Source organism: Doryrhamphus excisus, chromosome 10 (assembly GCF_030265055.1).
Source record: "Doryrhamphus excisus isolate RoL2022-K1 chromosome 10, RoL_Dexc_1.0, whole genome shotgun sequence".
Classification (NCBI taxonomy): domain Eukaryota; kingdom Metazoa; phylum Chordata; class Actinopteri; order Syngnathiformes; family Syngnathidae; genus Doryrhamphus; species Doryrhamphus excisus.
This window is the reverse complement of record NC_080475.1, coordinates 3,062,620-3,206,798: the sequence shown is the minus strand read 5'-3', so window position 1 is coordinate 3,206,798 and position 144,179 is coordinate 3,062,620. Positions and strand designations below refer to the sequence as shown.

General features: G+C 40.4%; 6 protein-coding genes and 1 long non-coding RNA gene across 17 annotated transcripts in view; 3 read left to right on the top strand and 4 right to left on the bottom strand.

Moving 5' to 3' along the window:
• mrpl13 (mitochondrial ribosomal protein L13) overlaps positions 1 to 246 on the bottom strand; it is a 5,362-nt gene extending 5,116 nt beyond the window's left edge. The window contains exon 1 of the mRNA XM_058085324.1: positions 78 to 246. Coding sequence (XP_057941307.1) covers positions 78 to 191 — 114 coding nt within the window. The 5' untranslated portion in view covers positions 192 to 246. The remainder of the gene's footprint in view (positions 1 to 77) is intronic.
• A 150-nt stretch (positions 247 to 396) lies between these two features.
• Positions 397 to 4,678, top strand: dscc1 (DNA replication and sister chromatid cohesion 1). The gene is made up of 9 exons (XM_058085323.1): positions 397 to 713; positions 784 to 952; positions 1,071 to 1,205; positions 1,499 to 1,589; positions 2,611 to 2,749; positions 2,819 to 2,871; positions 2,933 to 3,087; positions 3,152 to 3,300; positions 3,937 to 4,678. The coding sequence occupies exons 1-9, from the start codon at positions 544 to 546 to the stop codon at positions 4,046 to 4,048; spliced, it is 1,173 nt and encodes a 390-aa protein (XP_057941306.1). The 5' UTR covers positions 397 to 543; the 3' UTR covers positions 4,049 to 4,678.
• Positions 4,679 to 5,069: 391 nt separating this feature from the next.
• Positions 5,070 to 17,691, bottom strand: LOC131137401 (carboxypeptidase Q-like). 3 transcript variants are annotated; one of them, XM_058085320.1, is made up of 12 exons: positions 17,644 to 17,691; positions 17,497 to 17,552; positions 17,080 to 17,209; positions 16,780 to 16,989; positions 16,501 to 16,617; positions 14,739 to 14,946; positions 14,452 to 14,659; positions 9,372 to 9,483; positions 7,955 to 8,046; positions 6,897 to 6,992; positions 6,472 to 6,577; positions 5,070 to 6,225 (listed from the first exon to the last, which is right to left on the bottom strand). In XM_058085320.1, exons 3-12 carry the CDS (start codon positions 17,207 to 17,209, stop codon positions 6,065 to 6,067), a joined length of 1,440 nt encoding a protein of 479 aa, XP_057941303.1. In that variant the 5' UTR covers positions 17,497 to 17,552; positions 17,644 to 17,691; the 3' UTR covers positions 5,070 to 6,064. The 3 variants fall into 3 exon arrangements, with proteins under 3 accessions (XP_057941303.1, XP_057941304.1, XP_057941305.1); XM_058085321.1 differs by having other exon boundaries at positions 17,497 to 17,646; XM_058085322.1 differs by lacking the exons at positions 17,497 to 17,552; positions 17,644 to 17,691 and having other exon boundaries at positions 17,102 to 17,209.
• Positions 17,692 to 19,110: 1,419 nt separating this feature from the next.
• On the bottom strand, positions 19,111 to 29,071 carry LOC131137418 (syndecan-2-like). The gene is made up of 5 exons (XM_058085359.1): positions 28,802 to 29,071; positions 23,848 to 23,968; positions 21,257 to 21,405; positions 20,910 to 21,177; positions 19,111 to 20,825 (listed from the first exon to the last, which is right to left on the bottom strand). Exons 1-5 carry the CDS (start codon positions 28,850 to 28,852, stop codon positions 20,662 to 20,664), a joined length of 753 nt encoding a protein of 250 aa, XP_057941342.1. The 5' UTR covers positions 28,853 to 29,071; the 3' UTR covers positions 19,111 to 20,661.
• Positions 29,072 to 30,742: 1,671 nt separating this feature from the next.
• ankrd28b (ankyrin repeat domain 28b) lies at positions 30,743 to 52,623 on the bottom strand. Its single transcript, XM_058085165.1, has 28 exons — positions 52,343 to 52,623; positions 50,412 to 50,495; positions 50,043 to 50,121; positions 48,027 to 48,097; positions 47,721 to 47,921; positions 45,748 to 45,835; positions 45,153 to 45,295; positions 44,051 to 44,263; positions 43,896 to 43,974; positions 43,696 to 43,810; positions 43,474 to 43,556; positions 42,294 to 42,357; positions 42,115 to 42,183; positions 41,910 to 42,050; positions 41,665 to 41,776; positions 41,545 to 41,571; positions 39,678 to 39,752; positions 39,399 to 39,600; positions 37,762 to 37,849; positions 37,557 to 37,674; positions 37,218 to 37,437; positions 35,272 to 35,359; positions 35,089 to 35,172; positions 34,853 to 34,998; positions 34,700 to 34,782; positions 34,498 to 34,580; positions 32,946 to 33,037; positions 30,743 to 31,532 (listed from the first exon to the last, which is right to left on the bottom strand). The coding sequence occupies exons 1-28, from the start codon at positions 52,367 to 52,369 to the stop codon at positions 31,249 to 31,251; spliced, it is 3,159 nt and encodes a 1,052-aa protein (XP_057941148.1). The 5' UTR covers positions 52,370 to 52,623; the 3' UTR covers positions 30,743 to 31,248.
• Positions 52,624 to 59,701: 7,078 nt separating this feature from the next.
• hdac9b (histone deacetylase 9b) lies at positions 59,702 to 120,741 on the top strand. 9 transcript variants are annotated; one of them, XM_058084670.1, is made up of 12 exons: positions 83,189 to 83,545; positions 83,760 to 83,813; positions 94,661 to 94,890; positions 94,976 to 95,209; positions 98,236 to 98,360; positions 98,444 to 98,565; positions 108,370 to 108,501; positions 109,945 to 110,060; positions 113,462 to 113,584; positions 115,070 to 115,247; positions 115,325 to 115,539; positions 118,980 to 120,741. In XM_058084670.1, exons 1-12 carry the CDS (start codon positions 83,452 to 83,454, stop codon positions 119,319 to 119,321), a joined length of 1,965 nt encoding a protein of 654 aa, XP_057940653.1. In that variant the 5' UTR covers positions 83,189 to 83,451; the 3' UTR covers positions 119,322 to 120,741. The 9 variants fall into 9 exon arrangements, with proteins under 9 accessions (XP_057940659.1, XP_057940653.1, XP_057940656.1 ...); XM_058084673.1 differs by having other exon boundaries at positions 98,236 to 98,366; positions 115,325 to 115,524; XM_058084672.1 differs by having other exon boundaries at positions 83,191 to 83,545; positions 94,976 to 95,207; positions 98,243 to 98,360.
• A 2,646-nt stretch (positions 120,742 to 123,387) lies between these two features.
• Positions 123,388 to 125,546, top strand: LOC131137281 (uncharacterized). The gene is made up of 4 exons (XR_009131876.1): positions 123,388 to 123,505; positions 124,476 to 124,584; positions 125,049 to 125,100; positions 125,485 to 125,546. It is a non-coding gene; the product is annotated as an uncharacterized LOC131137281 (long non-coding RNA).
• Positions 125,547 to 144,179: the final 18,633 nt, after the last annotated feature.

Here is a 144,179-nt window from a genome sequence, read left to right as displayed (position 1 = left end):
GTGAACTGATCTACGGGTAACCAAAAAGTAATACATAGCTCCAGAAAAGATGGTGATATCATGTTAAATTACATTACCTGTGCAGACCTAGAGAAACTTGACATTTTGATGACACTACAGCAACATCCTCGACATATTTGACCCTCAACGTGAATGGCTGTGCAACTACGACATGTACTCGTTTGAAACATTGTGTTCACAAGTTATGTTCTGCATTTAAAACGCCCGCTTTATCTTACATACAAGTAACATTTTTTCGGTTAATTTTGTGATAATTAGATAAACTAGTTAATTTTGTGTATTATGAAGATATTACAGTCCCGCGTTTGTATAGTGTTGCATTTTAAAAATGCATTCAAGCTTGACTTTGTGTCGGATTTATTTTGATGTGACACACTAAGCGTTTTCCGGCGGCAAAAAAGCGGGTAATTTTGAGCAGCGACATCACTTCCTCATTTCCGTACTCTTTAAAAACTACAACGTGTGCGCTTTTACTCGTTCCTTTCATTTATTAATGTTAATGCTGTGGTGGGTTATTGAAAAATGAGAACTTTGGAGGAAGTTCAAGCGACACTTGAGATCGCCAAGCTGAATGAAGAAGATCTCCAGTCAACCGTCCAGTGTTTGTCAATTGGAGACAGCGTCTCCTCTGATAACTACTGTCTCTTTGAGCTGGACGACACATTATGTCAACACATAGAAGCTGGACAGAGGTAGGAATTATAATTATTAAACATATCAAAATTGATTATGTACGCCTGACGATGGGTCTGTCTGTGGCAGCTTGGTGATAAGAGGAGACAATGACGAACACGCCGTGTTGTGTAGTGGAGACAAAACGTACGACTTAAAGATTGCTCACACGTCCAACCTGCTGCTGTTCCTACCCGGATGTAAAACATCTGAACAACTAACCAACAGCCAGCAGAGCATGCAGGTGCTTCATGCTCAGGTAAGATGCATTATCCTAGAAATATGTATCCAAGTTGAAACACATTCCATGAATGACATGTTACTGTCATATATGACATATGTACATTTACATGAGTGTATTGTGACTGTGATGACAGATCTGGGGCTTTTGCAACAGCTACTGGGAAGTGAGGAAACAACGTCCCAGGCTCAAGAAACTGTTACGGGTTTTAATGGAGAACCCTTACGAAGGACCTGCTCTGGCAGGGCAGCAGGAGAACACAGAGAACACGGTAACGTGCACGTTACATGTAGGGCTGGGTTAAACGATTATTTCTGGAATCGATTAATCGAGAAAATAGTTTTTCGATGCATCGATTAATCCCTGATTAGTCCCTGAAAACATAAACCACAAACACAATGTATTTTTTGTGTCGATGTCATCGATGACATTGACACGTTGTCCTAGCTCTAGTTACATGATGCGTGTGGTCACATGACAACATATTGTATTTCATAGCGGAGTTCCGGAACTTTCTGTATGTAAACTGTGTGTGTGTGTGTGTGTGTGTGTGATGTGTTGTAGTACACCATGGATGATCTTCTGGAGACAATCCAAGCCAGTGAAGAGGAGATAACTAAACACTTGAAGACCCTCCATGCTTGTCAGATAAACGGTACGTTCTTTATATGAATTGTTTTGTTATGTTCCTTGTATATGTTACGCGCTAACGATGGATCTACGAGATCGATCAATCGATAGCACTATGCCCGAGATGGATCCATCATTAGCGCACAAATCGATCGATTTCTGCGCTCACGATCGATGGTACAGTAAACCTCGGATATATCGGATTCAATTGTTCCCACTGGTTTTGTCCGATATAAGCGAAATCCGTTATATGCGTATACCGGAAAATGTCCGTTTTACGCATATATCGGATTTTATCCGTTATAAAAAAGGCACTTCCTTGACTATGTTTCCAATGTACCTGGACGCGCAGGCAACGCTGCAAATGACGTCGTATAGCAGCCTGTCACGATTCGGCGAATCGGAGCACCACGATGCGGCCATCCGCTATATGCGAGGGAAATTTAATGGAAATGCATTGGAACGGGACTGGAGATTTTGTCCGAAATAGGCGAAATCCGTTATAAAAAATCCGATATATGCAATGAATTTTTATTGGAAATGCATTACAGAAAAATCGGTTCTTTTTTATCTGTCCGTTGTGAGCGAATTTCCGATATATCCGAGTCCGATATATCCGAGGTTTACTGTATATTACTGCGCCAGGGATGGATGTGTAGTTTGTTTAAATGCCAACAGATGGCAGCGCTGAGCGTTTGTTACCGGTCTCGGCGGGGGGAGTGTGAACCCTAACCGCAGATCAATGATTGTCATTATATCGTCAGCGCAGTGTCAAGGCATCGGTCTCCATCGTGAGCGCAGAAATCGATTGATTTGTGCGCTAATGATGGATCCATCTCGGGCGCAGCGATATCGATCAATCGCGCAGATCCATCGTTAGCGTGTAATATATATATTAACATTGGTATATAAAGACAACACATGCACTAATTGCAGTTTTACACCACTGCAACCACAATAATAAACAATAATAAGTAAAGGCAGATTTGATTGTTCAGGTGTGCCTAATAAAGTGTCCATAACCAGCAAAGCTGTCTCGTATCCAGGCTGCTGGCGTGTCCTGGACTCAGACTACGAGATGAAGTTACTGGGTCATGTGACTCAGCTGGTGGACTCCGAGTCGTGGCCTTTCGACAAGGTTCCGCTTCAAACCAGTCTCCAGGAGTTGGGCCCCCTAGAACCCAGGTTAGCGTCGCCATTGCTTCAAAGACACTTATAAATACTGATGGGTAATCGTTTTTCTCGCCCTCGCAGAGAGATGATCGAGCATTGTTTAAACTGCTACGGGACACGCTACATTGAAAATGGTAAACAGCACCGTCTATAAAAATGAAGCCATAAGACTTGAAGTCTCTTGCTTCCAAACAGGCGAGGTGTTCTACGCCTTGGATGAGGCTAAAGTATGCCGAGCCACGGCGCTCATGTTGCTGAAGAATGCTGTCAAGTTCAACCTGGGGGAGTTCAACGAGGTTTGGCAGCAGAGCGTCCCAGAGGGCATGAACACCAGACTAGACCAACTTAAGGTTAGCCTCCATCTATAATCACCACATCGATTTGCTTATTTCCATATGTTTATACGCCCTCCAGAGTGTGGCCCTGGTGGACCGCACCTCCCGCCCCGAGACCATCTGCCTGCTTAGGGTGGAAGATCTCCCTGAGGACACCCTGGAACGCTTTAACCATCTCTTTACACTGCGAGAAAAATGGACTGAAGAGGACATCACCCCTTATATAGAGTGGGTGCCATCTTCTTTTAGATTCATTTCTGTACAATACTTTATCAAGTTTTTCCGCTCTTTATTTTTTTTAAGCTGCTGTTATTATAATCCAGGGAACCAGATTTGGCCTCCGAATCTGGTTCCCCATGTCGCCTAAAATGTGTCCCATCGTATTGGAACAGCATTTTCTGCAAACAGCAGAATGTGCTCTGACAAAATTGAGGAAGTAGCATTCAATGAAAGCAAGACTTAGTGTCCATTAAAGAGGTTCATTCATTTTCTACTGCTTTTTCCTCACGAGGGTCGCAGGGGGTGCCGGAGCCCATCCCAGCTGTCTTCAGGCGAGAGGCGGGGTACACCCTGGACTGGTGGCCAGCCAATCACAGGGCACATATAGACAAACAACCATTCACACTCACATTCATACCTATGGACAATTTAGTCGAAAATTAACCTAGCATGTTTTTGGAATGAACGGGGAGAACATGCAAACTCCACACAGAGATGGCCGAGGGTGGAATTGAACCCTGGTCTCCTAGCTGTGTGGTCTGCGCGCTAACCACTCGTCCGCCGTGCCGCCCATTAAAGAGGTTATATATGGGAAATAGTGTTTTTTTTGTATAGTGGGTAATCTTACCTTCCTCTATCCTTCAGGGATCTGTGTGGCGAGAAGCAGACTACAGGAGCGCTGTTGACCAAATATGCTCGATCTTCGATGCAAAACGGCACCAAGGTGTTCAATTCCAGAAGACCTGTAGCTACATGAACATTTTCCATCACATCGCAATGTACATGTTTATGTGCTGTCATGTTGATCTTCTGCATTTATCATGCAAAATTGTTATATTCTAGAGTTTTACTGAATAAAATTACAGCTAAAAATAATACATTTAGATATTTAATCATATTTTGATGTTTACTTACTGCTGTTCCACTGGTTGTCCACCAGGTGGAGACGTGGCAACATAGAAGGTCTCATCTCCAGGGGTGGTGGTTGGTGTGGGGGGGTAGTTAAGCCAATTCCAACAGATGACGTGTGTGTTGTTTGTGCCTGCATGCGGCTTCTTGCAGCCCGTGTCAGCACTGATGTGTGACTCATTGTGTTAAACCTCCGCTGACTATTTCGCAACCAACACAACTTGTGTGCGTGAATCATCCCATGAGTTCAGCAGACGCTGACAAAAAAAAGTGACTTAAAGCCTGTTTCAACAACATCCATCAACGCACACACAGATTCCAAGAGGACCTTTGTCTACACTGGTTGGCCGACCTTGACATCACTGATGGGAAGTCTGACTTATCAGTTGATTGAGCAAGTGTGTGTGTGTGTGTGCACGTGTGTGTGTGTGTGTGTGTGTGCACGTTTTCAATAAAATACATCTACTCACCAGAGATGTCAATTTCTCTTCATCAGTCAGCCATCCTCCAATCAGGAAGGAAAAATTCTGACGTAATTGTAGGCCAGCTAGCTGGCTCTCTGAACCCTTTAATGAGGTAAAGAAACAGCCCCATTCTGAATCTGAGATCTAATTGGACATAAAAAGTCAAATATACACTTACACTACTTGGAACAGTGCAGCCAGGAAACATGCTAGGAACATAGGAACACTGTTGACAATGAATTACTACAACTTCATGGAATAAATACTAGATTTGAAGTTATGAATGAAGGTCAGTGTTTCTGATCGTGTTAGGCCGGAAGAGAAGGCTTTGCTGGCCCTGATTGCAAAAAAATACAGTTATCCTGTAAACAGTTGTCAACCACCCAAGTCATTTATATATATATATATCAAGGATTCTTTTTTTAATCGCCTATGTCATATTTTAAACATTCATACACAATTGCATGTACAAGTAATGCATACATTTTAATTGAATATGAAAGTTGCATGAAATAAAACCACAAAATACGATATTTCACTTCCAATGTTCAAGGAATATATGCTGCTTTAAAAAAAAAAACAATCAAGGTAACACTAAAATAACATCTTAGATCTGAATTAATGAAATATTCTCAGTAAATACTTTGTTCTTTACATAGTTAAATGTGCTAACCATCAAAATTATCAATGAAAATCAACACACTACTTTGACGTAATGTTCTTAGTCCTTCCCTTTAATTTTTGGAGAAGTATACTGTATATACATCAAAGAGGAAGATGACTAAATGCTCAGTTTTTCTTAAAAAAAAAATGCGTGGGTTTTCTCCGGAGACTCCAGTTTCCTCCCACATTCCAAAAACATGCTAGGTTAATTGGCGACTCCAAATTGTCCATAGGTATGAATGTGAGTGTGAATGGTTGTTTGTCTATATGTGCCCTGTGATTGGCTGGCCATCAGTCCAGGGTGTGCAGTGCCAACGGATTGGTTTTAGTATCTTTAAAGCAGCCCGTGTTCATCACTTGCATCTTCTGAAAACAGCCAACTTAGTAAGAGTAACGCCAAGTAATGACAGTTTATTGCTTGAAATAAAACAATAAAAATATTCATTTTAAAACTTTTAAAAGCACATGTAAATGTGGTATGCAAAATAATACTTTTAAACAATGTAAAATGGGAAATTTTAAACAAACATGTTCCATTTGTCCCTCCTGCTTTATGTTAAAGCAGTATGACTTAAAGCCAGTAAAAATAAAAAAAATACAATGACATTTTTTTTCCAAGAAAAATCCTCCCTTATTAGGTGATATTTTGTGCAATGATAGCCTTCCACCCATACATACAGTACATAAAACTGCTTAGCTACAATGTCATGGGCATCCACCTCCAGTGTGCTACCTGTCTACCTGGGTAGCATGTCCTCCAGGTCGGCTACCACAAAGGCCACCACGGCCCAAAGTGCAGCGCAGAGGTCCATGTCCTGAGGGTCCTGAACGGTCATGGTGTCAGCTTCTGTGTGGTGGAACCAAAAGTAGCGACTGTCTGCCACATGGAGGCTGGCACCTGATTGAGGTACAAAAAAAAACAAAAAACAGTCTGTGATGATATTACACAATCAGACAAGCTAATAATAATAATTTTTGGATATTACATCATATTTTTTAACTGACATCTTTCGCAACCTTCAGAGAGGAAGTGATTCTCCATGCACAGCAAGTTATACAATCTTACCACAAAAACTAGCATAAAATACTTCCTATTTCCCTTTGCGGCAAGCAACGTCATGCTGCAGAGATGAAAAAAACTGACCCGGTACTCCGGCCTGCATCCAAGGTGAGATGTCCGTCCCCTCACCATGCATCTCCAGCTTGGTCGTGTTGAGAGGAGCCAACAGTTTGACCACTTCCTCCATCACCTGTTGGTACATAAAATAGACTGGCTGCTCAAAATGAGCAAAATTGGGCAAAACTGGCAAAATTAGGATTGGATTGGAAATGCTCATTAGTCCCCTAAAGGTGTGCACTAATTTTGTGGTGATCTGGCCAAACACCTTAAAGTGACAGTGGCTGCTTTGGAGAGCGCATTGAGCTGTGTGACCAATTCCAAGTCAATGTCAGTAACAGTGTCAAACTATAACAACAGCACCACCATGTGGTAAATATGTCAAAGCAAAGGACTTAATACAAAACCATGTTGGTGCTTTTTTTTTTTGCGGGTCTTGCGCGTATTTTCACCTTTTGTGCTTCAACACTGCCAGTAAACTGCAGCGCCACTGGTTTGAATGTCCCCATGTCCGACTCCATGACCATGTCAAAGTTGGACACGTTCGCCTGAACGGGAAAAAGTGGAGTTGAGAAAAGAAACAGTAAAGTGAGACGTACTGATTACATTTGATTGTTGAATCTGATGCTCAAGTGGGGGGGGGGGCATTGTGGGTGGGTCACAATCGACCAATCACATATCATAAAACTTTTGTTAGTTTTACTTATTACCGAGCACATGCAATTATGTGTATTAATAGTTAAAAATACCGTATTTTCCGGACTATAAGTCGCACTTTTTTTCATAGCTTGGCTGTTCCTGTGACTTATACTCCAGAGCGACTTATAAATGAAAAAAGTGTTTATGTTACATAAACACTGGACACCTTTTCTGTTCATGTTTATTTTTTGTGTAGCTGAATAACCATTGTGTTAGCATATCTTACACCTATTCAGCCTGTTCTCTGATCTTTTATTAATGTTAGAACTTGCCTTCCAAGATGACGTAATGTCTGTTTTGGTCAAGTAGTTTGGAAAATAAATTACCCGCAAAAAATGCGACTTTTGTATTGTTTGTATTGTTTGTTTTTTTTCGACCTAATTTTTGGCCTAGTGCGACTTATAGTCCGGAGCGACTTATAGTCCAGAAAATACGGTACTACATTATCACACAAGGACATAGTGACAAAATGTGTGTAACTCAATGTGGTTCGTTAAAATAGATTTTTCAATCTCATTAAGGTCAAGGTATCCTTTCACCTACAAATGTGCTGACGATTACATTTTTACTTTGCTGACTGACTCTTAGAGCTTTAAAAATGTAAAATCCTTCATCAAAGGAGCTCTGTGGTGAATTTTAAGTGTTTTCCTGCTGATTTGTGAGTATGGAAAAGCAGAACGTGCCATAAGCAGACGAAGCAACATATCTTGCTTAAGTGACTGTTTTGGCTTGACCACAAAGCCACAAGCAAGACGAAGACTCGTGTAATTCTGCTTTCTCGCACTCTCAATTTAACACTTAGTTCTTGTACCTTGTGGAGATTGAAGTACTGCTGCGCTCCGACTCCACCCGCCTCCTCGCCTGTCCATAGCACCGTGCGCATGGTTCTCCTTGGACGCAAACCTGGAAACATAAACGGAACCGCTTCACAATAAAAAAAAAAAGTATCCCTATCAACTGTTGTATTTACTGTATTTAAAAGGCTGTACGTTACAGATAACAGTTAAAGTGGGCTCCCGCTTGCCAAAATGTGCTGTTATGGTAAAAGCACAACAAACAAAAATAATGACAATAGCTGAAATTAACAAGTGAGCCAACATAATAACTTAATAATTGGTTCCAGACCCAAAGTAGTAATATTTCCATCGTTATAGCATTAAAAAATGCTGTTTACGAGCTTCTAAATACAGCTTTTCATATTATTAGAGCCCTCTAGACATGAAATAACACCCACATACTCATAATAAGAGAAAACAAGCCATTTACAACGCATGCTTGTGCAGGAAATGTGTTCCCTAAGGGAGCTGAGTGAAAAGTAAACAAAAAGTGAATGCGATTTTTACTTTAAAAAATGTTTCAAACAATTGAAATCATACAGAAAATACATTTAGAATACATTCAATTGACAGATATTACCATTTATTTTATGGTATTATTTGTTGTTGTATTTTTATGTAACTGTTTGAAAAAAAAAAAAGCCAAGTCTGGTGCTTGTCAATTCCTGCCACCTAGTGGCCAGTGTAGAATAATACATTCACAATTTCAATGCCTCTTCTTAATTCCTTGTATGTTTTCTTTCATTTAACCGTTTTTATGCTTCAAGATGCTTCATTTAGGCTGCATGGCGACCAAATGGTTAGTGCGCAGGCCTCACAGCTAGGAGACCCGAGTTCAATTCCATTCTCGGCCATCTCTGTGTGGGGTTTGCATGTTCTCCACGTGCATGCGACTCCTAATTGTTCATAGTTATGAATGTGAGTGTGAATGGTTGTTTGACCATATGTGCCCTGTGATTGGCTGGCCACCAGTCCAGGGTGTACCCCGCCTCTCGGCGGAAGACAGCTGGGATAGGCTCCAGCACCCCCGCGATACAGGAGGTAGAAAATGAATAAATGAATGAAAAATGCTTAATTTAGGCAAAAATTGCTTAAATATTCATATTTTATTTTTACTAATAGGCCGTATTCAATAGCATGATTAATTAATTAGTATATCTTTGAAAAAGTACAAATGTATAAACAAAACTAAAAGTTTAGAGACTTCCTCATTCAACATAATGCTGCAAAAAATTAAATTTCATACACTTTCAAACACTTAAAATAGTGTAGCCTTATTTTATCACAAACAGATGTGAGGAGAGATATTTGTGTTGTGTTAAAGTACTGTTACCGGTGAATAATTGAACAAGCTTTGTTTACATGTGCTTGTGATTGTTTATCTTGGCTCACCTAGATCTCTGATGAGTGACAGGGCCTCCCAGGATACCACGGCTCCACCCCCATCGTCCATGGCACCCTGGCCCACATCCCAACTGTCCAGATGACCACTCAGAAGCACCACCTGGCAGAAATATGTCCAAGAGATGGAATCGTTGAAAAGAGATGTTGGCACATCGGCTTTGGGGACAAATACTAATTCCGGGAATTTTGTTGCTGGATTCGTGTCAGCAAACAAAGCGGGGACAATGACATTGACAGATTGCATCACTTTGAAAGGAAAACATCATCAACAGAGGCAAAGATCTTGTTTCATAATCAAAACCCCCCTAAAAGTCCCCATAGGTGCGCCCTATGTGCAGGCAATGTTTTAAGTAACACTGTAACATTCTTGCTTTGTAGCTACTAGCAAAAAAGACCTTTTTCTTTAGCTTATAAGATCAGCGGATGCTATGATGACAGATGACTACTTAACAACGGTGGCTGTAGTTACATGAGTCCAAGTCCAACCAACCCAAGTGTATTTGTTGGACAATGGGCTGCATAGTTATAAACTAGGGATGTCACGATACACTCACTAGACAGGATACTACACTATATTACAATATCTAACAAAACGAGACGATATTTTAACATTACTTTTAAAAAATGACAAAATATAGGACTGAACAAATAGACTTTTTCTTACAAATTGAAACAAAAACTAAAAATGATAAAAGTTAAAATAATGAAACTAATCATTTATGTTGACGTGTAGTTGTAAAATATATGGCAGATTGCATTAGTTAATGCTAAATAAAAAACAAAAAAATACACCTCCCGTGGTGCTTACAGTGCGCTAGCAGGAAGTAGTGAAAGATCACATGTTTTGATTAAAGTCTGCTGCAACAATCGTGTTTTTAATCTGACAAATCTTAAGTAACTTTGATCAAATGTAAAAGTACTACAGCTTATGCTTGGATGTTATAATTCCGCCAGCTGTTCAACTCTGATGGTTAAAAAAAACGCCACCAAGGTAGGTTGGATTGCAAGGTTTATAGTGTGCTTAATGTCTTACTTAATGTTCGGTTCCAATCCTGCCTTGCGCATTGCCACTTCCATATTACATACGTTATCATTCATAGTTGTGATACCATAGTTTACAGCAGGGGTCACCAACTCTGTGCCCGCGGGCGCCCATGCGCCCATGTGGACCACTTAAGGCGCCCGTGAGGCATCTTCTAAAAATAGCACTGGTCACAAATTATCATTGTTATTTTGTGCTTTACATTTTGAATCAGAATTGCTTACATTAATGTATTTTTTTTAATCGTCTTATAACATCAAAAATTAAAACAAAAATAATTCAAAGTTCATGTGTGCGCACGCGTCCGCTCACCGCTTTTCTGATACAGTGCAGCGGTGATGAGGAGTTAGCTTACTCGTGCAGTTTAGCCCCCAAAAACATGGCAGAAAAGCGAAAAAAGACTTACATTTTCCACAGTGATTGGGAGAAATAATTTTTCTTTACGTATTTTGACACTAGGCAGGTGAAAAAAAAAATCACAGAAAGGTGTTCACTCTGACTTTCAAATATGTGAGCACATAAATAAATGTTTCTTGTTAAAAAATATGTTTTTGTTACCATTATTGTGGAAAATAATTAACATTGATATGTGAGCAGTCGCTTCACATAGTGTTACTACTATATTCCTTTTGTTCTGATTACTAAAAAGTGCAGTTTTGTCATTTTGGAAGTTCACCGCAAACAGGTTATGTAGCAATTCATACTATCCGTGCTCACAAAGTAGCCCTCGGCCTCAAAAAGGTTGGTGACCCCTGGTTTATAGTATTATTGATTGGGGCTGCCCTGTTTTTAAGAGACAGATTTTCTCCAAATGAGAAAAATAGTCATGTTTTAATCTTGTGAGATCCCATTACATACAGAAAACTACTGGTGGCTTACCAAAGCACAGATCGGAATTATAATTCAATTCAGTGTAAAAGCGTCCAGCTGAATGGGAACATTCAGACAACTTATTTGTCTGTGATGACTGACTGACTGACTCAACCTCACACTTTGAGTCACTAAGCCCTAAATACCCATCCCTGTGTACACAGTCCAACTACTTTTACCATGTCCATCAAGTCACGGGTTTCATTTCCCTATTCTATATTAATAAAAGTGTTGGTTCATATATACAAAGAGGAATTGGCCTGCAGTAATTAGACAACAATGGGCTCTTTGTGTCTGCCCCTTTGGACTGTATCATCCTCAGGTAGTACATTAGATTAGATTAGATTAGATTAGATTAGATTAGATTAGATTAGATTAGATTAGATTAGATTCAACTTGCAGTGAACAAAATGCAGTTAGCATCCAACCAGAAGTACCTTAGTAGTAAGTAAATGTAGAAAAAAATGGACAGATCTATGTAAAAAAACTATGACAGGCTATGACTATAATACAGTGAGGATATGTACAGGGATATAAATGACTATAATATGGCTATTGTAGATTATACAGATTATAAACAGTATGGATGTGACAATATACAGTAAACCTCGGATATATCGGATTCAATTGTTCCCACTGGTTTTGTCCGATATAAGCGAAATCCGTTATATGCGTATACCGGAAAATGTCCGTTTTACGCATATATCGGATTTATATCCGGTATATGCGTAAATCGGATTTTATCCGTTATAAAAAGGCACTTCCTTGACTATGTTTCCAATGTACCTGGACTGGGCAATGAAAAGAGACGTGAATATAAATCGCGCAGGCAACGCTGCAAATGACGTCGTATAGCGGCCTGTCACGATTCGGCGAATCGGAGCGCCACGATGCGGCCATCCGATATATGCGAGGGAAATTTAATGGAAATGCATTGGAACGGGACTGGAGATTTTGTCCGAAATAGGCGAAATCCGTTATAAAAAATCCGATATATGCAATGAATTTTTATTGGAAATGCATTACAGAAAAATCGGTTCTTTTTTATCTGTCCGTTGTGAGAGAATTTCCGATATATCCGAGTCCGATATATCCGAGGTTTACTGTATAATAACAGTAATATATACAGTATTGCAATGGAGTGACTAGAGTATGGCTATTTCAGATTATATAAATTATAAACAGTATGGTCTATGAATGCAACAAGATATTACAGTAATATGTACAATAGTGCAATGAAGTAGTACATGTGTGTTTTGTAACTGTAAAACGATCAGGCCTCAATTTTACTGGCGTGATACTGTAAATGATTAGAGGCTGGTACACTAACCTTTCACAATCATCGAGTTCCGATGAATCATCTCCAACCTTTGCTGTATTCTATTTAATAGCAACGCATGACTCAACATGTAGTACTTAATACTGTTGAGTTGAGTAACACGTATCCATTTAACATTATGCTTGTTATTGTGGTTTCCAGCAGTCTAATAATGTTAGTCCATTCTAATGTAGCTACATGCGGTAACCAAAATACTAGAAAAAGCTCTCTTGTATCATGCAGTACACCACTAAAAACCACTAAATGATCAAAGGGTACATAATGTTGTGTACTATACTTCCTTCTCGATAGCACATTTTGGAGATTTGTGCCGCAGGGACTTATCGGCTTATCAAGTTCGACCCGTTTTTCCCGGTGTGCAGGTATGTGCCGTCTCAAAGAACCTGCACAAGTCAGTTAACAATGCATGTCGGCTCAGGTTGTGGTATGTGACATACTGTACGATAAGATTCTGATAAAGCAAAGCTACATTTTTATACCTTGTTTAGTTTCAAGGTGAAGAGACCACTTTGTTTAGTAGCCTAAACATCAAAACAGGAAGAGGAGGACTGTGCTGGAGTACAAAATAATCTGTTTTCGTGCGATAGTATGTAGAATAAGTAAACATGTGGGTTAGCTCCTTCTCACGGCGATGTGATACCAATGAAATCGACTTGAACCTCTAATAATACCTCTAATAATATATATAGTATTTTTATTAACCTTCCTCTTGTGTTAGCTTTCTGGTAGCATTTCTTATGTTAACATGGGTTTTGACCCATGTATTGAATCAGCTATAAAATACACTAAAAGCAATAATTTACTATCAAATTTGCTTCTTATGTCTTGGTTACCTTTTTAGGCTTCCTCATACATGAAAATATTAGTTTTAATACTTTTGGTGTGGGCATGTAGGCCTTTTTTTGTCACTATACCCCTCAATTTGAACGTCAAAAGAATAATATTAATAAATTGAAGGTTCTTTTGTTACCTGGCTATTACTAAGGGATATAGAACATATATCTTAAATCAATTAGTTTTATTTATTTTCTCATTTTAGTATTAATCACTAAAGAAACATCTATGGTGTTCGTGTGAATTTTGACTCATATATATTAATGTCAAGAAAAGATAGAAAAAGTTATTGTTTTCAGCAACAAAACTTTAGTATAAACTGAAATTAAAAAAGCAGAACAGGTCCAGATCTTGGTTCACTGTACTTGTTGCCATTCTTTCCATGATACAAATAGTAAATGTGAAATCAGCCAATCAAATGAGTGAATTCCCCTCACATGTCTGGACATTGTTTTTCTGCTGGTATACTGGAAAAGCGGTCAAAATGAGAATCCCTTGAAGCTTACATGATGAGAAGATGAGCTGGTTGTCATTGTGTTGGCTAATTGTACACTTATGATTTCAGTTGTGGCTCAAAATATTGCTTTATAGTCATATTATTATAACCGACCCTTAAGAATACAGTGGTCATAATTTCAACCAGACCATTTTAAAATGTAGTAAAAAAACATTTTTTTTTGTTTTATTTTGTTGAAATAGAGTTTCCTGACAAAGTCAAAAAGCCTTGATGCAATAAACAAATGTTATGTGATTCTTTTTATGTATTAAAATGTAAAACGGGTCGGTGCCGACTCTAACACAATAGGAGGGTTAAATCCAGCACAAGTGCTCTGAGAAGATAGATAGATAGACTCCACACAGTAAACAGTTTGCAGCATGCATTTCCCTTATAAATAAATTCATGTTAAAGTCCCATGCAAGTTCATTTGGAATTGAGAACATACTACTGTAAATAAAAATGGCGGCAGACTGGAAGAAGGTACCTGCTCAGGGTGCTGCCATCCTTTTATCTCTGCCACCGTGTTGAAGGAGTCGGCGTCTGGAAAGGTCCTGGCCGCCATAGTGAGTCTGACGGTGATCCGCTGTCCCCTCTGTGCTATACGCCACATTAGCTCAGCATCCTCAATGGTGATGCACGCGGCAGGGATGCGCTTCACGCCATATTTGTAGTCCTGCCAACCGGTGTGAGGACTACAAGGGAAAAGTAAGGAATATATGTAAACATTCACTTGATTACAAAGTCAGCTAAGACTGTAAATATGTACTGTACCTATTAATTGAGAAAGGAGTGATGGATCGGATGAGCGTCGCCACGGCTCCAAATTTCGATGCTTCTGAAGCGCCATAAGAACGGTAAGCCACTGTCTCCCCGTAGCTGACAAACGGCTGATTGAAGACAACGATCTTTCCCGAGACCTCACTGGCTCTGCGCTTCAGTTCCTCAAAAGACTGAACAATCAACACCTCCGCTTCAATACCTTCAGACAGCGAATATGTAAAAAAACATTTAAAATACACAGTGTTTCACCATGAAAGAAACTTTATGCTACATTGGTGATACGGTGGAACCTCCAAGATCAGACACAATACAGGAGATCCTCACTACAGGGTCGCACTCTCAGACCACCCCTGAAATGCATTAATAACAAATAATTCAGCTAAGAGACCAAAGTTCGATTCCATAGAGCAGCTACACACAATAACCACCACAGAAAGCTTTCTCCATCTTCCAGAATCTGCACCTATTCTAGTTATATTTCCTTGGATTTGTACTTCCGGCCAAAACCGGTCTGTTTTCATTTATTCCACCCACGGGCGTTCCTAACTATGAACCATATAGGGATGTCCGCCACTCTGTGACATCACAAAGGAACGGTTTTTACCACACCTTTTGAAAACGAGCGATTTGAGCCATCCCAAACTTCTTTCAGGGCTCACTTCCAAATGCGCAAACCTTATTATCTGAAACTTTGTCATCGTTTAACACGATAAGACTACATTTTAACTACATTTATAGGTCAGAAAAGTGGAAAAAGCATAACAATAATAATGTGTATTTGATACGGGGCTGCACGGCGGACGAGTGGTTAGCGTGCAGACCTCACAGCTAGGAGACTCGAGTTCAATCCCACCCTCGGCCATCTCTGTGTGGAGTTTGCATGCGTGGGTTTTCTCCGGGTACCGCGGTTTCCTCCCACATTGCAAAAACATGCTAGGTGAATTAATTAGCGACTCCAAATTGTCCATAGGTATGAATGGGAGTGTGAATGGTTGTTTGTCTATTTGTGCCCTGTGATTGGCTGGCCACCAGTTCAGGGTGTACCCCGCCTCTCGCCCGAAGACAGCTGGGATAGGTTCCAGCACCCCCGCGACCTTCATGAGGATAAGCGGTAGAAAATGAATGAGTGACACAAGGTCATCTAACCAAATGCCTCCTCACTCACAGTGCAACAAAAACAAACATTAGCACAAAATGTAACTGTACCACAAAGACTATGCGGTAATGACAGTAAACACGACTAATAGTCCTGTATAAGTGTCGATTTCGATCCTTACATTTTTGGTTGCACCATGAGCGAGGTGAGCATTTGGGTTCATTCTAAAAAAGCTAGCTTTAGCGTTAGCTTTTTGAACGTATGAAAATTTTAACGTACTGCTAGGTTTACATCCCACCTCTTTCTGCTTTGGGTATGCTGACCTAACACGCATCCGCACATTATACTGGTTGTCAGCTAATGATAGCAATTTGGCAAAGTTTGGCTACTAACGTTAAGCATCATTCAATGTAGAGCCTAGTGTATATTACTGATTGTGTCAAATAACTGTGTGGTGTTGCATAAAAAGCCAAAGAAAAAGCAAGCCACCCACCCAGAAAGTATCATTTGAGGTCTTGCAAGATTTGCAGACGTCTCGTGTGACTCATTAGAGATGCATTAAAATTGGATGGAATTCTGTATTGTGCCATTACAACTTTGAGGTCCCACTGTATTTAAACTGACTTTAAAAATATCAACATATTCAATATGGCTGACCTTCAGGTGGTGTTCCTACACTGCTACCCAGTCCCAGTATGGCCAGATTCTTCACTCTCGGCAAAATCATCTGTGCACTCTCCATTCCTCTCACCCAGTGTGGGATTTTTACCGGTTCTGGTGAGACACAAAAATAAAATGTTACAGAGTTGAAAAGCGATCTTTCTCCATTTTATTCTTACATCAGACAACCAAGGTCGGTTTTACAAGGCTGTAAAGATATCTGAGGTCATGTGGCATTCATGCATCCAAGATGAACATTAACACAGAATGACTCACCCAGATGTACGTCCAAACCATCCTGCATCATGGCTTTGTACATATATTTAATAGCCATCTCCAAGTTGACAGAGCCGCTGACTCGGTTTCCGATAGTGTCGGTGAAGTCGGCGAGACGTCGATATGAGCGGTTCCGGGCTGCTCCAAACACAGCAAGGTCGATGATCCGTTTAGCCACATCGGCATAGCTTGAAACCTCTGCTGCCACATCTGGGATGACATTGCAGCCTAGTGTGAGCGCTTTAAGATTGCTTAGTCATAGACTTTAAAGTCAACACTTAAAAAGAGAGTTTGTGGTACTTTTCCAAGCAGTACTGTTTACATCAGATATGATCACAGTTGAGGGTTGGGGTCGCCCATCCACAGAGGTCAGCATGAAGACACCCACAAGGATGGAGAGGAGGGTGACCAGTTTGTCACCCTGCGCCATCTGAGGATACAGTTTTGTTAGTATTAGTATAGCAATGCTAACTGTCTAATTTTGAATTTCTATTTTAAAAAAAGCCTTCACATGGAATTGTGATGCAGTAAGAGTTTCACTTTCACTTAAAAGAAAGAGGAAGATAGCAACCGAGTCCCCAAAAACACCATTTAGGTAAATTATACTAGTTGTTTACGATGAATGAGATCAATGGAGGACTTCAAACAAGCAGCAGAGATTGATACATTTGACGATGTGATTGAAAGTGACTGAAAAGCAATAGAAATAACACGAACCCTTTCAGGTCAGGAGTAGAACCTTTATCGCTGCTGTTCGGGACTTTATATGGTGCCTTGACGGTGGAGTGAAATGCGGACGAAAGGATTTAACAGTCAGACAGTGAAATGTTGACACATTGACAGAACTGTGCTAATGATACAGACCGTCTCAGGATTGCTAACTTCCGCTCAGGACTATTTCACAATAAAAGCACGTGTCTACAAGCCCTCGGCAATAAAATACGTAACAAAAGGAAATAATTCAGAAAATACAAAAGAAAATTAAATATTATATTGAAAAAACTCTACATGTTTAGATGAGGAATTACAAATGATCCAATCCTCGGATATGTATGGCAGACCGTTTCCACCACTGAAAAAACTTAGCCAGATGAATTCATCCATTTTTAAATCAATTTAAACAGTCAAAATTCTAAGATACAAACTGCGCATGTGCCACATGTGTGTGTGACTGGATATACTCAGAGGCGGGGCCTAGGGTCCCGGCTTTTACGGGGTCCTCTCGCGAGACCTGGTGCCCCAAGTGCGAATACATGTACTGCACAGAAACAACAATGGGCATTTACAATGCAATTATGAAACAATGACGTGGCAACCCCCCCTTGGAGGACCCCGTATGGCCCTGTCTGTCAATCAGCGAAAGCCACAAGGTTTATCGGCCACTGGGGGCCCATTAATTTTGTGCTTTGGGCCCCCCAGGACCATTGCCCAGCCACAAGGTATACTATGTGTCTTTTGTAAACGTCCGACGTTTGCTTCAAGTGTAACGAATTGTCCTGGGTCGCATTCTTGTTCGGAGAGTAACCACCTTGTTTACAATTGTGTCGCCATTTTTTCTAAGTGAAAAAGGCGGCACCTGTTGCACATGCGCAGTTTGTATCTCATAATTGGGGCTTTTCAGCTGTTAATTTTGACTTTCTTATCTCATAATAACTTACCATTGGGATAACTTTTTTTTCTGTGGCAGAAACATATCTACTGTAACACTATACAGCAACTTTTAACACCTTACGATGAGAAATCCAAACTCCTCCTTGTGCCTGTCACTACCATCTGTGTATTCCTGTATGGATCATTGAGTTTGGGAAAACCTCAGGCCATTTGGTTCCTTCCACATTATGCTGGCAGTTCTGTGCAAACTGCAAACACACAGTATAATAGTTTAAGCTTGCAAGAGACTAGGACATTTTAGGTGCTGTCTGCAATGGGAGTCTAACATAATGTATGAAAAATAGGCTTCAGAGAATGATACTCCACTTTCATAGCTTTTATTAAATGTATCCATATAAAAGACAATTGCATACTGCTGGTTTACTAACAAATAAATGAACCAGAGCCTTCCAGGAAAACAAAAAAAATACATTTACTGTACACTTGACATAGATTACAAACTAAAGTAGCATAAATTAATACATATTATAATTACTAAATAATCCCAAAAGAATGTTTGCAGCAGCTAACCACTGCTTTACATTGTGCATGTGTTTGCATTTCTATTTAGTTTTTATATTTTTATATTTTAATATGTAGTTCAAGCCACTAAAGAGCTAGAGCTTCAATTTAATTAGAAGGAATAAAAACATGGATTTATAAGCAGTAAATCACAGCGGGTTAATGTTCATAACATTCTGTTTATTCCAGCCATGAAATGTAGGTAGTTTACCAGATTTCCACACATTATCTGGAAATGCATGGTAACGGAAAATTTGTAAACATGCCATGTCACTAACAAAAGGTGGAAGCTATTAAATTTGCAATTAAAAAAAAAATCGAGGTTTTAAATGAAACAAAAGTGTCTAAAAATACATGGTGTGTGAAATTAAACAACCGTAAAACAGATGATTGCGTTCTACTTGGGAATTAAAGAAACAATATTTTAGCGGCCAAGCGCAATAATCTCATGATCTTGAAAAACAAATCACTTTTTTTTCCCGAGCGGTCCAACTATGAGTCCACTTTTGAAAACAAACAAAAAAAAGAGCTGCTCCGAAATAACCTTCCCTGCGTCCACAAAGCAAACAAGGCATGAAAATGCTATGACATACGCTTAGCACCAGATTAAATGCTGAGATATATAACAGAGTAACTACAAATAACTGCATTAAAAATGGGAACGCTACAGCTGAAGACCAAGCTGTCGTTTTTCCGTCGCCTGTGTTTGACTGAAACACCTTATTGTGCAGAAAGGCCAGGACTCTGGGGACTGCGGAACAGCAGCCAAACCTGTTATTATAGCTGCATACAGTTGGCAGTCACAAAGGAATGTGGGATGGCCTCGCTTGCTGCACTCAGTCATCACATAAGATAGTCTTGTAAATATTGACAATTTCACTAGATGTGTGTGCAAAGACGGTGGGAATACAATGTATGGACTGGAATTATTTTCTTTAAATGGCTTTTGGAACTCAAACTCTCAAAAGAAATTACAAAAAACTTAATAATAATAATCGCAAATAAGCTACAATTTCCAAAGGCAACATAAGAACATTATATTGATCTGTTACAATGTAAAATTCATAAATTCATAAAGGGGGGAGGGGAGTACCTGCAGGACAACCACATTTCACGTACCAATACTGGACATAATATGGAATAAGATATTCACTTGTCACAACAGCGAATAAAAAAAGTTCTTACAGTCAAAGCAAAAAAAAAAAAAAGCGCTAAATGAAATGTAACAACACATGAAATCTGACCTTGAATAAAAATAAAAGGGACACATTGATTAACCTTTGGAATACTTTGCATATGTGGTACCATTTCATAACAGCATTCAAAGCTGTCCTACTCTTTGGTTTCAGCCAACTTCTTCCTCATTACCGTTTTCGACCGAGCTGAGACCAATCAGCTGCAGCGGCAAGTCCATTGTAGGGAGGCAGTGTGGGTTTATTAAGTAAGGCACAGTGTGATGGCTGTGATCCCGGGAGCCTCTCTTTCTGATTGATGCCCAAAATCCTTTTTTAACGATTACAACGACATGATTAATAGATTTCACCCATCCTGAGAATTGTGCATTGACTATAAAGACGAAGATGTCTAAAGAGAGAAGAGAGAGGGTTGCTGATGCTGTTGAAGATGCGGAAAAAAAAAAAAAAAAGGATGAGCCGTTCACAGTCCAAACTGGCAGGTGATGGTATCCATTTTGAGTCTCTACTGGTCAGTTCAGGCGTAAAACTCCTTGGTAGGCGCTTTCTGATAAGCTGTTGTGGACAGTTTGGTGTCGCCGAGATCGTAACTGCCTTCGTCCTTCTTCTTCATGCGGTAGGCGAGGAGGACCAGCAGAAAGACGGCGCAGAGCAATCCGACCACCACGCAAGCTATCACCGCTGGAAGAGACATGTAAAATGTTATATTTCCGATTTTTTTTTTTTTCACTAAATGTAGCCTGCTTTATTAAAAAATGCGCTCACCTGCCAGCACCTCCGTCCTCTCCCACATGCTCTCAGATGTCACATCATCAGGAGGGTAAAATAGCCTGCTGCCGTGACCATCGTCAACCTCGTTTGTCAGAATTGTGTTTGTGACTTTATCTTCGGTGTCTTTGACTTTGGTTTTGGAGTCGTCCCACCTATCCAGGCTGTTGTCCTCGTCTGCTTCTTTGGTGCTAACGGCCTCAGAGGTGGTGCTCAGATTGGGAGGAAGTGTGAACGAGTCAGCTACTGGGTCCTTAACTGGAACCTAAAAAGGGGACAAGCAGCCATTAGAAATGGGTGTACAGGCTTTTAGCAGCAGTGTTAGTATGGAGGAAGTATTTTACCTCCTTGATTTTAGGGTCCTCGGTGAACGCTGTCGTCTCAGTGTCCATCGCCTTGGTTGTTGGGTCTGCCGCGGATTGAGTTGGGAGCATGTCGTTGCTCTTGACCACGTTGACAAACTCTGTGATGTTTATCGTCTCCTCCTCTTTGTCTGCAAAAACATATTTTTATATGAGTCACTTTCCAGTGTTATACATTTAGTCTACACCTCACCATAAGATTTGTTGCTACAGTAATGCTTTAACGGCGATCGGCCCAGATGTCGTACAACTTTTGGGGGAAAATATGACAGAAAACTGCGCCTTTCACATGAGACTTCATCTTATACAGCCGAACAGATGAACGCAAGTTAGGGTGGAAAATGTGATGACAACCATAGAATTGTGCATTGTGTGTATGTGTGTGATTCCTTTTAGAGGACGCATGAGAATTGAGGTGATGTATGAAGCCATGTGTGTGTGTGTGTGTGTGTGTGTGTGTGCGTGTGTTAACAACATGTAGCGAGGTGTCATGTGCAGGAATGGGTATAAAATCAATTACATTATCATTACAATGTCTTACAATTATGTCAAGTTTATTGTTGATTAGTCATGTCTTAAAGCACACTGAAGCGCACTACTTGGCTTCAATAGCAGAGGCGGTGTTGATTCAGTCTTAAAGGGGAACTGCACTTTTTTGGAAATTTTGCCCATCATTAACAGTCCTTATATGAAACATGAACACATGTTTATTTCCCTTTTCTGTGCATTAAAACACAAGAAAACTAGTTAATTTCAGCTAGCTTACAATGCTGTCATTGGGATACACCTATTTCGACTATGAAGCCCTTGAAAAAAACCTCTAACAATGTTGCATGGTTTGATATACAGTACATGCTGTGAACATGTATTAACACATACACTGATAACATGTAATAGTTGCAGTATCTTGCCGTATCCCAACTTGCAGCAAACAAGCATTTTTTTAGAGGGCTTCATTGTCTAATTAGGTGCATCCCAATGACAGCATTGTAAGCTACCTGAAATTAACTCATTTTCTCGTGTTATAAAGCACAGAAAAGGGAAAGAAATGTGTTTGTTATTGTGAATGATGAGCAAAATTGGGCCAAAAAGTGCAGTACCTCTTTAACTTCAAGTCAACATCACTTTCGGTATAATGCTTGGGTGGGCAAACATTCAATATGGACGCACACAAACTCAGTGTCTTTGTAATGCGAATAACGGCACATGCTATTGAAATGATGTGTTCAATTGTGTGAGTGTACATGGTGTGTTGCATAAACTAGCTGAAAACAAGCCTATCAAACAGCGGAATAGTGAACGTCTATCTTGTAGTCTTATGGTTGATGAATGAACCCCCCCCCCCCCCCGACCCCCCTTTCTCTTTTACATGCTACTTTTCCATCATACTTTCCTACAACAAAGTGGCCATTGTAATCTTGGCGGTATATTTATGGTGTTTATTGAATAATTGGCCACATACAGTTGTAGTATTTGGATGAGGCGATAGGCAATTTTCCTAAGCATTTTTGAGTCCCAGCAATAGTGAATGGTTTTAGTATAAAGTTGTACTTAACGAGAGAGACAGGTCCAGTACCACCTTTGTCTGGTTTTCTGAAACTTTATCCCTTTATGATGTAAAGTGATCATTTTTCCCCGAAAATCTTATTTGGTCAAATTCCACAGCCCCCCACCCCCCGGGCATGTTGGAAATTGGATAACACATCAAATGTGTACTTAAAAGTTTCATGATGGTGATGGTTTGACTCTGGAACAGATTATTTCAATTGTCTCCTATGGAAAAAGGAAGGTCAGTGAGCATCATGTAACAGACTGTCATCAAATTTTAAGGTTCTACTGACTATAGAAGATTATATAGAGGTATTTACAGCTATATCTGTTTGTTAGCAAACAGGCTACTTCCTGTTTAATGGAGGGTGAGGAAAACAAGCGTGATGCTACTGTGATTCTGGGTGGTGGATGGGTTCCATTGATGCTATATAGTGACAGTGTATCCAGATTCTCACTAAAGCACCTGCACGTTCACTTGTGTGGAAATTGGGTGGAAATCCGTGTAATTTATTTAACCGTCTCTGCTGCTATTTATTGTTTTACTACATGTCAAGAAGACTGCTGTGAAGAAGATAATTAGAACAAGACTTTTTCACAGCAATGTGCTATTTCATAATAGTGAGAGACCTTATTTTGGCATCGCAAAGTGTTAGAATGTGCACTGTGGATGTTTACAGCATAGTTGCTTAGATCCGCAACCTGACTTTTAGTACACCCAGATTTTACAAACCCACAAATGTGTCCTCTTGATTGCACAAAATGCTCTCCCCCGAGGGGCATAAAGATGACTCATTTCAAATAAAAGGTGAAATGTACTTTGCATCTGCTGGCTTCTAAGAAACCCCACTTAATACGTACATATCCCCCCGAGACAAACATCTGGTGCGCAATTGACGGAACACACAAGTATTTATCATGCTGTGTTAGCAAGTCCAATTAATAACAATATAAATGTACTTTGTGATATATGAAAAAAGACCACACCTAATAATCTATTGGCAGGAGATCAACATCAACCTTACCGTAGTCTCCGGATCCTGAGCCTGAGCCATCCCCGTCTTCATCATCTATTGGGAGTTCACCTGATGTTTGACCCTCGATATAAATGTCATCTCCCATAAATGACTGGGAAGAGACCAGCATCTGAAAAAGGAAACACTGTATTATTACTCATTCCCATGACTATCACCTACAAAGAGGAAGACGGAAAATGTCATCCACACTCACAGGCAACCATTGAATAGTTGAAACACAAAACACCTATCATTGTTGATCAGAGGAAGTACCCAGTTTCAAACATCACGGCACGCATGCGGTTTTCATTTACAGTAATAATTGTTGACGATATTATGATATAAATATTATGGAAGCATTACATTTATAGAATGCAGCGTAATACGGAGCTGACATTCCGTAAGAAACACACGGACAAAACATACACACAGGGATGAATGTGGCCCATTGAGATGTGAAGTATGCATGTCTGGTATGCACGCTATGCTTCCACTAACACAGGTGCTAACATGGAGAAAGGAAGCAAAAGAAGCTTCTTGTAAAACAGGTGCTGAAAACACACAAGAAGACACGGTAATAAATGTCGCGCAATAAGCGGATTGGTTTGATTAAGAGAGTGGCAATGAAGTGGGTATGCACGAAGCAGATGTGTATCTTCACGTTGTGAAATAAGTCACATTGTCATGAGTTGTTGTTGTGGAAATGGGAGAAGAGGCTTTCAGAAACCCGCAAAGTTTCAGATAATGAGGTTATCGCATTTGAAAGTGAGCCCTGAAAAAATCCCATTGCGACCAAATGGTAAAGAGAAAAAAATATATTCCTCTAAAAAAAATGTGACCAAAACAGTGTGGTGTTCCATAGTTGTGTCCGTTTGGCTACTTCCTGGTTCTTGAGGCATGTGTGGTCTAGGGATGGGCATAATAAATCATTCACTGTTGACCATGTGAACTGGATTTCTGTTCTTGAGGAAATTGGGTACATTACTTGGCGCTGTTGATTTGGTCTCAGTTAGTTTTCTGTCTGAAGAAAACCTCCACAATGGCACAACTTCTCCAGGTAGCATATAATATGACACTGGCATGGAAAAGGGAGTTCAGAACATTCTAAGAGGGCTTCTCCAATCCAATGAAAACAATATTTAAAAATAACAATTGATGAATGTGGCACAGGGGTCTAGTGGTTAGCGCGCAGACCTCACAGCTAGGAGACCAGGGTTCAATTCCACCCTCGGACATCTCTGTGTGGAGTTTGCATGTTCTCCCCGTGCATGCGTGGGTTTTCTCCGGGTACTCCGGTTTCCTCCCACATTCCAAAAACATGCTAGGTTAATTGGCGACTCCAAATTGTCCATAGGTATGAATGTGAGTGTGAATGGTTGTTTGTCTATATGTGCTCTGTGATTGGCTGGCGACCAGTCCAGACAGCTGGGATAGGCTCCAGCACCCTCGTGGGGAAAAAGCGGTAGGAATGAATGAATGAATAATGGATGAGTTAATCCTGCTAGCTAACAAACCAACACAATACCCATAAAGGTGTATATGCAGGACCTTTAACCACCTAGGAAAAGCATTTTAGGAACAGTAGGAACATTACCAGTGACTTGATTGACTTGTCAAATTACTCTTTGATATTTCCATTGGTCTTCATCTCACACCAGTGTCTACTTCCTGGACAGACTCTCCTTATGTAGGGGGAACGCTTCAATATGTGGTGAATGAAAGCAGGATTCCCTTTTAAGGCGATAGAGGCTAGTCTTACTGTGACCTCAGGTGGTTTTAACTACCGAACAGTCTTCCGCAATGCTCCTCTCATACAGAAAGCATACATTGATACCTGACCAAACAGATGAACTACACAATGTTAAAAAGGACCTATTGCAACACTCTGCGCACAAAGATTTATTGCAGCGACAATGTAACAGAATAAAATGCAACAGAAAAGTTTCACCATCTTGCCCCCGTGCCAGAAAGTTGCTATAATAATGCATGTGGGTTTAGCAGAAAAGCAGACATCTGGAAAACATACACGGTGTCACACACGCACAGCATACAGTATATACTCATCTGGTTGCCTGGTGCTTGGTCGTGAGGAGAAGAGTATGCTGGAAATAGCTTGGTCGCAGCAGTAAAACACTGAACATATGAAGCAGCCTAAAATCGTGGCCTGGGGAAATGCAAGATTTTGCTTTTGCAATAAATAAAACCACTTGGCCTTATAGTGTTATGGTAAAAATCAGGGCTCCAGACTAAAATATGAGATGCCGCAAGAGACTTTTTCCATCTACTTATGCATCTATCTGTTCTGGACCCTTATAAAATATATTAAATGTACAGTCGATGCCAGTGTGTGTGATCGCTTACGCTTGCATTGAAGTTGGACTATTCTATCATCTTTGTTTACACATTTTGCCTGGCTCCACAGTCTGACGACAGCTAGCTAGCTACCTATAATTATCCATCTCTTCTCTTGTCCACCGACTCTGACATATTGTGTTTAGAACAAACAAGTAATTTGGTTCGTTCTGAGCTTGTTTTCATCCCACGGGGAAATTACTTTGGCTGTCACGTTTAAAAAAGGTACATGCTAACTTTATAAAGTGTTACTTCACAACCTTGCTCTTTTGCCGCTGTTATGATTATGGCTTGTCTTCTAAACCCTAGTTGTGTGACAGTAACGCGGAAATTAGCTAGTTTGCCAACTCACATTAACTCCTAAAGAAAAAGTATATAGAAGAAGAAGAAGAAATGTATATGATGCCATCAACAAGGACAGTTGCGCTTTATTGTTTGAATATTTATCAGTAAAACAGTTAAAATGAGAGGAAATGTGAATGTTTACTTTGCAAGTCGGTTTTGTGTGACCTTAAATTTTCTGCTTGTGCTCCTAAAATTTGTAATTTAGGGGCCACTGTGCCCCGAGGAAAAAAAAAGTTAGTCTGGAACCCTGAAAATATTCCTCCCATGGGCTGCAGGTCAGTAATAATGACAGAATGGCAGAATGGGAGCATGGTTGTGTAACCCCCGTAAGTACACAAGGCTGTCATCGCTAGCATTATAGCAGCAGCACCAAACGCTATTGTGTACAGTTGGGCATTCACAGTGCCGCATAGTATTCATGGATTTATTACTTATATATATATATATATACACAAACTGTATTCTTAATGTATTTTTATCGCAAAACGTCCTTGCTAGCAGTCTATTAGCTCACAAGTACATGGAACCAGGAATCGTAGTCAGCTCAGTCGACCATCTATGATGTCATCAGTGGTTGACTGTCGTTCTGCTAACTCAGTTACGCCACAAGTCTCAAAAACGTTAACACAAAACACATAGTTTTACAATTACAGTTTTACATTATTGTTGCCAAAGACACAACAAAGCAGTAGTGAGATCAACAAGCACCAAATAGTTATTAATTCAGTAGAGTTTCCCACATTTTTAATCAAATGTTTGGTCCTTTTTTGACAGTACAATACCACAGCTATTGATGTAGGAACTCATGTGATTTTGGTTATGATCAAAACATGTATAAAGAAAACCGTGGAAATGGCTAGTTCCTAAACGTTATTCATATTTCCATGACTATATGTGCCCTGTGATTATTGTGACAGGCGTACTGATGTGAGAATCTACCAATATCAGTGTGTCTAATTTGGTTTTGGGAGCAAAAAAAAACAAAAATCCTTCTACTTTACACCTCCGCTAATACCTTTACAAGAGTATATTTGGCCATAAAGTTAAGAATAACTAGAAATACATGATTGTAGACGACCACCATAAAAAACTATTTCCTGTCCTTTGAATTGCACTCAATTTATGATAAAAAATGTAATAACTTCAGAGATGTCAAGTATTGGTACAAAAACACAAAATTTGAATGCAATCCAAATAAAACCTTGACCCGTATTCTGGGAATTTAAAGTTTATTTAATGTGAATGTATGATGAGGAGTCCAGTGTGCCCCTCGGTTTACCAAGTGGGATACATCAATGAAAGCAGGTGCCCGACTATCGCTCACAAATTTTCAAATGTATCCCACGCAGCTAGCTCCAAGCTTGCCCGGGCTAGCCCGAAGGGACTCACCGTGAGTCATCCATCCAGAAGATGACACAAAAAAACAGCTCAGATCTTGTCATGAGCAGAAAGCCCTCTCTCAACATTCATCATTCAAATCTCAGCATCTGAAAGACGGTTCCTCCGTTTTCGGATTTATTTCTGATACTCATTTCAAGCTATGAAGGCCGTATACAGTATGGACTGTAGGTGGGGAAACTTTATAAACCTCCTTTTCAATAACAGTCTCAGGTTTCAACTGGCTTGGTTTTAACAATAACCAGCCCATGATTCATAATTATGTTTTTTTTTATAAAGGTGGCATAATTTCCAAATACTTGTACTGAATTCTACCTATTGGATCTTTTGTTCTATGTCGGAAATAGACCATAGGTCAACCTTAGACCATTTCCAGGTGTTTTCCAGCTTTACCACAGATGCACAGAGGAGAAAACAGATTGCTTTTTAGTTGTTGAGGGAGAAAAATGGCCTCAGGCAGCATGTGGACTAAACTTGCTTTAGGATAAAGCTTAATCCAAAGTGCGTGGGTGAGAATAAGTCAGTTTTTTTCGTGAAAGTAAAGAACAGACTGGTCCTGTGTGAACTTGACACCAATCCAGGCACTTACACATGCACTGAAAAGGCCTTGGCTGAATATTCGCCAAACAAACAACATATTTTGTAAACAAGCAGGGATTTCGTGTTTGTGAGGGTTTTAAATAAAGTTATTGTTACTTTAAATAAAGTTAAATACAGTCCAGGTGGACCAATTAGGGAAAAAAGTACAAAAGTACAGAAAAGAATTCGTTTTTTCGACAAAAACAGGACAACACGTACAGGCCCAAGTTAGAAATTACATATTAAAGTAAAAAATGAAGCTGTAAGGGTCAAGTTAAAGCAAACTTACTTTTTCACTGACGGCCAGCCCGACCAGGAACAACAACCACAAAGTCCTCATCTCAATTTTCAGCGAGACGGCGGTCAAGTGGAGAGAAAAAAACAATTTAAAGTGCCAAAAAGGAAACGTATATGTACTCGAAATAGTGTTAAGTCCTTAAAAGTCTATGGTCGTCGCGCTACGGTTGTTTTTTTTCCCCCGACAATCTTGATAAATCTTCGCCTCTCGGTGTTCCGCAGCTGTATGAGTCGTGATGTGGAGTTCAGACTCACAGTCTGGAAAAGTTGTTTGGTCTGGCAAAGGCAGCGTGACGCCGAGATGACGTCATGACGTCCTTACGTCACTTGAAGCGGAAGTGAGGGGTGTGATTTACGATTTTTTTTCACTTTTAAATGTTTGTCTTCAACAAAGTTATTTTATAGTATATAGTTAATTTAAATGTTTTTATATAAATCAAACCCAATCAACCTCATATATTTTTAATATGCTTTTCTCTTTCGAGGGTGACCCTGGGTGATTGGACTGATTGCTAAGCCAATCACGGGGCGCGTGCACGCACTGTATGGACAACCATTGACACCTATGGACAATTTAGGGTATATCAGTTAAACTAACATGGTTTTGGAATGTACCCGGAGATAACCCACTCAAGCATGAGAAATATAACACGCAAACACCACAGATATATGCTCTCGCAAAGATTCGAACTTAGTCTCCTTACTGTTAGGCTGAAATGCTAACCAGTGGTATTTTTGTCTTCGCATTATAGCCTCTGTTCAAATTAGCCTAAAATGACAACGCCACACAACAAAATACATATTTGTTACTCGTGACAAATATGTAATAGGTGCGTGTATTTGCTGATGTTTGAAGTGTGAATGTAAACGGACTGTATTGTAATGAGGTGGTTTATTTCATTGTCTCAATTGGAAGTGCGTAAGTCCCACAGTCAGCACTCCTTTGAACGCATCACTAACAGCCATGTCGCACAGCTGCACTCATTTTGAAGTGTTTATTGTTCAATTAAATTATTATGAATTAATTAATTATTGATTCAATTAAATTTTTGTTCTTAGTATTTTGTCTGGTTTTACTGTTACTTGTGAGTAGTTTTGTCTTGTTTGCAAACCAGCCAAGTGATGTTTAGTGTTTGTCTTTTTGAAAATATTTTTTAAATAAAGTAAGTCTTTATAAAAAGTCTATCTAAAAGTCTTAAGTAAATACATTGTATATTTTATTCCACCTGGTCTTTTGTATTCATTTTCCAAACTTTCTTAAAATGTGATTAAAGTACAATAAAACACCCCATAATGAGCCATTATCATTATTAAATTACCAATTTCTTTATTACTCATAAAATATACACCAATCTCCGTAATGAAATAATCCATTGCAACTTAGACTCCAGTTCTTTTTTTTTTTTTTTGTATGTACATTGTCATTGAAGAAAACCACAAGGAATCCCAACAAATGTACATATTTGCAGTTAGGTTGAAATGACTCAAGAGAGGAAGGTGTGGGAATTTCAATAGCGGGAGATGAAAGTTCGTGTTTATCATAAGACAAGCAGAACCTGATAAAAAAAAACAAACACTGTGCAATAAGTCACACAAAAGTAATTCAAAGTGTATTCTAACCTTGTTACAGTGTTTCACGTCGCAAGGTGGAACCTCAACATGAACGCAGCTCTTCTCAATGAGAAGTTCTCACAAATGCTTTACTTACCTAATGCGACTGCAGACCCTCAGTAACTAATGAAGGCACAAAACCAGCACATAAATAAGACCCAAAAGTACACAAATAATTTATTCTTTAGACTAAACCGCAACAAACAGGTTTGATACACAAAAGGTGAGGTCGATCAACAAAATAATTTGATGTAAATAATTATTTTTAAATAATTCATATCACTAAGTGTGATTTTTTTTTCTTTTTCAAGGGGTCAGGATGTTGTTTTTTTTTTTTTAAATTGATCTTTAAAACCAAGAAACTACCGTTCCCCCCACTTTGTGTGATGCACAGACATTGAAGTGCATTCTGAATTTCATAGCGTGCAGAAATCAACCTTATTTCACACATCTCAAAAAAAACGGTTGCACACCCCCCTCCGGAAAAAACTCCAAAAATTAAAACGAAATAACCTGACAATCTCATTTACACGATTACTTGGGGTTAAAATGCATCCGCATCATTTGGTCCATGCTGGTTTTGCCTTCCGTGAGGTGCTACTGTCCTTCGTCAGCATGTTATTGCAGTAAAAAAGGTTCCTGTACGCCTATAGAGTGCAGTCAGTATCGCCTTTTTTTCAGCTGGAAGGACACGTGGTGCTGGATGAGGTCGGGAGGGGATGACTTTTAAGGCTCCTGTAATGGGGGGCTCATCTCTTTTACCCTCTCAAGCTGGCCATGGGTGAATTTTAAGACACAGTGTGTATGTGTGTGTGTATTCCCCGTCGTTCAGTATGTCTCTGAATCCGAGTCGTTGAGCTCCTCGTCTTTGTAGAAGCCATCGTGATGGCCGATGTTGTTGAAGCTGCAGTAGGAGGTGTGCTGGCCACGCAGTACAGGCAGACTGTCAAAGGTGGCACTCTTGGAGGGGCTGGTGGTGTAGTGGTTCACGGCACTGAATGGAAGGGTGGGCGCTGGGGCGCAAGGGGACACAGGCATCATGGTGGCCAGGATGAGGGCGAGGCAGTCCGCCACGTCTTTGTTAGGGGCACAAGCCAAGGCGGGTGTGTAACCTGGAGAGAATGACCACACGTAAGCTTTACAGTAATCTAATGGTTTTTAAATCAGGCTTTTAACTAACATTTTTTAAACTTTTCTTATGTTTTTATCTTTTTAGTCCTATTTTATGCTCTTGGTCTTCAGCTTTTAACTCCAGTGTTTTGTTTTTATCTTTTTAGTCCCATTTTATGCTCTTGGTCTTCAGCTTTTAACTCCAGTGTTATGTTTTTATCTTTTTAGTCCTATTTTATGCTCTTAGTCTTCAGCTTTTAACTCCAGTGTTTTGTTTTTATCTTTTTAGTAATATTTTTTGCTCTTGGTCTTCAGCTTTTAACTCCAGTGTTTTGTTTTTATCTTTTTAGTCATATTTTTTGCTCTCGGTCTTCAGCTTTTAACTCCAATGTTTTGTTTTTATCTTTTTAGTCATATTTTATGCTCTTGGTCTTCAGCTTTTAACTCCAGTGTTATGTTTTTATCTTTTTAGTCATATTTTTTGCTCTCGGTCTTCAGCTTTTAACTCCAGCGTTTTGTTTTTATCTTTTTAGTCATATTTTATGCTCTTGGTCTTCAGCTTTTAACTCCAGTGTTATGTTTTTATCTTTTTAGTCCTATTTTATGCTCTTGGTCTTCAGCTTTTAACTCCAATGTTTTGTTTTTATCTTTTTAGTCCTATTTTTTGCTCTTGGTCTTCAGCTTTTAACTCCAGTGTTTTGTTTTTATCTTTTTAGTCCTATTTTTTGCTCTTGGTCTTCAGCTTTTAACTCCAGCGTTTTGTTTTTATCTTTTTAGTCATATTTTATGCTCTTAATCTTCAGCTTTTAACTCCAGTGTTATGTTTTTATCTTTTTAGTCATATTTTCTGCTCTTGGTCTTCAGCTTTTAACTCCAGTGTTATGTTTTTATCTTTTAAGTCATATTTTTTGCTCTCGGTCTTCAGCTTTTAACTCCAGCGTTTTGTTTTTATCTTTTTAGTCATATTTTATGCTCTCAATCTTCAGCTTTTAACTCCAGCGTTATGTTTTTATCTTTTTAGTCATATTTTCTGCTCTTGGTCTTCAGCTTTTAACTCCAGTGTTTTGTTTTTATCTTTTTAGTCAGATTTTTTTCTCTTGGTCTTCAGCTTTTAACTCCAGTGTTTTGTTTTTATCTTTTTGGTCATATTTTTTGCTTTTGGTCTTCAGCTTTTAACTCCAGTGTTTTGTTTTTATCTTTTTGGTCATATTTTTTGCTTTTGGTCTTCAGCTTTTAACTCCAGTGTTTTGTTTTTATCTTTTTGGTCATATTTTTTGCTCTTGGTCTTCAGCTTTTGGAAAATGTTTTAATTCTGTAAAGCACTTTGTGTTGCATTTCTTTGCAGGAAAAGTGCTATACAAATAAAGTTGATTTGATTTAGTGCATAAGAATGTACATAAGAATAGTAAATTTACCGTTTTCATCCACCGCAAGGACACTGGCTCCCTTTGAAAGTAGCTCTTGCACTACCACAGTCAGGCCGTTCCTTGCAGCGACATGCAAAGGCCTTGAAAAGAAATATTACAATTAATTTGCAAATAATTTGTCTTTTAATTGTCTGCGCATATGAGTTTGCTTTCCTTGAACATAGTGTGTGCTGTGTTGTATTCTTTAATACAGGGGTCTCAAACTCAATTTACCTGGGGGCCACCGCAGCTAGGTTCTGGGTGAAGCCAGGCCGCATCAGGTTTTCAAAAAAAAAAACAAAACCAAAATGCATTTATTAAAAACTACAAAAAAAAAAAAATCAATAAAAAAAAAACTATCTTCAATGTTTTTGCTTCTGCTATACCCTACACTTTTTCAGTACTTTGGTTCCGGTTTTCCACACCAAAATATCTGATAAAACATTCCACTGTTCTCAAATATCTTCATTTTTATTTTTCTATACACAAAATAAGATTAAAAAAAAAATTAAGAATAAACTGACCTTTCAATCAGTAATAAATAAGTAAAATAATAATAAAACAGCAAATAAGAAAAACGTAAGAAACCACATACAGTTGGTAGAGAAATGATTTTTTTCAGATTCAAATGTAGAGTATTAACAGTTATTTAACCTTTAACATGAACATTAATGAAACTTAATAATTTGACCCAATTAGCAAGTTAGCATCGTACTCAGTTCCATCTGGGAGCAGCGTCGTAACTTTAACAACACGTTTGATGAGATGCTTTATCTTGACGTGTATTTTCCGTTTTATTCCAAATCATTTCCTGCATTTATTTGTACCCAGCGTCATAAGCCTTTAGCTTCATTGCTAATCCAAAGCAAAACAGGTGGTGGTGGTGGTGGTGGTGGTGGTGGTGGGGAGGGGGGGGGGGGGGGGGGGGGGTAAAAATCACGTTAATTGTGTTCAGTGTGCACACAGCTTTAAGATGTTATTTCAACATTAAACTTTGGTATCAAGGTGGGGGCCTCAAACTAGCGTCTGAGACCCCTGCTTTAATACAATACACCGGGAAAAAAAGTGCATTAGTTACACTATATGACACGCCTATGTTGCTCGCTTGTGCATGACAAAGCGTTGCGTGTTCTTTGACCTTTTTGTATGTACAGCAAAAAGAACGATGTACCGTGTAGTGAGAGAACATTCTGCAACATGCTGATAGTGAACTGTGTGGCGTTTGCATGTTCTCCCCGTGCATGCGTGGGTTTTCTTCGGTTTCCTCCCACATTCCAAAAACATGCTAGGTTAATTAGCGACTCCAAATTCTCCATAGGTATGAATGTGAGTGTGAATGGTTGTTTGTCTATACGTATGTGCCCTGGGATTGGCTGGCTACCAGTCCAGGGTGTACCCCGCCTCTTGCCCCGAAGACAACTGGGATAGGCTCCAGCATCCCCGCGAGCCTCGTGAGGATAAGCGGTAGAAAATGTATGAATGAATGAATGAATGTATCAGCATCATAAAACCCTGATCAGAACATCCGTACTAAATAGTAAGAAATATAAATGATACGCACGTCTGTAAGGCGGCGTTCGTGGCATTTATGAGGTTTCTGTCAGTAATCTTCTCCAATATCAACAAGGCACTGGTTTCATGTCCCTGTGGAAAAGTAACAACATTACAAATGGTGATAAATCACATAGCTTCAGTTTCCTGTTTACTGCAAAAGGCAGTAAAAAGAGTGAAACAGAGACCCCTGGTGGTGAAAATATACTGACCTTACTGCAGGCAAGATGAAGTACCGTGTTCTTCACAGCATCCTGCAAAGTCAGATCCGCTTTTGCACTGCTGACTAGGAGCTCTTAAAAAAAAAAAAAAAGTTAATATTAAGTTCTCTCTCATGTATATTTGTTGGTGTGCAGCCTGCGTACCAACAGCGTTGGTCTGGCCGTTCTCAGCGGCCATCATGAGTGGCGTCTTCCCCGCCGCATCCACACCGCTGACCTCGGCATTGTGGCTCAGCAGCAGCTGTAGACACTCAACGTGGTCTGTGAAGGCGGCGGCATGCAGGGGCGTCCTGAGCAAATGGCGCGAGGGCAATGATGCGGTTTTAAATACGTTAAACTTTATTGAGGTTTAACCGAGTGATTGTTACACTTGAGTTCACCTGTTTTTGCCGTCTTTGGCGTTGACAATGCCGGGGCCCAGGGTGTCTATCAGCATCTCAGCAGCACCTTCATTGTCACGGATCCTTCAGAGAGAAAAAAAATAATAATAATGTTGTTGGTTTTTCCTTACCTGTTTTACTTAAGGTATGTCCTCACATATTGCAATAATTGAAATGTCTTACACAGCACAGTGGAGGGGGCTGAATGGATTTCCTTCAGCCTTTTGGAAAACCTCTTGCTCCAGCAGGACCTCCACGCATGTATCGTGTCCTGAAAAAAAAAAAGTATGTTGTTGTAATGGGTCAGAAGATTAAAAAAAAAGACTAAGACGACTATGATGTGCTATATATATCACTATATTGACACTTACTATGGTACCCATTATGTTATTGTTATTGTTAATGTCATATCACCTTGTACTTTGGTACGGGACAAAAAAAAAAATACTAGAAAAAATGTTTTATGAAAAAAGCTACATTAAACTAAATTACAAGAAAAATTTAAAAAATATAAAAAAAAATTAAACTTTATTATGGAAAGCAGGAAGTGAACAAATGTAACAGTTACTGATTGTAAAAGTACCAGATGGAGGGGTAGGATTTAATAAGCTTTGCTTCTTCCTACTCCTTTTGGACATGTGGAACTGTGAACTGATTATGTGATGCATTCAATTGTAATCTGATGCATGTTCAAATGAAATAAAACCATTATCATTACGTTTGTGGACAAGAAAAGCATTGACTTCCACTTGATTCTTGAACCAGTCATGATGTGCTATACATATCACTATATTGACAGTTACTATGGTACCCATAATGTCATTGGATGGTCATATCACCTCATACTTCAGTACGAGGTGCATTAATAAAAATTTTTTTAAAAAAAAAACCTTAAACGATATTAGGAAAGCAGGAAGTGAACAAATGTAAGTTACTGATTGTAAAAGTACCAGATGGAGGTGTAGGATTTAATAAGCTTTGCTTCTTCCTACTCCTTTTGGACATGTGGAACTGTGAACTGATTATGTGATGCATTCAATTGTAATCTGATGCATGTTCAAATGAAATAAAACCATTACCATTACCAAGACTAAGACTCGTGTTATGTTCACGGCCCCCAGACTTTAGTATACGAGGGGGCACTTTTGATAGACACCTGGCCTAGGCCAAAAGTGCTAAGAGCAATGGGAGGAAAAGTCCCAGGAACCTGACTACATCCTACCAGAGTTGCTTCTTGACATCGAAAGCTTTAAGTCTCATCTTAAAACCCATTTTTATTCTCTGGCTTTTAATTTGGAGTGAGTCGTATGGGTCCTGTGTCTTTTAGTTATTTATTTTTATTTTAATTGGTTTTATTTTTTATACTTTTATTGCTTTGCTTCTTGTTTTTAATATTTTAATATCTATTTTACTATTTTATTTCTTATTAGATCTTTTAGTTTTGGATTAAATTCAATTTGTACCTTTATTTATTGTATTTTATTTTGACTTTTTATTTTACTAGTTTAGAAACTCTGTTTATAAAATGTGCAATATAAATAAAGTGGATTGGATTGGAGGGTGGACGAGTGGTTAGTGATCAGACTTCACAGCTAGGAGACCAGGGTCCGATTCCACTCTCGGCTATCTCTGTGTGGAGTTTGCATGTTCTCCCCGTGCATGCGTGGGTTTTCTCCGGTTTCCTCCGACATTCCAAAAACATGCTAAGTTAATTAACGACTCCAAATTGTCCGGTAGAAAATGAATGAATGAATATCTACTATAGGCTGCATGGTGGTTAAGTGGTTAGCGACCCGAGTTCGATTCCACCCTCGGCCATCTCTGTGTGGAGTTTGCATGTTCTCCCCGTGCATGCGTGGGTTTTCTCCGGGTACTCCGGTTTCCTCCCACATTCCAAAAAACATGCAAATTGTCCATAGGTATGAATGTGAGTGTGAATGGTTGTTTGTCTATATGTGCCCTGTGATTGGCTGGCCACCAGTCCAGGGTGTACAGTCTCGCCCGAAGACAGCTGGGATAGGCTCCAGCATACTCTGAATACCACTGAAAGACATCCCTAATCCTGCCACGTTTGGAACAGATTGCATAGCTGTCTTGTCTGCATGAAGAAGAATGTCTTCCATCCATACCGTTGTAGCAGGCCCAGTGCAACGGCGTGTAGCCTTGGCTGTCTGTTAACACTGGAGGTGCTTCCAGTGATTGGGCAGCATGCAGCAGACCTCCCAGTACCCCGATGTGTCCACACGCTGCGGCCAGATGGACCGGCATGCGGCCTTTACAGTCTTGCACCAGAAAGCTGGCATTGTGCTGAAGCAGAGCCTCCACACATTCCTCATGACCAGTCACAGCCTGGGGAAAAAAAATGATAAAAGAACAGATTTGCACAGATTGTTGTTACAGATGGCTGCTTGAAATAATGGACTTTTAATGGTGAGTTAGACAAAGAAATAAGGCAAAGTTAAACTCACTCCTCGATGCAGAGCCGTCCTGCCCCACCTGTCTTTGGCTTCTACGCTGGCTCCCTTGTTAAGCAGAGAATATACACAATCTGTGTGTCCGCTTAGAACTGACAGCATCAGAGGGGTTCTAAGAAGTCACAGACAAAATGTTAGGTATTAGTTCACATTTCTTGAAAAAAAAAATAATGCTAAACTAAATGAATGCAACACTTACTGTCCGTTACCATCTTGAATGTCCACTGCGCTTTGAAGATCAGCATTTCCAATCAGCAACCGTAAACATTCCGAGTGACCATTAGTGGCTGCAGGGGGTTGACCAACAGTTAATTGATATTACTGGGCTTAACCTTTAGATGCATAAGTGAGTCAAAAATGACCCGGTCAGGTTGTTTTCTTGAAATATCTTTGTAATTACATTTTTTTATCATTTCATATTCCAGGTATTCCTAAAAAATTGTTTTGCTATCATACCATTCACATTTTTAACATTTTAAGAAATTTTAGTTTTTGTGTTACTACCCCAACCTTCCATAAGCGGGTCAAAAATGACCTGGTCGGGTCGTTTTCTTGAAATATGTTCGTAATTAAAAATTATTATCATTTCATATTCCAGGTATTCCTCGAAAAACATGTTTTTGATATCATGCCATTCAAATTTTTAACTTACCTTTTATACATTTTAAGAAATTTATGTTTTTGTGTTACTACCCCAACCTTCCATAAGTGGGTCAAAAATGACCCGGTCAGCTCGTTTTCTTGAAATATCTTCATAATTAAAAATTGTTATTTCATATTCCAGGTATTCCTCAAAAAACATGTTTTGCTATCATACCATTCACATTTTTAACTTTTTTATACATTTTAAGAAATTTTAGTTTTTGTGTTACTACCCCAACCTTCCATAAGTGGGTCAAAAATGACCCGGTCAGGTTGTTTTCTTGAAATATCTTTGTAATTAAAAAATTTTCATCATTTCATATTCCAGGTATTCCTCAAAAAACATGTTTTTGATAGCATGTCATTAAAATTTTTAACTTACCTTTTATACATTTTAAGAATTTTTTGTTTTTGTGTTACTACCCCAACCTTCCACAAGTGGGTTAAAAATGACCCGGTCGGGTCGTTTTCTTGAGATATGTTCGTAATTAAACATTATTATCATTTCATATTCCAGGTATTCCTCAAAAACATGATATCATGGCATTAAAATTTTTAACGTACCTTTTATTTTTCTTTTTGTGTTACTACCCCAACCTTCCATAAGTGGGTCAAAAATGACCCGCATGCATTTTCAATGCAATCCAATAGGAACCTTTGATTCTTATCAACTTTGGCTGTCAGGAATAAATTAACTGTAGACCACACGTGTCACCCCTCAGGAAGATTATTTTACACATCAATTGCTAATACAACAAGTATTATCGTCATATAATATTGTGTATGTGTCTTTTATGATATGTTAGTATTATCAACAAATTAGCCTACTTTATAACTAGCTGACACTAACTGGCTAACATTACTATATGTATTGTTGGCCATACTTTATAAATAGCTAACACTAGCACAGTTTTTGTAAAATATAATATGCAGTATAGGTATTACACCTGTCTGAGATACTGTCAATCTGGAACTACTATAGCATTGGCATAGTCAAGTATGCTATAGCATTATTCCTAACCAAAATGGCAAAATGGCTTAAAAACACATTGACTCTAATATGGGTCATTTTTGACCCACTTATGGAAGAGTAAGGTCCAGTCACTCATGCATCTAAGGGTAAATTAGAAGTACACAAGTACTGTTTTTTCAGAAGTATTTAGTACAGTATGTTGACTTATTCCAGGCTCATACCTGCAGCATGGATGGGGGTTCGCTTTAAGGTGAAGTCTTTGACCAGGATGGAGGCACCCTGATTGATTAGAACATCTACACACTCCACATGGCCCTTAAACGCAGCCAAATCTAAAGGCGTGCGTCCTTGGCTGTTTCTCACATCCAGATCCAACAGAGACTGCACCAGGACCTCCATGGCTTGGTGGTGACCGTGATATGCCTGAACCGCACAAATATAAAAGGTTAGATTTAGGGAAGGAATCGGTTTTGGGAAGCTTTTTGATAAATGCGACTCACGGCAAGGTGCAGGGGGCTGATTGGTGCTCTGATGTCAGACTCATTCAGGATGTCCGTCCCTGAGGTTTCCATTAACTAGTCAAATAATAGAAAGATAAAATTGTTTGCTTGACTTTAGAGCTGAGGATCACAGTGACACAGTAATACCGTAGTTCCTCAAATAGTGGCTGAGGGTGTTTATTGACACAACTCTTGCTAGACCTGCAAGGCATGCTATTTATTATTCATTCATTCATTTTCTACCGCTTATCCTCACAAGGGTCACAGGGGTTGCTGGAGCCTATCCCAGCTGTCTTCGGGCGAGAGGCGGGGTACACCCTGGACTGGTGGCCAGCCAATCACAGGGCAGATATAGACAAACAACCATTCACACTCACATTCATACCTATGGACAATTTGCATGTTTTTTGGAATATGGGAGAAAACCCGGAGAAAACCCACGCATGCACGGGGAGAACATGCAAACTCCACACAGGGAGGGCCGAAGGTGGGATTGAACTCGAGTCTCCTAGCTGTGAGGTCTGCACGCTAACCACTCGACCGCAGTCCAGCCGTGCTATTTATTCATTCATTTTCTACTGCTTGTCCTGACGAGGGTCGCAGGGGGTGCTGGAGCCTATCCCAGTTGTCTTTGGGCAAGAGGCGGGGTACACCCTGGACTGGTGGCCAGCCAATCACAGGGCACATATAGACAAACAACCATTCACACTCACATTCATACCTATGGACAATTTGGAGTCGCTAATTAACCTAGCATGTTTTTGGAATGTGGGAGAAAACCCATGCATGCACGGGGAGAACATGGAAACTCCGCACAGAGATGGCCGAGGGTGGGGTTGAACTCGAGTCTCCTTGCTGTGAGGTCTGCACGCTAACCACTCGACCGCCGTGCAGCCGTGCTATTTATTCATTCATTCATTTTCTACCGCTTGTCCTCACAAGGATCGCGGGGGTGCTGGAGCCTATCCCAGCTGTCTTCAATCAAGAGGCGGGGTACACGGTGGACTGGTGGCCAGCCAATCACAGGGCACATATAGACAAACAACCATTCACACTCACATTCATTCCTATGGACAATTTGCTTGTTTTTTGGAATGTGGGAGGAAACCGGAGAAAACCGACACATGCAAACTTTGCATAGAGATGGCCGAGGGTGGGATTGAACTCGAGTCTCCAAGCTGTGAGGTCTGCACGCTAACCACTCAACCGCCGTCCAGCCGTGCTATTTATTCATTAATTAATTCATTTTCTACCGCTTGTCCTCACAAGGGTCGCGGGGGTTGCTGGAGCCTATCCCAGCTGTCTTCGGGCGAGAGGCGGGTACACCCTGGACTGGTGGCCAGCCAATCACAGGGCACATATAGACAAACAACCATTCACACTCACATTCATACCTATGGACAATTTGGAGTCGCCAATTAAGCTAGCATGATTTTGGAATGTGGGAGGCACGCTAACCACTCGACCGCCGTGCTATTTATTAATTTAATGTAAATTTTTACTTCTGTGTTACAATTGGAAGACCAATCGCCTCAAGGTAGTTTTTATTCGAACAATGACACAGTTCAGTTTCAGGCAGTTTTGCACTTGTTTTCTCACTTTCACTTAACACTGACACACTTGACTGAACTACACAATCTATTCAAGTTTGCACTTGCTGCAGTTCTGCAAGACCATGCGTGTACTTTGTTAGTTCTGTATTTAATTTAATGAGCGACTTGTTTATTTTTAGTAAAATTTTCATAGCTTGATTGGTATTAAAAAGCACAGTTGTATTAAAATTACTTTTATTTATTCTTACGTACTTGCTACTATGTGAGGATATATACGGCAAATCACATGAAGAAAATTCACAAATACTACTCACCACATCTAGAGGGGTTTCACTTGCAATCTAAAACAATGAAGGGGTTTCAGATGTACATCTATTAATATAACTAAGCACAGTAAGTTTGAAGCAGCATGAACTCAATGTTGATGCTCTCACCAGTTCCAGACAGAGGCGATGTCCATATGCAGAGGCGTAGTGTACAGCATTGTAGCCCTGATTGTCTCGGATCCCTGGATGGGCATCATTTCGCAGTAGATATCCCAGGCACCTATGTAGAGCCAAAAATGAAAATTAAGATATTTTAAGATATTTTACTTATGTATGCAAGTGTTAATCAGAATTTTTAATTAGTGCATGTGAACTTTTAGCTTTTAAATAAAATAAAAAAACGTAATACTGACTTTCCATCTGTGTCAGAAGCAGCGGCATAGTGGAGAGGTGTGCACCCCCTCTCATCAAGGTCATTGACGCTGGCCCCCGAGCCCACCAGTGCAAACAAACACTGGTAGTTACAGTTAGCGGCAGCGTAGTGCAGGGAAGTCCTGGAAAGGCAACTATTGCTTAGCAGATTAATTGAACAGCGATATTAAAAAAAACATGACAAACCTGCCAAAGTTGTCTTTTTTATTGAAGTCTGCCCCCGTGTTGAGAAGTAGATTGAGACATTCCAGGTTTCTGCAGAGATTTGTACAAGGGTGGCGTTAGCGATAATGCACTTGTTTTGGGCGTGATGAACTGATACAAACATTTGCGTTTTAAGCACATCCATCTCCAACGACACTCACCCTCCAGCAGCTGCAGCATGTAAACACGTCCTTCCAAAGTCATCGGGAGTGTCTATATCAAAACCTGAAAAGGACGAAGAGCAGAGACTCAAATCACCTTAGCACCATTAGCTCGTACAGTTGTAAATTCGAAATACTCATTCATTCATTCATTCATTCATTTTCTACAGCTTATCCTCATGAGGGTCACGGCCGTGCTGGAGCCTATCCCAGCTGTCTTCGGGCAAGAGGCGCCAGCCAATCACAGGGCACATATAGACAAACGACCATTCACACTCACATTCATACCTATGGACAATTTGGAGTCGCCAATTAACCTAGCATGTTTTTGGAATGTGGGAGGAAACCGGAGTACCTGGAGAAAACCCACGCATGCACGGGGAGAACATGCAAACTCCACACAAGAGGGTGGAATTGAACCCTGGTCTCCTAGCTGTGAGGTCTGTGCGCTAACCACTCGACCGCCCAAATTCAAAATACTGTCATACTAAAATATCAGCATAGTGAGCATCAATTTGTTGACAAATAACTTTTATTTAGGAGTTCAGTGTTTCCCACAGGACTGCAATCTATGTGTGGTATTGGGATCAATTGTCTAATTTACATAATTAGCCATGGCGCAAAAATGAGTGTTTGTGTTAGAAACATACAAACATGTAGCAATACAAAAAAAAATCCCTTTAATGTTTTGTGTCTGAGCAACGCATTCATTGCTGCCTGCTAGGGCACTGCGTTAACGTCAGCCTCCTTCTGAGTTCCTTTCGGGTACCTCTGCTGGACACAGGCAACATTGCAGCACCATCAATCTATCCAACTTTTTTTCATTTTAAACTGACATTGGTACATGTTTGTATATTTCTTAGGCACACCTTTTGATGGTTAAGTTACTGTGTGATGAGTTTAGTGTTCTTTGTAGTCAGTTTGTAATGACCTCCTGCGATTTCTGATGGGTTGACAAGCTCGTTGTTACTTTTTTTCATAGTATTAGTATGTTAAGAAGCAGAGTTACGATGCCATCTACTGCACGGCGTTGTAACGACAAGCTACAAAGACAAGTCACTTTACAATGTGCTTGTGAAGGAGGCCGAACTGATAGCTCCAAATGTATCTGTGGCTGTCAAAATGTAATTGTGGCGGGCCACCACAAATAAATCAATGTATGGGTAAACACTAGAGTTACCTGAAGATAGAAGCTTTCGGCAACAGTCCGAGAATCCGCTAAGGGCAGCCAAATGCAATGGGAACATACCGTGGACCCCTCGTCTGTAAAAGACACCATCATGATCACACATTAATGTACATATCACTATACAGTAGAATGTAGCTAATGTAGTAAAAGACACTGAACTACTATTAAATTATGAGTACATGCTAGTAACTGTACTTGTACAAGTTCACCCACTTGGCTGTGTCAGCTCTGTTGGTAATAAGCGTGTTGATGAGCAGCTCGTGTCCGTATCGTGCGGCAATATGCAGCGGCGTATTCCCGTTCTTGTCCTCGCAGTCAATCTCGGCACCTTCAGAGTAGAAGAAACAGAAGAGTGCCTTTGAGCAAATGTTATTCTTTTACTGTGAGTGAGTAACATTTATAAGGGAGCTCACCGTTTTCAATAATTGCTTGAGACCGTGAGAATCTTCCATGTATAGCCGTCATGTGGAGAGGAGTTTTTCCATCTTTACTCTGAATTGGTACAGAGATGTGATTGGATGTTGCGAGAATGAATTCGAACGTGCGGGAGTATGTCTTGATAACTCACCCTGATGTTGACGTCGGCCCCGTTGCACACAAGCAACTCCAGACACAGCGCGCCGTGACGTGAGGCGGCGGTAAAGTGAAGAGGAGCGAAGCCCTTCTCGTTTACCTGGTTGACGCTCGCGCCGCATTCTATGAGCTCGTTCACGACCACGTCTTGCCCGTTGTAGCAGGCCACATGGAGGGGCGTGTTGCCGTATGCGTTCGGCTCATTGATCTAGAAACCAAAATGGACAGTCGTTAATTTTTAGATTTGTTAGAAATGTTCGGAATGAGGAAAATAAGAAGCTAAATACAGTAAACCTCGGATATATCGGAAATTCGCTCACAACGGACAGATAAAAAAGAAACGATTTTTCTGTAATGCATTTCCAATAAAAATTCATTGCATATATCGGATTTTTTATAACGGATTTCGCCTATTTCGGACAAAATCTCCAGTCCCGTTCCAATGCATTTCCATTAAACTTCCCTCGCATATATCGGATGGCCGCATTGTGGCGCTCCGATTCGCCGAATCGTGACAGGCCGCTATACGACGTCATTTGCAGCGTTGCCTGCGCGATTTATATTATTTTATATATATAATATTTTAGATTATATATAAAAGTGAGTGACGTCAATAATACTAGCACAGCAGTGAATGAGATCTTAACCTCACTGTTGGAAATAACGTAGGCCTGACGGGCGTAACAGGGCCTAGCTTAATTAACAATTTGTTATGCTCAGAGTCCAATAAAGTTAAATTCTCATTATCTTACGTCTCTTTTCATTGCCCAGTCCAGGTACATTGGAAACATAGTCAAGGAAGTGCCTTTTTATAACGGATACAATCCGATTTACGCATATACCGGATATAAATCCGATATATGCGTAAAACGGACATTTCGCTTATATTGGACAAAACCAGTGGGAACAATTGAATCCGATATATCCAAGGTTTACTGTAACAGCTCAGAACCACAGAAGAAGACCGATTCTCACTTAGCACACAATATGAATTAAATCTACAATATTACACAACAAAATGTGTACCTAAAAAGCAGCAAAACAGACATATTTAAGGGTCAAAATGACCGAACAGTCTAATAGCGGTTAGAACTCACATCCACCCCGAGGTCCAGGAGGTATTTGACAACGCTGATCATCCCGCTGGAGGCAGCGGCGTGAAGAGGCGTGTACGATTTCTTGTCTTTGCACGCGACTTCGGCTCCATGAGACGCCAGCAACTTTACCACCTCAATGTGACCTGAAGGTCACATTCCCCATGCACATAACATGATTATGCAATTTATTGGAGGAAATAAAGCTGTTGTCAAGGCATAACAGTTATTTAAAATATAATATAATCAGTGATTAATTGCCCCAACACATGTCTGGACTTTGGACTCTTAGGAAAAACAATCAGACTGCACTTCCGGAATAACAAACAAAAAACAGACTGTGTACATATATTTATACTGTTATTCTGTATATTTTGTATTTTTCATATTTTGTATTTTTCATTCTTTTTTAATAGATGTGTCTGCACCTACTATACCAAAACAAATTCCTAGTATGTCTTTGATCATACATGGCAATAAACCTGATTCTGATTCTGGTCCAATGTCATCCATTTGACGCATGCAAAGGAGCTCCTATTTCAGGTTTAGGTAACACAGAGAACTAATAATATGACATAACAAGTGGATATATTTTTACCCATGTAGGCTGCCCAATGGATTGCACGCCGGTCCTTCTTGTCGAAGGCATTAATATTAGCCCCTCTGGAGAGCAGAAGCCGAACCATCTGATGAGATTTAAAAAAAAAAAAACACAAACTATGAGTCATGATCACGATGACAACAGTGTTTCTGCATTTCCAGAGTGGAAAAATTAACAACACTATGTTATGTAATCTGATGTGAAAGCATAGAGTGTTTTAGATTAGAAATACATTTTGGTATGTTCAAAACAGGCTACACGGTGGTCAAGTGTTTAGCGCACAGACCTTAATTTGGCGGGTTTTTTACGGTTTTTACCATATTGACCCAAGTACAAGGTAGGAACAAACTCTGCCCGAGGTTCTGTATCCAATGTTGTGTCTGGCCTAAGGGTACTTAATTGAGTTGTGGTCTCCTATAGAGCAGCTACACACAATAACCACCACAGAAAGCTTTCTACATCTTCCAGAATCTGCACCTATTCTAGTAATATTTCCTTGGATTTGTGCTTCTGTTTTAATTTATTCCACCCACGGCCCACACCTCCGGCGTTCCTAACTATGAACCATATAAGGAAGTCCGCCACTCTGTGACATCACAAAGGAACGGTTTTACCACGCCTTTTGAAAACCAACCATTTGAGCCATCACAAACTTCTTTCAGGGCTCACTTCCAAATGCGCAAACCTCATTATCTGAAACTTTGGCATCGTTTAACACGAGAATACTACATTTTAACTACATTTATAGGTCAAAAAAGTGGAAAAAGCATAACAATAATAATGTGTATTTGATACGGGGCTACACGGCGGTCGTGTGGTTAGCGTGCAGACCTCACAGCTAGGAAACCCGAGTTCAATTCCACGCTCAGCCATTTCTGTGTGGAGTTTGCATGTTCTCCCTGTGCATGCGTGGGTTTCCTCCCACATTCCAAAAACATGCTAGGTTAATTGGCGACTCCAAATTGTCCATAGGTATGAATGTGAGTGTGAATGGTTGTTTGTCTATATGTGCCCTGTGATTGGCTGGCTGGCCACCAGTCCAGGGTGTACCCCGCCTCTCGTCCGAAGACAGCTGGGATAGGCTCCAGCGACCCTTGTGAGGATAAGCGGTAGAAAATGAATGAATGTTCAAAACAAGACTGAGGGGACACGCAGTGGAATTCAATAAACTATGGTCACCTGAGTATTTAAGGGTTTCACTACAACAATGCCGATTTAGCTCGGCTTGGGTATTAATACTTGATTAGAGCAGTCTAAATTAATTAGACTGCATGGAAGTACACAGACTTGTGTGCTAATCACTCAAAATCTCGGTATCTCATGGAACTACGATAATTTCCAATGTATAAGCAGGGTACTTTTTTTTAATGCTGTGGCTCTTAAAGCAGTGCGGCTAATTAATGGCTAAATTATAATTTTGTAGCATCTCATTTACTTACTAATCATTTATAAGACAACAGTCTGACTCAATGCGTAATCTTACAAAGAATAAACTCATCACACAGCAACTTAACACCCAAAAAGGTGTACCTAAGAAATATACCGTAACAACAAGAGTTAAAAATGAAAAATATATATATTTAAAAGTTTTTCCATAATAATATCTCATTGTGCCTGCCGGGGCGCTGCAATGTCGTCAGCCTCTCTCAGAGTTCTGGGCTCCTCTGGGTGCCGTTGATGGACAGAGACAGCATTGCAGCATCATCCATACATCTATAGTCTATGCCGCTTGTTGTAAAATGAAATGAAGTGCTCAAATGCAATGAATTATGGGAAAATTTTGATAGTTCTAAACCGTCCCGTTACACGCCTAAACATTGTAGTGCACCGTAATGTAGAACTGCATTGCATTACATTTAGAATTAGTTCTATTATATGTTACCCACTGATGTAGCTGCAATTTATTTATAATAAATTTATGATAAATTTATTTTATTATAAACAGACACATATAAAGGGATGAATATTACCTCCAAGTGACCACTGAAGGCTGCATGGTGCAGCGCCGTCCGTCCGGCTCTATCCGACACGTTGACATTACTCAGCTGCGGCACGAGCGCTTCCGCACATCGGACCGCCTTATTTGCCGCGGCGATGTGCAACGGCGTCTGCCAGTTCTTGTCTCGTGCGTTTACGTCTGCAGAGTGCTTGAGCAACACTTGCACGGCCTCCTGCCGCAAAGAATGTCACAAACATAAGATTAGAATTTTGACCTTGTTTAATATTCACTGTGGTGTGTTTGTGTGTACGTGAGAGAGGATATTCATATACAGTACCTCGCTGCAGGAGGCAACAGCTCGGTGCAGAGGAGTGAGCCACTTGCTATCTTTGGCATTTACTCTGGCACCTACAGTACAAGTCAGGTGACACCGGCAGTGAGGCTATTTAAGGACATTTAGGATACAACTTGCACAACAAAGTGGACTTGTATATACATAATAGGGGTGTGTATTGGCAAGAATCTGGCGATACGATACGTATCACGATACTAGTCTCACGATACGATATATCACGATATTTTTTTTGTTTTTCTTGTAGTTGAAGATTATTTCCTGGAAAAACTGAATTACACCAACAATATGCACTTACTAAACACATATTTATTCGATTAGAACAGTATGTTATGCTGTATCACAAACTTAAAGTGTAGCATTTGGATAAAATACAAAAAAAAACATAAAAAAAACATTCACATTTGATTAGCTGTGGAAAAAATGTATACAGTCCCTGACTTATCCACCATCAGAAGAGTATTTTTGTGTAACAAAGTAACTAACATCAGTAAAAAGTCATTTTAGGATGCTTGAAATAACCTTTACTTAACAAAATAGTGATATCAATTTGAAAAATAAAATACCTGCAATATCACAGTACTACTTTTGTAGCATACAAATGCCTAAAAATATCCGTATCATACTTTTTAACGAAGTATTGCGATATATCACCAAAACAATATTTTCTTATGTATACAGTATACAGTCCCTGACTTATCCACCATCAGAAGAGTATTTTTGTGGAACAAAGTAACTAACATCAGTAAAAAGTCATTTTAGGATGCTTGAAATAACCATTACTTAACAAAATAGTGATATCAATTTGAAAAATAAAATACCTGCAATATCACAGTACTACTTTTGGAGTATAAAAAAGGACCTTCGCATTGCTTGCTAGCGGCAGGTCCTCATGGTGTCTTGCAGATTTGTCGTGTTTCCTGAATACTATTATTATTATTATTCGGGAAACACGACACATTTTACAAACTGCATGGGTTTTTGTTGTTATTTCTGCACACCCTACTTTGTGTAGAAATCCAAAATGTGTCCACACTTGAATAAATACCATATACAGTCTATGATAAATGCCTAAAAATATCCATATCATACTTTTTTAATATCGATACAGTATCGTGGAACAAAGTATCGCAATATATCACCGAAACAATATTTTATTACACCCCTAATACATAATTACAAACAAACTGAAGATGACAAAATACTTCATTTTGTATGGATTTTTTTTTATGATTACCGGAGAAACAGACTAGCTTAATGCAAACGTCTCGGACAGTCAAGTCAAGTCAATGCGACCAATGCGGTTAGTTCGGGCCATTCATTCATTCATTCATTCATTTTCTACCGCTTTTCCTCACAAGGGGTGCTGGAGCCTATCCAAACTGTCTTCGGGCGAGAGGCGGGGTCCACCCTAGACTGGTCGCCCGCCAATCACAGGGCACATATAGCCAAACAACCATTCACACTCACATTCATACCTATGGACAATTTGGAGTCGCCAATTAACCTAGCATTCATTCATTCATTCATTTTCTACCGCTTTTCCTCGCGAGGGTTGCGGGGGGTGCTGGAGCCTATCCCAGCTGCCTTCGGGCGAGAGGCGGGGTCCACCCTGGACTGGTCGCCCGCCAATCACAGGGCACATACAGACAAACAACCATTCACACTCACATTCATACCTATGGACAATTTGGAGTCACCAATTAACTTAGCATGTTTTTGGAATATGACAGGAAAACTGAGTTAGTTCGGGGCTAATGCTAACAAAAAGAATTATTACACACAATACAATTATTAACTCCAGCAATACGTCACTGAGCGACAGAATCGAGCGGAAAATTCCTGCTCCCTACTTCCCTAGTTTTATTTTAAATCTTACATAAACAATTGCCTGAAAGTGTGACATTGGAGCGTCCATTGTTTTTGTGTAAAAGGGCACAACCACATCCTCTCACAACACAAACTCTTAAGCTAGCTGTAGCCTTGCAACACAAAACACACCTGAAAGTATCAGAAGCTCTATAACTTCCGCATCTCCAAGGTAGGCGGCAGCATGCAGTGGTGTTCGTTTCTCATTGTCCTGCATTGAGAGAGACATTAAAAAAAAACATATAAATACATTACTGCGATCTTGATGTGTTATGACAAATAACACAAAAATGCTGATTATGGTGATTATTAAAAACCCTGTGATCATCATTCCTGCTGAAAGTGCCGTTTGTCACTTTGAACGTCAGCAAGAAACGCAATACAATAAAAATGGCATTTGCAAAAGGAAATGTGACTGTGCCGTTTTCACTGAAGCAATTCAAGGACAAGATAAAAGTGTGCGGCTTTCAAAAATAAGACGGTAAAATATTCAGGGATTACCTGTGCATTCACATCTTCCTTTTTGAATATGAGTGACCGCACTTCGTCGGGGTCCACATTGAAAATGGCTTTCAGCAAAGCAGGCTGGAATGAAAAAAATGGCGAGAACATCATGTCAAGGTCACTTTTTTTAATTAACAATTTTGTGTTTCCCTTACATAAATACTTCTTATTTTATATTCACCTTGCTGCAATCTGTTCTTTTATGTTATTTTATTATTCCATACAATAATTTGGTCCACTGCATTTTTTTAAACTCATTAAATTCATTCATTCATTCATTTTCTACCACTTTTCCTCACGAGGGTCGCGGGGGTGCTGGAGCCTATCCCAGCTGTCTTCGGGCGAGAGGAGGGGTACACCCTGGACTGGTGGCCAGCCAATCACAGGTCACATATAGACAAACAAACATTCACACTCGCAATATTTTTTAAATTAAATAATCATGGTAAATTTTATTTTTTAGACATTATTTTAGACAAACAACCATTCACACTCACACAATTAACCTAGCATGTTTTTGGAATGTGGGAGGAAACCGGAGTACCCAGAGAAAACCCACGCATGCACGGGCAGAACATGCAAACCGTACACAGAGATGACCGAGGGTGAAATTGAACTTGGGTCTCCTAGCTGTGAGGCCTGCATGTTAACCACTCGCCCGCCGTGCAGCCTACAATTATTCATTCATTCATTTTCTACCGCTTATCGGTAGATAAGAAGGAATAGTATGACGGTGGTTTTGAACCTACCGACTACTGATTTCGAACGACTCCATTAATGCGAGCATTCAAACGAGGCAAGACAACAACACCAGTAGCTCGTCTCTTACTGTCACACAACAAGTATCTCCCTCTGTAACGTACATGAATATCTGCAGCCACAACGATCAATTCACGCTAACAAGTCGGCGCTTGTGCTCCTTACTACAAGCGTCTCATTTTTTTTGTTTCCAATTGCACAGCTCAAATGCTGCAGGAGATTTTCTATGCTCCTTGTCTCATGCAAGGCCTCTAATACTGTCACCATGGAGACGGCTCTTCAAGCAACTTACACTTACAGCTTACAGAAGACCAAGGCACCAGATCATTGGAAAAAACGCTCGGTGACGACACATACACACACATGGAATAACAAACTAAGCCTAACAAACACTTGAGTTTCATGGAAGCTGTGTTTGTATTCACAATAATGAGGGCTTTATAAAACCACGTGACATATGACTTCCCCTAACACTCATAATGTATGTTAATTATTATAAAGATATGTTATAGACGTTACAAAATGTAATACAGGTCAATAGGAAATGTGCAGAAATAAATAATATGCACACAAGTGAACGTTTTTAATCAAATAACAATAGCTTAGTGGGATGTTGATATCAAAATGACGTAATTTCTTTGTCTTGTTTGCTTATGCTGCAATGTCGTCGCTATAGCAAAAAAAAAAAAAAAGGTAAACATATCATAAGGCATGTCTCACCGTCACACCAAACACAGCGACATGGTTGTCATGGTACGAGTCTCAAGAACATTTGACAGAGCAAATATCAAACGTCATTTTGGTTGTTTTTGTAGTCCAATAGCTCATTAGCTGTAGAGAAGAGGAGGAGGCTAATTGCTGGAGATAAGCAGTCTTGTTTAACAGGTTACCTCTCATCCGTGCCATTAAGAGTCCCCCATGCATAAGAGATTGGTATTATGGTTACAACAAAAGCTGTGGTTGTGTTTAGATTAACCACCTGTGATGTATAAGCTAGGTAACGCATAGCAGCTCATTTGAAACATACATTCAAGTGCTATAAGAAACGTTTCCGATTCAGATAATAGCTAGATATTGCAATTGCATTGCCCTGGAAAGACTGAAATCGATGCTAACACTAGCTAGTCTAATGCTATCTTTAGATCTGCCCTCTCACACAGCGTTCTTACCTGGTCTCGAATTTTGAGAACCACCATATTTGTGTGGTTTTACGTGTTCTCATGCAGACTCGTAAAGGGATATTTGTTTCCTTTCCTGACAGCAGTGTTTTTGATCTTGTTGCTACCTCAGCCGCTGGTTCTGCTGGAGGCCTAGCGTGACGCTAGCTTAGCTGCCTTGCTAGAAACCCTGGCCTGATTGCATGCAAGCAAACGAGTAGCGGAAACTCCATAACATTAGCGCCGCCATGTTCCACCTCCCAAAATGATGCTATCCGATTGGTCAAATATTCCCCGTGAGGAAGAAAGAATACAATTGGCTGGCGCTCTTTGACGCATTTGATTTGGGTATGTGAAAGTGCCCAAAAAGGGCAAGGACACTAGAAATAAGGGGTTGTATGCTTCCTGCACTTCCGTAATACACATGCCTGGTTTGGCCGCCATGATGGTGAGCGGAATCCAGAAACGGTGCACTGCAAACATGTCTTCTGCACAGTGCGCGGATATTAATTGCTCTAATAGACGCTACAAACGACTAGACGAAACAAAAAAGAGGTATGTGTCCTACAAATGTTACTGATTTATAAGACTGGCTGTTGTCGTCCGACACAATATAGCTTTAAGCTAATCGTTTAGCTGGGTAATTAGTTTAATTACTGACAGTCAGTGGTGATGTTTCTCAGATTCTCAGGCTTTTATTGACATCAATACATAGGTAATATTTCTGCAGTATATATACATATATATTCATTGTGTTTAATAAATAACATCCATTCATTTGATCAAATGTTACGCACAGCACATAACTTTATTTATACTCTGAGTGAGTACATTGTACTACACAATTGTGCGCCTGTTGCTTACCATCATGGCGGACTAATGGTGCCATGATGGTAGGCAACAACCTGCTCCCGTTATTTAAGGACATTATCCTCAGAGTGAGTACATTGTACAACACAATTGTGCGACTGTTGCTCACCATCATGGCGGACTGATGGTACCATGATGGTGAGCAACACCCTATTCCCGTTATTTAAGGACATCTCTATTCATTAGCGTCCTTGATCTGGACTATCCAACCGGTGTCCCGCACAGAGAATGCATTTGAAGGATGGATTTGTCGAATATTTTTGCAGTAAATCCTTAAAAACATCAGTGCACATCAATTAAAGCAGCGATTCCGGGAAATGATCCAATTCCAGAAAATATATTTCTACAAAAATGTTGAAAATGCTGTTATCTGTCTATGACAGTGATCTACTGTAGTGACAGGCAAAACAATTAAATGTTCTTCCACTAGATGGCAGAAGATACATAATTAAATCTGTGTAGCCACCTGTTGATATTCATACAACAACTAAGTGATGATAAAATGTGCTTTGGCTCAAAAGGCAAAGATTGGGAAACACGAATATAGACGATCTTTGACTCAAAGGATTTGCATGAAATTTTCAGAAAGTCAGAAATGGGATATGGAAGAACTGATTACAATTTGTGTGGTGATCCCTTTGAGCCCTTTGTAATTTTCATACTAGGAAGACAATAAATGAAGCTATAAACATGTAACAAACACCATAATATAGAACCAATAGAATCTGGAGTGTGTTGTATCTTTAAAAGCTAGATCCAGAAGACCACGGTTCATGGTTCAATAGTCTAAATACATAGATGAAATAAATGTAAGACTAAGTCTTCCAGGGAAAGAATTAGTGTTTCCAAGGCAGTATCATATTTCAAGGCATTGTATACAAAACTGGGGGGGTGAATGGGAGGTTGTTGCAACTATGAGTATGTTTTTAAGGGTAGGCTGCAGGTCTTTGCTGAGGGTAAATCCTCCTAATCTCATGCTAAAACCTGCTGAAGGCCACACTAAATCCCAGTGGGAATACTTTCTCACCGAGGGGTTCCCACAAAGTGGAAGAGAAAGGGAAGGCTGGACCGAGCAATAAATCCATAAATGCTGAAAACAGATGCCCATTCCTTCACCCTGCACCCTGGTAGATTTCTGGTAACATTTTACAATAAGGTACACAAAACTACAGTAGTCAATGAGGAATGGAACTACATAACCCAAACCACTACTAATGGATTGAGTAAGGAACTCAAACAATGCACAACGATGAGCCAATTCAAGAAACAATACAAGCAGTTGATGTTTGCTAAATACAAGGATGAAGAGTCTTGAACCAGTCATGATGTGCTATACATATCACTATATTGACACTTACTATGGTACACATTATGTCATTGGATGGTCATATCACCTCGTACTTTGGTACGTGACAAAAATAAATAAAAAAATTACAAAATTACAAAAAATAAAAAAAATGTTAATGAAAAAAAAAATTAAATTATATAGAATTAAATTACATTATATAGAATTAAATTAAATTATATAGAATTAAATTATATTGTATAGAACTATATTATATTATATCATATCATATCATATCATATCATATCATATCATATCATATTATATTATATTATATCATATCATATCATATATCATATGAGAATGGTCATATCACCTCGTACTTCGGTACGTGACAAAAATAAATACAAAAATTACAAAATTACAATTTTTTTAAAATAAAAACAAAATATTAAATTAAATTATATAGCATTAAATTAAATTATATAGAATTAAATTATATGAAACTATATTATATGAAACTATATTATATTATATCATATCATATATCATATTATGTTATATTAGAATGGTCATATCACCTCGTACTTCGGTACGTGACAAAAATAAATAAAAAATTACAAAAAAATATTTTTTAAATGAAAAAAAATATTAAATTAAATTATATAGAATTAAATTATATACAATTAATTATATAGAATTATATTATATTATATAAAACTATATTATATTATATATCATATTATATTAGAATGGTCATATCACCTCGTACTTCGATACGTGACAAAAATAAAATAAAAAAAAACTATATTAGGAAAGCAGGAAGTGAACAAATGTAACAGTTACTGATTGTAAAAGTACCAGATGGAGGGGTAGGATTTAATAAGCTTTGCTTCTTCCTACTCCTTTTGGACATGTGGAACTGTGAACTGATTATGTGATGCATTCAATTGTAATCTGATGCATGTTCAAATGAAATAAAACCATTACCATTACCATGAATTAATACAGCACTATTATCAATGACATAACTCATAACAAATCATGAATACAATAATACAAGGGACAACTCATTCACTTTGTCACAGAGTAAGTAGCGTTTAACCTCGCTTTGTTGAAATATTTTGGTTGAATTCTGAATTGGTCAACTCTTAAAGCCTCTGAAAGTGAGAAATGATACAATCCAAACCACTTTGGTGTCAGTCATGTGACCTGACAATGTGCAGAGACGACCACAGTGACATACAGTACCCTGAAGTCCAGCTGTGCCCTTGCCATGGGATGACACCATTGAAGGATGGCAAACAGCTGGCTGGTCGAGACTCTGTGAGAAAAGAGCTGTCACGTCAATTGTTGTCATGTCTAATCACGACTGCCCCCCCACACCCACACAGCAGGAAAAGAAAGCATAAATAAAATATAAAATCACAAATCAAATATTCCGAGCTGGGATTAATATCCCAAGCGAGCCGTGTGGCGCACTTTCCTCTGAAAACATGGTGACATTTGATGAGCAGTGCTGTGGGAAACGTGTAAAGAGAGACAAGAGGGCGGACATTTGTCCACCGAGCCCAACAGGAAACTAAGAAGAGGCTGGGAAAAAAAAGAATGCTTTGAAGTGACAAATAAAAATGCGAGACCAAGAACAGATGGAGAGTTATGACAATGACAAATCTGTGTATAATCTGGACTAATCACTGTGAGCCTTGCTCCTTTTACCAAAAACACTCACCAGTGGGCTGTTATATAATACACACAAGTGGGAAAGTCTCCCTTTAAGCTGGTATAAAGTATACCCGGGTTCTTCCCGTGGATGACTACAGACTGGGCAGTTCAGTTGGCGGCGACTAGAAGATTCTTAAAAAGCACTTTTGTCATAGAAATACCTGTCAATTGTGCAGTTTTCACTGGGAAAGTACACAATTTTGCATTTTTTTTCCTTGCACCCTCTCATTTTAACACTTTTGTGTATTCCTCAGATATTTTTTCCCATGTCCAGTTGTCCGTTTAATCGGCAAAAAAAAACGTCCAGTTGCTGGTAAAGTCGGTTCTTTACTACTTACTTTACTATTGTGTTCTATGCAAAAAAAACGGTCAGTTGATGTTTGTTAAATACAAGTACTTCGGTACGTGACAAAAATAAAAAAAATAAAAATAAAATATTTTGTTATTTTTTTAATAAAAAAATAATTTCAAAAATATATATTTCAATTAATAATAAATAATAAATAAATTTATATTGTTATTCCTTGTTTTATTTGTATCCTTTTCCTTATTCTTATTTTTAAGAATTACACTCAAATTTTGTTGTATGCAATACAATGACAATAAAGGCAATTCTGATTATGATTCTATTTTGATAGCGATGTGCATGCGTGGGTGTTCTCCCATGCAAAAACAAAACAAACAAAAAAAACTTAAACTATATTAGGAAAGCAGGAAGTGAACAAATGTAACAGTTTAATAATAAATAAAATAAAGACATAAATAATAAAATATTTATTATTATTGTTATTTTTTTAATAATTTATTTAATAAAATAATAACAAAAAATATATATTTATTTTATTTTATTTTTAAAATAAAAATATTTTTTTATTTATTTTTATTTTTTTTATTAAAAATATTTTTGTATTTAAAAAAATATATATATATATATATTAGGAAAGCAGGAAGTGAACAAATGTAACAGTTACTGATTGTAAAAGTACCAGATGGAGGGGTAGGATTTAATAAGCTTTGCTTCTTCCTACTCCTTTTGGACATGTGGAACTGTGAACTGATTATGTGATGCATTCAATTGTAATCTGATGCATGTTCAAATGAAATAAAACCATTACCATTACCATTACCATATTTGGTCGTTAGTGGTCCTGTAATATAAAGCATCTCTGGCTGGAATTTTTGAACTACAGGACAAACTCCAGAACACTTCACACCAACCTACTTGCTCAATCTAATATAATTCAATACAAGAGAGTTATTGTATATAGTCTATTGTAGATGTGTGCATTTGTCCTATGAAATGTAACATTAGTGTATGTGGAGGCAATACTTAAAGTGACCAGTAGATGTCAGCAATTTCATTTGAATGCTGTCCTGTATGTGTATAAGCTACAGGTGCTATCAGTGCTTGTTGATGCAGATGTTATGGCGAAAAACACAGCAAGCTGAACGAAAACAAGCATAAAGCAACGACCACAGCAGCTAAAAAAAGGGGTAAGTAATCGGACGGGTATTTTTTTCCTCCACATCCTCTTAAACTTACAGAAATTTTTTAATGTTATTTTTGTACTTTTAAATGTAACCTGCCGCGTGTGGACCCACGCAGAGGACACTTTAGAGTTAGTGGTCGTCGTTCTTGTCATTGAAATATTCAACTATTTATAGTTCGGTCGTCATCGTGGCGCAGACACAGCTTGCCTCCTACACGTTTTCTAATTTTAACACAGCCATCAAACCGGTCAGACCCTGCTTTAAAGCTTTAAAGCTTTAAAGCTAGCCAAGGAACAATTCCTCTTCTCTTTTGACGTGATCAAGTCAAACTAGTTAAATGTAACAGCTGATAAGGCACAACAAGGCATATAGAGTGATGAGAAAATGTCCATTGTTATTATTATCATCATATAGTGAAACAAAGTAATGATTTACAGGCAGAAGTTAGCTTAAAGGCTATATAGCCCTAATCAAAATGAAATATAACAATTGAAATGTTGCGAGGCTGCACGGTGAGTAAGTGGTTTGCCTCACAGCTAGGAGAAACGAGTTCAATTCCACCCTAGGTCATCTCTGTGTGGAGTTTACGTGTTTCCGCTCACATTCCAAAAACATGCTAGGTTAATTAGCGACTCCAAATTGTCCATAGGTATGAATGTGAGTGTGAATGGTTGTTTGTCTATATGCGCCCTGTGATTGGCTGGCCACCAGCCACCTCTCACCCAAAAACAGCTGGGATAGGCTCCAGCATCACCCTCTCCACCCCGTGACCCGCGTGAGGAGAGCATAAGTGGTAAAAAAAAAGAATGAATGAAAAATATTATATGACTGCACGGCGGACAAATGGTTGGTGTGCAGGCCTCACAGCCTGGAGACCCAAGTTCAATTCCACCCTCGGTGTGAAGTTTGCATGTTCTCCCTGTGAATGCGTGTTTTTTTTTTTCGGGTACTCCGGTTTCCTCCCACATTCCAAAAACATGCTAGGTTAATTAGCGACTCCAAATTGTCCATAGGTATGAATGTGAGTGTGAATGGTTGTTTGTCTATATGTGCCCTGTGATTGGCTGGCCACCAGTCCAGGGTGTACCCCGCCTCTCGCCCGAAAACAGCTGGGATAGGCTCCAGCACCCCCGCGACCCTAGTGAGGATAAGCGGTAGAAAATGAATGAACAAATAAATATTATATGGCTGCACGCAGGTCTCACAGCTAGGAGACCCGAGTTCAATTCCATCTCTGTGTGGAGTTTCCATGTTCTCCCCGTGCATGTGTGAGTTTTCTCCGGGTACTCCGGTTTCCTCCCACATTCCAAAAACATGCTAGGTTAATTGGCGGTATATACCAGGGGTGGGCAAACTACGGCCCGGGGGCCACATCCGGCCCGCCAAGTGTTTAAATACGGTCCACCCGTTCATTCCAAAGTATTTCATTGAAACTCCACATTTTGATGGTTTAGGTAGCTTTTTTTTTAATCAATTTGGTTATTTGATGTGATTTTCTGTTCTGTGTACAAAGTGGTCCTGAAAAAATGGACACAAGCACACATAGCAGGTTACATGACACTTTTACCGATACAATAATTCCAGGTGGACTGTTAGAATTATATGTCAATATTAATAATTTGTCTAAAGCCAAGGTTTGCATATTCTTCTCTTTTCACCTTAATGAGGTTTTTTTTTTTTTTGCAAATAAGTGCCACAGTACAGCCAAAGAAAAAGCAAGACGTGTCCTTAAAGTGAGTCCTTTGATGCTCACTTATCTGAGCCATGCTGAAGTCTTGCATAATATGCTGACGTCTCTGCTGACGTCCTGATGTCGGCGGTTAGAACAATGAAGGTTTATGTGATTGTAGGGGTGTATTTTCCGCGAAAAATATCGAGCCTAAGGGACAGTTGAGATTAGAGGTTCCATTGTGAAGATTAAGTTTGAACAATTACTGAATGATTGCCTTTTTCCCTTCATACTGTTTATTTTGACTTTTTCCTCATTTGTTTCCCAACAGATGCAACAGACGAGTGAAAAGTGAGGACTCCACAATTAAACCAAAGACTAGTAAGTCCCTAGAACATCTATATGTGAGTCTTTGTATGATTGCTTAAATGTGTGTGTGTGAACAGGATTATATCAAGACTAAAATGCAGATTTAGATAAACAAAGTCACCCAAATTACAGTATAGCTCATATTGGAGATGGTCAGTAATCCCTCGGTTATCTGAGTTAATTGTTACCAAACCCAACCGTGATAAGTGAATTTCTGCTAAATAGGATACATTTTTTATGATTGGAATATTTATGTAAAACCTCACATTATTAGAGCCCTCTAGACATGAAATAACACCCCTATAGTCACCATTAAACTTGTATTACGTAATATAGTAGATATTAATTTAATTTAATTAACCGCTTATCCTCATGAGGGTTGCGGGCTTGCTAGAGCCTATCCCAGCTGTCTTCGGGCGAGAGGCGGGGTACACCCTGGACTGGTGGCCAGCCAATCACAGGGCACATATAGACAAACAACCAAATTCATACCTATGGACAATTTGGATTCGCCAAATAACCTAGCATGTTTTTGGAATGTGGGAGGAAACCGGAGTACCCGGAGAAAACCCACGCATGCACGGGGAGAACATGCAAACTCCACACAGAGATGACCGAGGGTGGAATTGAACTCTGGTCGCTAACCACTTAACCACTATGCAGCCTATAGTAGATATTCATTCATTCATTTTTTACCGCTTTTCCCCACGAGCGTCGTGGGGGGGTGCTGGAGCCTATCCCAGCTGTCTTCAGGCGAGAGGCGGGGTACACCCTGGACTGGTGGCCAGCCAATCACAGGGCACATATAGACAAACAACCATTCACACTCACATTCATACCTATGGACAATTTGGAGTCGCCAATTAACCTAGCATGTTTTTGGAATCTGGGAAGAAACCGGAGTACCCGGAGAAAACCCACTCATGTGCGGGGAGAACATGCAAACCCCGCCTCTCGCCCTAAGACAGCTGGGATAGGCTCCAGCATCCCCCGTGACCCTCGTGAGGATAAGCGCTAGAAAATGAATGAATGAATGATTGTTGCAAGCTCGAGTGGTTAGCACACATGCCACACAGCTAGGAGACCGGTGTTCGATTCCCCCCTCAAGCATCTCTATATGGAGTTTGCATGTTCTCCCCGTGCATGCGTGGGTTTTCTCCGGGTACTCCGGTTTCCTCCCACATTCCAAAAACATGCTAGGTTAATTAGCGACTCCAAATTGTCCATAGGTATGAATGTGAGTGTGAATGGTTGTTTGTCTATATGTGCCCTGTGATTGGCTGGCCACCAGTCCAGGGTGTACCCCGCCTCTCGCCCTAAGACAGCTGGGATAGGCTCCAGCACCCCCGCGACCCTCGTGAGGAAAAGCAGTAGAAAATGAATGAATGAATGAATGAATGAAATCCTACTTTGTGGAAATTCACTTACCTGGAACCAATTAAGTGTGATAAGGGGGGGACGGCTGTATGTGAAACACCGTGTTAAGAGTTAGTTGGACTTAGTCTGCTTGGGTTGTTTTGGTGGAAGCGCCGCCATTCCACCTAATGTGTTTGGTTAGAAACGACTTTCCGAAAATGTGGATTGGCGTTCCTGTTCCAATTCTATTGATGCCAGGTAACTGGAACACAGCAGCCCCCACAAGCCCCTCCAGTGTACACAGTTCCACTTTGACATTGACACTAAAAAAACAGCACTCGTACTTACATGAAAGCTTTCCGCCGTCCCACAGAATGACCCCCCCCCCCCCTCCCCCCTTCAGCCTGTCTTTCCATTTCAGAATGTTTAATATTTTTTACATTAGACTTGTTCTTGGCAGGTTAATGCTCACAGATGTCTGAAATGCTCAGATGGCTTGAGGGGGCAGGTACCATCTGAGCTGTGTCGAAAGGGGGGTGTGGGGGGGAGAGTCATTTTAACAGCACCCTCCACTTAGCCTGACACATAATTTCCTAGTACCAATGAATGTGCTAATTAGACAAAATGTTTTTCGATAGAACAAATCTTGGCAGGCATCTGCGAATTATTCACCGGACCTGATAAGTTAGCATCGAATCGCCGAGGCGAATTTTCACAGACGCAGCGTGATGCCGACATCCCCGCTGTGCGCTGCGTCTTTGCTATTATTCTAATCTTAAAGTTGGCACCAGACAGGCTTGTGTTTGCTTAAAACACGCTATATAGATGCAACACGGTAAGACTTTATAGACAGCAGAAGTGGGGGGGCTTGTTTACACGTTACGCAGGAACTAAAATATATTTTGATTTTTTTTTTTTTTTTTCACAGCTAAGGTGATGAATTTATTTCCTGTTTATGTGGGCCATCCTTGACTGACCGTGACAGTGTGAAGGCAGCCTTTAATGCCACACTGCAGAAACTACAGTAACAATCGACAAAAAGAATGCCTGGGTGGGTTTTTGTTGTGATGGATGCCAATCGAATTTCACACAAGTAGGTGTGCTATTGTAATTTTTTTTTTAAGTGATACTTAGAATCGGATAGGGGTACACAGACCAAGACAGTGTGCAAAAATAAAACATAGAACCTGAATACAGTAAGTAAAGGAACCTTGGTTAGTGTCATTCATTTAGTGATGTAAACCAAATCAATACAATTGTAGTATACTGAAGCCATAGCATTTCAGTATGTGGAATCAAACTATGGAATGGATTGAGTAAGGAAATCAAACAATGCACAACGATGAGCCAATTCAAGAAACAATACAAGCAGTTGATGTTTGCTAAATACAAGGATGAAGAGTCTTGAACCAGTCATGATGTGCTATATATATCACTATATTGACACTTACTATGGTATCACGTCATACTTTGGTACGTGACAAAAATAAAATAAAAAAAAACTTTAAAAAAAAACAACTTCGGTATGTGACCACCCCCCCCCCAAAAAAATAATCCCAAAATAATAGCAAAAAACCCAAACAATTAAATTACCATATTTTCTGGACTATAATTCGCACTTTTTTTTCATAGGTTGGCTGTTCCTGCGACTTATACTCCAGAGCGACTTATAAATGAAAAATTCTGTTTATGTTACATAAACACTGGACACCTTTTCTGTATATTTATTCTGTTCATGTTTATTTTTTGTGTAGCCGAATAACCATTGTGTTAGCATATCTGTTCTCTATTCTTTTATTGTTAGAACTGTCTGTTTTGGTCAAGTACCGTATTTTCTCAAGTATATAAGTCGCACAAGGCTAAAAATGCTAATTAGGTCGAAAAAAACATACACAAGTCGCACTGGAGTATAAGTCGCACAAGGCCAAAAATGCATATCTAGGTAGAAAAAAAAACATACATAAGTCGCACTGCAGTATAAGTCACATTTTTTACGGGTAATTTATTTTCCAAACTACTTAACCAAAACAGACATTACGTCATCTTGGAAGGCAAGTTCTAACATTAATAAAAGAATAGAGAACAGGCTGAATAGGTGTAAGATATGCTAACACAATGGTTATTCAGCTACACAAAAAATAAACATAAACAGAAAAGGTGTCCAGTGTTTATGTAACATAAATATTTTTTTTCATTTATAAGTCGCTCTGGAGTATAAGTCGCAGGAACAGCCAACCTATGAAAAAAGTGTGACTTATAGTCTGGAAAATACAGTAGTTTTGTAAAATAATTTACTTGCAAAAAATAATAATTTACCCACAAAAAATGCAATTTATACTGCAGTGTGACTTATGTATGTTATTTTTCTATCAAATTATGCATTTTTGGTGTTGTGCGACTTATACTCCGGAGCGACTTATAGTCCAGAAAATACGGTGTAGCAGAATATATATATTCATTAATTGTATTTATTTTTATTTTATTTTTTTAATACAAATATTTATTTATTTATTGTTATTTTTTTATTTAAAAAATATTTTTTGTTTCTAAAATATATATATATATTAGGAAAGCAGGAAGTGAACAAATGTAACAGTTACTGATTGTAAAAGTACCAGATGGAGGGGTAGGATTTAATAAGCTTTGCTTCTTCCTACTCCTTTTTTTGGACATGTGGAACTATGAACTGATTATGTGATGCTCTGTTTTTATACATTTCATTATATTTCATATTTCTTCATCATACATGATTCATTTAATCACAACAAAGCAGGAAGGAAGTTGTGTGCCTGCTTAATGACCAATAAAGTTTTTTTTTTATTTTTTTTTTACAGCATTTTATGTTGACTGTGACCCAATAAAAAGTGACCTGGGTCACAACCCCGAAGTTTGGAACATGCTGCTTCTATTAAATATGGTGCATTTCTCTTCTATTTTTGGCTCTTGCTGTATTTCTCATCCAACTGCATTAGGTTAGGAGGCACCGTTTTTTTTGCTCCACTGCTCGGTGATGATTTATTTTGTTTAGTTATGATGCTTGATAGTAAGTGACTACATGGCAGGCATCCAAAGTTAAGCACCGCTTGCCGAGCCCCGTAGAGCCTTGTGGATGCGAAGCGGCCGTAGAGACTACCGGGGCTATATTTGGCTGCTATGTTCCCTTTGCAAGAGACAAGTTCTAGGTCTGGTCTTGACATTTCTCTTAGACTGGAAAAAAAAAAAATAGGTTTGGGTCAGTGAGTTTTCAAAAGGAGGCGGGGGGTGTTGTTGATGCCCAGAGGACGGTGCTGGTGTCTGTTCCGCGAAGGCTTTTCTGTTATGTTCTCCTTTGTCTGTGCAGTGCAGGCTTAGATGACAGCATGAAGTAGCAATTATATGTACACAACAAGAGACACGGCGGATGGACTAACCGCAAAGTAACCATAGGAACAGGACATACCAGGGGTGTCACGATACACTCAAGATGAGTCAATACACTAGATTGTGTTCACAAGGACAAGATGAACAACATTTATCGCGATTATTGGTTCGGGGATTCTCGCAAAGTGGGATTCCTTCTTCATAAGTGGAATACTTTTGTAGTAGAAAACCTGTTTACGATCTTCTAAATATGTTTTTAACACTATTAGAGCCCTCTAGACGTGACATGATACCCATATAGTCACCTTTACACTCTTATTACCCAATATAGTAGACTTAATCAGAGAAAATAAGTCATTTAAAGGGGAACTGCGCTTTTTGCACACATATTTCTTGCCCTTTTCTGCGCATTATGACATGAGAAAATTAGTTCATATAAGCTAGCTTACAAGAGATGCCATTGGGACACACCTATTTTGACTATCGCCCATCATTCATAATCCTTATATGATACATGAACACATATTTCTTTACCTTTTCTGTGCATTATGACATGAAAAATGAATTAATATGAGCTAGTTAACAAGAGATGTCATTGGGACATACCTAATTCGACTATCGCCCATCATTCATAATCCTTATATGATACATGAACACATATTTCTTTCCCTTTTCTATGCATTATGACATGAGAAAATGAATTAATATGAGCTAGCTAACAACAGATGTCATTGGTACACACCTATTTCGACTATCGCACATCATCCACAATCCTTAAATGAAACATGAACACATATTTCTTTCCCTTTTCTGTGCATTATGACATGAGAAAACAAGTTAATATAAGCTAGCTAACAAGAGATGCCATTGGGACACACCTATTTTGACTATCGCCCATCATCCACAATCCTTACATGAAACATGAACACATATTTCTTTCCCTTTTCTGTGCATTATGACATGAGAAAATGAGTTAATATGAGCTAGCTAACAACAGATGGCATGGGGACACATCTATTTCGACTATCGCCCATCATTCATAATCCTTATATGATACATGAACACATATTTCTTTTCCTTTTCTGTGCATTATGACAGGAGAAAATGAGTTAATATGAGCTAGCTAACAACAGATGTCATTGGGACACATCTATTTCGACTATCGCCCATCATTCATAATCCTTATATGATACATGAACACATATTTCTTTTCCTTTTCTGTGCATTATGACAGGAGAAAATGAGTTAATATGAGCTAGCTAACAACAGATGTCATTGGGACATACCTAATTCGACTATCGCCCATCATCCACAATCCTTATATGAAACATGAACACATACTTCTTTCCCTTTTCTGTGCATTATGACATGAAAAAATGAGTTAATATGAGCTAGCTAACAAGAGATGTCATTGGGACATACCTAATTCGACTATCGCTCATTATCCACAATATTTAAATGAAACATGAAAACATAATTTGTTCCCTTTTCTGTGCATTATGACATGAGAAAACGAGTTAATATAAGCTAGCTAACAACAAATGTCATTGGGACACACCTATTTCGACTATGAAAAAATAACTCTTACAATGATATACATGTCGTGGTTATGCATTAACATGTACACCGATGATACTATGTAATAAATATGTAATACATACATACATACATATGCTAGTTCTGTCAGCAACAGCAGTATTTTTCTGTTTTTAGGATGGCCGTGTCTTCCAGCACAAGACATGTCCACCAGTCCTCAGGTAAGAAATGCTAATGGTAAACAAACATCTTGTTGAGTCTTTGTAACAAAATTGAACGATGCTGAGACTAGCGATTAGCAACGCGTTGTGTTAGTTTGCCAGATAAAAAGTCTTTTTTTTTGTTAGCTGCTACAATAATAATACAATAATAATATCGCTATAGCTTGGTTAATATACAAGTCTTATATAAATAGAACACTGTTGACGTTTTTGTTGTTTTTTTGTGAGGGCTTTAATATCAAAATAAGTATTTCCTATGACATGCGTTGTTAGCTAGCTTATATTGACTTTCTCACGCTAGAATGCACAAAAAAGGCAAGTAAATATGTGTTGTAAATGATAGGCAAAATTCCACAGAAAAGTGCAGTTCCCCTTTAAGACATAAATAAGACATAATAACATTGGGGGTTCTTTGCTGAGTTTTAGTTGGATTACAGTAGACAGTAGATTGTGTTGTTATTATAATTATATTACGAGACCATGCTAGTGATGTAAACAATAAAACGATGCGACGGATATCCGTTTGGAGGAGATAATGAGTGTGAATGGTTGTTTGTCTATATGTGCCCTGTGATTGCCTGGCCACCAGTTCAGGGTGTATCAGCTGGGATAGGCTCCAGCACCTCCGCGACCCTCGTGAGAATAAGCGGTAGAAAATGAATGAATGATTGTTCTCCTCCATCTTGCATGCCAGGCTGGTTGTCTTCCTGCATGCTCTCTTTCTTTGCTGTGGTCTGAAGTTGAGAGACCGAATGTGTTGGCAGAGGTGCAACATATTAATATGAGATGTCAAAAATCAGTTGGCGGCTTAAGATGACAGAAAGTGTTCTGCTCACTGAAATACTTGCATCATTACCAAGTCCATTTTATCTTCAATGCAAATGAACGCAACTCGTGGCGTTGAACCGAACCTAAAACACGCAGATTAAAATGTAAAGTGTATTAGACAAAAAAAGAAACTGAGTCATATTCACGCCTTTATTCTGCTTTGTTCATTTTGGCTAATGCTGTCCTTAAATCAACACCACGGCGACGCTCATAAATATTCAAATCGTTTTTAATCTCACATTCTCATCCAGCATCGCCTGCTGGGTGAAAAAGTCAGTTCTGTTCTCGCTGTGTAGAGTTGTGGCTGCGGCTGTTAATTCGTAAAGGAGCAGGCTAGCGTGTACACGCTATGTATAGTTGATGACGAGTTTAACACTTTATTGTTTGAGTTGTGCAAACCTTGCCATGTACTAGAATTATGTTGTGTTAGATTTTAGGTTAGGTTAGATTTTGTTCATGTTTAAAGTCGTTCTGTGTATATTTGACTTGTAAGCCACAGTGGGGAATATAACCATAAATTCCACTGTATAAGATGCAACAGCGTATAAGCTGCACCCCTGAAATTTTGAGGAAAAAACAGATTCGTACACACGTGTCCAACTACGTGACAGCTCTTTATTTGACAGGAGCCAATCATGAGCTATGAAAAAACTCACAATAAACTTGTCAACTCATTGGAAATTGCAGGCGGGCAAAATTCATCACACAGCGACTTCACACTCAAAATATATACTTCATAAATATACAAACATATACCAATACATGTTTTAAATGAAACAAAAACTAAACAAAAAAAAGTTTTCCCAGAATGCATTAGTTTGAGCAAAGCATTTCTTTGTAGGAGCATAGAAAGCAGCATAGAACAATGGATGGATGCTTTCCACAAGAGGAGCCCAGAGGGAGGCTGACGTCATTGCAGAACCCCAATGAATGCCTTGGGGTCTTTTTTTCAATTTATACAAAAACTCGTATTGGTATATGTTTTTATATTTGTCTGGTATACATTTTGAGGGTTAAGTTGTTGTGTGATGAGTTTAGTGTTCTTTAGGTAAGACGATACAGTAAGTCACTGTTACACTGTTATTAGTTTCCTCATTGACTTGCACAATATTTAAACAATTAGTAGTAGTTCTGAAGTAAAGGAAATGTCATGAGATTAGAATTTAGCCATAAATTAGCCGCACTCTTTCTATACAGTGTTAACTGGCTCCTTCTCAATCCCGTCTACATGGTGATATCATTGAAGATGATAAATTAGCAATGCTTCAGAATCCTTGGTATGTCTGATGTGCGGGGCAGATCGCCGCCTCACAGTCACAAGGGTGGGGCCGTCCCCCCTTGATGGCCAAAACAGACCAACCTCAGACGTCCCATGCACATTAGCCTTCACACCCTGTCATCCCATCAACCTCCCGGGCCCGCACGTCTATTCACTGTCATGCCAAAAATGTCTTTGTTGTTACCTTTCATCTACGGGGAAAACGTCACCTCTATCGGTACGTCCCGTGAGTTATGGACCTGCGGGAGGTCGTGGCTGCTGCCCCTCCTTACTTTGAGTGAAATGTGCAGAACAAACTGGTCCAAGAATTACACAGGGATTGGACACACTGGCTGGATATCTAAGAGTAGAGGGGTCGTAAAGGTCCCTGCGGCTAAGAGAGGTGTGAAGGAATTGGCAGTCCCACCTGTTTCCAAAAAAACTTACTTTCACTCTCTTTGAAAAGCAAAACAAAAAGTCATTGGTTGAACTTCCATGACATGTCCCATATTCATTCATTCATTCATTCATTTTCTACCGCCTATCCCAGCTGTCTTCGGGTAAGAGGCGGGGTACACCCTTGACTGGTGGCCAGCCAATCATAGGGCACATATAGACAAACAACCATTCACACTCACATTCATACCTATGGACAATTTGGAGTCGCCAATTAACCTAGCATGTTTTTGGAATGTGGGAGGAAACCGGAGTACCCTGAGAAAATCCACACATGCACAGGGAGAACATGCAAACTCCACACAGAGATGGCCGAGGGTGGAATTGAACCCTGGTCTCCTTGCTGTGAGGTCTGCGCGCTAACCACTCCACCGCCGTGCCGCGGCTCAAATTCACTGTATCGTTATTGGATGATACGGTATATGTTGTTGTCTGTCTTCCAGAATTAAGCAAAAAATACTAATACTAATACTGAAGCATAGTTCCAGACACTGAATAATATTTTTAAATATATTTTATCAAGAATAATTATAGTTTTACCTGCAGAAAACCATTCAAAATAATTTTAAATAATAATAAAGATTAATTAAATGGAGGGCTGCACGGTGGAGAGTGGTTAGCACGTAGGCCTCACAGCTAGGATACCCAAGTTCGATCCCACCCTCGGCCATCTCTGTGTGGAGTTTGCATGCTCTCCCCGTGCATGCGTGGGTTTTCTCCAGGTAAAGAAAAAATAACATGCTAGGTTAATTAGCGACTCCAAATTGTCCATAGGTATGAATGTGAGTGTGAATGGTTGTTTGTCTATATGTGCCCTGTGATTGGCTGGCCACCAGTCCAGGGTGTACCCCGCCTGTTACCCAGAGACAGCTGGGATAGGCTCCAGCACGCCCATCACCCTTGTGTGGATAAGCGGTAGAAAATGAATGAATGAAGAAAGCTGATCATTCTATTAATTATTATTATTCCGGGCTGCATGATGATCAAGTGGTTAGTGCGTAGGCCTCACAGCTTGGAGACCCGAGTTCGATTCCACCCTCGGCTATCTCTGTGTGGAGTTTGCATGAGAAAAATTGATTCGGTAGACATCTGTTTTGGTTTGTGTCAGACCTTCTGAAGCAGATTAATGAGGCTAACTAAGGTTCCTCTGTAAATGCTAAATGTTTTGTGTGGTCATTAACATCATGACAAATGTTGTGGCTAAACTGAGGGGCAATTCTGTCATGAGCGGAAAGGAGAGGAAGAGCTATTTTTTTTTAGGTATTGTTGAATTTAAGGCCTTTGAGACTCGCTCTGCAGGAGGAAAAACTTGTGTCGATGGTCAAGCAGCGTCGGCGTAGGTGGAAGTGCTCTGGACAATTCGCGTCAACACATCCTTCCCATAGTAAACTTGATTTCCTGCTTGCGTTGTTTTAAACAGGCCTCGAATGGAGCTTAGTCTTTAAAGGTCATTGACAAATGCAATTTGCAGTTACTGTCTACAGGACTGTAACATATTGAGTCTTGAACCAGTCATGATGTGCTATATATATCACTATATTGATGTTTACTATGGTACCCATTATGTCATTGGATGGTCATATGAATAAAATAAATAAAAAAAAACCAAAAACGTAAACTATATTAGGAAAGCAGGAAGTGAACAAATACTTGAACTTGAACAAATACTTGAACAAAATACGTACTTCGGTACGTGACAAAAAATATATAAAAAAAATTAAAGTAAAAAAATTAACTATATTAAAAATTATAATAATACATATATATTTATTTATTTTTAAATAAAAAATATTTATTTATTTTTTTTATTAAAAATATTTTTGTATGAAAAAATATATATATGTATTAGGAAAGCAGGAAGTGAACAAATACTTGAACTTGAACAAATACTTGAACAAAATACGTACTTTGGTACGTGACAAAAAATATCTAAAAAAAATGTAATTTTTTAGTTAAAACAATTAACTATATTAAAACATTATAATAATAAAAATATATATTTATTTATTTTTATTTTATTTTTTAATAAAAATATTTATTTATATTTATTTTTTTAATTAAAAAATATTTTTTGTATTTAAAAATATATATGTATATATATATTAGGAAAGCAATAAGCGAACAAACAGTTACTGATTGTAAAAGTACCAGATGGAGGGGTAGGATTTAATAAGCTTTGCTTCTTCCTACTCCTTTTGGACATGTGGAACTGTGAACTGATTATGTGATGCATTCAATTGTAATCTGATGCATGTTCAAATGAAATAAAACTACTAAACTACTAAATTACCATGACCATATTGCAACATGGTTTGAGTTGACGTGGTTTTATTTACAGCAAAATAGCCTAAACCTTTTGGCTTTTTTTAGGATAAACAAGTCTGACGTTTTTTTTCTAAATGCGCATTAATACAAAATACATGTATACTTTTATTTTATCACGACATAAGATAATATCTCCAGGGCACTGGAGAGGGGTGATGCAGGGATATGGGTCAGGATGTGCTCCGTAAACATGCTTCCGATAGAGAACCTTTGTTTTTATGAGTCCTCCAGGGAATTTTTTTTAAGGTCAGCTAAGCTTTGCAAGATTTCCAGTTCCACTTGTGTCTTGGCTTGTGTTTTTGTGTGAGGCATCTGTCTTATTTGTGTACATTAGGCAGATATTCAAGCTGGCACCTGAACCCTGCATAATAATGCTCCATGTTAATAAAAAAATCTAAAAGCATGAAATAATGAAAACTGTCATTATATACAGTGGAAAGAGTGCTTAAAAGTATTCAGCATGAAGTGGGCTGAATGTATGTAGGCGGTATGCAGTTGTACAACAGCGTGGTTCCATGGATCCAACGGATCAATGCTTTCCAACAGAGATGAGTACATTGATCAGTAAAAACACAAACCGCTGCCCTCTGTTTCCAGCGCGCCTTTGTGCTCTGCGACTATTTATAGAAAGCCAATGGCAGCAGATGAATGCACGGCGTCAGAGACCTATTCAAAGTTAGAAAGTCAACTGACCTCAAGTTCAGCGCACAATACGTGGATGCTTTGAAATTGCTTTGAAAAATGTTTTTGCCATTTTGGAAGGCGTGACATTGTTCAGACCTTTTTTTTTTTAAATCCCTCCCCTTCAATTGTGACATAACCTTTGAAATTATTATGTTCCAATAGAGCAGGGGTCTCAAACACGCGCCCCGCGGGCCAAATGTGGCCCGCAGGACACTAGTTTGAGGCCCCCGCCTTGATATGAAAGTTTAAGTTTGATATGGATGCTGTATGGTATCATGTACCCAGAAAAAAATATTATGTTTGATTAATGTTCATGTTAAAGGTTAAATAACTGTTAATAGTTATCCTCCCTATCCGTGTGGAAGTGGTAAGTTTTTGGCTATTTAAGTTTAAAGGAAATAACTTGAAGGCTACCGTTTAGGTCGCGAGCTCTCTAGTTTGCGAGTTAGCATGTGTCTCAAGACCCTGCAGTTGCGTAATATGTTGTAAATCTGGGGTCTCAAACACATGGCCCGCGGGCCAAATGTGGCCCGCAGGATACTAGTTTGAGGCCCCGGCCTTGATATGAAAGTTTAATGTTAGCGCGGCCCGCGCAAGTTTGATATGGATGCTGTATGGTATCATGTACCCAGAAAAAAATATTATGTTTGATTAATGTTCATGTTAAAGGTTAAATAACTGTTAATAGTTATCCTCCCTATCCGTGTGGAAGTGGTAAGTTTTTGGCTATTTAAGTTTAAAGGAAATAACTTGAAGGCTACCGTTTAGGTCGCGAGCTCTCTAGTTTGCGAGTTAGCATGTGTCTCAAGACCCTGCAGTTGCGTAATATGTTGTAAATCGGGGGTCTCAAACATGTGGCTCGGTCCAACATTTGTAACACTCTTCAAAGGGTGAGTAGTTTTACTTTATTTTAATTTTATTTCGGGCTGCATGGCGGACGAGTGGTTAGCGCGCAGACCTCACAGCTGGGAGACCTGAGTTCAATCCCACCCTCGGCAATGTCTGTGTGGAGTTTACATGTTCTCCCTGTGCATGTGTGGGTTTTCGCCGGGTACTCCGGTTTCCTCCCACATTCCAAAAACATTCCAATTAACGTTAATTGGCGACTCCAAATTGTCCATAGGTATAAATGTGAGTGTGAATGGTTGTTTGTCTATATGTGCTCTGTGATTGGCTGATGACCAGTCCAGGGTGTACCCCGCCTCTTGCCTGAAGACAGCTGGGATAGGCTCCAGCACCCCTGTGACCCTCTTGAGGATAAGCGATAGAAAATGAATGAATGAATTTTGTTTTGTTTTGTTTACTTTTATTTTATTTTATTTTATTTTATTTTATTTTATTTTATTTTATTTTATTTTATTTTATTTTATTTTATTTTTATTTTTATTTTTATTTTTATTTTTATTTTTATTTTTATTTTTATTTTTATTTTATTTTATTTTATTTTAGTTTATTTTAGTTTATTTTAGTTTAGTTTAGTTTAGTTTAGTTTAGTTTAGTTTAGTTTAGTTTAGTTTAGTTTCCAGTGCTTAACATCAAAAGGATGCTGTTCAGTGTACATCAGTGGGGTACACGGGCCCCACTGATGACTTTATATTTTTCATGTTCACTCTTTTAAGAGCGGAAGTGGGGTCCAATTAACTGTGTTATTATTGGATGCATTGCCAAACTTTGCTGGCTGTGTTTCATGAAAGGTTTGACTGCCTTCAAATGTTTTTTTTTTCATGTTACTTGATCCAACCTGTTAAGAGCATTCTGTATCGCCCCGAACGTCCAACAGGAAATACCACACGACGCCAGACTGAGTAACCCAATAAAAAGCATACGCGTCCAAATCATTAGCGGAGAAACGCACTAGCATAACACATCCAGATGTACACGCTAATTGGATTTCACCGTCATATCAACAGTTGGAAGGCCTTTGTGCTTTTACGAGACTGACCGCAAGGTAAGCGGAAAAAAAACGGGATGTTTTGCAGCCTCCAATCCTTTTGCGGTTAGCTCACTAGTAAATACGTTAATCCCTGCAGGTTAATGGAGAATCTCCACCGCAGTTATGGTGACTCACGAGTAGCTGATGTAAGTAAGATAGGGGGCAATGAGATCATTGGGAGGAGAGTTAATTTCCCTGCAGTGTCAGGACAGCCACCAGGGAGAAGATGCTCAGGGGAGGAGGTGGGCGGTAGTCTTACGTCAGAGGTTGCTGTTACCACGAGGAGGAACATCCCTTGGTGCGCAGGAATTGGCACTTGATAATCATCTTCCCCCCCACTCTGCCCCCAGGGTGACATGATGAAACTCTGCATCCACCAAGGCAGGAAGTCAACAATCAAATATCTTTTTACATCAGGGGTCTCAAACACGCAGCCCGCGGGCCAAATGTAGCCCTGCAGGATTTGATTAATGTTCATGTTAAAGGTTAAATAACTGTTAATAGTTATCCTCCCTATCCGTGTGGAAGTGGTAAGTTTTTGGCTTTTTAAGTTTAAAGGAAATAACTTGAAGGCAGGCGGCACGGCGGTCTGGTGGTTAGTGCGCAGACCTCACAGCTAGGAGACCAGGGTTCAATTCCCACCCTCGGCCATCTCTGTGTGGAGTTTGCATGTTCTCCCCGTGCATGCGTGGGTTTTCTCCGGGTACTCCGGTTTCCTCCCACATTCCAAAAACATGCTAGGTTAATTGGCGACTCCAAATTGTCCATAGGTATGAATGTGAGTGTGAATGGTTGTTTGTCTATATGTGCCCTGTGATTGGCTGGCGACCAGTCCAGGGTGTACCCCGCCTCTCGCCCGAAGACAGCTGGGATAGGCTCCAGCACCCCCCGCGACCCTCGTGAGGAAAAGCGGTAGAAAATGAATGAATGAACTTGAAGGCAACCGTTTAGGTCGCTAGCTCTCTAGTTTGCAAGTTAGCATGTGTCTCAAGACCCTGCAGTTGCGCAATATGTTGTAAATCAGGGGTCTCAAACACATGGCCAGCAGGGCAGGACACTAGTTTGAGGCCCCCGCCTTGATATGAAAGTTTAATGTCAGTGCGTCCCGCGCAAGTTTGATATGGATGCTGTATGGTATCATGTACCCAGAAAAAATGATTACGTTTGATTAATGTTCATGTAAAAGGTTGAATAACTGTTAATAGTTATCCTCCCTATCCGTGTGGAAGTGGTAAGTTCTTGGCTATTTAAGTTTAAAGGAAATAACTTGAAGGCTACCGTTTAGGTCGCTAGCTCTCTAGTTTGTGAGTTAGCATGTGTCTCAAGACCCTGCAGTTGCGCAATATGTTGTAAATAAAAAAAGAGTATAAATGTGACTATAGTCGTGTTTTGTCATGTCTACAGGGCTCTAATAATGCTTTGTTCATTTTAATCTGAAAAAAATAATTTGTCTACCCACCAACTATATGTGGTTTCTTAAGTTTTTATTATTTGTCGTTTTATTATTATTATTATTATATTTATTTATTACTGATTGATTGATTTTCTTTATTCTTGATTTGTTTATTTATTTTTCATCTTATTTTGTGTAGAAAAATAAAAATTAGTGGAATGTTTTATCAGAGCTTTTCTTGTAGAAAATCGTAACCAAAGCAAAGTTTATTCATTTTTCTGTTTTTAATAAATGCGTTTTTTTTTTTGTTGGAAAACCTGATGCGGCCCAGTCTCACCCAGACCCTCGCTCCAGTGGCCCTGAAGTAAATTGAGTTTGAGACCCCTGTTTTAGATTGTATAAATGACCATCCTCCCACAGTTGGTTTAAAAAGGGGGGGGGGGGGGGGGGGGGGCTGTGAAGTTCAGACAAACAATAAAACGCATCCCGCACACTCCCTCGCACGCAACGGATAATGCGCTGTGAAAAGGGAACAACACATTTTTTTAGCCGGATCACATTTCTAAATAACGCCGTTTTTTGTCCACCTAATTTATTTCTCACAACACTTATCCCGCTCTCGCCTGCCTCCCTGCTGGGTTTCATCATGCACACTTTGTCACGAGGCGGCAGTGCCATGGTGATTAAGTCACAGAAGTCGGGTGTTGACTTGGGACTGCTACAGTAACTGTGGCAATTTTTTTTTTTTTTTTTTTGGACATACAACTGCCTTCATTTTGATGTACCACAACAGGAAATATCCAATCCCCAAAGATAATTTAAGTTGCCTTTGCATAAACAACATGTTTATGTGCTACGAGTTAGTCGTTTGTAGCTTCATCTCTATTGGTTGGTTGGTCAGTGTTCCTATTTTGAAACAAACTCTCACATTGTTGTTCCCTCACAAGAATTTAGTCTGGAAAATCGTGAATCTTACTGTGCCTGTGTAAGCTCTGTTTGTATTTTCAGTACCCAATTTCTCATGCTATTGATTGACAAGGTGCAGCGTCCTTATTTATTAAGTGTGTCACATCATTGGGTCAACGAGACCAGACCTGATCTTAACCGGACTGTTAAAGGAGACCTATTACATATGTTAGTTTTTTGGCCCTTTGTATTGAGTTGTGGACTCCTATAGAGCAGCTACACACAATAACCAGAACACCAAGCTTTCTAGTTCTTCCAGAATCTGCACCTATTCAGTTGTATTTCTTTGGATTTTGTGGTTCCCGTGAAAAACGGTCTGTTTTAATGTATTCCAACCACGGCCCGCCGGTTTGTGCTGCTAGCTGCAAAGAGTATCGGAGTTAATAATAAATTGCGATATATCTTTTTAAAATTGTATGTGTTGGATTCGGAATCCGATCCGAAATTAGAGACTAGACCAGGGGTGGGCAAACTACGGCCCGGGGGCCACATGCGGCCCACCAAGCGTTTGAATCCGGTCCGCCAGTTACTTTCAGAGTATTTCAACTTTTAACATGTCTTATTCAGTAAAAAAAAAAAAATAATAATTTCGTCATTTGAGGGAAATGAGAACATATAGCTGATAGTATGACACTTTTTAAAAATAAAATTAGAGTGTAAAATAGTGTGTGTGTGTTAAATATACGTATGTTCTGGCCCCACCGCACAATTTTGTTAACTCAACGCGGCCCATGAGTCAAAAAGTTTGCCCACCCCTGGACTAGACAGTCCAAAGTTTCTCAAGATAAGCGGTTACTTCAAGACGTCTCTCAAGTAAGTAAGTAAGTAGCTTTAGCATGTTAGCATTATGTTTTCTACAGCATCTAATGTGGCTAACGGCTAACGGCTATTAGCAACCCTGCACCCTGTATTGCAAGCGCTTTTGCTTCATTCTTACTTACTGCTCTTCCGACTCCTCCACACGACCAAGTAACGTTGGAAAGGCGTAGGGTTTTAGCAAGTTTATCGGCTAGTCCAATTGCATATGCCGTTGACAGATTAAAATGTATTTCTTTTGCTGGTAGGGAATCAGGAACTCCAACCGCTTGTGCCTGATGGTGGCGTCTTTAGGATTTGTAAACAAATGTGTCTTTACCTTTTTGAGGCATTGCTAGCAAGTAAAGAGCAAATAATTTATATATAAGGAAATCCACCCCTTTGTGATGTCACAAAGGAACAGTTTGGCCACGCCTTTTGAAACCGAGTGTTTTGGGCCATCCCAAATTTTTTTTAGGGCTCACTTCCAAATGCGCAAACCTCATTAATTAAACTTTGGCATCATTTAACACGAGAATACTACATTTGAGGCCCTTATTGTTTGCATGAGATCTATTAATTTATTCGTCATGTAGCCTGAATAATCTGTTATGTGTACATTATTTTATATACCTTATTAAAGTTCAATGAAGACAGGTCTTGTATAGCCAGTATGCGTGTGTATGCGTGTGCCCCAATGGTGTCACTTGCCCCAGACTGACTATCCTGCAGAGACGCTGACTTTCACACTTAAATGCTTTAATAGGACTAAAGCAGACAAAGGCCACGGGTGACGCAGTCGGAGCTATAACAGTCGTGCCACATTGCCGGTTTACTGGGTCCTAGCATTTGGATGGAGCTTTTTACAATCCCGCAATCCCTCGTCAGCCCCAGGAAGTCAGTTATAAATAAACATTGTAGGTTAATCACGACTAACATATATTTCAAGTTAATACAGCGGAATCTTGGTTAGCCTCATTAATCCGTTCCAGAAGGTCTGACGCAAACTGAAATTTACTCGAACCAAATCAAGTTTTCCCATAAGAAAACATCTAAATCCATTCATTCATTCATTCATTTTCTACCGCTTTTTCCTCACGAGGGTCGCGGGGGGTGCTGGAGCCTATCCCAGCTGTCTTCGGGCGTAAGGCGGGGTACACCCTAGACTGGTCGCCAGCCAATCACAGGGCACATCTAAATCCAATAAATCCCAAACATTGTTAACAAAAAAAAACACTTTATTAGAATAGTTTTACATGAAAAAAAACAATTTAAAATGATGCATGAAAGGGATAAATTAACATTTAACATCATTTTTACCATTTTTACATGAGGCCATGACATCCACATGATCACTTTTTCGTTTTGCCATGAGTTCTTTCTTTAATTCAGTTCTTCTTTATCAAAATGTTGTTAGTTTTAACTATGTTGGGCCCCGTTTTGGTTTGTTTTGCAGTCGTGATCAATAAAAAAAAACAGATACCAATATTATATATATCAATATTTTTTCCATGAACTGAATTTAGACAAAAGTCAAAGCCAAATTTTTATTAAAATGTAAAATTTTTTGCTAAAAATAGCCACTGGAATAAAATAGTATATTCACTTTTTAAAATAAATATAGAAAAAGTTAAATATACTGTTTAATTTTCAGTGCAATAGTGTTGCACTCAGGGGAGTCTCTGCAACCAGGTTAGCGCCGTTAGCGCTTCCATCTCACGTTCTTCATGTTTCCATGACAACAGATGGTAAACATCGTTGATGCCGTCATTGAAGACCTTTATACCATCTTTTCCATTGTTCACTCCCGCTATGCAGCCTCTCAAATCCATATTTCAGTGGGAAATCCGATCATTTGATGTAGCAGAGGGATGCTAATAGCTGCTAGCTGCTGCTCCCGAGTGTCAACAATGGCGCAAACAGCAAGCAACAAAGTAATAAGATCTGCACACTTTCTTAAGGGGTTGGTATGGCAGAAAAACAATAAGGAACTTAACAGTAATATTAATAAAATATTGATATAGCCCTACTTGTGGCATGACTGTGTTAGTTAGCAAAAAACTGCTGATGACGTCATAAATCGAGCGATGGAGCTGGGGGGGTGGTTGATTTCCCAGGGTGCTGGATCCTATCCCTATCCCTGGACTGGTGGCCAGCCAATCACAGGGCACATATAGACAAACAACCATTCACACTCACATTCATACCTATGGACAATTTGGAGTCTAGGCTAATTAACCTAGCATGTTTTTGGAATGTGGGAGGAAACCGAAGAACATGCAAACTCCACAGGTGGAATTGAACTCAGATCTTCTAGCTGTGAGGCCTGTGCGCTCACCACTTGTCCACCGTGCAGTCAGGGACATTTTGTTATTTTAAAGAAAACACTATTTTACGCTAACCAGGAAATGTACGTGAAACGAGGCAAAATTTTGCCAACATTTTTGACATAAACCAAATAATACGGTAACCAGATTCCACTATATAAGTAATTCTTCACCTCTGTTACCTGTCAATTAAATTAGAGAATTATTCTTATGGAAAATATAAAATAAATAGAGAAAAATAACCAGATAATAAACTGTCTAATTATACATAGGCTATCTGGATAAAGAACGTACAGTAAGTACGAGGTCTGCTGAAACATGTGATTCAACCGACTCATTTTTAGCACGTGCTAAGATCGCTGCGCTCATATAAATAGAGACTCCATTCTCATATTATTCATGTGATGGACTGGCTTCCCCTTTTGATCAACTATTCCTGGCCTTTGTAGAGGTCAGCCTGCGGGGTCAACGCTCTCCTGGTCTGACAGATGCTGTGACAGATGGGAGTTCTGAGTCTTTAGCAGTCATTACTTTGGACTTGAAGACTTGTTATCTCTCTCCCCGATCTTATCCTTTATAAAGATTAGGAGCTTCCTAAATCTGGAAATGTGTCACCCGAGTCAGAGGCACTGAGGGGAAAAAAAAATGCATGCAATCAGATGAGAATGTTTATGAATAAATTGTAAAAATGTCACACATTAGTTGTGCAATGTTGTTATTGACTTCCTCGGCTGTGCGGTGACAAGAGGATGCAAGGGTTAAATGTTTGTCCAGCTGAAGCAACACAGTAAAACTCCTTCTCTGTGTGTGTGTGTGTGTGTGTGTGTGTGTGTGTCTGCAGCCAGTCGTCAGAGCTCGCCACCTAAAAATAGCAGTGCTGGCTCCACGCCCCTGGCTGGGGGACAGGTCAAATTATGAAGGAAGATCAAAAATTTAAAGGCACAGGCTGCTTGGCCACAAAGCCAAGGGCTGCCTTAGTGGTCAGGTTTGATTTGACTTTTATGGGAGGGAGTCAGATTATATCAACAATGGACCTTGGCTGCATTCGGAAGACATATTAATAGAAAACTCATGAAATGTTATATTTATATTTATATTTCTCAGGGTTCAGATTTAAAAAAAAAAAAAAAAAGAGTAATGTGCTTGCATGTTGTCACACCCCGCCATTATACATCAAATCACATCAGACTGTTTCATGGAGGTGGTGCTGGGGGGGGGGGTGTAAAACATGAGAGACGCTCTTGACACAGTTGGTTTATGTAATTGCCATCGTGCTGTTACGGCATCTTCCAGTTGGCTTCCCTGGCAAGCTGAAAGCATGCTTCCCGAGTAGCAGCACTGGCCTGGATACACGCTTAACCCCACATGTAGTACATACGTGGGACTGACACAGCGAGGGGACGAACGCCGCCTCTTCAAGTTAACACAGCTTTTATCTGACGTCCCACTTAAATGTAGTGGGTTTTGTCACAGGAAGCTGATTCTTTGCACAATATGAAATCATTCATTCATTCATTCATTCATTCATTCATTCATTTTCTACCGCTTTTTCCTCACGATGGTCGCCCTGGACTGGTGGCCAGCCAGTCACAGGGCACATATAGACAAACAACCATTCACACTCACATTCATACATATGGACAATTTGGAGTCGCCAATTAAGGTTAATTGGAATGTTTTTGGAATGTGGGAGGAAACCCGGAGTACCCGGAGAAAACCCACGCATGCACAGGGAGAACATGTAAACTCCACACAGACATTGCAGAGGGTGGGATTGAACTCAGGTCAACCATTCACCAAACAACCATTCACACTCACATTCATACCTATGGACAATTTGGAGTCGCTAATTAACCTAGCATGTTTTTGGAATGTGGGAGGAAACCGGAGTACCCGGAGAAAACCCACGCATGCATGGGGAGAACATGCAAACTCCACACAGAGATAGCCGAGGGTGGAATTGAACCCTGTGAACCAGTCATGATGTGCTATATATACATATCACTATATTGACACTTACTATGGTACCCATTATGTCATTGTATGGTCAAATCACCTCGTACTTCAGTACGTGACAAAAAAAACAAACAAACAAAACTATAATAGGAAAGCAGGAAGTGAACAAATGTAATAGTTACTGAACGTTATGAATGTGCTCCCATTAACAAATAAAAGAAATTGTATTTGGTCCATAAACACTGGACTCCCTCGCACTAGTTACAGCATGTGCAGCAGGTACGTAAATAGACACTGCATGATGGTGGAAATGCGCCAAGGAAAAGGAAAGTCATTACCATGGAAGTGAAAGGGACAGCTGTGATAGGCTCCAGCACCCCCTGTGAAGTTAAGCAGTAGAAACTGAATGAATGAAAAGACCAGCATATGTATGCGACATTTCACTGCTACAACTACAGATATGCATCCGACCCCCCCTCTGCTGGAGCCCGTGACCACTGCAACAGGACGTGACGGCACGTGCAACCCAGCAATTAGACCAGAGAGCGATCTTGTGATTTTGGTTTACTTGAATGTTTTACTGTGTGAAAAGGGAGAGAAACAGGTGGTTTACCACCCCTTCAACTGATATGGACCAGAGAAAGGGAATTATAGGTGTAACGTCTTTGTGGTCGGAGGCAGTATGTTTAAATATAAAACCTATATTTTTGTGAATCATATGAAAGAAACAGCTCTATGGTAATGGTTTTATTTTATTTGAACATGCATCAGATTACAATTGAATGCATCACATAATCAGTTCACAGTTCCACATGTCCAAAAGGAGTAGGAAGAAGCAAAGCTTATTAAATCCTACCCCTCCATCTGGTACTTTTACAATCAGTAACTGTTACATTTGTTCACTTCCTGTTTTCATAATATATATATATATTTTAAAACCAAAAAATGATTTTTAATTAAAAAAATAAAAATAAATATTTTTATTAAAAATAAAAATAAATAAATATATATTTTTATTATTATAATTTTTTAATATAGTTTAAGTTTTTTAATTTAATTTAATTTTTTTAAATATTATTTTTGGTCACATACCAGAGTACGTATTTTGTTCAAGTATTTGTTCAAGTATTTGTTCACTTCCTGCTTTCCTAATATAGTTTAAGTTTTGTTTTTTTTCATTTTATTTTTGTCACTATTTTCTTCCCTGAGATCATATTTCTCCTCTCTTGTAGAGAAGTATTGGATGACATTTTTAGCTAATTGGTCATTTTTAGCCTTATGCATTATTTTAGCTGTTTGAAGATGAACTAAATCAGCAAGTTGAAGTATTTGTGATTTTAGAAATAAGGAGTTAGTATGTTCTCTGTTGGCTGCATTATGAATTATCCTTACTGGCCTTTTTTGCAGTACAATTAGTGAGTGAAGATTGCTTTTATAGTTATTAGCCCATATTTCCACACAATAAGTAAGATATGGTAGTTAATATGTTCTCTGTAGGCGGCATTATGAATTATCCTTACTGGCCTTTTTTGCAGTACAATTAGTGAGTGAAGATTGCTTTTATAGTTATTAGCCCATATTTCCTGGTAGTTAGTATGTTCTCTGTAGGCGGCATTATGAATTATCCTTACTGGCCTTTTTTGCAGTACATTTTAACAAGCTCTAAGAATCTTTGTTAAATATATCAACGTACACAGGAATGCTGTCTCTGTCATACCTGAGAGAACAAATGAAGACAGAAGTAAGGAATGGAAGAGACTTGTTCAACAGCTCAAGTAATAAAAAAAAGAGAAAGAGAAAGAGAGAGAGAGAGCGAGGGAGGAGGAATCAAGCCTCCATCTGCAGAGAGGGAGTCAGGAGACATGCCTTCTGGCAGGAGCTGCAGAAGACAGCTGTGTTTGGTGTGGTATTTTTAAACGCATCAATGCTGCTCCAATCCCCGCGCCTCGCCTGACCTATTTTTAGCCAGGGCTGGCTATTGTTCTATTTCTGTCACCTGTGGGCCACGCAGTTGTTGATTCACATGCAAATGAAGCTCACTCCCTCTCCCCCTCTCTTGGTTTGCATCACTCCCTTTTAGCGAGGCGCTCAGTTGCAGAGTACGGGCTTTGCCAAGTAACTCTGCTTCACATTTGCTGACACTTTGCTGAGAAAAAGAGGAAGGCAGAACGCAAACAGTCCTTGCAGAGAGAGAGCGTGCTTGCTTTCCAGTGAGAGTGGTGTCTCAGAGGAGTGGCGGTCCCCCCCCCCTCCCAGGTGGCTGTAGGGGTGGCTTTTTCGGTCACGGCGTGCAATGCGACCTGAGCGCTAAGTGGAGTATGCTGCAGACGATTTACGAGGGCGAGTCAAGTTTCTCCACAACAGACGGCAGCGTTGGAGCCCAGAACGGGATGCACAACGTGAACAGCTCAGGTGATCAGCCTTTTCTAGTCCTGGGAATCTCAGCCTTTTTCATTTTTTTTTTCACCCCCCCCTGCTCTCTCTCTCTCTTTTTTTTTTTTCCTGCTGGTGCAATCCAGCCTCGCTTCTCCTCAAACACGCTTCGTCCATCCTCTCTGTGTACTCGCCTCTCTTTCACTCTCTCTTCCTAACTCTGCACTCGGTGTCTCTTTCTGTGTGTGCAAAGACGACACTCAGCTGGGCTTCGTGGTAGAAAACAGGCACTTCTTCCTGATTCCAGGTATTTATTCTTTCCCGCTCCGTGTAGTGTCCATCAGTGTTTTTTTTTAATATAATGTTGTTTTTCTACAAAACAATACAAGGAGGAAGTGTAGTTCCCACTACTGCTATGCTCTCCGGCAGAAATGAGTCACAGAGAACATGAACGGGATGTTGTGTTTTTGTGCACTTTTTTTAGGGAAGTGGAAAAAGTGTGCTAAGGGGACAGCTTAAAGGTTTCTCTCAGGACTCTCTATTATTTTTATTTTTTTGCCTCTGCTCACAGCTAGGAGACTAGGGTTCAATTCCCACCCTCGGCCATCTCTCTGTGTGGAGTTTGCATGTTCTCCCCCGGTTTTCTCCGGGTACTCCGGTTTCCTCCCACATTCCAAAAACATGCTAGGTTAATTAGCATAGGTATGAATGTGAGTGTGAATGGTTGTTTGTCTATATGTGCCCTGTGATTGGCTGGCCACCAGTTCAGGGTGTACCCCGCCTCTCGCCCGATGACAGCTGGGATAGGCTCCAGCATCCCCCGCGACCCTCGTGACGAAAAGCGGTAGAAAATGAATGAATGAATATCAACTATATTGGGTAATATAAATGTAAATGTGACTATAGGGGTGCTATTTCAAGTTTGGAGGGCTCTAACAATGCTACAAAACAGGAATGTGCCCTGTGATTGGCTGGCCACCAGTCCAGGGTGTACCCCGCCTCTCGCCCGAAGGCAGCTGGGATAGGCTCCAGCACCCCCCGCGACCATCGTGAGGATAAGCGGTAAAGAATGAATGAATGAATATCAACTGTATTGGGTAATATAAGTGTAAATGTGACTGTAGGGGTGCTATTTCATGTTTGGAGGGCTCTAACAATGCTACAAAACAGGAATGTGCCCTGTGATTGGCTGGCCACCAGTCCAGGGTGTACCGCGCCTCTTGCCCAAAGACAGCTGGGATAGGCTCCAGCACCCCCCGCGACCATCGTGAGGAAAAAAATGAATGAATGAATGAATGCTCGTAACATACATTGATATATAATATTAATATACAATGGCTGAGTCACATCAGAATGACTATTCAGTGAATGGACTCGGGATGAGTCACTTTCTCATGCATCTCTCCCTATTGATAAAATGCTTGAATGGTCTTTGAATAGCAGTCAAGTGAAACCATGTGCGTCATGTGTGTTTCATAATTTAGTTAATTTAATTCAACTAGATTATCCCACAACTAGATTTAATGAAAGACACAGGTTCGGGCTCCAGGCAAAAAAAAAAGAAGCCCTCAGAGGTAAATTTAGAAATAAGACACAAGGATGACACATTCCATGTATCCGTAAATCACATTGTGACACTTCTTGTCCTCTTTTGTGTCACCGAGGCCTGCGAGGCAAACAAACGGCTGCACGGAGCGCCTGAATTCAGCCTCCTTGCTTATTCTGTGGGTCAGCTATTCTTAGGTGAGTTATTTTCGGCTTATGGCATTAGGCTGCTAAGATTAGGCGGTCTGTGCGTTATCATTCCATCTCGCCGTGCTCCTGATATAACGTTGCTTTGGAACATATATTTATAGACAATTCTGTCATTTGTCTGTTGAATTTACCCCCATGTCTCACTTTATGGCAGGTACTTGACATATACAGTAAAAGCAATCTGCGCTTGCTTAATTCGCTTAATACGAACTCATGCGCTCTGAATTTTTAGGTTAATGGATGTTGTCCGAGGTGCTTGTGGTTGTTGCGTAAAAGATCTGTTGTCAGGAATCGCTATAAAATATTTATGCAAAATGTGCGTGTCTATTATCAGACATAAACTAATTAGCTTGGTGTCTGGGTGCAAAATAGCATGTCTGCTTCAATTGGAACCTTGCAGACAATAAAGGGTCTACCTAACAAGCATCCTTGTGCGGCACGTCTACCTTCATGTTCCCTCACAGCGTGTGTTTGAAGTGATCATGACCGAATCACAAAAACAATCATTATGACCGGCTAGTTTTCATTAAGTTTTTTTTTCCCCACTTTTGTTTGTCTTCATCACCAAAGGAGATAGTGATGTTTATTTTTTATTCTTGTAGCTATACGGTATTATTGTATTACTACACGATATCATCATTTAATAGAATTAGTCAATAATTAATGAAAAGATTATGGTAATGGTTTTATTTCATTTGAACATGCATCAGATTACAATTGAATGCATCACATAATCAGTTCACAGTTCCACATGTCCAAAAGGAGTAGGAAGAAGCAAAGTTTATTAATCATACTCCTCCATCTGGTACTTTTACAATCAGTAACTGTTACATTTGTTCACTTCCTGCTTTCCTAATTATATATATATTTTTTAAATACAAAAAAATATTTTTTTAATAAAAAAATAACAATAAATAAATAAATATTTGTATTAAAAAATAAAATAAAAATAAATAAAATTAATGAATATATATATATATATATATATTATTTTTTATAAATTTTTAATATAGTTTGAGGTTTTTTTTTCTTTAATTTTATGTTTTTTTTATTTATTTTTTTGTCACGTACCGAAGTACGAGGTAGCAAACATCAACTGCTTGTATTGTTTCTTGAATTGGCTCATCGTTGTGCATTGTTCGAGTTCCTTACTCAATCCATTCCATAGTTTGATTCCACATACTGAAATGCTATGGCTTTTTAACGTAGTCCTAGCATAGAAGTGTTTCAAATGTAGTTCTTCCCTGAGATCATATTTCTCCTCTCTTGTAGAGAAGTATTGGATGACATTTTTTGCTAATTGGTTATTTTTAGCCTTATGCATTATTTTTGCTGTTTGAAGATGAACTATATCAGCAAGTTGAAGTATTTGTGATTTTTAGAAATAAGGAGTTAGTATGTTCTCTGTAGGCGGCATTATGAATTATCCTTACTGACCTTTTTTGCAGTACATTTAGCGAGTGAAGGTTGTTTTTTATAGTTATTAGCCCATATTTCCACACAATAAGTAACAAATTTTGCTTTGTTCAATATTGAAATATTTCTTGCCACCTTATGTTGTATATTTGTGATATGAGGTTTCCAGATAACATGTTGCTTTCTCTGTTATTCGTTTTCTCATTCTTCTTGCATTAATAGTTAATGGAAGGGCTATTGTGAGTTGTTGTTTGTTGACAGCAGAACAGGAGATGACCAGACTCCTGGCTCCAGCGTGGTGATTCGGGTCAGTTCTCTTTGTTCACAGATAGCCCGCAAGTCTCAAATCTGGCTCAGCTGCAAGGACGAGCCTGTGTCTTTAAAAATAAAAGTGCCGTTTCCTGCTTTAGACTATGCCAGCTCCTGAAAATAACAAGACACTTAATGGGAGATCCAGTGCCACATTGCAGTCTCAAGGATCAGCTTTTTTTTTTTTTTGTCCAACATATTCTGTCTTTGGTTCTATTTATATTGTCAGATTTAGATCAGTAAACATCTCAGGCAACACAAAAGGAGCTCGAATTTAATGCTAAAAATGATTAAAAAACATGTTGCATAAATCACTTATAATAAAAATGCAACTGGTGCGGTTGTACTATTTTAAAGTATTTAAACCAGTCTTACAGGGGAAAAACTTGCTGCGTTACCTAATTAACTATTTATGGGGAATTACCAGTATTCCGATTACTGTTAATTGTTTTTCCTTTTGCATAGTTTTGAATATTATACCCTTCATTTAATGACACAAGGGCAAACTGGAGATATATATATATTAAAAAAAAACATTGCACTTTCTATTCAGTGTGTGATATTTATATTATGAATGACTCTTCTCTCATGCTAAGCTACATTTATTTCAAGCAGCCATCTCAAATTAAGGCTGTGATTGTCACTGTAACCAAGAGCAGTACTCACGCTACGCAAATGGACCGGAGACACGTAAACACGTTAGGGACACTCGGTGGTTCAGACTGCAACGGTCACAGGCCGTGAGTCACCCAATCGCGACTCGACGGGGGCCTTCTAACAGGGAGAAATTTGGGCATGGGGCCGGGTGCTTGTCTCCCACTGGTGCTAAAAACACATTTAGGGGGGCTGTCATTCATAAATATCTTGTTTACCACAGCATCGAGTGAAGGTGCGCTCAGTCAAAATGGAGGCGCCTCAACTCTAATCGGGCAGAACATCTACAGTCATATGGACTCCGAAGTCCACTCTGTTTTGAGACACTGGAGGACTTAGAAGTTCTTCTACAACAATTTCTAATCAGAAGTTAACCATGTTGTGAACTGCTATAAAGCGAAAGTACTGTTGCTCCGAACTCCCGATCTCATTCCACATGACTGAATCCATTGAATTCTTAATCTTCGTCATTAACCTAGAGCTCTCTTTTGTGGCTGTCAACAGTAACATCTGCGTCTTTGTTGTGCGACTTACAGTCCGAAAAACTTGGTACTCGCTTTCATATTTAAGTCGAAATACAAATTGCAACCATACAATAAAATTAAATAAAACTAACAGTAAAAATACTCGCCTGACACATAATGGATCCGTTTGTTTGTTGTCCATTATGCCTCATTTTGCCATAAAGTGAACTGCCATAATGTGAAAGTACTGTATTTTTTCCGAAAATAAATTGCTCCGAACTCCCGATCTCATTCCACATGACTGAATACATTGAATTCTTAATCTTCATTATTAACCTAGAGCTCTCTTTTGTGGCTGTCAACAGTAACATTTGCGTCTTTGTTGTGCGACTTACAGTCCGAAAAACTTGGTACTCACTTTCATATTTAAGTCTAAATACAAATTGCAACCATACAATAAAATTAAATAAAACTAACAGTAAAAATACTCGCCTGACACATAATGGACCCGTTTGTTTGTTGTCCTTTATGCCTCATTTTGCCATAAAGTGAACTGCCATAAAGTGAAAGTACTGTATTTTTTCCGAAAATAAATTGCTCCGAACTCCCAATCTCATTCCACATGACTGAATACATTGAATTCTTAATCTTCGTCATTAACCTCGAGCTCTCTTTTTTGAGGCTGTCTACAGTAACGTTCACGTCTTTGTTCATTTTGATATATAAGTGGTACCTGACAAATTCTGAAAAGAAGTACAACTTGCAGTCCGGAAAACTTGGTACTCACTTTCATATTTAAGTCGAAATACAAATTGCAACCATACAATAAAATTAAATAAAACTAACAGTAAAAATACTCGCCTGATACATAATCGCTCATTTTGCCATAAAGTGAACTGCCATAAAGTAAAAGTACTGTATTTTTCCGGAATATAAATTGCTGCAAAGTATAAGTACAAGCTAGCGAGACCTACAAGCAAAAGACACCGAACTCCCGATCTCATTCCACATGACTGAATCCATTGAATTTTACACTTAATTTACTTAAGATTTCTCAGATCGAAACCCAATTGTTGCAGAAGCGTCCACTTCACTAGTCCAATTCACTACTTCCTGACTGTAGGCATTATGGGAATTATAGTCATAAATTAGCTGCATCACTTTTTAAGCCGGATTGTTCTAAGTATGTAAAAATATTAACGGCTTCGAATGGTATTTGTATTGTTGATATTGTACTGGGCTGCACGGTGGATGAGTGGTTAGCGCGTGAACCCGAGTTCAATTCCACTCTCGGCTATCTCTGTGTGGAGTTTGCACGTTCTCCCCGTGCATGCGTGGGTTTTCTCCCACATTCCAAAAACATGCTAGGTTAATTAGCGACTCCAAATTGTCCATAGGTATGAATGTGAGTGTGAATGGTTGTTTGTTTCTATGTGCCCTGTGATTGGCTGGCCACCAGTCCACGTTGTCCCTATCCCAGACAGCTGGGATAGGCTCCAGCACCCCCGTAACCCTTATGAGTATATGCGGTAGAAAATGAATGAATGAAAAATTGCAGGCTGCACGGTAGTGGTTAGCACGCAGGCCTCACAGCTTGGAGACCCGAGTTCAATTCCACCCTCGGCTATCTCTGTGTGGAGTTTGCATGTTCTCCCCGTGCATGCGTGGGTTTTCTCCGGGTACTCCGGTTTCCTCCCACATTCCAAAAACATGCTAGGTTAATTAGCGACTCCAAATTGTCCATAGGTATGAATATGAGTGTGAATGGTTGTTTGTTTGTATGTGCTTTGTGATTGGCTGGCCACCAGTCCAGGTTGTCCCGGGATAGGGATAGTATATGCGGTAGAAAATGAATGAATATTGGACTAAGAAGTTACACCTTTTCTTATGTTGCATAGAAAACCTTTCTAAGTTCCATGTCAGGTTCTATGGTTATCGTCACAAATTTGTAGAGTTCATCACAGAGCTGTAGTCTTTTTCTAAATTTGCTGACTTTGCATATATTGATGATTTGTTGACGTTTTGTCTTTTAAGACACATTTGGTACACTCCAAATTGTACCATTTTTGGAGCGTTCGGCTGGACATTACCTCGCTTTTATTTTTTGCCCGCATTAAATTTAAGCTGGCACCCTCACAAATGTGACAGTCTTTCGCACTTGCTCTATATTAAGACCGTGCTCAGAAAAGCGTTTATATTTGGCCCCTGGTAACTGGTGCTCCGGTGTTCTTGTCTTGCCTACGGATTCTTTTCCTTTGACAGAAGCTGCAGATTTCAGTTTGCAGGTGGGAGCAAGAAGTTTTTGTTAGCACCAATACCAAAATGCTATTGTGTTGAAGCGCAGCATTGAAAGATGTTTTAAATTCATCACGCGGTACCTTAAGGCTTTTATTTTCCCCTTCCACTCGGTGCTATTCTTGTGGACGTCAAGTGGACAAGAATAGAACAAGGGTGCATGAGGCTGTTGTGGTTTCCTCAAGGGCCATTTTGTGCAGCCTTGGTTATCAAATGTGGCCTTAAACCTTCACACCCCCGCCTCCGCTTTACTTCCTTATTTGAGGAATAGCGATGTCGTCTCAGCTTGATGCGCCGATCAAAGCGGAGATCTTTAATGTCATTCACTGTCGGGGGGTTTGGCGAATGAAATATGAGATTAATTAAATATCACAGTGGCGAGTTCTCCCAGCCAGCAGCAGGTGTTTTTGTTGCTATTTTTAGGACCATTAAGCAGAAGCAACAACAGTCCTTGAACGCTTCGCGGGTTCACGGCTGTCCCTGGAACAGCGCCCGTTACACGGGAGTCCTTTTGTCGGGTATTTACACGCCGGGATGAATATTCCTCGTCATCTGAGAAGTGTCTGATCTACAGGTACGTCGTATTCCCATACCTGCTGAGCTGGTGCCCTCCGCTGTCATCTCAACGGAGCTGTTTATAGAACACCGCAGCCCAGGAGTCCCCCGTTGGCTGTCTTCAGTCTTTTGAACCTTTTTTTTTTTTTTTAAGACTAGTTATCACTCAGCGTTCTTGTTATGTGTTTGTGTTGGAGGGTTTTGTAATCTTTTTTTTTTGACTGTTTCTCTCTTTTGCTGGGGACTCCATTCTTATATAAGCGCTGATATAATAGCCCACATGTCACATTGCAACAGTAGGCAGGAGATGACAAGCGGCGGAGTCTACGTATCTGCAGGATGGTGGTGGTGGTGGGGTGTAATTACGTAGCCGGCGTTGCCATGACAGCGACAAGTTAGGGTGGTGGATACTAGGGTGTGGGGGGTTGTCACAGACCGGGATTGCGCCACTTGCTTTTATGTTGCTATTTATAATCAACGCCGCCACATACGCATGGAATGGTGGCGGTCGGTATAGGAGGAAAAAGACAACAAAGTGATTCCTCACATGGCTGTTATGGACGGATGATTTAAAATCATATGATGCTAAATAATGGCAAAAAAATGGTTGCTCCAATGAACAGGTGATAAACTAACTGAGTGTGTGTGTGTGTGTGTGTTTTTGCCACCTCCTGCCTGGAGAACATTAAGGCGATGAATGCACTCTGTAAATCTCCTACAGCTACTGGAATTTCAAGTAGGTTTGGATGTTTCTCCGCTGTCAAAACACTTTGTAGCAACCCGCCCAATATATATATATATATATGTGTGTATACCCTTCATTGGTTCCTACATCACCATCACCTTTGCTAACACGTTGTGGACCAAGATCAGTGTATATATGGTGGTCCAACATCTGAGGACGAGCACTCGCAGACACTTCTTTATACACAAACAACCTCATATTTAAGTCGAAATACACATTGTAACCATACAATAAAATTAAATAAAACTAAAAGTAAAAATACTCGCCTGACACATAATGGCTCATTTTGCCATTAAGTGAAAGTACCGTATTTTTTTTTGGAATATAAATTGCTGCATAAGTATAAGTACAAGCTAGCAAGACCTAAGTGTGACTTACAGTCCGGAAAACTTGGTACTCACTTTCATATTTAAGTCGAAATACAAATTGCAACCATACAATAAAATTAAATAAAACTAACAGTAAAAATACTCGCCTGACACATAATGGCTCATTTTGCCATAAAGTGAAAGAACCGTATTTTTTTTCGGAATATAAATTGCTGCATAAGTATAAGTACAAGCTAGCAAGACCTAAGTGCGACTTACAGTCCGGAAAACTTGGTACAGTAAACCTCGGATATATCGGACTCGGATATATCGGAAATTCACTCACAACGGACAGATAAAAAAAGAACCGATTTTTCTGTAATGCATTTCCAATAAAAATTCATTGCATATATCGGATTTTTTACAACGGATTTCGCCTATTTCGGACAAAATCTCCAGTCCCGTTCCAATGCATTTCCATTAAATTTCCCTGGCATATATCGGATGGCCGCATCGTGGCGTTCCGATTCGCCGAATCGTGACAGGCCGCTATATGACGTCATTTGCAGCGTTGCCTGCGCGTCCAGGTACATTGGAAACATAGTCAAGGAAGTGCCTTTTTATAACGGATAAAATCCGATTTACGCATATACCGGATATAAATCCGATATATGCGTAAAACGGACATTTTCCGGTATAACGGATTTTGCTTATATCGGACAAAACCAGTGGGAACAATTGAATCCGATATATCCGAGGTTTACTTTACTCACTTTCATATTTAAGTTGAAATACAAATTGCAACCATACAATAAAATGAAATAAAACTAACAGTAAAAATACTCACCTGACACATAATGGCTCATTTTGCCATAAAGTGAACTGCCATAAAGTGAAAGTACCGTATTTTTTTTCGGAATATAAATTGCTGCAAAGTATAAGTACAAGCTAGCAAGACCTAAGTGCGACTTACAGTCCGGAAAACTTAGTACTCACTTTCATATTTAAGTCGAAATACAAATTGCAACCATACAATAAAATTAAATAAAACTAACAGTAAAAATACTCACCTGACACATAATGGATCCGTTTGTTTGTTGTCCATTATGCCTCATTTTGCCATTTTTAAGGAATATTTTTTTTTGTACATATATAGGCCGCACTTGTTTATAAACCCCAGGCATTGTAACAAAGGATATTTACACACTATAAACCTTGCCATTCTACCTACACGCGGAGACACTTCTTTTCAGCAATTTTCCACTTAATTTACTTAAGATTTGTCAGATCGAAACCCAATTGTTGCATAAGCGTCCACTTCACTAGTCCAATTCACGACTTCCTGGTGTAGGCATCTTGGGAATTATAGTCATAAATTAGCGCATCACTTTTTAAGCTGGAGTGTTCTATGTTTAGAACACTAAACATAGAACACAAGTATGTAAAAATATTAACGGCTTTGAGTGGTATTTGTATTGTTGATATTGTACTGGGCTGCACGGCAGTTGAGTGGTTAGCGCGCAGGCCACAAAGCTAGCAGCCCCGAGTTCGATTCCACCCTCGGCAATCTCTGTGTGGAGTTTGCACGTTCTCCCCGTGCATGCGTGTATTTTCTCCGGGTACTCCAGTTTCCACCTACATTCTTAAAACATGCTAGGTTAATTAGCGACTCCAAATTGTCCATAGGTATGAATGTGAGTGTGAATGGTTGTTTGTCTATATGTGCCCTGTGATTGGCTGGCCACCAGTCCAGGGTGTACCTCGCCTCTCGCCCGAAGACAGCTGGGATAGGCTCCAGCAACCCCCGCGACCCTTGTGAGGATAAGCGGCAGAAAATGAATGAATGAATGTATTGAATCGTGGACTCCTATAGAGCAGCTACACACAATAACCAGCACAGAAAGCGTTCTAGATCTTCCAGAATGTACCCCTATTCAGGATAAGCGGCAGAATAAATAATGAAAATAATAATTATAATAATAATACTTTTACTCCTTTTTACTACATTATGCATTATATTGGAGCAGCCAGACCGGAGCAGGAGGGGATAGAAAAGAAGAGCAAAAAACACAGAGAGGGGAGTGCTTATGGCTTTTTACTCATATTCTGTGTACTATATTGGGCTAGGAGAACCGGGTTCAATTCCATCCTTGGCCATCTCTGTGTGGAGTTTGCATGTTCTCCCCGTGCATGCGTGGGTTTTCTCCGGGTACTCCGGTTTCCTCCCACATTTCAAAAACATGCTAGGTTAATTGCCGACAAATTGTCGGTATGAATGTGAGTGTGAATGTTGGGATAGGCTCCAGCACCCCTGCAACCCTGAATGAATGAATGAATGAATAAATGTCAGTAGTATAGTTGTGTGTACTTGGACTGGATGTCATTTGTTGATTAGAACTGACAGAAGATTGTATTTACAGAAATCCTTGAAATGACCACTCCTTCACTTCGTGCCAAGCGTCCTTTGGGTCTGCTGTAGCTGCTCCCAGTAGACGCTGCCGGATGCGATCCAGTGTTTGTTTTTAGAAACTATTATAATTGCAGGTTCACATGAGAGAAAAACCGTGCCTCCCAGTCCTCCATCCAGCTGATACTTGCTGTAGTTCTCCGTCTTTTTTTTATTTACGGTTTTTCCTGTTCTTTATTCTCTCAGTGGAGATAAAGTCAGACGTACAGCTGGCCGTGGAACCTCTCTCGCCATTGGACCTGAGGATGCTGGGGCCAGGGTCAGACCCGGGGCTCTGGGAGAGGCAACTGCAGCAGGAGCTGCTTCTCATCCAGAAGCAGCAGCAGATCCAGAAGCAGCTACTCATCAGCGAGTTCCAGAAACAGCATGAGAAGTTGACCCGTCAGCATCAGGCTCAACTCCAGGAGCACCTCAAGGTGGGTGTTTTTTTTTTTTTTTTTGAGACAAGCGTTAAATTATCCATCACAGCAATACAGAAAAATGACTGTGCTGGGCTCTCAGCTTCAACAGGAGCTCCAGGCCATGAAACAGCAGCAGGAACTTGCAGAGAAGGAGAGGCGTCTGGAGCAGCAGCAACAACAACAACAACAACAACAACAACAACAACAACAACAACAACAACAGCATAATCATCAGCTCCTACAGAACCAGCAGGAGAAAGAACTAGAGAGGCATCGGCGAGAGCAGCACATCTCCAGTTTGAGCCTCCGGGCCAAAGAACGCGCTAGAGAGAGTAAGAGCTCGACACCGAGGGGGAAATTGAGTCATTGAGTTGGGCCCTAAGCGAAAGGAACCATGGGGGACACCAAAATTATAATCCTCACTATTTGAAATTCATCACCTGAGAGAAGGTGCGACTATTCGTTTTAGTCAAATGTGTTTTTTTTTAAGAGGAATTTCATAAGGGGGCGGCACGGTGGTTGAGTGGTTAGCTTCACAGCTAGGATACCAGGGTTCAATTCCACCCTCGGCCATCTCTGTGTGGAGTTTACATGTTCTCCCCGTGCATGCGTGGGTTTTCTCCGGGTACTCCGGTTTCCTCCCACATTCCAAAAACATGCTAGGTTAATTAGCCACTCCAAATTGTCCATAGGTATGAATGTGAGTGTGAATGGTTGTTTGTCTATATGTGCCCTGTGATTGGCTGGCCATCAGTCCAGAGTGTATCCCGCTCTCGCCCTAAGACAGCTGGGACCCTCATGAGGATAAGCGGTAGAAAATGAATGAATGAATGAATATTGTGGCATAGCGGGCTGCATGGTACCCTAGTGGTTAGCGTGCAGGTTTCACAGCTAGGAGACCCGAGTTCAATTCCACCGTGGTGTTGGCATGTTGTCCCAGTGCATGCGTGGGTTTTAATTCCAAAAACATGCTAGGTTAATTGGCCACTCCAAATTGTCCATAGGTATGAATGTGAGTGTGAATGGTTGTTTGTCTATATGTGCCCTGTGATTGGCTGGCCACCAGTCCAGGGTGTACCCCGCCTCTCGCCCGAAGACAGCTGGGTTAGGCTCCAGCACCCCCGCGACCCTCATGAGGATAAGTGGTAGAAAATTAATGTATTAATGAATGTTGTGGCATAGCGGGCTGCATGGTGGACTAGTGGTTAGCGTGCAGGTCTCACAGCTAGGAGACACAAGTTCAATTCCACCGTGGTGTTGGCATGTTGTCCCCGTGCATGCGTGGGTTTTCATTCCAAAAACATGCTAGGTTAATTGGCCACTCGAAATTGTCCAAATGTGAGTGTGAATGGTTGTTTGTCTATATGTACCCTGTGATTGGCTGGCCACCAGTCCAGGGTGTACCCCGCCTCTCGCCTGAAGACAGCTGGGATAGGCTCCAGCACCCCCGTGACCCTCATGAGGATAAGCGTTAGAAAATGAATGAATGAATGAATATTGTGGCATAGCGGGCTGCATGGTGGACTAGTGGTTAGCGTGCAGGTCTCACAGCTAGAAGACCCGAGTTCAATTCCACCGTGGTGTTGGCATGTTGTCCCCGTGCATGCGTGGGTTTTCATTCCAAAAACATGCTAGGTTAATTAGCCACTCCAAATTGTCCATAGGTATGAATGTGAGTGTGAATGGTTGTTTGTCTATGTGTGCCCTGTGATTGGCTGGCCACCAGTCCAGGGTGTACCCCGCCTCTCGCCTGAAGACAGCTGGGATAGGCTCCAGCATCCCCTGCGACCCTTGTGAGGATAAGCGGTAGAAAATGAATGAATGAATGTATTGAATCGTGGACTCCTGTAGAGCAGCTACACACAATAACCAGCACAGAAAGCGTTCTAGATCTTCCAGAATGTACCCCTATTCAGCTGTTTTTGTTTGGATTTCATACTACCCGTGAAAACGGTTTGTTTTAATATATTCCACCCACGGCCAACGCACCAATTTGTGCCGCTAGCCGCTAACCCAACTTTATACGAGTTAATAAACAACATAGAAGTTATATAAACCGTAAATATTCACCAATGAGAAAATAGATAGCAATCATTTCAAGATGACGATGATGCTAAATACTATAATTAAACGGCACATGCCTCACAATGATAAGCAATACAAAAAAAGCTGAGGTTGCCCAGGCCAATTTCTTCCTCACATTTTGTTGAAAACTTCTTTTAATAGCTCCGTGAAAATAGCTCTGGGTCTTGGGTTACGTTTCTGTTTTTACATTCTGTCTAATAATAGAGGAGATAACTTATGACTTTGTCAGGTCAGGTAATTTGAAACGCTGCCCTGGAACTGTCCGCCTCCTGTAGGAAAGGAAAGAGGGGTTCTTTTAGCAAGAGCTGATTTTTTTTTTTTTTTGGAGATCTTAAGCTGAGAGGCCACTAGGGGGAGATGTTCATACATGAGTAGGGTCTGCCCACTCAGTCCAAGTCAAATATGATGTGCAGGATTTTTGGTGAGAATACAACATTCATTCATTTTCTACCGCTTATCCTCATGAGGGTCACAGGGGTGCTGGAGCCTATCCCAGCTGTCTTCAGGCGACAGGCGGGGTACACCCTGGACTGGTGGCCAGCCAATCATAGGGTACATATAGACAAACAACCATTCACACTCACATTCATACCTATGGACAATTTGGAGTCGCTAATTAACCTAGCATGTTTTTGGAATGAAAACCCACGCATGCACGGGGAGAACATGCAAACACCACGGTGGAATTGAACTCGGGTCTCCTAGCTGTGAGACCTGCACGCTAACCACTAGACCACCATGCAGCCCGCTATGCCACAATATTAATTCATTCATTCATTTTCTACCGCTTATCTTCATGACGGTCGCGGGGGTGCTGGAGCCTATCCCAGCTGTCTTCAAGCGAGAGGCGGGGTACACCCTGGACTGGTCGCCAGCCAATCACAGGGCACATATAGACAAACAACCATTCACACTCACATTCATACCTATGGACAATTTGGAGTCGCTAATTAACCTAGCATGTTTTTGGAATGTGGGAGGAAACCGGAGTACCCGGAGAAAACCCACGCATGCACGGAGAAAACATGTAAACTCCACACAGAGATGGCCGAGAGTGGGATTGAACTTGGGTCTGCGCGCTAACCACTCGACCGCCGTGCAGGCGTAACATAAACAAAAAAAAGTGTGAAATTTAAAATGAAATACTTGAAATGAAAAAAAAAAACAGGCGGGCCATATTCAAACACTTAGCGAGCCAGATGTGGCCCCCGGGGCCGTAGTTTTCCCACCCTCTGCCTTAGGGTAACCCCAATCTTTGTTCTTCCATCTTTTGGTCTGGCAGGTGCAGTGGCCAGTACTGAGGTGAAGCAGAAACTCCAAGACTTCCTGTTGAGCAAATCAGCAAAGGACCCTTCCAGCAATGGCGTCAATCACTCATTCATTCACCACCCAAAGCTCTGGTACAGGTAACTAACTTTTACTACATTTTTTACGTCACTCAAACACATCACGCTTATATTTACTCCATGTTTTGTGTGGTCAGGTCCTCCCATCACACATCCCTGGACCAAAGCTCTCCGCCTCTGGGCGGCACGTCCCCTACCTGCCACTATACTCTGCCGTCACCCGTTGACAGCAAGGACGACTTCCCCTTGAGGAAGACAGGTTTGCATATTTCTGCATTTCTGTAGCGCACGTAGGACGCATTAAAATGCAGGCACATAAATCTACACGCAGGCTCATGTCGTACGTGCAAATGTAAATTCCACATGCTCACTGACTTTTGCGATGTTAATTTGTATTCACTGCACTCCACGCTCAGAAAATTCATTACACCTTCAGGGATAATTCGGGAATACCGTGCTGCCTTTCTAGCTTTTACAGCTTGGGAACTTGATGTGTTTGGGCTCAGGAACGGGTACTTTGGAGTCCAATAGTGAGTCCTTCGGGGTACATTAGAGTGAACCTCGAGGCACACGATTGACTCCGACTACACTCTTGTTTCCGACAGTCATTATTAATAATACAGTAAGGGCATGCTGATGACCTGCTAATAACATCAGTTAGGCTTATTAATAAGACTCATCCCTGCAGGGCTCATCACCAAGGAATTTCTTATAAGAACATTTCATTCACTTATGGTAATAATGGTAATGGTTTTATTTCATTTGAACACGCATCAGATTACAATTGAATGCATCACATAATCAGTTCACAGTTCCACATGTCCAAAAGGAGTAGGAAGAAGCAAAGCTTATTAAATCCTACCCCTCCATCTGGTACTCTTACAATCAGTAACTGTTACATTTGTTCACTTCCTGCTTTCCTAATATAGTTTTTTTTTCTAATAATTTTTTTTTAATAAAAAAAATATTTTTTAATTTAAAAAATAAAGTAAAAATAAATAAATAAAATAATTTTTTATAATTTTTAATATAGTTTAAGTTTTTTTAATTTAATTTATTTTTTATTTAATTTTTTGTAATTGGATTTGAATTGAATGCTTGAATTGGCTCATCGTTGTGCATTGTTTGAGGGTCTTACTCAAGCCATTCCATAGTTTGATTCCACATACTGAAATGCTATGGCTTTTTAACGTAGTCCTAGCATAGAAGTGTTTCAAATGTAGTTCTTCCCTGAGATCATATTTCTCCTCTCTTGTAGAGAAGTATTGGATGACATTTTTAGCTAATTGGTTATTTTTAGCCTTATGCATTATTTTAGCTGTTTCAAGATGAACTATATCAGCAAGTTGAAGTATTTGTGATTTTAGAAAGGAAGGAGTTAGTATGTTGTAAGTTCTCTGTAGGCGGCATTATGAATTATCCTTACTGGCCTTTTTTGCAGTACAATTAGTGAGTGAAGATTGTTTTTTATAGTTATTAGCTCATATTTCCACACAATAAGTAAGATATGGTAGAACCAGAGAGCAATAAAGAGAAAAAAAATTAGCTTTGTTCAATATTGAAATATTTCTGGCCATTTAAATAGTGTTGTGTTTCTACTAAAATGACTTATGTTATTATTTCACATTCTAATTCTTACTTAGAATAAATGAGAAAACGAAAGCAGATCTCTCTCTCTCATAAGGTGTGAACTTTACAAAGTGTTTTGACTGGACGCAGGTTCCCACCAAAAGGCAAAAAGCTTCGGTTTGTTGCTTTAAAGCTTGAGGACCCCGTCGGGGGAAGGCTATATAAATAAGAATAATTCCTGTCCCATCTAATTCACCAGCACAAAAGTTGGCCACGCTAACAACTCATAATTCAGCAATGAGCTCACCGAATTACATGATGTTCTTTTCCCTCTGTCTCTTTAATTACGACCCGAAACTGTGCGACTTGTTGAGTTATTTAACTGCAATGCATGACTGCACTGTCATGATGTGTACATATCCAATTTAGAGATCACACAAAGGAATTGGATATTTTAGGTTAAATTCACTTTATAGTAAGATTAATCTGCTTGTTGCAATAATCACATTAAACGTTATATTGTGACAATATTATGCTAATTTTTTTACCCTTTATATTGAGTCGGCTGCACGGTGGTCGAGTGGTTAGCGCGCAGACCTCACAGCTAGGAAATACATCGAGTTCCCAAACTCCACACATGGAGTTTGCATGTTCTCCCCGTGCATGCATGGTTTTTTTCCGGGTACTCCGGTTTCCTCCCACATTCCAAAAAACATGCTAGGTTAATTAGCGACTCCAAATGATTGTGAGTGTGAATGGTTGTTTGTCTATATGTGCCCTGTGATTGGCTGGCCACCAGTCCAGAGTCAGGGTGTAGCCCGCCTCTCGCTTGAAGACAGCTGGGATAGGCTCCAGCACCCCCGCGACCCTCGTGAGGAAAAGCGGTAGAAATTGAATGAATGAATGTATTGAGTCATGGACTCCTATAGAGCAGCTACACACAATAACCAGCACAGAAAGCTTTCTAGATCTTCCAGAATGTACCCCTATTCAGCTGTTTTTGTTTGGATTTCATGCTACCCGTGAAAACGGTCTGTTTTAATATATTCCACCCACGGCCCACGCATGAATTTGTGCCGCTAGCCGCTAACTCAACTTTATACGAGTTAATAAACAACATAGGAGTTGATAATGAACGGTGATGTATCTTTTTAAAATGTCCACTTTGAATATACAGTGTTGGATCCTGAATCCGACAGAGAGCTTACAGCCACGCCCATATAAGGATGTCGGCTCCTCTGTGACATCACAAAGAGTCAGGTTTACCACGCCTTCTGAAAACGAGCGTTTTTAGCCATCCCAAACTTTGTAAATTATCGTTATCTGAAACTTAGCATCGTTTAAGACGAGAATATAACATTCTAACTAAACTTAATGGTCAGAAAAGTGGGAAAAAAAGCATAATAGGTCCACTTTTATCCACAAATGAGGATAAAAGACAGTCTGCAGAAACATGAGAACCGCATGAGCCCGACTCTCACACTGATAAAACTACTTGTTGCTCCTTGGATTCCTGAATCTATATGTGGTCATTTCCTGCTCAGTCCTTCCTCCCCCACTTCCTGTCTGTCTTCATTAGAGCCCTCTGAGAGAGCGTGGCACGCGAGGTTCGGCACACAAAGGTAGTGTTGTTCCCAGGCACTCGCTGCCACTGATGGCTGATTGGCAGGTGTTGCTGAGGTCAGCGTGGCAAAGGCAGGATGGACCTCTAGAAGATTGTTTGTTTAAGAAAAGATAGCTCTCTCAAAACAAGGTTAGAGATGACTCAATGAGACACCCGACTGCTTCATTCGGCCAAAGGGGCAAAGGCTAATGTTTATTCTGGTTGAGGTTCATAATCAGATTTGTCAGTAATATTATATTTTGTCACACATAGTTCTCGGTTTTCTTACAAAACTCAGTAAAATAGCTTCTTATTCCAAGTTTAGCAGGAAGCAGCGTTGCCAAATATTCCCCCGAACGACATGTGACTGTTTCTCACATGGCTAGGTTTCATTAAAAATACTGAATATCATAAATCACTCAGGTTGAACATTACTTCACAGATACTACTACCTACTTTTCAAGATTAATGTATCACAATATTCACTGAAATTAAAATGAGAAAACGTCCTCTGTCAGCAAAAAAAAAAAATCCTGCATACAGACCAGAATTTTATGGGTTCCATCCCTACATCAGTAGAATTATTTTAGATAAATGTACAAAACCAAGCATTATTTATTGCCTATAATAAACAATTACTACCTCTTTACCGGAGATAATAAATAAGGGAGGTTTGTGGGACTTGAAATGTGAATTTTACCATTTCACACTGGAAGCCGAGGAACCTTAAAAGTCCTCTGTAATGCAAAATGGGCTTTTTAATGATGTTCTAACAGTAATATGTTGCCCCTCAAGCCTGTTAATGAGCACCAAACATAAGAATTGTTTGCTCCACTTTTGAGATTCGAGCCGCTCAAACGGTGTTGTTTGAAGTTCAGAGTTTTCATAATGGACAAAAATATCCTTATGGATATGCTACTAGCTAGCTATATGAGCCAACCCTGGTCTTCTAAATACGTTACTAGACATGATATAACGCCTATATAGTCACCTTTACATTCGTAAAGGTAAACAACACCCTCTAGTGGTAGCAGTAGTAAATACAGTAAATACAGATGATCGCTCCAATACACCACAAGGACACAGAACATAATGTGCGTTCATATGCTGTGAAAAGCTCCTCTTTTGAGAGTCAAGTTGCTCAAACTGTGTTGTTTGAAGTTCCGAGTTTCCATAATGGACAAAACTATCCTTATGGATATGCTACTAGCTAGCTATATGAGCCAACCTTGGTCTCCTAAATATGTTACTAGACATGATATAACGTCTATATAGTCACCTTTACATTCGTATTATCCAATATAGTGTTCCTTCTCAACTCTCACATGAGTAAACAACACCCTCTAGTGGTAGCAGTAGTAAATACAGTAAATACAGATCAGTCACTCCAATACACCACAAGGACACAGAACATAATGTGTGTTCATACGCTGTGAATAGCTCCACTTTTGAGAGTTGAGCCGCTCAGACGGTGTTGTTTGAAGTTCCGGGTTTTCATAATGGACAAAAATATCCTTATGGATATGCTACTAGCTATATGAGCCAACCTTGGTCTTCTAAATATGTTACTAGACATGATATAATGCCTATATAGTCACCTTTACATTCGTATTATCCAATATAGTGTTCCTTCTGAACTCTCATATGAGTAAACAACACCCTCTAGTGGTAGCAGTAGTAAATACAGATCGATCACTCCAATACACCACAAGGACACAGAACATAATGTGTGTTCATACGTTGTGAAAAGCTCCACTTTTGAGAGGCGAGTCGCTCAAACGGTGTTGTTTGAAGTTCCGAGTTTTCATAATGGACAAAAATATCCTCATGGATATGCTACTAGCTAGCTATATGAGCCAACCCTGGTCTTCTAAATATGTTGCTAGACATGATATAACGCATATATAGTCACCTTTACCTTCGTATTATCTAATATAGTTCTAATATAATATAGTTTCTTCTAGCAGTAGTAAATACAGATCGGTCACTCCAATACACCACAAGGACACAGAACACAATGTGCATTCATATGCTGTAAAAAAAAAAAACAAGTAAGTTAAATAGTTAAAATTAGCCACTTAAGATTATCCAAAACAATAAAATAAAATAAAATAAAAGTCTGGCGTTTCGGTTGTGGTCTCACGGAACAATTACTGACATCTAGTGACCAATATAGAATACTACATTCACAAGTTGGTGGTCTTAATGGCTTATACTGTAGTATGCTAAATGTACTGTATGCTAAATAAATGCTTAATTAGCCTCCAAAATATGTGCACTTTGCTTAAATATGCAAATTTTTTAAATCGATAATTTACTTATGTTTGAAAAACTGGGACATAAGTAGCAGCCGATGATGTAATATGTGGGTTCTCTACAGCTTCTATGGTTATCATCACTTTTTCCCCCATTATGGTTAGGCTAGGTTGGAATAAATGTGAGGAATCCCGTTGTTTATTTGGGATATATTCAGGTATTCCACAATGAGATGTATTTATGTAATATTTTATTTACAACTGTAGTTTTACCCCAAAATGAGATCAAAATCTGAGGCTAACCGGCTAACCTTTGAGGTTCCATTACACTTTGCGGCTTCCATTATTTCCTACTGGTAGCACTGAGCCCCAGGATGTTTTTTTTTTCCCCTACCACGGAGACCGGTGAGAAAGTGTTCCTTCCCATGCTGCTGTCTGGCGTTCCCGTGGCGACCAATTGGGATACGTTGCTCGGTGGCAGCGGTGTGTAAAAATAGAAAGCAATCAAGGCAGCGGGGCGTAAAGCAGATTCACAGGACTCCCCAGCAGCCTTTTCTTTCTCTCTTCCGTTCCGTTCTTTTTCCTCCTGCCTCCGTTCTTCCTCACGCTTTCATTCATCCTCACGCCCACAGGATTAGAGGTTCGCGCCACGTATTAGGGATGAGGCTTTGGCTGCCTTTGACAAATGCCAGAAATAGCAGCATCTGGCCCACTGAGCCCCCCCCCCTCCCCCCATCCACCCTGCGGCACCGCCCCCACATCCATCCTCCCCCTGCAGGCGCGTCATGGCCCCCACCTCGCCATGTTCAGCTGTATGTTCGACACAGAAAACCTCTTCAGATATTGATTTGCAAACTGAATAATTAAGACCGAGTGTCTGATTGTGTAACAGGTTTACATAACATTATTATTCGCCTTGCTGTAGGTGGCCATTTTAAAACATTTCACGTCACATTTCATGTTGACAACCTTTACTGCAAGTTCATAGTTCTTATGAAGTACTTTAAAGTTTAGTTCACACAGTATAAAAAATCATGGTTCACCATTTGCATTTCATGCAATTAAATCAATAAGTAAACACGGAACTGCGTATCCAGAAGTGCTCGGGAGTGCTTGGAAGCGTGACCAATCACAGCTGAGTGGAGGGCTGGGGGTGGAGTTAATTAAACAGACCGTTTGAGGTGAAGCCGGAATTTCAATGGAAATACTGCAGGAAGAGGTGCAGAATCTGGAAGATCTAGAAAGCTTTCTGTGCGTGTTATTGTGTGTAGCTGCTCTATAGGAGTCCATTGTCCAGTATGGACAATTTGTCGGCAATTAACCTAGCATGTTTTTGGAATGAAAACCCACGCATGCACGAGGAGAACATGCAAATGCCACACAGAGTTGGCCGAGGGTGGAATTGAACTCGGGTCTCCAAGCTGTGAAGCCTGTGCGCTAACCACTAGTCCACCGTGCAGCCCGCTATGCCACAATATTCATTCATTTTCTACCGCTTATCCTCACGAGGGTCACAGGGGGTGCTGGAGCCTAACCCAGTTGTCCTCAGGCGAGAGGCGGGGTACACCCTGGACTGGTGGCCAGCCAATCACTGGGCACATATAGACAAACAACCATTCACACTCACATTCATACCTATGGACAATTTGGAGTCGCTAATTAACCTAGCATGTTTTTGGAATGTGGGAGGAAACCGGAGTACCCGGAGAAAACCCACACGTGCACGGGGAGAACATGCAAACTCCACACAGGGGGTGGAATTGAACTCAGGTCTCCTAGCTGTGAGGCCTGCACGCTAACCACTCGACCACTGTGCAGCCCGCTATGCCACAACATAACACAAAAAAATAGTTTTACATTCATTCATTCATTTTCTACTGCTTTTTATCATGAGGGTCGCAGGGGGTGCCGGAGCCTATCCCAGCTGTCTTCGGGCGAGAGGCGGGGTACACCCTGGACTGGTGGCCAGCCAATCACAGGGCACATATAGACAAACAACCATTCACACTCACATTCATACCTATGGACAATTTGGAGTCGCCAATTAACCTACCGAACATGCAAACTCCACACAGGGGGTGGAATTGAACTCGGGTCTCCTAGCTGTGAGGCCTGTGCGCTAACCACTCGAACACCGTGCAGCCCGCTATGCCACAACATAACACAAAAAAAAAGTTTTACATGGAAATAACCATGAACTATGAAATATGAAATATATATGAACAATATATTTACAATGTTTACATTTGGAACCTGGACTGTCTTACGCCGTCAAGTGTCTGGTGACATTGGACTGAACCAAGTCGCAAACAGGGTTCTGCACCCCTATTGTTGAGTGGGTATGCCCAAGGGAGGGGCGAGACTATTTAAAGGGAAGGTGTCTCTCCCAAAATGGGGAGAGTAGATTGAGGAACATATGAGAGAAGAACATATGAGTGAAGAACATATGAGTGAAGAACATATGAGAGAAGAACATATGAGTGAAGAACATAAGAGAGAAGAACATATGAGAGAAGAACATATGAGAGAAGAACATATGAGTGAAGAACATATGAGTGAAGAACATATGAGAGAAGAACATATGAGTGAAGAACATAAGAGAGAAGAACATATGAGAGAAGAACATATGAGAGAAGAACATATGAGAGAAGAACATAGGAGAGAAGAACATATGAGAGAAGAACATATGAGAGAAGAACATATGAGTGAAGAACATATGAGTGAAAAACATATGAGAGAAGAACATATGAGAGAAGAACATATGAGTGAAGAACATATGAGTGAAGAACATATGAGTGAAGAACATATGAGTGAAAAACATATGAGAGAAGAACATATGAGTGAAGAACATATGAGTGAAGAACATATGAGTGAAAAACATATGAGAGAAGAACATATGAGTGAAAAACATATGAGAGAAGAACATATGAGAGAAGAACATATGAGTGAAGAACATATGAGAGAAGAACATATGAGAGAAGAACATATGAGTGAAGAACATATGAGTGAAGAACATATGAGAGAAGAACATATGAGAGAAGAACATATGAGAGAAGAACATATGAGAGAAGAACATATGAGTGAAGAACATATGAGTGAAGAACATATGAGAGAAGAACATATGAGAGAAGAACATATGAGAGAAGAACATATGAGAGAAGAACATAGGAGAGAAGAACATATGAGAGAAGAACATATGAGAGAAGAACATAGGAGAGAAGAACATATGAGAGAAGAACATAGGAGAGAAGAACATATGAGAGAAGAACATATGAGAGAAGAACATATGAGTGAAGAACATATGAGAGAAGAACATAGGAGAGAAGAACATATGAGAGAAGAACATAGGAGAGAAGAACATATGAGAGAAGAACATATGAGTGAAGAACATATGAGTGAAAATCATATGAGAGAAGAACATATGAGAGAAGAACATATGAGTGAAGAACATATGAGAGAAGAACATATGAGAGAAGAACATATGAGTGAAGAACATATGAGAGAAGAACATATGAGAGAAGAACATAGGAGAGAAGAACATAGGAGAGAAGAACATAGGAGAGAAGAACATATGAGAGAAGAACATATGAGTGAAGAACATATGAGTGAAGAACATATGAGAGAAGAACATATGAGTGAAGAACATATGAGTGAAGAACATATGAGAGAAGAACATATGAGAGAAGAACATATGAGAGAAGAACATAGGAGAGAAGAACATAGGAGAGAAGAACATAGGAGAGAAGAACATATGAGAGAAGAAGTGGTACAGGGTTACATTGTTGGTAACATGTGCCTGCATTTTTGCATTATTTTCTTCTAGATTTGTATATTTTTGTTGTTTGTCTGAGCCATCATATTTTTGTGTTGTTTCTGTAAACAATTTATTTTCTCCCGTGAATGAACCCTCGACAATAAGCATATGACGATGAAATGATTTTTGACCGGTATCCGATCGATCAAAGCAAAGTCGGAGGTTTTGTTTTGTTATACGTGCCTTTATCCCGAGTAAATTAACTATTCAAATTTTGACAAATGTTATGAAAAACATTGATAATCGCAGATAAAAAGCACAAAAACGCTAATGTCTCATGGGAAGAATACTTGCCTTTCTATCAAATCTGATTGCTTGTGTCTGGATCAGGTTAAGAACCGAGGAGCGCGTGTAGTGTGTTGGTATTTCTGTTTTGCATTAGCAAAGAGTGAGCATGTGGTGTGTGTGTGTGGGGGGGGGGGGATTGCTTGAAACATCTGCCATGTTTTTCTGTTAGTTTAACTATTGCTACTGTATCACACTGTGGTCACGAGGGCGGGCAGGTAGCGGAGAATTTCACTTACAGCCCTGCGTGTTGCTCGGGCTAATTTAGTCCAGATGAAGTGGAAATGGGGCCCGGAGTCTGACTCATTTAATTGATCAAAAAGCGGCTTTGAATTTGTGGTAATAGTTCGTATTTTTCTAAGCTGATTGGCAGTCTCTTCTTTTTTTTTTTTTACGATGCTCATGTTTGCTTTCACAAGCGTCATTACGCCGGCTGGAAAAGAATACAGCTTGACTCGCTCACACAACCAGATCATTTTTCTTCCTGAGAGAATGAACCGAAACTAACCTAAAGGTCCTTTTTCTATTTTTTTTCAGCCTCTGAGCCCAACCTGAAGGTGCGGTCCAGACTGAAACAGAAAGTCGCCGAGAGGAGGAGCAGTCCTATGCTCAAGAGGAGAGACAGCAACCTCATGACGCCTTACAAGAAGAGAGCGCTAGAGCTAATGGGTATGATGGACTGTTTCTGTTAAAACATACACTAAACCCCCCCCCCCCCCCCCCCCCCCCCACAATATTTATGTATTTGTTTATCATTCGTTTATTAGCTATTTCCTTTTATTGTTTTAAGTCAGGGGTCTCAAACTCAATTTACCTGGGGGCCACTGGAGCTAGGGTCTGGGTGAGACTGGGCCGCATCAGGTTTTCAAAAAAAAAAACAACAAAAAAACGCATTTATTAAAAACAGAAAAATTAATAAACTTTGCTTTGGTTCCGATTTTCTACAAGAAAAGCTCTGATAAAACATTCCACTGTTCTCAAATATCTTACTTTTTATTTTTCTACACAAAATAAGATGAAAAATAAATAAACAAATCAAGAATAAAGAAAATCAATCAATCAGTAATAAATAAATAAATAAATATAATAATAATAATAAAACGGCAAATAATAAAAACTTAAGAAACCACATATAGTTGGTGGGTAGACAAATTATTTTTTTCAGATTAAAATGAACAAAGCATTATTAGAGCCCTGTAGACATGACAAAACACGACTATAGTCACATTTATACTCTTTTTATTTACAACATATTGCGCAACTGCAGGGTCTTGAGACACATGCTAACTCGCAAACTAGAGAGCTAGCGACCTAAACGGTAGCCTCCAAGTTATTTCCTTGAAACTTAAAATAGCCAAAAACTTACCACTTCCACACGGATAGGGAGGATAACTATTAACAGTTATTTAACCTTTAACATGAACATTAATCAAACGTAATAATATTTTCTGGGTACATGATACCATACAGCATCCATATCAAACTTGCGCGGGCCGCACTAACATTAAACTTTCATATCAAGGCGGGGGCCTAAACTAGAGTCCTGCGGGCCACACTTGGCCCACGGGCCGTGTGTTTGAGACCACTGTTTTAAGTAATACTTCAGCTTGTTTTTCATAAGATGTCTTAAAGAGGATTATATATAGGCAAAAAGAATTGATGATGTAAATTCATAATAGAAGAGATCATGAAGAGAATCATATTTTGATATTATAACCCCCTGCATGGTGTGGAAGTGGTTAGCATGTTGGCTACACAGTCAGAATATCAGGAAGACCTGGGTTTGAATCTCCGTTTGGACATCTCTGTGTGGTGTTTGCATGTTCTCCCACTAGATTTGTGCTCCGATTTCCTCTCACATTCACACTCAAAAACATGCTAGGTTAATTAGCGACGCCAAATTGTCCATAGGTATGAATGTGAGTGTGAATGGTTGTTTGTCTATATGAGCTGTGTTAAATACAGTAAGTGCTGGGCTGCTTTTATGTAACAAAAATAGTGAATTGTAGTCAGATGTCACAGGAGAGTATTACATAAGATATTCCAGGATTATTTTTTGTGTCTTGTGAGCGTGTGAGCGTGAATACTGAAAACCACCTTGATGTTCTGTAGATTCTACGCCCACAAACAGTGCCCCCGGCTCGGGCCCCAGCTCCCCCATAGGGGCCTCCAGTGCCTTGGGGGCTGAAAACGGACCCTCCTCTTTGCCTACTACTACAAAAACAGAGGTACGTCAGCCAAATGAAGCATACAGTATATTTTGCATGTATTTGGTGTGAAAGTACGAAAAGCTTGCTTGGCGTTCTGCCTGCAGCTATAAAAACAGCCATTTGCCCCTGTGTCTGTTCCCCTCTAGTGAAAATGACTACCCGCACTGACATTAAAGAGGCACAGCTTGACCCATATGTCCGACTGTGCCGGGTTTACTTGTGTTAAAACAACACATTTTGCAGGAAATGTGAGTGTTTAAGTGCAAACAACAGAAGAAGAATCCTGCTCGTTTTTTATTCCTCCAGATGTTCTGCACAATTATTCTTTAAAAAAAGTTTGGCTCTGAGCTTTGCTGTTGGCTTGTCATTGTATTTCTGTCACTGGCTCGGCTTCAACGTATTTCCCAATAGATTTAAAGACTGAGTTTACGGACCACGGCTCCCCCTTTGGACCGAGCCCACAAAAGCGACCGTTATAGCGGGTGGCAGATATGACACATCTCTTTGCAATCTTAACACAGCAGCTGTGTTTTTGCTATAGCATGGCTGTTTATTCTCGCGGGGACCTCCGGTGAGACGCCCTGACATCGGTTTAAGGCAGGGGTCTCAAACATGTGGCCCGCGGGCCAAATGTGGCCCGCAGGACACTAGTTTGAGGCCCCCGCCTTGATATGAAAGTTTAATGTTAGTGCGGCCCCGTGCAAGTTTGATATGGATGCTGTATGGTAAAAACTGTTAATAGTTATCCTCCCTATCCGTGTGGAAGTGGTAAGTTTTTGGCTATTTCAGTTTAAAGGAAATAACTTGGAGGCTACCTTTAGGTCGCTAGCTCTCTAGTTTGCGAGTTAGCATGTGTCTCAAGACCTTGCAGTTGCACAATATGTTGTAAATCGGGGGTCTCAAACACGTGGCCCGCGGGCCAAATGTGGCCCGCAGGACACTAGTTTGAGGTTAGTTTGAGGAAAGTTTAATGTTAGTGCGGCCCCGCGCAAGTTTGATATGGATGCTGTATGGTATCATGTACCCAGAAAAAATTATTACGTTTGATTAATGTTCATGTTAAAGGTTAAATAACTGTTAATAGTTATCCTCCCTATCCGTGTGGAAGTGGTAAGTTTTTGGCTATTTAAGTTTAAAGGAAATAACTTGGAGGCTACCGTTTAGGTCGCTAGCTCTCTAGTTTGTGAGTTAGCATGTGTCTCAAGACCCTGCAGTTGCGCAATATGTTGTAAATTGGGGTTCTCAAACACGCGGCCCGCGGGGCCAAATGTGGCCCGCAGGACACTAGTTTGAGGCCCCGCCTTGATATGAAAGTTTAATGTTATTGCGGCCCGCGCAAGTTTGATATGGATGCTGTATGGTATCATGCACCCAGAAAAAATGATTACGTTTGATTAATGTTCATGTTAAAGGTTAAATAACTGTTAATAGTTATCCTCCCTATCCGTGTGGAAGTGGTAAGTTTTTGGCTATTTAAGTTTAAAGGAAATAACTTGAAGGCTACCGTTTAGGTCGCTAGCTCTCTAGTTTGCGAGTTAGCGTGTGTCTCAAGACCCTGCAGTTGCGCAATGTGTTGTAAATCGGGGGTCTCAAACACGCGGCCCGCGGGCCAAATGTGGCGATTGTAGAAAATCAAAACCAAAGCAAAGTTTATTCATTTTTCTGTTTTTAATAAATGCGTTTTTTGGGGTTTTTTTGTTGGAAAACCTGATGCGGCCCAGTCTCGCCCAGACCCTAGCTCCAGTGGTCCCCAAGTAAATTGAGTTTGAGACTCCTGGTCTAAGGGTTAGGGTTTGTGGAGACAAACGGACTGTGGCGTTTAATTGATATCCCAGGCGCTGGTAGCCAAAGAGACACCCACATGCGAGCAACATAAACACACAGGCTTGCTATTGTTTCTTTGGAAGCTGAGGCTCCGGTTGAAAGTCGTTGATGGCGTGCGGGGCCGCCTGTAGACCTCATGCCTGCTGCAAAAGCATCGTGTGTTTACACACCGTTACATTAGGTATCCTTTTTCAGAGGGAACGGGTCCCTCGGGTCGAATACGGGCCGGATATCCACGTTCGGGTCACTGAGTACTGGTAGGGGTCGCAAGGATAAACAAGGCTGTTCCAAAACCACATGCTGGTCGCCTTCTCTGCTGGGTACAGGAAGTGTGCCCCAGTAGTGACGTCCTCCTGGAGAGATGACCCGAAGGCGGTGACCAACAAGTATTCAGGGGAATCGGGGGACAGAATAGAACCTTGTAAACAACAAAGCACTGAAACAGTTGCCTGGTCCCATATTGTTTGAGTTTGATGCTGGAATCAGGAAATTCATTCATTCATTCTCTACCGCTTCTCCTCACAAGAGACTATGCCAATTGTCTTCAGGGGAGAGGCGGGGTACACCCAGGACTGGTGGCCATGCAGCCAATCACAGGGCACATATAGACAAACAACCATTCACACTCACATTCATACCTATGGACAATTTGGAGTCGCTAATTAACCTAGCATGTTTTTGGAATGAGGGAGGAAACCGGAGTACCCGGAGAAAACCCACGCATGCACGGGGAGAACATACAAACTCCACACAGAGATGGCCGAGGGTGGGATTGAACTCGGGTCTGCACGCTAGCCACTTGACCGCCGTGCTGGCGTAACATAAACAAAAAAAAAGTGCGACTTATAGTCCGGAAAATATGGTACATACATTTGTTGTGGATATTTTGATGTATAAAAACAACAAATTATTTTTATTATTATTATTTTTTAAATTATTTTAAAATAATTATTAATTATTTAATTATTAATTATTTAATTATTAATTAATTAATTATTTTAAAGTATTAATATATTTTGAAATGGCCGAGGGTGGAATCGAACTCGGGTCTCCTAGCTGTGTGGCCTTCGTGCTAACCACGTGCATCCATAATGCAAATTCACTATAGAAGAGATCATGTTTAGTTTAGAATCATGTTTTGAAATTGTAACCGCCTGCACGGTGTGGAAGTGGTTAGCATGTTGGCTACACAGTCAGGAGATCGGGAATAGCTGGGTTCGAATCTCCATTTGGAGTGGAGTTTGCATGCTCTGGTTTCCTCCCACATTCCAAAAACATGCTAGGTTAATTGGCGACTCCAAATTGTCCATTGGTATGAATGTGAGTGTGAATGGTTGTTTGTCTATATGTGCCCTGTGATTGGCTGGCCACCAGTCCAGGGTGTACCCCGCCTCTCGCCTGAAGACAGCTGGGATAGGCTCCAGCACGCCCGCGACCCTCGTCAGGATAAGCGGTAGAAAATGAATGAGTTATTGAGCTGACGGATAGTTAGCAGAGATTAAGGCTTTATTTTAAGATGTGTAGCGAAGCCTGTATAAATATATATTTTTCATCAATCTGACAGCAATGCTTTCTGTCTTTCCTGTGTCCTATAGAGATGGCCTTCACAGCCAAGATTATTCCGACCTGAGAGCTCCGTGTCCGTGTTGAGTTTGTACACATCTCCGTCCCTACCCAATATATCTTTGGGGCTTTCAACTGCATCGTCCCCTATGAATGTAAGTATGGTAATGGTTTTATTTCATTTGAACATGCATCAGATTACAATTGAATGCATCCCATAATCAGTTCACAGTTCCACATGTCCAAAAGGAGTAGGAAGAAGCAAAGCTTATTAAATCCTACCCCTCCATCTGGTACTTTTACAATCAGTAACTGTTACATTTGTTCACTTCCTGCTTTCCTAATATAGTTTTATTTTATTTTATTTTATTTTTTTTGTCACGTACCGAAGTACGAGGTGATATGACCATACGATGACATAATATTTACAATCATTAAATGTTACATTTGTTCACTTCCTGCTTTCCTAATATAGTTCAAGTTCATTTATTTTATTTTAATTTATTTTATTTTATTTAATTTTTTTTCACGTACCGAAGTACGAGGTGATATGACCATACAATGGCATAACATTTACAAACAGTAACTGTTACATTTGTTCACTTCCTGCTTTCCGAATATAGTTTAAGTTCATTTATTTTATTTATTTATTTTTTTTGTCACGTACCGAAGTACGAGGTAATATGACCATACGATGACATAACATTTACAATCATTAAATGTTACATTTGTTCACTTCCTGCTTTCCTAATATAGTTCAAATTCATTTATTTTATTTTAATTTATTTTATTTTATTTAATTTTTTTGTCACGTACCCAAGTACGAGGTAATATGACCATACAATGGCATAACATTTACAATCATTAAATGTTACATTTGTTCACTTCCTGCTTTCCTAATATAGTTTAAGTTCATTTATTTTATTTTATTTTTTTGTCACGTACCGAAGTACGAGGTGATATGACCATACAATAACATAACATTTACAATCAGTAACTGTTACATTTGTTCACGTCCTGCTTTCCTAATATAGTTTATTTTATTTTATTTTTATTTTTATTTTTTTGTCACATACTGAAGTACAAGGTGATATGACCATACAATGACATAACATTTCCAATCATTAACGGTTACATTTGTACACTTCCTGCTTTCCTAATATAGTTTAAGTTTGTTTTTGTGTTTTTTTTGTAATTTTTTGTCACGTACCGAAGTACAAGGTCATATGACCATACAGTGTATAATTAGATGAAGAGTTTTTTTGTTTTTTTTTAATCTTGAAAGTCGGCCATCAGTGGCTGCAACCTCCATGTGACCACAGGCCGCTCACCTTTGTGGCCCTCCATGATTTTATCAGCCATTAGATAAATATTGTGGTGCAGTGTCTGGTGTCAGGCGTGCTCTTATCTTCTACTCTTACCTCATTTATCACCACAAAAAGTCCAAGTCCACTCAAGTACAACTCTTGATAACCCGCCACTTGATTTATCATCATTCACTTCAGGCACATTCCAAGGAGGTCTGCTCTTCAACATAAAATGGCTCCTATTTTTTATACTAATGTCATTTATTAGCACAAAGTGTCCTACATAACTATATTATGCTGAGCATCGTGTTTTGTTGTGTCCTTTCTTCTCAGGCGGCAATGGGTTTGAAGGACAGATCAGCAGAAATAAAGCATGGACTTCCCGGGCATCTCCTGGGTCCTGTTCCCCTTCACACCGGTCTAGAGTCCAAAGTGGGCTCCAGTCACCAGGCTCTGCTCCAACACCTCCTCCAGAAGGAACAGATGAGGCAGCAGAAGATGCTTTCCACTGGTAACGCCAGACGATCAAACATTTGAAACGACTTTTAATAGAAAAGTAGTATTTATTTTAATTTTATTATCCCCGAGGTCCGGGTTCCTTGTCATCCCACCCTCCGTCCCCTTTGGCCATGAAGGATCGCCCTTCCAGCAGTCGCCCTAAACTACCCAAACATCGACCCTTGAACAGGACCCAGTCTGCGCCCTTACCCCAGAACACACTGGCTCAACTGGTCATCCAGCAGCAGCACCAGCACTTCCTGGAGAAACAGAAACAGTACCAGCAGCAGGTCCATATAAATAAGGTTTGCTAATATTCACATCACAAGGGAGAATTTGCTTTTTGAAGTATTTTCGGGCTTTTCTTCCAATGCACAGTACTGATAGAGATTTTCACAGTTGTACACGGACCCTTTTTTAGTACACGGTATTATTTCTATGACTTGGTCAGCCAGGGTTTGTAGTGTGCTGAGTTGATACCACTTGATACCAACACTAATGCTAGCATACGCTGCTAGCATACGCTGTGCTCTGGAAACCGCATTATTATATTCAGTAGTCTCCACTTTGCTGCAGTGGTCCGGTTTCACAATACCCTCAGTCTCCCTTTGGCGGCAATGGTAATGGTAATGGTAATGGTAATGGTTTTATTTCATTTGAACATGCATCAGATTACAATTGAATGCATCCCATAATCAGTTCACAGTTCCACATGTCCAAAAGGAGTAGGAAGAAGCAAAGCTTATTAAATCCTACCCCTCCATCTGGTATTATTACAATCAGTAACTGTTACATTTGTTCACTTCCTGCTTTCCTAATATAGTTTAAACAATTTTTGTTTTTATTTTATTAAATAAATAAATAATAATATTTTATTTTATTTTATTTTATTTTATTTTATTTTATTTTATTTTATTTTATTTTATTTTGTTTTATTTTATTTTATTTTATTTTATTTTATTTTATTTTATTTTACTTTACTTTACTTTACTTTACTTTACTTTACTTTACTTTACTTTACTTTACTTTACTTTACTTTACTTTACTTTACTTTACTTTACTTTACTTTACTTTACTTTACTTTACTTTACTTTACTTTATTTTATCACATACCAAAGTATGAGGTGATATGACCATATCAGCAAGTTGAAGTATTTGTGATTTTAGAAATAAGGAGTTAGTATGTTCTCTGTAGGCGGCATTATGAATTATCCTTACTGGCCTTTTTTTGCAGTACATTTAGCGAGTGAAGATTGCTTTTATAGTTATTAGTCCATATTTCCACACAATAAGTAAGATATGGTAGAACCAGAGAGCAATAAAGAGTGTGGAGTGATTTATGATTGAGAACAAAATTTTGCTTTGTTCAATATTGAAATATTTTGGCCAGAACCGAGGAGGCATGTCTCTATGCAGTGACGGTGGAAGGTGGATGGGGGGTGCCGGGACCCCCAATCATTTTAAAAGCCTTTGAAATGATCAGGATAGGACTCCTTTCAACACACTCATTTATTTTCAACCTTTGTGTAAAATCAAGTGGTTGCAGTCTATTCTTCCTTTGCTGTCCTGTTGTTATTTCTGCTTCTCTGCCGGACTTGAAAATGGGGGGAAGAAACGCTTCCTCTGCACTTATTCTGTTATCATAGCTTAAGGCATCAGTGCTGTTCACATGCTAACGCTGTGAAATTCAATTCAGCTAAGTTCAAACACAGAGGGGGGGGAAAAAAATAGCGCCCAGAATACATTTTGTTCCTCTATGGCAATATTTGTGTTTCTGAAAGCTGGCCGAGGTCACGTCGTGAGACACAGAGACTAATTATTCTGGTGAGGGACGCGTGTGAGGTGGATGACGCCGTGAAAGGCGGTATTGTGTGAGCGCACACATTGATGTGTCCCAACACTGGGCCCTAAGGAGTCATAGGGAAACCACTGAGGAACTCTTACCGGGAAGGAATAAAAAGTACAAATGACCTCAGTCATTTGTACAAGTGACATGTGAAGATTTTTCCAGTTTTATTGCAGATGGCATCAAAATGAAAGTAAAAAAATATCAACTATTTCAGTGCTAAATTGGCTAAATCACTAAACATGTCAAAACACTGGAGAAAGTTGGCGTACAAACTGTGGAACTAATCTATTCCGGAACGTGAATGCAATCTAGCTGGGTTAGCTTAGTTTAGCAGAGCATGCTACTGCGGCTGTATGAGTGTTTTTATAACGTGTTGTGATTGAATAGTAGACAGAATCACCAAATTGGCCTGTAAACACAGAAAAAATGACAAATTATGAATAAAACGCTGTCATCATGAGGAGAACGAATGTTTCAGTGGGGAATTATTTTGCCGTTGCACCGCGAAATGTCATCACAAAACAATAACCCGCTCCCCTCCCGAACTAAACATGTCAAAAGTTAGCATAAAAACTGTGAAACTAATCTCTTCCAGAACGTGAATGCAAGCTAGCTGGGTTAGCTTAGTTTAGCTGAGCATGCTAGTGCGGCTGTATGAGTGTTTTTATACCGTGTTGTGATAGAATCGCAGACAGAATCTACCGCTAGCTGGGTTACTTTAGTTTAGCAGAGCATGCTAGTGCGGCTGTATGAGTGTGTTAAATTAAATTAAATTAAATTAAATTAAATTAAATTAAATTAAATTAAATTAAATTAAATTAAATTAAATTAAATTAAATTAAATTAAAACGGAATAAACTGAGTTTGTAAAAAGATGGCACAAATTTAGACCAGGGTTCAATTCCGCCCTGGACCATCTCTGTGTGGAGTTTGCATGTTCTTCCCGTGCATGCGTGGGTTTTCTCCGGCTATACCAGGATGCTGTAAGGGCTGCACGGTGGACGAGGGGTTAGCACATAGGCCTCACAGCTAAGAGACCCGAGTTCAATTCCATCCTTTGTGTGGAGTTTGCATGTTCTCCCCGTGCATACGTGGGTTTTCTCCGGGTTTTCTCCACGTTCCAAAACCATGCTAGGTTAATTAGCGACTCCAAATTGTCCATAGGTATGAATGTGAGTGTGAATGGTTGTTTGTCTATATGTGCCCTGTGATTGGCTGGCCACCAGTCCAGGGTGTACCCCGCCTCTCTCGCCCGAAGACAGCTGGGATAGGCTCCAGCACGCCCCCCGCGATCCTCGTTAGGATAAGCGGTAGAAAATGAATGAATGAATGAATGTTGCAAGCTCGAGTGGTTAGCACACAGGCCACACAGCTCGGAGACCGGTGTTCGATTCCCCCCTCGGGCGTCAATAACACAAATTTCATAGCGCCTTATGTACTGTACACAGTATGACCCCCCTTTGGAAAAGAACTTTGGAATAATGCCGACGTTTTGTCCCGTGAACAAGCAGCGCTCTGATCAACCTTCCCAATAAGATCACGGGCAAAGCCACTTAAAGCGGAGGTTATAAATGGCCACTAATCAGGGATGAGCCTTGAGTGTTTACAGCCAGGGATCAGTGAAACATTGCCCTAATTAATTTCCCAGTAGAGGCTTGTCGGGGGTGGAGGGGGGGGGGGGGGGTTCTCAGCCTCCAGTGCCTGCAACAGTAGGGGGCAAGCGTGGAAATTTACAAGAGATTAAGGATTTGGAAAAAGTCTATAGTGTGTTTACAAGGCTATTTATATCAGGTACTTGTTGTTCTTACACCCCTCTTGTGGCCAACAGTGGTACTGCTCCTCTTTAAAATATATAGCATATAAAAGAGATGTTCTTTTTGTCAATGTGTTCCACAGCTTCTCTCCAAGTCCATCGAGCAGTTACGTCAGCCCAACGCACACCTGCAGGAGTCTGAAGAGGAGCAGGAGGAGCAACAGACGGAGCGCATGCAGGAGGACAGGCTGCCCCCCGGAGGAGTCATTCGGAAGCACACGCTCAGCAGCAGCAGCAGCAGCAGCAGCAGCGGCAGCGGCGGCTCCAGCATGGAGCTCCCCGAAGCGCACTACGGGGTCATCAAGGTTAAGGAGGAGCCGCTGGACAGCGAGGACGAGGCTCTGGCCAATCAGAGCTTAGAAGCGGAAAGGAGCACCTATCTTCACCAGGTCAAAGGGAGACTGGTGATAAGAGCCATGATCTGAGGGAGGACCGGGAAGAGGTCACACACTCCGACATTCGCAGATAAAAACCACATCCCTTTAGTGTACACACACACACACACACACACATATATATTGCACTGTAGGCTGTCTTTATCACGCAGCATCAAATGATCCCTTTTCCATCAATCCCTCCGAGCCCCCATAATCCTGGTCTAGTACCGTATATGTTCAGGCTACATTTTTTTTTAATGTAAATAATACAAAGACAAACCAGCTGCTTACATTAGTTGGAGTCTACTCAAGTGAAAGAAAACGATATAAATGCACCGCGTACATACATACATATATTGTGGATTTAGCATCAGTAGTGCATCTCTAGAGGTTTAAACAGGTGTGGATGAGCCAACGTGTGCACATTCTTACCACTGAATCTTTAGATGGGTGGGGGGGGGGGGGGGTACTACCTACTGTGTTGTTCTGGAAAAAAACTACATTGATGTTCCATGTTAAGGGGTGAACATCTGTCTTAGTGTGAATGTACAATAGAAATCCTAACAGTGGAATACCCTTAAAAACTACTCAAATTGCAGTTTTTAAGGATAACGCAGTAAACCTTGATCCCCCCCGGGGGGTGTGCACATGCATCACACAACACGTCCCCATAGTATGTCTCCATGTCTTGTCTCTCGGAGTGCTCTCAGAGCCAGGACCTGATGTTAGCCGAGTTTTAATCCCTGCGGGTCCAAAATAAAAAAAAACTCCTGCCCAAGTTTTCAGCAGAGGAATCAGACACAGAGAGTAAGAGAGGGCCGGGCAGGAAATGCCTTCTAGAAGCCAGAAGTTGGAGTGATTCATGTGTGGAGGAATGTTTGCAAGAGAGAGAGAGAGAGGAGGGGCCTTGGATTGGACCACGAGTCAGAGTCCGAGGGGGCCACAAGGCTTCACAATTGATTTACTGTCAAGGCGGATTACAAAGTTGAGTGGGGATATACGGTCAAGGGAGTCCTATATACGTATATATATATATATATATATGGGAGATGGCTTCCTCTGCGTACCTCAACATATGCAGGTTTGTTTGATGTCATGTCAATTGAAGAGATCGGAAAAAAAAAATAAAAAATTTGGACGGGACCGTGATTTTTCTTATTTTTCCAGTCCCCTGAAAGTGCCCATTGCGACATGTATAGTCTGTCTTAAAGTGATCGGTCAAATGTATTGGATAGCTGTAAAAACCTACCGTTCGTTCGTTCGTACCGTCGACAACGTGTAAAACTGCTTGTGAGTGTTTTTTGGATTCATTTGAACTGTCTTATTGTCTTATTATCAATTGTACAATTCACACTGTCTGGGGTTTAATGTGTTAGGTTAAGTAAACACCATCAGAATAATGTGAGTCCTGTTCTTTGATTTGATTGTGCCGAGAAGCCCTGCACTTTTTAGAGATGGATGAGAGAGAGGGAGGGAGGGGGGGGGGGGGCGGTTCTGGAAGTCTGTTCATTGCAGTTTGTCTTTTTTTTTTTTTTTTTTGGCCTTGTGTGACACACTTTTTAAAAAAAAAATAAAGTTAATTTACCTTCAAATTTGTGGAATTTTTGTTGATCAGCTGACCAGTGACCCGTTTAATTCATTCATTTTCTACCGCTTATCCTCACAAGGGTCGCAGGGGTGCTGGAGCCTATCACAGGGCACATATAGACAAACAACCATTCACACTCACATTCATACCTATGGACAATTTGGAGTCGCTAATTAACCTAGCATGTTTTTGGAATGTGGGAGGAAACCGGAATACCCGGAGAAAATCCACGAGAACATGCAAACTCCACACAGAGATGGCCGAGGGTGGAATTGAACTTGGGTCTCCTAGCTGATAGGCATGCGTGTTAACCACTCGACTCCCGTGCAGGCTGCAAATTTTCATTCATTCATTTTCTACTGCTTATCCTCACAAGGGTCGCGCCCGGTGCTGGAGCCTATCCCAGCTGTCTATGGACTTGAGGCGGGGTACGCCCTGGACTGGTGGCCAGCCAATCACAGGGCACATATAGACAAACAACCATTCACACTCACATTCATACCTATGGACAATTTGGAGTCGCTAATTAACGTAGCATGTTTTTGGAATGTGGGAGGAAACCGGAGTACCCGGAGAAAAGCCACGCATGCACGGGGATAACAAGCAAACTCCACACAGAGGGTGGAATTGAACTCGGGTTTCTTAGCTGTGAGACCTGTGTGCTAACCACTTTACACCGTGCAGCCCTTACAGCATCCTGGTATACCTGGAGAAAAGCCACGCATGCACGGGGAGAACATGCAAACTCCAAAAAAGGAGGGGGGAATTGAACTCGGGTCTCTTAGCTGTGAGGCCTGTGCGTTAACCACTTTACACCGTGCAGCCCTTACAGCAACCTGGTATACCCGAAGAAAACCGACGCATGCACAAGGAAAACATGCAAACTCCACACAGAGATGGCTAAGAGTGGAATCCGGTATCTTAGCTGTGAGGCCTTTGTTTTAACCACTTCAACACCGTGCATCCCTTACAGCACCAGGTGGTCTCCCATCCTAGTACTAACCAGTACCTGCTTAGCTTCCAAGATCGAAGAATGGCGTATTAATGATTCAAATTTCTGATAAATAAATGATAATATGAATACAACAGGGCGGCACGGCGGTCTAGTGGTTAGTGTGCAGACCTCACAGCTAGGAGACCAGGGTTCAATTCCACCCTCGGGCATCTCTGTGTGGAATTTGCATGTTCTCTCCGTGTGTGCGTGGGTTTTCTCCGGGTACTCCGGTTTCCTCCCACATTCCAAAAACATGCTAGGTTAATTGGCGACTCCAAATTGTCCATAGGTATGAATGTGAGTGTGAATGGTTGTTTGTCTATATGTGCCCTGTGATTGGCTGGCGACCCTCGTGAGGAAAAAGCGGTAGAAAATGAATGAATGAATACAACATTCAAACCCGTGATAAAAATACGTAAGCATGCCACCAAAGTGCCCTTGAAGGTGATTGTTTTCATGATGAAATACAATAATGCATGAAGAATAATACATATAATAAACACATGTAGTCGGTAAAGCAGGCCAAATACAAAAACACTGACCCAGTGTTCAAAGCCACTTGAGTGAAACGAGCACTCGGAGAGAAAAATAAACTCCAGGCCGTATAGGAACCTTCAGTTTCGACTTGTCCATGCTGACATGAATCAAACCTAATAGCATAAACCACATATGTCAGGCTCGGTTCCTAACTTTCTATCTATGACGTACGCTCGCTTTTGAAGCTCTCCGTAGGGGAGAATGTAGAATTTCAGCATTTTGGCCCCTTTCACACCTCCATCACGACTAATTGGACTGATGAGCGCGAGCCGTGCCGCGGTCGTCATTTGAGACTACTGATTAATAGCGGAGACTCCCAAATAAATCCAGGATATTCCCACTGATGGCGCGAGACGTGGAATGTTTCACTGGGTCCCAAGGACCACAAGGTTGGAGATCCGCTTTAGTGCAGTTTACAATTTAAAAACTCAATCCCACAGAATGACAGTTCTCAATTTGCAAATGACAAATTGAGTATATTTTTCTTTACTGACGTTGCATTCAACTCAACACATTTACGTGGATTTAAAAAACTGGGAAACTGGGAATGTGCCAAAATAAAGACCTCCTGGAAGACCGGAATTGTACATGTCAACTTTATGTCCAAGCTAGAAGCTGATTAAACTACTGATAATGCAACTGGATACTTAAAATGCATTTATTTTACACTTTCCCCCCTAAAAAGGTAAGTACAGTGTGTATTTTTACATTCCTGCTATAACTCAATGGGTACATGTTACTGGGCCAGAGTAAATACAGATGACACACAACTGTTTAAAATATCATTAAAATATACAATTATAAAAAAGTTATAAAATTACAATTAATTCATTTAACAGTTCAGTTTTGAGTGAATATTTATCTGGATTTGTTAGTAATTAAAAATAAATTCATAACAATTCCGCTTCTACTACTACTACTGACTTGTCATTGGTCAATTGGATGATTGGCATATATTTGACCAATCAAATACCACCGTATCATCAGCTGTTTGACTCGAGACACACTCGTTCTAGCTAGTAGCGCCGCAGAGGAAAATTAGCAACTTTGGCAGCCCTGACACACTGAACAATACGGTTATGGAGTTTCCACATTAAAATCAATGGAGTACCGGTAAGTGTTTTTTCCAGCTTTCAATGGAGCGAACTTGCTAGGTCACAAAGTTCAGTTTTGGTGTATGCGTGGATAAAAAGTAGCATAAAACATTTGTAGCTTGGTTTCGAACCGGAAGAGGCATACGTCACGTCCGGTTGTTGTCGGCCCCGCCTACAAGAGATGCGATGGAAACACGCAAGTTGTAACTAAAAGTAATGGAAAAATCGAGCAAAAATGCTGCATACACGAAACCGTTCAAATATGTATGCAATTACGAAGCTAATCCATTAGAAAACAACCCAAAAACACCAAAAAGCCACCTTTGCTAACCAAAAGCTAACCCAAATCAAGTGAATCCGAATATGGATGCGCTCCACTTTATAATTAGTAATAACAGCACAATTTGTACTAAAATTAAAGCTAAAACACTGCTGGAATTCAAACATACGTGTGAAATAATTGCCACCTCGAAGAATGTTCTGCGGCAGGGGTCTCAAACATGCGGGTCGCGGGCCAAATGTGGCCCTGCAGGATGCTAGTTTAGGCCCCGCCTTGATTTTGTTTGACCTTAGTGCGGCCCGCACAAGTTTGATATGGATGCTGTATGGTATCATGTACCCAGAAAAAATCATTAAGTTTGATTAATGTTCATGTTAAAGGTTAAATAACTGTTAATAGTTATCCTCCCTATCCGTGTGGAAGTGGTAAGTTTTTGGCTTTTTAAGTTTGAAGGAAATAACTTGGAGGCTACCGTTTAGGTCGCTAGCTCTCTAGTTTGCGAGTTAGCATGTTTCTCAAGACCCTGCAGTTGCGCAATTTTGTGTAGAAAAATTAAAAAGTAAGATATTTGAAAACAGTGGAACGTTTTATCAGAGCTTTTCTTGTAGAAAATCGGAACCAAAGCAAAGTTTATTCATTTTTCTGTTTTTAATAAATGCGTTTTTTGTTGTTTTTTTTGTAAAACCTGATGCGGCCCTGCCTCGCCCAGACCCTAGCGCCAGTGGCCCCCAGGTAAATTGAGTTTGAGACCCCTGTTCTACGGAGTAATGTGCCAGGGCTTCTAGCAGCCGGGAAATGTACTTATGTAGAAGGATTTGGTGAGTACTATGTATTGTATTAAATGTTTATGTTTTTGTCATGTTGTTTGATTACAGCGGTTCCTCAAAATATCATGGATCGATTATCTCTCCCTTGCTGTATTGCGATTTTTCAGAAATTAATGAATAATCAAAACATATTGAAATGCAAGTGATATGTAGTATTATGGTCACTGGGTGGCAGTAATGAGACAAGAACAAAACATTGAGACGTCTTACATTACATTACCTTAACTTGCATGAAGTCAGCCATGGCATAATCGAGTGGGAAAAAGTTATCCTCCCTATCCGTGTGGAAGTGGTAAGTTTTTGGCTTTTTTAAGTTTAAAGGAAATAACTTGGAGGCTACCGTTTAGGTCGCTAGTTTGCGAGTTAGCATGTGTCTCAAGACACTGCAGTTGCGCAATATGTTAAATAGAAAGAGTATAAATGTGACTATAGTTGTGTTTTTGTCATGTCTACAGGGTTCTAATAATGCTTTGTATAATGAAGTGGATCATGTCGGTGAAGGTCCAGGTATGTAATGCACCCCCTCCCCCACTCGACAGTTTATGATTATTGTCAATCATGTGCATTCACTTACATTACGATCCATCATTTACCACATATTTTGGTATTGGCAGTAACATTCACTTATCTTCACTCCCATTTCTAAATACGTGTTGAGAGTTGGACACCATATATCACCGTGTCCTCATAATTCAGCCATAAATGAGTAAGACATTTATTCAGCGAAACTCTACTCTTTTAACTCCTGCCCACCAAAGTTGAGGATGACAGACAGCTAAGGAACAGCGGAGGAAAGTTTCCAAGTTTTCTAGCGCGTGTTCTTTGAGATTTGCATGAATCTGGCATCTCATGGTACAACGTGGTGTTTTTCTTTCCATGCGCTGTTAACAGCGCTCGAGGCTTGGGACAGTGCACCCCTGGCAGCCGGTGGAGGAGAGTGTTTTGTGTCCTGGTTTGAAAAAAAAGAAGGACTGATGTCAGATGGGTGTGCTGCTGAAAGCTAAGTGAATGTTTGCGGCCTGTGTGAAGCCAGAGTTTTTTTTGTTCTATGTCGCCTTGCACGGCTGCCATTTGACGTTAAATCATGAACTTCACAAAGATTAATTCATTGGAGGCTGCATTTTTGAATGTGGAAATTGATTTCAGTAAATGATTTGGAGCGTTTTATTTCCATAAAAGGAATGTGAAGGAGAAACAAAGAGTATTCCGAGAGAGGACTACCTGTCAACCGACCCATTTTTCCTTCGGAAACTGACATATTTAGCCTTTCTTTCTCCTCAGGTTTAAATACAGTAAACCTCGGATATATCGGACTCGGATATATCGGAAATTCGCTCACAACGGACAGATAAAAAAGAACCGATTTTTCTGTAATGCATTTCCAATAAAAATTCATTGCATATATCAGATTTTTTTATAACGGATTTCGCCTATTTCGGACAAAATCTCCAGTCCCGTTCCAATGCATTTCCATTAAATTTCCCTCGCATATATCGGATGGCCGCATCGTGGCGCTCCGATTCGCCAGGCCGCTATACGACGTCATTTGCAGCGTTGCCTGCGCGTCCAGGTACATTGGAAACATAGTCAAGGAAGTGCCTTTTTATAACGGATAAAATCCGATTTACGCATATACCGGATATAAATCCGATATATGCATAAAACGGACATTTTCTGGTATACGCATATAACGGATTTCGCTTATATCGGACAAAACCAGTGGGAACAATTGAATCCGATATATCCGAGGTTTACTGTAGTAACTTTTACTGCACTTTTTGGGGAATTTTCCCCATCATTCGCAATCCTTCTGCGAAACATGAACACATATTTATTTCCCTTTTCTGTACATTATAACAGAAAACTAGTTAATATGAGCTAGCTAACAATGCATGTCATCGGGACACACCTGTTTTGATTATGAAGACCTCTGAAACGGGGATGCACGGCGGTCGAGTGGTTAGCGCGCAGACCTCACAGCTCGGAAAACACACTGCGGTACATGATTTTGTACTTTCTGTCAAACATTTGCAGCATTTCTTAAATAGGTGGCTCTTCAGCTGAATTATAGAGCAGCATTTTTTTTGTGATGTTTTGTGATGTTTTTTTGTCTCCCGATTTACTATGTTACCTTGCATTGCTCTTCACAAGGCTACGCTCTTCCACACCGTGTGCATGGAAGCAGCCCCGCCTCCACCCACAGAGATAAAGAGACTATATGACCGATGAGAAGGCTCACTTTATTTATTGTTTGATTAATTAATTTATTAGTCCCAGTATTATATCAGCCATTCATTAATTAATTCATTCATTTTCTACCGCTTTTCCTCACGAGGGTCGCGGGGGTGCTGGAGCCTATCCCAGCTGTCTTCGGGCGAGAAGCGGGGTACACCCTGAGCTGGTCGCCAGCCAATCACAGGGCACATATAGACAAACAACCATTCACACTCACATTCATACCTATGGACAATTTGGAGTCGCTAATTAACCTAGCATGTTTTTGGAATGTGGGAGGAAACCCACGCATGCACGAGGAGAACATGCAAACTCCAGGGGGTGGAATTGAACCCTGGTCTTCTAGCTGTGAGGTCTGTGCGCTAACCACTCGACTACCGTGCCGCCTATATCGGCCATTCATTGTTAAATTTGAGATTAACATGCTTTATTATTGTTGTTACTGATTGTTATTATTATTTTTTTATTGTATCTTTATAAGAGTTGTAAGGCTAGGATTGGGTTGGAGTTGAAATTCATTAAAAAAAAAATATTTAACACATATAAATATTTTTATGACATCATCCATATATGGATTATAATTAAATGTAATGGGAGTATTGTTGATGAATACCTACCTCTCGTAAAAAAATATCTAGGGTTGAGCAAACAATTGGACAATCCCACACCCTTGAAAACATATAACCCCCCCCCCCCCAGCGAGTTAAAAACATCCTTTTAAGAGCAGAGAAAGCAATCCATAACTTTTCCTCTTGTCTCCTGAGATAAAACACCGATGACCCCTTGGAGATAGCGTTTATAATACTGTCAGTCCGCCTGACGGGTGTCAACCTTACTGTTATCTTAGCCTTCCAAGGATTAATGTACCTTTTCAAGTTTAATGAGATAAGAGACCTGGGGGAGTTCTCCCTGCTGTGTTCAAAGACCCGTCCGGCTTAAGCAACTGGTTTATCTCAGCCACTGATTGACCTGGCTGATACTGAGGAATCCCGGGATGTAGAATTGAAAGAATAGCACGGACAAACTTGGACTCTCCTGCCGTCAGTGTGGCTCTGGCGTCTATTCACTTTGATTGCTGGGGACCAGGCACTTTTATGTGCCTATGCCTTCTAACGCTGTCCAATTCGGAGACCGTAAAACCAGTCTGTTGCTCTCCCAAATGGTTGGACAAGCTGTGCATGGAAGTGTTGCCTGACTGCAATGACTTCTTCCCCCAAGTACATGCCAACATACCATCAGGAGGTCCCAGCTCAGAACTTCTCATTTTGCCATTTGCGGGTTGTGACCGTGGACCGTTGGGATTTGTCGTGAGTGATCCACATGATATATGTTAACTCGTGGGCATTAAGCATAAGGGAAATAAAATAGCCGCTAATAAATGCACTGCCTCCAATACGACAGCCAAGTCGCTAGTCAATTTTCAAAGAAAGAATCCTCTTCAAGATAATTCAAGGCGACGTTTCGATCCAACCTCAGAAAGGATCATCTTTCCCTGTGGTGGTTTTCTATGAAAAAGATTGGTCAGTCACACCAACCACGGAGGGAGGCTACACCAGGAAAACTCAACTGCACAGACAACAAAAACAAAAGCTATGTGGTTCATTATAAATTTATTATTATTGTGACGTGTGGCTAAAATGTAGCTAGCTGGCAGGTGCAGCAATGTAGCAATTTTTTTTTTCTGGTCACGTTGAACGTTTGCATGGTTCTTTGTTGCTAGGCAGAGTTCGTAGGGCGCAGCCGACACATCAAACGGCTCCTAGAGGCTAACTAGTTAGCCTCCAATTTATTCATTCTAAACTTAAGAAATGATTTCAAATGGAGTGAGGAAGAAGGACAAAGTAAGAAGCCGACAAAAATGTACCACTTCCACACAAAATGTGAGGAAAACTTCTTTTTCGGACTACATTTTGGAACCTTCATCAACTGCAATGAATTAGGTAATGGTATCCCCAGTAGTAAACGTTGAACGTTTGCACGGTTCTTTGTTGCTAGGCAGATTTCACAGGGCAGAGCCTACACAGCCGACACATCAAACGGCTCCTCGAGGCTAACTAGTTAGCCTCCAATTTATTTATTATAAACTTAAGAAATGATTTCAAATGAAGTGAGGAAGAAGGACAAAGTAAGAAGCCGACAAAAACGTACCACTTCCACACAAAATGTGAGGAAAACTTCTTTTTCGGACTACATTTTGGAACCTTCATCAACTCTAATGAATTAGGTAATGGTATCCCCAGTAGTAAACGTTGAACGTTTGCACGGTTCTTTGTTGCGAGGCAGATTTCACAGGGCAGAGCCTACACAGCCGACACATCAAACGGCTCCTAGAAGCTAACTAGTTAGCCTCCAATTTATTTATTATAAACTTAAGAAATGATTTCAAATGAAGTGAGGAAGAAGGACAAAGTAAGAAGCCGACAAAAACGTACCACTTCCACACAAAATGTGAGGAAAACTTCTTTTTCGGACTACATTTTGGAACCTTCATCAACTCTAATGAATTAGGTAATGGTATCCCCAGTAGTAAACGTTGAACGTTTGCACGGTTCTTTGTTGCGAGGCAGATTTCACAGGGCAGAGCCTACACAGCCGACACATCAAACGGCTCCTCGAGGCTAACTAGTTAGCCTCCAATTTATTTATTATAAACTTAAGAAATGATTTCAAATGAAGTGAGGAAGAAGGACAAAGTAAGAAGCCGACAAAAACGTACCACTTCCACACAAAATGTGAGGAAAACTTCTTTTTCGGACTACATTTTGGAACCTTCATCAACTCTAATGAATTAGGTAATGGTATCCCCAGTAGTAAACGTTGAACGTTTGCACGGTTCTTTGTTGCGAGGCAGATTTCACAGGGCAGAGCCTACACAGCCGACACATCAAACGGCTCCTAGAAGCTAACTAGTTAGCCTCCAATTTATTTATTATAAACTTAAGAAATGGTTTCAAATGGAGTGAGGAAGAAGGACAAGGTAAGAAGCTGACAAAAATGTACCACTTCCACACAAAATGGGAGGAAAACTTGTTTTTCACTTCACGTATCATGCCATGACTCCATGTAGTGTTAAGATAATGTCATCTAAGGTCATGTCTTATCTATGTTTTGCATGGTTCTTTGTTGCTAGGCAGAGTTCGTAGGGCAGAGCCTACACAGCCGACACATCAAACGGCTCCTAGAGGCTAACTAGTTAGTCTCCAATTTATTTATTATAAACTTAAGTAATGATTTCAAATGAAGTGAGGAAGAAGGACAAAGTAAGAAGCTGACAAAAATGTACCACTTCCACACAAAATGGGAGGAAAACTTATTTTTTCCGGACTACATAGGACTACATTTTGGAACCTTCATCAACTCTAATGAATTAGGTAATGGTATCCCCAGTAGTAAACGTTGAACGTTTGCACAGTTCTTTTGTTGCTAGGCAGAGTTCGTAGGACACAGCCTACACATCAAACGGCTCCTAGAGGCTAACTAGTTATAAACTTTTAAAATGGTTTCAAATGGAGTGAGGAAGAAGGACAAAGTAAGAAGCCGACAAAAATGTACCACTTCCACACAAAATGGGAGGAAAACGTTTTTTTCATAATAAATTCAGTTGTTTACTCAATGACTGAAGATTTACAGAACATGTCAAAGAAATGTTTACGTCATTAAATGATGAAGTGTATGTAAACCTGTGATTGATATATGGTAAGACGCAACATTGAGATAAATACTGGATAATATTTGTACATTGCTTCACTTTGCCAAATGATTTTTATCTGTGCAATCAGAGGAGAAGAAGTAAATAAGTAAATGTTGAGTTGTGGAAGCCAGCAACGTTTTATATGTACCCCTGAGAATTACAGTATAATCCACACAAGATATAATTAGGAATAAACTATACAATTTCATATTTTGGGACTGATCCAGATTGCTGAGTAGGCATGTTGCAGACGTGATATCACCAACGACGATGTAATGCAGGAATGTGTTAGCAGAGCAGACGGGGACACATGCCCACGCCGGTGCTAAGACTTGTGACTTTTTTTTTTTCCGGATAATCTGGCCATTCATCTGCATGTATGGGGGGGGGGGGGGGCATGTGAATATAAACACATTGGACGCCACAAGTTTGCGGTGAACGGAGGTCAGTGGCAGATCATCTCTTCTTGAAGTTCAGCTGGCACTGCCACATCGTATGAGCTGGTGTTAATGTGCCATGAACAAGGCTGCATTATGCCAAGAGTGGGGTGGCGGGGGGGGGGAACAGGTGGTTTTAGCTTAATGTCATTCTCAGCAGAGGCCTCGTTACACCAAGCGGAGCAGCGTGCTTGCATTTGGGTGAATGAAACTTAACCGCATCAGTAGGTTTACATCCATTCATGTAACGTGTGTGTGCAGATTTCACCGCAAGTCAAATTTCATGGTGATTCACCCTAAAATGTAAACAATCTTATCAAACAATAGCCACTGAAATACACAATAAATAGTATATCTTTAAATATATATAGAAAAAGTTAAATATACTGTTCATGCAGCCTCTCCTCCTTTGCATCTCCGCGGGGATCTCTGATCGCTCTGCATAGCGAAGGGGTGCTCAATGCTAACAGTTGCTCACGATATGCTTGTTTTGGATATCATGCTTAAAAGAAATATAGGTATTTTTAAAATATCGATATATTGCCCATGTAGATTATTCGTATGAACTTTTACTCCTTATATAATCAAATACTTTCTTCATGTAAATTTTTTTTTAATATTTTGACTTTATTTCTCATAATATTTTCACTGTATTGTCCTAATTTTATTACGTTTTTCTAATTTAAGTTTAAACTTTTTTTGTTTTGTTTGTTTCTTATGTTACAACTTTATTTGTTTTCATTACTGTTACTTTAAAAAAATCAGTTTTTTTTCTCGTTTAACTCATTCAATTCCAGCTATTTTTGATTATTTTGACAGATTTTTCAGAAGTACAAAAATTACAAGTAGAAAACCGAGAGAACAGAATCGGAAAAAAGGCTTGTGAATGCGTTAAAATTTCCCTTCAATTCGTAACCTTCTTTGTGCAACACGGCGAGATGCCTTTTCACTTCCTGGTTTGCTGTGGACCATGTATTTCTATGGAAAAGATGCTGGCTGAGCTCTTTATAAAACGCACTTCTGCCACCTTGTTTGGCTTAAGACTGCACCAAACATGCTCTCTTCTGTTGTGGAGTTACATCATCACCTCTTTGTGCCTCTTGTCAAAAAAACCCAAAACACATTAAAGACTTATAAATGCATTTTTGGGAGCGAATGAGTTAATTGTACTTTTAGAAAGTGCCAATACAAAAACAGCCACGGGCCTTAAATGGCCCCCAGGCTGCACTTTAGATATCCCTGATTTAAGACCGGTGTGAGTGTCATGAAATGTCTAACAGATCAAACAAATCCGCTTTATGACACAATAAAATGGATTTACTTCAAACTGACACATTTCAATGTGGATTTAATGTAATTTTAAAAAAAAATACAGATTTATTTGCCTTCTCAGTGTGGGCTCAACGCTCTGTAGACTCATTCTTCAGGAGATTTTGTGAAGGATTAAGTTGGAAACTCTGTGAAATCATGTCTTTGAGGTTAAAAGGCTTGAACGTCTGTTAAATGTCACAGAAGTACAAAGAGTCAAAAAGACTCTTCAGGGTAATGTTAGCGCAGGTAGCATCACCTCGTAGCTGTAGTTCTTTAACACTGATGGATGCGGTCACGTGTCAGTCAACAAAACCCAGAACAACCGGAGAGTGATGTCTGCTCCGGTCCTCTGGTGCCGCAGTTGGACCAACATGAGAGAACGTCGGGAGAAAAGAGCAGGTCTGCTTTCCATAAAGATGCGGTATCTTGAGAGGCAGCTCCACTTCATAATCATAAATCATCTGCTGGAAATCGGAGGGGTTCGTCAATCCGGGGTCTACTCATATAGGTTTGATATCAAGACAGTGTTTTCAAGACGGCTGACTGCCGCATCTCCATCTTTCTCTCCTGCAGTCTTTGGACAACTTAAGGGTCCCTCAGCATCTTCCCCGGCTCCAGCCTGTGCATGTAATACCGTTTGTAATGAGAATTCTAAACAGAGAACCGCAGTCAGGCATGACAGGAATGTGTTTCTATTGGAGGGAGCATCGTGCAAAAAAAAAAAAAAAACAACAACAGAAGAGCCAAAAAGGCGCCCTCACTTGGGCCAAAGAGGAAAACTAATGTTTTTTAACATAGGCTGACCTATAACTGTATATATATTGTATTTTCTAGACTATAAATCACTCCGGTGTATAAGTCGCACAAAGCCAAAAATGCATAATTAGGTAGAAAAAAATGGCACTGGAGTATAAGTCGCATTTTTGCGGGTAATTTATTTTCTACTTCACCAAAACAGAAACATTTTCTACCGCTTATCCTCACAAGGGTCGTGGGGGTTGCTGGAGCCTATCCCCGCTGTTTTCGGGCGAGAGGCGGGGTACACCCTGGACTGGTGGCCAGCCAATCACAGGGCACATATAGACAAACAACCATTCACACTCACATTCATACCTATGGACAATTTGGAGTCGCTAATTAACCTAGCATGTTTTTGGAATGTGGGAGGAAACCGGAGTCATGCAAACTGGCCGAGGGTGGAGTGTGAATGGTTGTTTGTCTATATGTGCCCTGTGATTGGCTGGCCACCAGTCCAGGGTGTACCCCGCCTCTCGCCTGAAGACAGCTGGGATAGGCTCCAGCAACCCCTGCGACCCTCGTGAGGATAAGCGGGAGATGAATAATGATAATAATAATGATAATAATTCATTCATTCATTCATTTTCTACCGCTTTTTCCTCATGAGGGTCGCGGGGGATGCTGGAGCCTATCCCAGCTGTCTTTGGGCGAGAGGCGGGCGATTGTCTTGCCTAGGTAGCATAAGAACACAATATTTTGTGTGCTTTGAAAAATCTATGGGCGGCACGGTGTTCTAGTGGTTAGCGTGCAGACCTCACAGCTAGGAGACCAGGGTTCAATTCCACCCTCGGCCATCTCTGTGTGGAGTTTGCATGTTCTCCCCGTGCATGCGTGGGTTTTCTCCGGGTACTCCGGTTTCCTCCCACATTCCAAAAAACATGCTAGGTTAATTAGCGACTCCAAATTGTCCATAGGTATGAATGTGAGTGTGAATGGTTGTTTGTCTATATGTGCCCTGTGATTGGCTGGCCACCAGTCCAGGGTGTACCCCGCCTCTCGCCCAAAGACAGCTGGGATAGGCTCCAGCAACCCCCTCGACCCTCGTGAGGATAAGCGGCAGAAGGCTTGTGACAAATGGTTGCGATTGAATGAGTTAATTATCATTAATCATCGGTATATGACCCAAATGTTGTGATGGGAGTAAATGTACTCATTTAATGATGTCACAGAATTTGTCACATTTGTGGCAGAGAGTGTGAATGGTTGTTTGTCTATATGTGCCCTGTGATTGGCTGGCGACCAGTCCAGGGTGTAATATGCATTAAAATAGGCAAACTATGTAAAAAGCTTTTCTAAAAATATATGTTTTTAAGCCCTCAGATGGTCAGGGAGTCAGTTCCAAAGGCATGATCGCCTGTAGTTTTACTACTACTATTCGGACCCCTACTTTCGCAGAAATTCACTTATCACGGCACCAATGAAACGACCGTATATTTGCTGCCTGAGCAAGTCTGACAACTTTTTACAAGGAAGAAGCATCCTTTCATAAATCCATGTGGTCATTAGACAAAGTGGCAGGTTTATTTCACTGCTACATAATTATGATCAAATGCAAACTAAAGAGTTCATAACGTCACACACACACACACTAACACGCAGTAGCGCTTGCTTTGTTTATTTTACATGCTAAAAGACGTGGAAGGGCTATAACTCTATGAGGCTGCCTTAAAAGCATTCTCTTCCGGGGGCCCTTGGGCCTCCATGTGGTAGTCATTAAGTCCTCGGTGCAGGTGACTGACACTGAGTGACCACTCCTCAGCAGCCATGCATGCGATAATGAAGCACAGCTTCCTGGTTACAAAGAGATTTCGATATTTTTGTCCCAGTCACCAGCTATGCAATATTCTTGTGAGATTTAGCGATGAGATTTGGAGTGACATCGATGTACCCGTGTGCAGGTGGGAGCACCGAATCCAGTTCTTGGAAATACGCAGCCATCAAATTCACAATAAAGCGTATGCCGGCTATAAAACATTCATTCATTCATTCGTTTTCTACCGCTTTTTCCTCACAAGGGTCGCGGGGGTGCTGGAGCCTATCCCAGCTGTCTTCGGGCGAGAGGCGAGGTACACCCTGGACTGGTCGCCAGCCAATCATAGGGCACATATAGACAAACAACCATTCACACTCACATTCATACCTATGGACAATTTGGAGTCACCAATTAACCTAGCATGTTTTTGGAATGTGGGAGGAAACCGGAGTACCCGGATAAAACCCACGCATGCACGGGGAGAACATGCAAACTCCACACAGAGATGGCCGAGGGTGGAATTGAACTCCGGTGTCTTAGCTGTGAGGCTGGGTGCTAACCACTTTTCCACCATGCAGCCTGTTTTCTGCATGCTTGAGCCTATCCCAGCTGTCTTCGGGCGAGAGGTGAGGTACACCCTGGACTGGTGGCCAGCCAATCACAGGGCACATATAGACAAACAACCATTCACACTCACATTCATACCAATATGGACAATTTGGAGTCGCTAATTAACCTAGCATGTTTTTGGAATGTGGGAGGAAACCGGAGTACCCGGAATAAAACCCACGCATGCACGGGGAGAACATGCAAACTCCACACAGAGATAGCCGAGGGTGGAATCGAACCCTGGTCTCCTAGCCGTGAGGTCTGCGCGCTAACCACTCAACCGCCGTGCCGCCGCTATAAAACATATAAACACAAAAGGCAAATGGGTTTGTGTGGACAGAACGAGTCTGGAAGTGGATGTCAGGATTGTTTAGAGGAAGGGGTAAATAGTGGAGTGGATCGGAGTGGCCTTCGGACTTGGCTGTTGTGTTTAGACTGTAATTAGTCTTTGCTGAATGAGCCTCCTGACAGAGGGCCCGAGACTGCGTGGCATGATAGAATAAACTATAAACAGCCCTGTTTGAAGGATTCTTCGACGGTCATAAACCAAGACGCCTTCCACAAACTACTGCCTCTAATTTTCCAAATGGGTGGTCTGAATTTCCTCGTCGACCAGAACTTCCTTTTGGTTTGAGCCAGTTTCTCCCACACTTCTGCATATTTGCATTTTCTCTCTATTTTTTGCTATTCACTGTTTAGGCTTCGGTGTCCTGCTCACTGCTATGCTGCTTTTCCACTGACAAATGTACTAAAAGACACAATCTAGGCATGGCAATGGATATTATTTTAATTCCATTTTTGATTCATAATCTTACAAACTCAACAGCCTCAGATTTCTCAGTGACAGCTCCAGCAATAATAATAATAACAACAAAATGGAACATACCTTATTCTGTAGCGATTACACCAGCAAGTTCAGTTGTAGTAGAAATTTAAATAAAAAAAATAGATAGGGTAGAGGATGCCTGCATACACAGAATAAAAACAAGACATTCATGATGTGGGAAAATGTTTCTGTATATTGGTAGTATTTATTTTGGGATTGGAATATCGTGGATTCACGTTTTTTGTTTGAATATATTAACACATTTGTTACCAAAGTTGTTTTTATACATAAAAACATAAAAAAATATCCACGACAAATGTATATAACCATATTTTCCGGACTATAAGTCGGAATATTTTTTGGTTTACGTTACGGCGGTCGAGTGGTTAGCGCGCAGACCTCACGGCTATGTGAAGTTTGCATGTTCTCCCCGTGCATGCGTGGGTTTTCTCCGGGTACTCCGGTTTCCTCCCACATTCCAAAAACATGCTAGGTTAATTGGCGACTCCAAATTGTCCATAGGTATGAATGTGAGTGTGAATGGTTGTTTGTCTATATGTGCCCTGTGATTGGCTGGCCACCAGTCCAGGGTGTACCCCGCCTCTCGCCCCGAAGACAGCTGGGATAGGCTGCAGCACCCCCGCGACTCTCGTGAGGATAAGCGGTAGAAAATGAATGAATGAATGAATGGACTGACAACGGCTGCACGGTGTATGAGTGGTTAGCACAGAGGCCTCACAGCTAGCAGACCAGAGTTCAATTCCACCTTCGGCTATCTCTGTGTGGAGTTTGCATTTTGTGTGGGTTTTCTCCGGGTACTCCGGTTTCCTCCCACATTCCAAAAAACATGCTAGGTTAATTAGCGACTCCAAATTGTCCATAGGTATGAATGTGAGTGTGAATGGTTGTTTGTCTATATGTGCCCTGTGATTGGCTGGCCACCAGTCCAGGGTGTACCCCGCCTCTCGCCCGAAGGAAAAAAAAAGTATCTTTAAGGAAATTGTACATATTTGTGGCCTAAATTGAGTATTTTGAAGCAAACTAAAATACATTGAAATTGTGAATGTAGTATTCTATATTGGTCACTAGGTGTCAGTGATTGTTCGGTGAGATGAGCACCTGACTTGATCGCCAGAACAACAGGCTTTTATTGCAGCTCAAAAACATGAATTTAGTAATCATAATAATAACACAGGCTGCATTGTAGAAGAGTGGTTTGTGCGCAGGCCTCACAGCTTGGAGACCCAAGTTCAATTCCACCCTTCTCTGTCTGGAGTTTGCATGCTCCGATTTCTTCCCACATTCCAAAAACATGCTAGGTTAATTAGCGACTCCAAATTGTCCATAGGTATGAATGTGAGTGTGAATGGTTGTTTGTCTATATGTGCCCTGTGATTGGCTGGGCCACCAGTCCAGGGTGTACCCCGCCTCTCGCCCGAAGACAGCTGGGATAAGCACCACCACCCACAACCCCCCACCCCGCAACACTTGTGTGGAAAAAGCGATAGAAAATCAATGAATGAATTTGTATTTTAGTTTATTTTGTCATTTTTATTCTTGGAAATTGCATGGTGGCCACACTGTCAATATATCTGGAAGACCTAGGTTCGAATCTCCGCTTGATTGCATGTTGTATCGCTACGGATACATGCTAATGTTGGAACCTGTTATCAGCGTCTACATGTTCGTAAATGGAATGGTGGAAATACACAATGTAGGCCGTTGTGTTTGCTGCCTTCATTCACTGATTTGTGGCTGTGATTGGCGGGCAATAAATATTGTACAGTTGGATAATCGTGGAATATTTGCCTGCGGCACAGAAAAGATAGAAGTTATGCGTCGTTTTGTGGGCTTCCTGCGCCGACACCTGAGGAGTGTTGATGTTCAGGCTGGGTCGGCGTAGCCAGCAGCTGCCTGGGAGGCGTAATAGGTTGTCTTACAAAGCACAGACAGGAAATGAACCTTGGTATCTTGCATGAACTAGCTACATCTGGACTCGATTATTCATCCGGGTTGTTTTTGGCTGGTGATAAATGATTTAGTGACACCACCAACACCATTCCACCAGCTCAAATAAAACATCCACGCTAAAAGAAAGTGAGCCTCATATAGACTCGAATATGAGAAACATTCATTCATTCATTCATTTTGTACTTTCTGTCAAACATTTGCAGCATTTCTTAAATAGGTGGCTCTTCAGCAGCATTTTTTTTTGTGATGTAGCGTTTTTGTCTCCCGATTTACTATGTTAACTTGCATTGCTCCTCACAAGGCTACGCTCTTCCACACCGTGTGCATGGAAGCAGCCCCGCCTCCACCCACAGAGATAAAGAGACTATATGACCAATGAGAAGGCTCACTTTATTTATTTGTTTGTTCGTTTTCTACCGCTTTTTCCTAATGAGGGTCGCGGGGGTGCTGGAGCTTATCCCAGCTGTCTTCGGGCGAGAAGCGGGGTACACCCTGGACTGGTGGCCAGCCAATCACAAAGCACATATAGACAAACAACCATTCACACTCACATTCATACCTATGGACAATTTGGAGTCGCTAATTAACCTAGCATGTTTTTGGAATGTGGGAGGAAACCGGAGTACCCGGAAAAAACCCCACGCATGCACGGTGAGAACATGCAAACTCCACACAGGAGGTGGAATTGAACTCGGGTCTCCTAGCTGTGAGGCCTGTGCGCTAACCACTTGTCCACCGTGCAGCCCACTATGCCACAACATGACACAAAAAATAGTTTTACATTCATTCATTTTCTACTGCTTATCCTCACGAGGGTCGCAGGGGGTGCTGGAGCCTATCCCAGCTGTCTTCGGGCGAGAGGCGGGGTACACCCTGGACTGGTGGCCAGCCAATCACAGGGCACATATAGACAAACAACCATTCACACTCACATTCATACCTATGGACAATTTGGAGTCGCTAATTAACCTAGCATGTTTTTGGAATGTGTGAGGAAACCGGAGTACCCGGAGAAAAAAACACGCATGCACGGGGAGAACATGCAAACTCCACACAGAGATAGCCGAGTGTGGAATTGAACCCTGGTCTCCTCGCTGTGAGGTCTGCGCGCTAACCACTCGTCCACCGTGCCGCCTTTATGAGAAATATTTTACAGGTTAATATTGCAGGATTGCTTTGTCATGGTGGTGAGTTCACTTACACCAAAGTATCTGATCTTTAAGCTGATTGTAGCCATTTTTTTTGTTGTTGTTGTTGCGTTCGTGGGCAGGGTGGAGCACCAAAACACTCAAATATTTTTTCCAATCCAAATAAAACACTGACTTTTCTCGGTGTGACCACAGGAGAAAGTTTAATAGCTCCTCTGAGGTTATGAACTGTTGACAGTTAATAAGTCATAAAATTTCCCCTTTAAGAGGATCCGAGATTCCATCTGCAGGGCACCCAGTACAAAGAACCGGAAAATAAATAACTGGCTGTGGAAGTGGACTGGAATCCCTCAATGGCTGCTCGTGGAGAGTCTCTCCCAAGCATGTCCCTCAAGGTTTCCTGCTTTCTGGAAGCATGGAGGAAATCCACCACATTGACTCATTTTCCCTTAAACGACTTTTTTTTTTTCGTTTAAGAGTCTCAAGAGTTGAGGCAAAAAACACCACAGTCAAGTGATCTTGGTGATTACACCTCGTATTACCGTACTTGTCATCTATTTTCTTTGGCTGCTCGCTTGGTTGCCACGGCAACGTGGGGCGACGTGCTGACCCCCTTTGCTGTCCTCTGCATTTTCCCAGTTCGGCGGTGATGAAGGGAAGTCCAGGACCGCGTGATCCCTAACCCTTGATGAGGAGGTCTTCTCAAGTTCAGGCTCCGGGTCCTGGGCCTCTTGTCCCCCCTCTCTTTGCTTGTTTACCTCCACCTTAACTTCCCAACCACCCCCCCCCCCCACCACCACAATCTCCAACCATGGCAGGGCATCCCTCCCTTGAGCAGGCTGAGCTAAAACTGTGGCGGTGTAGCTTAGCTGATTGCCAGGATTGTATCTTCTAAGACGTTTTAAAACATTTCCAGATGGGAAGATTATTCCAAAAATTGGAGTGCCGTGTGTAGTCGGCGCAGTTACTTTGGCATGAAAACATTACAGCACAAAAATACATTTTTGGTGCTAATAATATAAAATAAAATATACTAGTAAATATTACTGTACTGTTGTTAATCGATGTTAATGATGTTATACTGACCGTTATTGTCCAACTCTCAATTTTTGATACCAGCTGATGTCCTGTGGGGGAATGAACACATATCTGTTGTATACAGCTTTTTGTTTAATATCGGTTTTCATGATCGGGAAAAAAAATCTGATACCAATATCAACCGATATCGCATTTATCGGGCCGATAATTATCAGGCATTCCTAATAATTAGATCAGTTTCTCAATAGTATCTCAAACCGAGGGGTGCAGCACCACTGAACTACTACTACTACTAGTACAAATAATAATAATAATAATAATAATAATAATAATAATAATAATAATAATAATAATAATAATAATAATAATAATAATGGCTGCACGGCAGTCAAGTCAAAAACATGCTAGGTTAATTAGCGACTCCAAATTGTCCATAGGTATGAATGTGAGTGTGAATGGTTGTTTGTCTATATGTGCCCTGTGATTGGCTGGCCACCAGTCCAGGGTGTACCCCGCCTCTCGCCCGAAGACAGCTGGGATAGGCTCCAGCACCCCCCACAACCCTTGTGAAAATGAATGAATGTCTTGATAATTATGAAGCAAGCAAAACAGCCCCGGACCATCACACTACCACCACCATATTTTACTGTTGGTATGATTCTTTTTCTACTTAGTTACTTAGTTGTTACCCTAATGCCAGATTTAATGGGACTCACCTTCCAAAGAGTATTTTCCACAAAGGTACTGAGGATCGTTAAGATTTTTTCCAACAAATTTGAGATGACCTTTTTTTTGTTCAGAAGTGGCTTTCGTATGGTGGAGTTATGAACCTGCAGTTCTTTGTATGTTGTTGTTGTGGGGTCTTTTGTGACCTCTTGGATGAGTCGTGGCTGCGCTATTGGGGTCATTTTGTTAGGCCGGACACTCCTGGGGAGGTTCACTATTGTTTCATGTTTTCACCATTTGTGTTCAGTTGATGTTGTCATTGACTAATTCATTGATTCATGGAGCCTATCCCAGCTGTCTTTGGGCGAGAGGCGGGGTACACCCTGGACTGGTGGCCAGCCAATCACAGGGCACATATAGACAAACAACCATTCACACTCACATTCATACCTATGGACAATTTGGAGTCGCCGTCATTGACTAATATTTAAATTAAATAAAACAAAAATGCGGGGCGGCACGGCGGTCGAGTGGCTAGCGCGCAGACCTCACAGCTTGGAGACCAGGGTTCAATTCCACCCTCGGCCATCTCTGTGTGGAGTTTGCATGTTCTCCCCGTGTATGTGTGGGTTTTCTCCGGGTACTCCGGTTTCCTCCCACATTCCAAAAACATGCTAGGTTAATTAGCGACTCCAAATTGTCCACAGGTATGAATGTGAGTGTGAATGGTTGTTTGTCTATATGTGCCCTGTGATTGGCTGGCGACCAGTCCAGGGTGTACCCCGCCTCTCGCCCCAAGACAGCTGGGATAGGCTCCAGCACCCCCTTGTGAGGAAAATGCGGTAGAAAATGAATGAATGAATGAAAACAAAAATGCAAAAAAATAAGAAGTCAACACTTTTTCACAAGTATTTTTTATAAATGGCCCCCGAGTGTTTAATCTTGTTAAAGTGTATCTGCAGCCACTCCAGGTACCACTGGTGCGCTGGGTGCGCCGTTGAAGACCAGCGTCAAAAGAAACCCGACACAAGTGGCGACACGTTCAATGCAAGCAAAGCTAACACCGACGGTCTGAAATCTCTTCAAATGTACAACATCCTCGAATATCCACAGAAGACATGTTGTGTTTTCGGTGTCCTGTGGGGTTGAAAGATGAAAATCTGTTTACAAAAGCCGGAAAATATTTGATCACTCGCAGCGGGGGCACGAGTGTTTAAACGACCCCATCCACAGGCCTCTGGCTGGCTGCGAGCCTTCTCAAACTGCAAAGAACCCGCTGGTCCTCCTGCCAACCTTGGGGCAGCAGTGAGATGAAACAGATAAGATCATTGTCTCTAATGAAATCCAGAACCCTGGGTCTGTCGGGAACTGAACCAGAACTCTAGCATGAGCATTTTTTTTGGGGGGGGTGAGAGGGGCTCCATATTGATCTTGAATTTAAAGAGTAAGCCGTGGAAGTCTGCCGCTAATTCAAACCAGAACGGGTGTACTGGCCCCGGCTGGAGCTTTGATACTGTTTGAAGTTCTCCGAGTGAGATCGTGGAACCATCAGCTTGCATGGACCCTGTTGCCACGACAACGCTAATTATCGTCCTTTATGGCCCTGGTTTTACACAGGAAGGGAGCCATTATGTTCTTTGGGGATTTTCATCTCCCTGGGCCAAGTGTCAAAGGTCGGAGAAAGGCACTAAAACAACATATAATATGAATACTTGATTAATACGGAATTGGATTTGTTTTGGAGCCGCTTGCTTAAGGCTACGTCCACATGAACATAAAATATCAGCAGAATCAACACACTTATATAGAACCCAGGAAGCATCATGAAGGTTTTTTTTGAAGTCTTGTAAATCTGACGGACAGCTGTAAGTCAATAACTTCATGTTCTGTTTTTTTAATGAGTTTAGAAAAACACGAGATAATGTCAAAAATTTCAATTTAAAAATTTCAATCTACTCGTTTCATGCGTACTACTCTCTGTGTGTATGCTAGCAGCCCCGCCTCCACCCACAGAGGCAAAGAGAATGTGTGACTGACAAAACGGATCACTCCGTTCATGGCGTTGTTCTATGGGACAAACTGGGCAATGCACAGAGTGAACCCTCTTCCTTGAGACCAGCAAAATCATTGACTTCATTTTCATATATTGCATCATAATTCATTAGCATCCTAGGACCAGTTCCTACAGGACAGTTTTTTGTTTTTTTTTGCGATTGAGAAATATTGTCACATTTTCACCTGGCGACAAGAGATCTTGTGACATTACTACTTATGACACAAACCAAAATCTCAGTGTTACACCCTCACATACAGAACTGCAGTTTTTGAAAATATACACTGGCTACATTTTTAAAGGAAAACTACACTTAAAAAAAATATTTTGAACACATACCGTATGTCTTTCGGTTTCCTGTACTTTCTTAAGATATAAAAACTAGCGCTTTTCGATAAGTATAGGTACCAGTTTTTTTTTCCCGATCATGAAAAACGATTTACCGTATTTTCTGGAATATAAGTCGCTCCGGAGTATAAGTCGCACAATGCTAAAAATGCATAATTAGCTAGAAAAAAACATACATAAGTCGCACTGGAGTATAAGTCGCATTTTTTGCGGGTAATTTATTTTACAAACTACTTAACCAAAACGTCCTCTTGGAAGGCAAGGTGTAAGATATGCTAACACAATGGTTATTCAGCTACACAAAAAATAAACATGAACAGAAAAGGTGTCCAGTGTTTATGGAACATAAACAGTTTTTTCATTTATAAGTCGCTCTGGAGTATAAGTCGCAGGAACAGCCAACCTATGAAAAAAAAGTGCGACTTATAGTCCGGAAAATATGGTAAAACAATGCTGTATACAACACATGTGTGTTCATTCCACTACAGGTTACAGTATGTCAGGTTACATATATCGATATCGGTTGATATCGGTATCCGAAATTGAGAGTTGGACAATATCATCGGTTTTCGGCAAAAAAGCCAATATCGGACAACCTGAATAAAAACAGCCAAAAAATACTATGGGACATACATATCCTGCCTATAAAGTTGTCCAAAAATCTCCAAACAATTATTATTATTACGATTGACCCACATTACC

Coding starts and splice junctions, on each gene's coding strand:
- dscc1 (XM_058085323.1), top strand. CDS start 544: ATGAGAACTTTGGAGGAAGTTCAAGCGACACTTGAGATCGCCAAGCTG. Junction 714..783: donor CACATAGAAGCTGGACAGAG/GTAGGAATTATA, acceptor TGTCTGTGGCAG/CTTGGTGATAAGAGGAGACA. Junction 1,590..2,610: donor CCATGCTTGTCAGATAAACG/GTACGTTCTTTA, acceptor TCTCGTATCCAG/GCTGCTGGCGTGTCCTGGAC.
- LOC131137401 (XM_058085320.1), bottom strand. CDS start 17,209: ATGGCGCAGGGTGACAAACTGGTCACCCTCCTCTCCATCCTTGTGGGT. Junction 6,993..7,954: donor AGTACTTCAATCTCCACAAG/GTACAAGAACTA, acceptor TTTCCCGTTCAG/GCGAACGTGTCCAACTTTGA. Junction 6,578..6,896: donor GCAGTGTTGAAGCACAAAAG/GTGAAAATACGC, acceptor ATGTACCAACAG/GTGATGGAGGAAGTGGTCAA.
- LOC131137418 (XM_058085359.1), bottom strand. CDS start 28,852: ATGAGGACTTTGTGGTTGTTGTTCCTGGTCGGGCTGGCCGTCAGTGAA. Junction 21,406..23,847: donor CTCAGGATCCGGAGACTACG/GTAAGGTTGATG, acceptor ATGTTTTTGCAG/ACAAAGAGGAGGAGACGATA. Junction 20,826..20,909: donor GAGGACGGAGGTGCTGGCAG/GTGAGCGCATTT, acceptor TGTCTCTTCCAG/CGGTGATAGCTTGCGTGGTG.
- ankrd28b (XM_058085165.1), bottom strand. CDS start 52,369: ATGGTGGTTCTCAAAATTCGAGACCAG. Junction 41,777..41,909: donor GCTTCTGACACAGATGGAAA/GTCAGTATTACG, acceptor GGCTCTACATAG/GTGCCTGGGATATCTACTGC. Junction 41,572..41,664: donor ATCGCCTCTGTCTGGAACTG/GTGAGAGCATCA, acceptor TCATTGTTTTAG/ATTGCAAGTGAAACCCCTCT.
- hdac9b (XM_058084669.1), top strand. CDS start 83,452: ATGCTGCAGACGATTTACGAGGGCGAGTCAAGTTTCTCCACAACAGAC. Junction 83,546..83,759: donor GCACAACGTGAACAGCTCAG/GTGATCAGCCTT, acceptor GTGTGTGCAAAG/ACGACACTCAGCTGGGCTTC. Junction 113,585..115,069: donor CTGCATCGTCCCCTATGAAT/GTAAGTATGGTA, acceptor CTTTCTTCTCAG/GCGGCAATGGGTTTGAAGGA.